This window comes from Scyliorhinus canicula, chromosome 18, assembly GCF_902713615.1.
Source record: "Scyliorhinus canicula chromosome 18, sScyCan1.1, whole genome shotgun sequence".
In the NCBI taxonomy this organism is placed as follows: Eukaryota; Metazoa; Chordata; class Chondrichthyes; order Carcharhiniformes; family Scyliorhinidae; genus Scyliorhinus; species Scyliorhinus canicula.
The window spans coordinates 44215279-44359457 of record NC_052163.1 but is presented as its reverse complement, the minus strand read 5'-3'; the positions used below and the strand labels follow the sequence as shown (position 1 = coordinate 44359457).

The following is a 144179-nucleotide window of genomic DNA, read 5'->3' as shown; positions in this document are numbered from 1 at the left end:
GCTCTTTAGTTTTGCTGACACTGAGGGAGAGATTGTTGTTGCTGCACCACTCCACTAGGTTCTCTATCTCCCTCCTTTATTCTGACTTGTTATTCGAGATCCGGCCCACCATGGTCGTATCGTCAGCAAACTTGTAGATGGAGTTGGAACCAAATTTTGCCACGCAGTCGTGTGTGCACAGGGAGTAGAGTAGGGGGCTAAATACGCAGTCTTGCGGGGCCCCGGTATTGAGGACTATTGTGGAGGAGGTGTTGTTGTTCATTCTTATTGATTGTGGTGTGTTGGTCAGAAAACTGAGGATCCAGTTGCAGAGTGGGGAGCCAAGTCCTAGGTTTTGGAGCTTTGATATGAGCTTGGCTGGGATTATGGTGTTGAAGGCGGAGCTGTAGTCAATAAATAGGAGTCTGATGTAGGAGTCCTTGTTGTCAAGATCCTCTAGGGATGGGTGTAGGGCCAGGGAAATGGCGTCTGCTATGGACCGGTTGCGATGGTATGCGAATTGCAATGGATCAAGGTGCTCTGGGAGTATGGAGGTGATGTGCCTCATGATCAACCTCTCAAAGCACATCATTACGACTGAAGTCAGGGCCACCGGACGGTAGTCATTGAGGCATGTTGCCTGGTTCTTCTTTGGCACCAGTATAATGGTGGTCTTCTTGAAGCAGGTGGGGACCTCGGAGTGGAGTTGGGGCAGGTTAAAGATGTCCGCGAATACCTCTGCCAGCTGGTCCGCGCAGGCTCTGAGTGCATGACCAGGGATCAGGAAGGCCGATCTGACTTCGGAAGCTGTGATGTTGGGTATGGGTGAGTTATGGGCTGCTGAGGCACTCAACAGCAGATTATTGGTTACCTGCTCGAACCGAACATAGAATTCTTTGAGTTCATCGGCAGCTACCGGAGATACTGCTCAGCTTGGCTTTGTAGCCCGTTATGTTGTTTAGTCCTTGCCTCAATCACCAAGAGTCTGTCTGTGACTCTAGCTTGGTTTGATATTCTCTCTTGGCATTTAAGATGGCTTTGCAGAGGTCGTACCTGGATTTCATGTATAGGTCAGGGTCGTCTGACTTGAACGCCTCAGATCTGTCCTTCAGTAGGGAGTCAATCTCGTGATTGAGCCACTGTTTCCGGTTGGGGAATGTACGTAGTGCTTTCTTTGGCAAGCAGTCATCCATTGAGTCTTTGTCTTCTTCAAATCACTTTATAGCCTCATCCAATCCTATCTCTTCAATCTGCATCTTCGATCCTATCTTGCAGCCTTTAGTCTTCCATCTCATGCATTTTGTACATCACCTCTCCCTGCACTCCACTCTCAATAAAATGTCTTAAAACACTAGGTTAAAGGTTTGTTTCAAATACTAGCTTTCGGAGCACAGCTCCTTCCTCAGGTGAATGAAGAGGTCTGTTCCAGAAACATGTATATGGACAAATTCAAAGATGCTAGACAATGCTTAGCATGCGAGCATTTGCAGGTAATCAAGTCTTTACAGATCCAGAGATAGGGGTAATCCCAGGTTAAAGAGGTGTGAATTGTCGCAAAGCAGGACAGTTCGTAGAATTTCACAAGCCCAGGCCAGATGGTGGGGGATGAATGTAATGCGACATGAATCCCAGGTCCCGGTTGAGGCGCACTCATGTGTGCGGAACTTGGCTATAAGTTTCTGCTCGGCGATTCTGCATTGTTGCGCGTCCTGAAGACCGCCTTGGAGAACGCTTACCTGGAGATCAGAGGCTGAATGCCCTTGACTGCTGAAGTGTTCCCCGACTGGAAGGGAACATTCCTGCCTGGTGATTGTCGCGCGATGTCCGTTCATTCGTTGTCGCAGCATCTGCATGGTCTCGCCAATGTACCACGCTTCGGGACATACTTTCCTGCAGTGTATGAGGTAGACAACATTGGCCGAGTTGCACGAGTATGTACCGTGTACCTGGTGGGTGGTGTTCTCACGTGTAATGGTGATACCCATGTCGATGATCTGGCACGTCTTGCAGAGATTGCTATGGCAGGGTTGTATGGTGTCGTGCTCGCTGTTCTGAAGGCTGGGTAGTTTGCTGCAAACAATGGTTTGTTTGAGGTTGCACGGTTGTTTGAAGGCAAGTAGTGGGGGTGTGGGGATGAGCTTGGCAAGATGTTCATCTTCATCGATGATGTGTTGAAGGCTGCGAAGAAGATGTCGTAGTTTCTCCGCTCCAGGAAAGTACTGGACGACGAAGGGTACTCTGTCGGTTGTGTCCCGTGTTTGTCTTCTGAGGAGGTCGGTGCGGTTTTTCCACTCTCAATGGCAAGAACGTCTCCTGGAACGCTTGCCCTGAATGCTGCACCTCTCCTCACTTCATCTTTCCAAACCTATCTTTTTGACCAAACTTTCAGTGACTCTTTCGAATCTCTCCTTCCATTGACAATTGTCTGTTTCCTTCTTTATTCCTATTCATTCTCTCCATAACCCCTTGGGACATTTCCTTTTTTCAAACGTACTAAATAAATTCAACAAGTTGTTGTAATTGATAACCATGCAGCATCCATCTTGGCAGCTACATAGTCCCTTTGTGTTTTTAACCTCGTTATGCTGCCTCATCGTTTTATTGTAGATTTCCTGTACTGGACTTGCAGTTTCACAATCTTCTTCTTGAGTCCCCGGTCCAAAATCCAACTCACATCAATTTCCACGGCAGGTAGGGCAAGGAAGCAGGTGCTGAATCTACCCCAGCCAAAACGGGGACTGAACCCCGCTACTATTGGCACCAATCTGATTCACACAGGTTATGCAGCCAACAAGGAGTCTGAGTTCATAGCAACATACATTTTTTCATGCATGTTTTAGCCTGGAGCTATAAATAGTGACGGCAGAGGCTCCAATATCTTTACATAGTCTTCCATCTCATGCATTTTAACTATGCACAGTTGACTAGGAATCTCTCCTGCTCTTACCGCCTACCGATGGCATGTGTTGGAAGGATTTACAAGTTGATACTATTTGGACCGTGAAGTCCTGGATACCTGAACCCAGAGATTCTGGCTCAGAGGCAGAGACACTATCCACTGTGCCACAAGGCCACCTAAACCAGGGCGAATGATAGGAAATTTAATCTAAATTAAAATAAACGTTGGAGTGTTTTGTATTTGCCACAGAGGAAGCTTAGCAGTATAAAACATTTCTTCCTATCTCCATCCAATGTGAAAATATCCAGGTTTATTTGTGATGTCTTTGTATCGACTCACAACCAATAATGTTCGCCTGAAACTAAAGGAGGTGTTCCAAGTACTCTACAAATCAGATAGCATCTGTGGAAAGAGAAAGAGTTAGAATTTCAAGTCAATGACTTTTCAACCAAACTGTTACTACTATAACCTATTTTTCCAGATTGCTGGTGTTCCTGTTTATTTCCTATTTAACCTTTCTTTTATTTTTACCATAACATTTTGGTTCCATCGATGATTTATGGACATGTGTCTTTAAGGTAGGTGGCCTGTGCCTTTAATTCTAGCAGAAGACTGCTGTTTTAGACTGACATCAGTGATGACTTGGATTGATTTATGTGGATGGTGGCCAATTCATTGGCTTGAAAGGGTGGTGCTCTGCCCTGTAACAGTGGTGATTGGATCTGATCGCATGTCTATGCTTTTCAGTGTCACAAGGTTTTTGGTTTTTGTTTCACTTTTGGTTTTGTAGGCTGGATGGAGGAATCTAACCAACTCACCCCTGAAATATCCAGCTAATTCTCATCAAACGACCACTGTGAAAATCACATCTCTCTGCAGAAATAGCTGTGCAACAGAATCCAGATTCTGATAACTCTCTCTCTCTCCAGAAAATATCTCTGTGAAGCAGAGACCAGAATCTGATTTCTCTCTCTAAGACCATTCTAATGTGAAGCCAGGTGCATCCCCTGGAAAAGCTGTGAGTAAGATATACCGCTGAGCAGAAAAGAAGATTATTAAAAGCTGTACACCAGAGACTTTAAACCACATTCATACTGTGAAGAACGAGCACTGAATAACTCATCCTCTGAAGCAAGGATACTTAACTTTTGACCTTAATCCTGAGCATTTCTCACCCTTTTCCTTCCCCTCTGTGTTTGTCTGTCCTGTGTGTGTGGTAGAGGGTGGGGCAGTTAATGTGGGTCCAGTGTTATAGGGCATTTAAGCAATTGTATTCACTGCATATTTCATATTTGTTCCAGTTATAAACAGTAATCACATTTAAACTTACAAACCTAGTGATTGTAATTATTGGGAAGCTGAGGGCCAAATATTTCGACTATTTTTATAAGAATTATTATTCAATTATCTTGTGTTATGCCTCCGGGTGGGGCTAGAATCAACTGCGGACCTGACCAGGATGCCGTAACACTGGAAATACAAAATCAAATCTAAATCAATCCTGTACCCAGCTAATTAGGCTGTGGCCACACATTTGAAAAGTGTTCTCACTATGTTTTAAAATGCAAGCAAGTTTAATCGACTACCGACAATGCTTTCATATGCATTGAAAAATTGATTAATCCAGTCGTTTATGGAGAGAACTTAATATTTGAGGTACTATTAAATCAATTTGTAGCTAATTGCTGGGAGGTGTGACTATGATCAGTGTTGTTCTTCATCGTGAGGAAATGTGCTTTAGCTTGGCACATGGTTTGATTAGCTTGTCCAACGATGGGGATGTTTTAGGGAGAATCATAGATAGACATTGTCGTGTATTCACGTTTATTCCTAGTTGGAACAAAGTCACTTTAAGAGTCTGATCACGTGATGCATTGATGACATCATCTGCTGTTTGTACAGGCAGGCTATCTTTAAAGTTAGAGTAAACACCTTTCCAATAAAGCTCTTGTTTGTACCTTTGTGGTCTGCAAACTTATCTTTTAAAAATATCACAGAGAAAACTAATGACAAGAAGGTTGGGACCACGCTGGTAGACTTCCAGAGAAAAAAATATAGAAAAATTGTGGATCCATGTGCAGATATGCAGAAAGGATTAAGAAACTAAAAGCTTCTCTGCACCAAAGCTGGCGACAGAGGGATGCCAAAAAGCGGTAGCATTCATCAAAGGAACCGTAATTTAAACTGATCTTGGAGGAAACAATATCAAAAAGAAGCTCACCACGTGCTCTGCCTGGAAAAATCTGGAACAGTACAGGAAGCACTGTGAATAGCAAGTACCCAAAGAACAAAGAAAAGTCCAGCCCAGGAACAGGCCCTTCGGCCCTCCAAGCCTGTGCCGACCATGCTGCCTGTCTAAACTAAAATCTTCTACACTTCCTGGGTCCGTATCCCTCTATTTCCATCCTATTCATGTATTTGTCAAGATGCCCCTTAAATGTCACTATCGTCCCTGCTTCCACCACATCCTCCGGCAGCGGGTTCCAGGCACCCACTACCCTCTGTGTAAAAAACTTGCCTCGTACATCTCCTCTAAACCTTGCCCCTCGCACCTTAAACCTATGCCCCCTAGTAATTGACCCCTCTACCCTGGGAAAAAGCCTCTGATTATCCACTCTGTCTATGCCCCTCATAATGTTGTAGATTTTTATCAGGTCGCCCCTCAACCTCCGTCATTCCAGTGAGAACAAACCGAGTTTATGCAACCTCTCCTCATAGCTAATACCCTCCATAACGGGCAACATCCTGGGAAATCTCTTCTGCACCCTCTCTAAAGCCTCTACATTCTTCTGGTAGTGTGGTGACCAGAATTGAACACTATACTCCAAGTGTGGCCTAACTAAGGTCCTATACAGCTGCAACATGACTTGCCAATTCTTATACTCAATGCCCCGGCCAATGGAGGCAAGCATGCCGTATGCCTTCTTGACTACCTTCTCCACCTGTGTTGCCCCTTTCAGTGACAAATAATAGTTTAGAGTACAACAATAGTTTAGAGTTGGGGCCAAAGGGCTTTCTCGTGCTATAGGACTCTATGACTCTACATCTCTCTGCAGAAATGGCTGTACAAGCTGAATACGGAATCTGATAACTCTCTCTAAGAACAAGGCAATGTGAAACCAGAGACCTCCCCTGGAAAAGCTGCTCATAAGATATACTGCTGTTACTTGGGTAAACCTGGAAGGAAACAGGCTGAGCTCAGATGTACCATGTTTGAAAAAAAGAATCGAGGTCATGCTAAAATATTTTGTGGCACTTATGCAAGCCCTTTCCATAGTAAAAATTGGCGGGAATGTTTAGCGCTGTGGAACCATATTATGAGAACATTGAATGGTGGGGTCCATAAACTGAAAGATTTGATTATTTTATCGAAGCAAACAAAATTGCAGCAGATATTATAGTTCCAACTTTCCTGAAAAACCAGACTCGAAAACCTGTGATGAAATAATAATCGCCTTTTGTTACAAGTAGGCTTCAACGAAGTTACTGTGAAAAGCCCCTAGTCGCCACATTCTGGCGCCTGTTCGGGAATGCTGGTACGGGAATGGAACCTGCTCTGCTGGCCTTGTTCTGCATTAGAAGCCAGCTGTTTTGCCCACTGTGCTAAACCAGCCCCTGATTTGTGGAGATATTGCAGGGTCACTTTCCACTTGAACCTTTGGTCATTGCCGAGATGTTCAGTCTCCATAAACGTAACCAACAAGAAGGTGAATCATTTACACAGTCCATAGCTACTTTGAAGAAATTAGCTAAATATTGTGAATTTGTGATATCTTGAATGAGACCATTAGAGACAGACTAACGTGTGGGTTAAGAAGTTAAGCTATCCAAAAGAGGCAAAAAGGCTGTTAACAGAAATCAACTTAAACCTAAAGAAGGTTTTAGAAGTCATGACCTCTATATAATTAACAGCTAAGGAAGCCCAACAATTAAGTTTGAGCACCAAAATACATAAAATGTTGGCCGAGACCCGAACACAGAAATAAGTTTGAAATTGCCACCGATGTGTAAAAACTGGACATGCAACAGCAGACTGCTGGTGCAAACATGCAAAGTGCAGGAATTGTGGCAAAAGGGGGCACATCAAATGTGCATGTTGGAGAAAGAAACACGCGTTCCAAACAAGAACTATAATATGCAAGAACCAAGCGTATCAAATGGAAAACCAAATGAGGGAAAAGGATCTACGTGATACAAAAAAAGGGTGCTTAAAAGGAGAAGAGTCACAGTCAGATGACGAACCATTGTTGTTGAACATACTGGCCATGGCAGGCACAACAAACTGTTATTGGGTCACTCCTTTACTGAAAGGACAACCAGTGAAAGTGGAGGTGGACACTGGTGCAGCCATTTCATTGGTACCAGAAGCAGTTTACCAAGAGAAACTACAACATATCACCTTAAAACCCTCAAAGATGACACTTAAAACCTATACTGGGAAAGTATTCAGGGGTGGTGTCAAGATAAATGTGCAGCAAAACAGACACACCGCAAACCTTTACTTGCATGTCGTTAAAGGTAACTACCCAGCCCTAATGGGGAGAACCTGGCTGCAGAGAATCAAGTTAAAATGGGCCGGGGTGAATCTCACGACGGTGTCTGAAATAGATCACTAAAGATTTTAAAGAAACATGCCATCATCTTCAACGAGAGCTGGGAAGCATGATAGAGATCTCAGTCAAGCTAAAGATTAAGGACAAAGGCCAAGCAAGATGCTTGTAGGCTAAGTCAGTGCCGCACACCATCAGGCCTAAGGTTGAGTTGGAATTAGAGAGGCTGGTCAAGAAAGGAACCCTTGAACCCGTTAATGTAAGTGATTGGGGTACACCGATAGTACCCATGATGAAGAAAGATGGTTTGGTAAGCATGTGTGGTGATTTTAAAGCCACTATCAATCGGATACTGTGTGTAGAGCAGTACCCTCTGCCTTTAATTAATGATTTATTTACTGGGTTGGCTGGAGGCCAACATTTCAGTATAATTGATCATATCTTACCCCCAGATAAATGTAGATCCAGGTCCACAACAACATTTGATAATCGTAACACACATAGAGCTATTTAAATATAGAAGACTTCTATTTGGCACCATGTTCACACCTGCATTGTTCCAATGTGCCATGGATCATATTCTAAGTGTATTAGAAGGAGTCCAGTGCTACCAAGACAATGGGTAGGATTCTCCGCCTGCGCCCGCCTGGCGACTGGGGAATCCTGCCCGAGGTCACTGGACGTTTCCATTGTCCACGTCCTGTCCGTGGCGATCTTGCGGCAGGTAGGGGGGGGGGGGGGGGGGGGGGGGGTAATCCAGCTCGATATCTTAGTTATGGGAAAGAATGAAAAAGAGCATCTTCAAAATTTGAATGTTGCACTCTGGAGACTAGAAGATTCGGGACTATGAGTACAGAAGGTACATTCGAGGTCTGCAAGCCTATCCTTTAAAACTACCACAGACATGGAGCATATTATTAACAGCGGCCTATTCAGAGTTGAGTCTAAAATTCAAATGTTCTGATATTTTGGTTAAAGAGTGCACCTCCTATTGCAGTGCTCAAAGTTGCTGTACATTAATTTCAATGATACGATGCAATGGCTGAACTGCAAATGTGACAAACGAGTCAGTCATTTTTCATTTAATGCATCATAGAAATCCTTGTTGAATATTTCCTGTCAATCACTTAGTCATTTCAATGAGGATATTTTGTTTTAGGTCAGATGTAACACACCCTTAACCCATCTTCCTGGTATAAGATTAAAAGATGCATTTGTCACCTTGAGTCAGCCACAGTTGAATGTTCATTGTTGAAGGGGGGGAAGGGCATCCTGTGCAATACTCAAGAGCCAAGTCCCACGTAATTCACTACGCTATCGTCGACTGACAGTCACTACTCGTTCCAGACGTTTTCACCTTAAAAAGTCAATTTAATTGACACTGGTTGATCCAAGTGGGCAAGTGCTTGTTTTGAATTTTGTCAGATGTTTGTCTCGATATGATTGGGTCAAGCACTCACATGGGTAAAAGGTTGAATTAAATACAGAATTTAATTGAGATTTAATCCAGAGTTGACATCTAAACAGTTCCAACAATAGTACAAATATCACAAACTGATTACCAATGACAAGTATGTCAACCAAATGTTTGGGGTCACATTGTGTACTGTGTGCCGACTCCCTGCAGCAACAAATTGTGAAAATACAGCTACATGTTTTTTAAATCATAAAATCCCTACAGTGGAGAAGGAGGCCATTCAGCCAATCGAGTTTGCAACAACCCTCTGAAAGAACACCATATCTAGGCCTACTACCACCCCCCTCCCCCCCACCCATATCCCCACAACCTCACCTAACCTGCACATCTTTGGACTGTGGGAGGAAAACAGACATGGGGAGAAAGTGAAATCTCCACATAGACAGTCACCCGAGGTCGGATTCAAACCCAGGTCCCTGGCGCCGTAAGGCAGCTGTTCTAACCACTGTGCCACCGTGCCACAATATGAAAGTGAAACAAAAAAGTGAGCCAATTAGAGCTGACTTTCCCAAAGAATGACACATCTTCAGAGCTGAGGACCATTCTTGCTTCTATTTATTTTTGATCTCTCATTCGTGTTTGGCATGTGAACCCCTGTCATATCTAATTGGTGCTGCTTCTCGGTTACAATTCCTTTTTTTAAACTGTATGGCCTCAATATGATTATATACAAGTTTTTTATTCTCAACAGCAGGATTTAAAATTTCATGCAGATTTCTTCCTAAATTCCAACAGTCTCGCAGTGGAAGACTTTTATTTCTTTATTGATGGCAGCTGGCATGAATTAAGTTTGTATTTTTTATTTGTTCATGGGATATGGGCCCATCCCCAATTGTCCCGTGTGGTTTGCCAGGTCAATTCAGAGGGCACGTAAGAGTCACATGTCGCCCAAACCAGGTTGCGATGGGACATTTCCTTCTCCTAAATTGCATTAGTGAACCAAATGGGGTTTTTACAACAATGGTCATCATTATTTTCATTCCAGATTTTTCTTGAATTCAAATTTTAACATCTGCCATGGTGGGATTCGAACCCAGGTCCCCAGACCCTTGGTCACTGGATTATTAGTCCAGTGATGGAAGCACAATGCCATTGCCTCCTGGAACTCAGGCTCATATTTTAAATTGACAACTGAAGTGACCGATCAAGACCAAAAGTGCAAGCATCAGCAACAACAACAAAAAAGAGAGGAGACAATGTAAATGAGATGGTTTGTGACCGTCTTTATTTTTTTTGTTTCTGGCTTTTATTTTTAGTTGTTTTTTTCCAAGTATGTTGATTAAAGAAAAGAAATTGAGAGAGAGACAGGGAGGTGGGGGTGGAAATTTAAACCCACATGATGGATGGGAAAGGATCGGGAAGGGAATCAAAATTTTAAAATCCCTTAAAGCGACCGTAACCTGGCACTTACTCACCTGCTGCTATTTTTCATGAAATGTGTACCCTGAAACCGTTCCTAATAATATTTAAATCTCATTCCCACGTTTTAGTTGGGAGCCTGACTTAAATTTGACACTGGCCAGCTAAGTTTCCCAGGACTCGGGAAATCCGGCAGTGAAATAGAGACGAGAGCTGTCAAACCAAGCAGACAAATACTTTTATAGCTTCTCTTGTCAGCCACATGCAAACCTGCCAATGATCTTTATCCCCCTCTGAGCAATCTGCTGACCCCCTCCACCCAACCAGTGATCCTGAGTCTCCCCGGCCCCCACCCCACAATGACACCCTCGTTCCCGATCGCCAGTCCAACCTGCCCACCCCTCTTATTTGTATGTTCATTCATGGGATCTTGAACCGCTGCAGTCCATATGGTGTGGGTACCCTGCAATCTTTGCCTTCCTCCAAACAATCTTTCCCTCTCTGCTAACTCCTATGCCACAAGCCCCACCTCGCACTATGCCCCGATAGTTTCCAAATGCCATGGTCTTGTCTCCATCAATCCCTGACAGTAGCCAATCCCATCCATTCACCAGCCACCCTATCAATCTAAGAGACAGAATTTTAAAAAATGATAATGAGATCCTGCTGTTAAATTCATAAGAATGGAAGAAATAGATGTAGGATTAGACCGTTCAGCCCCTCGGTCCTGTCCTGTTATTCAATACAATCATGGCTGATCTTCTGCCTCATTTCTAATTGCCTACCTGCTGTCCATATTCCTCGATTTCCCAAAAGACCAAAAATCTATCGACTTCAATCTTGGATATATTCAACGGTGGCGCATCTACAACCCTGAATTCCAAAGTTTCAGGACCCTTTGAGTGAAGGAGTTTCTTAGTAGCTCTGTTTTAAAGGATCAACCCCTTATCCTGAGGCTGTGGTTTCCCATGTTCTAGATTTCCCAGTTGGGGAAACAAGGCTATTTTTGTCCACCCTAAGCCCCTTCAAGACATTGTATGCTTCAATGAGATCACCTCGCTATCTTCTAAACTCCAGAGAATATAGGCCCAATTTGCTCAGCCCCTCATCACCATAGTGTGGTGAATCATAATAGCATAATTCACACTGTTATCACACATGTTGTACCATGCCTCTGTAAGCTCGGCACATGAGCAGTTGCGCGGCTCTGCCCCTAGGGGGAGGTGTACTGGGAATGTACAGAAGTTTGTACTGGGCTCCATCCTTGGCTTCGCCCATGACTCCTCCCCCCCCCCCCCACTGGTTGTATAAAGCTTGGCAGTCAGGGCCTGCTTGCCAGTTCATCTAGAGTTCATCTCGTCACAGGCAGGCTCTGTTGTAAGACGATTAAAACCACTGTTCACTTCTAACCACGTGTCGCGTGAATTGATGGTCTCATCAATTTAATCGTCTTAAGAAACAGTAAGGAACGACTATGGAATCAGCCCTCAAGCCTGATCGACTGGAACTCGACCCACAGGATGCAGAGGCGAAATAAATCTTTTCACATTGGCTCTGATGTTTTAAGGCCAACCTGGCTGAAGCAAGCTCCACAGAAACGATGGAGGAGCAGAAACTCAGCCTACTGCACGCAAGGGTGAGCCATCGTATATCTACTCAGTTAAATTGTACCGGCTCATATATAGAGGCCCTGGCCCTACTTGATAAAATGTACGTGAGGCCCGTCAATGAGGTCTACGCGCGCCACGTTTTTACTACTTGCCGCCAGTGCCCCACAGAATCGCTAGAAGAATTTCTAAGAGACTTAAAAGCCTTATCCTGGGACTGTAATTACCAGGCAGTAAATGCTGCTGAACATAGAGAACTTGCTGTCTGCGATGTCTTTGTTGCAGGCCTTAGATCGAATTACGTGCGCCAGCGACTGCTGGAGAAAGGGGCTCAAAATTTAGAAGATACTTTTGAACTCGCTACAACTATGGAGGTCTCGTTTCGTAGCCTCACCTCGTTTCCTGCGGACTCCGCGACCCCGTCATGGGCCCCCGACCAGCGACAGCCCCAGCCCTGCGCTGCGCAGCTGCCCAGCCACCATGCTGCCCCAGCCTGCCACTTTTGTGGCCAGTCCCAGCACCCGCGGCAGCACTGCCCAGCCCGCAACGCGACCTGCAGCAGCTGCGGGCGAAAAGGTCACTACGCCAGAGTGTGTCTGGCAAGGAAGGCCCCAGCCCCTAACCCTCCCGAGGCACAAAGCAACCGCTCTCCGCACTTGCAGGCCTGCAGGCCCCGGAACGCTGCGGCCTATACCCCGACTCCGCCCCCGCCAGCCACGTGCGATCCATGGGGGGCCGCCATCTTGGCGGACCCCCACCAGGCGGCCGACCACGTGCGACTCATGGGGGCCACCATCTTGGACGCCATCTTCCTCGCCGCCCGCCACGTGCGATCCACGGGGGCGGCCATCTTGGGCTCCATCCTCTCCAAACTCAGAAAATTTGATTGAAGACTGCGACCTCAGCGGGCACTCATCGCGGGGACACCCCAGCGCAGCCGACCGAGCCGCCGACTACCCGCAACTCAATGCAGTCACACTGGACCAATCGCGCCCAAAACATCTCCACAACTCTATGACGACGGTCCAAATCAACGGGTACAGTACACCGTGCCTTTTCGACTCCGGGAGCACCGAGCGCTTCGTACACCCAGATCTGGTAAGACGCTGTTTGCTCCCTGTTTTTCCTGCACGGCAAACTATCTCCCTCGCTTCGGGTTCCCATTCTGTCCACATCCAAGGACGCACCGTCGCGACTCTAACGATTCAAGGTGCTAGTTACTCTCCCACCTCTCCCGCCGGCGGGAATCAAAACAGCTACCTGACCGGCGAGATTGGAGGCTCGGGCGGGCTCCGTGGTCCTGGGAGGGAGGGGGGGCGCGTTGCGATTTGACGCCGGGGGGTGCCCCCACGGGGCCTGGTCTGCGATCGGGGCCCACCGATTGGCGGGCGGGTCTGTGCCGTGGGGGCACTCTTTTTCTTCCGCCTCCGACATGGCCTTCACCAAGGCGGAAGTGGAAGAGACCCCCTCCCTTGCGCGTCTGCTGGTATGTCGTCAGCAGCCGCTGACGCTCCAGCGCATGCGCGGACTTATGCCGGCCGGCGAAGTCCTTTTGGTCCCGGCTGGCGTTGCGCCAAAGGCCGTTCACGCCAGCCGACAGAGGGGGAACCACTCCGGCGCGGGCCTAGCCCCTCAATGTGAGGGCTTGGCCCCTAGAATTCCGCACCTTTGGGGCGGCCCGACGCCAGAGTGGTTCACGCCATTCCGACACGCCGGGACCCCCCGCCCCGCCAGGTAGGGGCGAATCCCGGCCCTCTTTTCTACTTTAAATGTCTATTTTAAATCTTTCTGAGCATCAACAATAAGAGTCATAGAGCACAGAAAGAGACTCTTTGGCCCATCGAGTCTGCGCCAGTCATCAAGCACCTGTCTATTCTAATCTGACCATCCATCTTTTAAAAATATTTTGCCTTTCTATTTTCGCTATCAAAGTGAAGAACATCACACCTCCCCACATTGTACTCCATCTGCCATCTTGATTCACATTCTCTTAATCTATCTATGTCCCTTTGTAGCCTCTGTATTCTCTGTGTTCCCCTGACAGTTTACTTTCCCACCACCTTCGCATTAGCATAATCTCAGCATTCCTGGATTTCCAGACTTCCCTAGAACCCAGCTCCCCACCCTTCCACCGGCCACCGAATTCCCTAATCCCTCCCTGTAAATACAATGGCCAAGGAATTACACATTTTCTGGTACTGGGAAAGAAAGAAAGAAAATTTTACAATGCCAACAAAGGATTTAGAAGAGGAAATTATTTTTTCAAAGATACCCAAATATTCTGCAGATCTCGGTGGAGAGGAACAGCGCAAATGTTTCAGTTCTGTGGTCTTTCATCGGAATTTGTGACTAAGCCTTTGCTGAAAGTTTGTAATTGTGTTTACAAAGTACAGGCACACTGCAGGAAGCTACTGAAAGGAGAGTGGAAGTATCAGTAAAGTATGCCACAGGATTGGATGATGAGTGAGTGGAGCAAGAAATCAGTAATACGAAAGCAAAATACTGCGGATGTTGGAAATCTGAAATAAAAAAAGAAAATGCTGGAAATCCTCACTAGGTCTGGCAGCATCAGTGGAGAATTAGCCTTTCAGTTCTGTGACCTTACCTCAGATCCATTATCATACTCGCCTCAGACCAGCAGCTGCAGTCAAAGTTGCCAATGGATATCTGAATTTATCAGAATCCAGAGACGTGATTTTTTTAACAAAACCCAGATGAGTCATTGCAGGCCAGTTCTGTTTGTGCAATGGGCTAATGGCTCATCGCATGACATTGTGAAGGGGGTTAGTTGATTTCTGTTACACTTGGATACCATTCAGCAAGCTGCTGTAAAAAGCAAATTCAATTATACTTGGGTATGTTTTGTGAGTTCTGAATTCAAACGTAGATGTCTTCATATTTTCATGACTTAAATGTGGCAGCATTAATAAAGCAGTCACTTTACATTTCACTCTTCTGCTTTCAGCCAATCTGCACTGCTACAGCATGCTGAATATTTGTTCTCCATCTTCCTGAGCATTGGTGAAAGCGACCTACAAGCTTTCAAGGGTGAATTCATCGATTAATGAATCTGTGGTAAGGTTGTAAAAAGGGGGCAATTCTCACATATGCCGATTTATGCACTTTATACCAGCTGCATGTCCTTATGCCCTGCAATTGGGGAAAGTGTGTTGATGACAGATAAATAGCAGAGAGAAGGCATAAGAAGCTGACATGTTCCGATGATTGGATATGAGACACATTAGCAGAGCAACGGCAGCACTGTAGCACAGTGGTTAGCACAGTTGCTTCACAGTGCCAGGGACCCGGGTTAGATTCACTGTCTGTGCGGAGTCTGCACGTTCTCCCCGTGTCAGCGTGGGTTTCCTCCAGGTGCTCCGGTTTCCTCCCACAGTCCAAAGATGTGCAGGTTAGGTGAATTGGCCATGCTAAATTGCCCTTTGTGTCCAGAAAAAGGTTAGGTGGGGTTACCGGGTTGCGGGTATAGGGTGGAGGTTTGGGCTTAAGTAGGGTGCTCTTTCCAAGGGTCGGTGCAGACCCGATGGGGCAAATGGCGTCCTTCTGCACTGTAACGTCTATGACTAGAGCACAGGAATAAATTACTTTCCCACCTTTTCAGTCAAGAAATAAGGCATTGAACTAAGTATGGAAACCAAAAGAAATTGACACACATACAAGGGATAAAAATAAAGAGATTAGCATGGAGAGGAACGACATGGAATGTCAATGATGATGGTTACAAGTGCTGATATATAGGTTCTAAAATAATGTTTCTTATCAAAAAAAAGACAAATAGTTTTTGTGTTACCCAATTACTTTTGTATTATTATAGACTTCTAGTGTATTGTTTTCCATGTAGGTTTCTTAGTTTTCCACAGATTACCTGCAGCTTCCTCGGGTCTTAGGGTTTCAGCATATTGAATGAATGTTTTAGGTCAATATTCAGGTTTTACCAGTTCATAACAACATGGAATCAGATGATCTATTTCTATGCAACAGAATATTATTATTGAATCAGCCTCTGAAGTTGATTGTCCGTCCATTGCAGCAAGTGGTGAGATAGTTTCTCACTAGTGGGCTACATTTAACATTTCACTGTCCTCCTCGTTGGGTATTTGAGTATCTTTTGGTACTTGGTTAAACCTAACAATGATTTAATTTTCCACTTCTAAATGTTGTTACCACAATGTTCCTATTGTATTAAGCTAAATTGTTTTGGAAGGTGTGGTTGCCTCATCAATGCATTTCTCCAATTGCATTAGTATTGAGAATATAGCTTTTAATTGTCTGGATCCATCACCACAAGCACACAATGTTTTTGTTTAATCTTTTTAATTGATGCATACAATAACTGACTTAAATAAGTGAGTCATTGAATATGAAGTGCCATGGAATGCCCTGAGAGATGTACAATAATTCTTTCTTTATCATAATGACTTTCTGCTAGAAAGATGCATGAGTCACTGAGGGAGTGTTATAGTGTCATTCTATTATTAAAAGCCAAATATTACCTGAAGTGCAACGCCAAAGACAAGGATTCTCCAAAAATGGGGCTATGTCCCCACGCCAGCGTAGAAATGCTGGCGTTTCACTCCAGACTTTCCTGAAAAAAATAAAGAGCAATCCATTTACCTGCATGGGGCTGGCAGGGACCCGGGGAGCTTCATGCAGCTTTGGCTCCGGATATGTGCCCCCACACTTTTGGTTCCAAGTCCGTGCATTCAAATGGCGGCAGCCTCCAGCGGCCGCGCCGAAAGTGATGGCGGACCCAGCCGGCGGACATGGACCAACCAACAAGGTCCCACCGATCTGCCCCGTGCCGCTCCGTCTGACCCACCCGATCGCTGCCCCTCCGGTGCTTGATCCTCCCTGTCCCCAGCAGGGGGGGCGCAGACTGAGTCCGCAACCAGCGTGTGCGAGTCCCAATCGGCCTGACATGGGGCGAAATTCTCCGACCCCCAGCAAGGTCGGAGAATCGCCTGGGGGCGCCTAAAATCCCGTCCCCGCCGTGGCAGAGATTCTCCGCCACCCGGGAAGTGGCGGGGGCAGGAATCTCGCCACTCCGATCGGAGAGGCCCCTGCGGCGATTCTCCGGCCCGGATGGGCCGAAGTCCCGCCGCTGGGAGGCCTCTCCCGCCGCCGAGGTTTAAACCACCTCTGGAACGGCGGGCTCAGTGGCGCGAGCAGGCCCCCGGGGTCCTGGGGGGGCGGGGGGCGATCGAACCCCGGGGGGGTGCCCCCACGGTGGCCTGGCCCGCGATCAGGGCCACCCGCTCAGACTCCGGGCCAGTGCCTTGGCTGCACTATTTTCCTCCGCGCCCGCCACGGCCTTCGCCATGGCAGAAGCGGAAGAGAACCACACATCGCGCATGCGCCGACTAGCGAAAGCCTTTCGGCCAGCCCCGCTGCCGGGGGCGCCGGTTTTTTGCTCCAGTCTTCTGGTGCCAACCGCTCCGGCGCGGGGCTGGCCCCCAAAGGTGGGGAGAATTCCCCACCTTTGGGGAGGTGTGACCCCTGAGTGGTTGGCGCCACTCCCCTACTCCGGGACCCTCTGTCACGCTGGGTAGGGGAGAATGCCGCCCATGGTTAGAACCACGCCGTCGGGAATTCGGCTGGTCGGGACAGGAGTATCGCTGGGAGGGCCTCTGGCAATGGCCCACCAGCCGCGCCGTGTAATTCACGCCCGAGCGATTCTCCGGGTACTGGAGAATCGCGGGAGCGGAGCCGGGCCCGATTCAGGCGCAAACATCGATTCTCCGCCCCCACGCCAAATCCAGCCCAGGATAACGGTGGCAAAACTAAATTCTGCGAATTCGGGTCCTTTCTGGTGTTTATCTAATGTGTGGTAACAGAATATCAGTACGATTAAGATATTAATCACTGCTAAAACTAAAATTGAAATAATCTTTTGTTCGTGATTTTCTTTTGCCAGATTGAAGAAGTAAATTTAATGTATTTATTCACAGATTATCTGGTCCCTTATTTTACAACAAGGGAACTGAATTTATAATTGCTGTTTCTGGCAACAAGTTAACAAGTTAGCTAATGCTCCAAGGAAATTACTTGTTGAGATGGTAGGACTACTCTGTTTGATGTGACAACATTACATCAAAGTGTGTTCAGCAGTAACATCTATGGCCATTAAACCATTGACCCTTACTGTTCGGATAAAGTCTGCCTCAGCAACCGGTCTTCAATAAATCAAAGGCAAATTTTGGATTGTCTCCCAACTCTTAGAAAAGAGGGAGAAAAAATATGAAACCAAAACAGCTGTAGATAAAGTATTTAACTTAAGTCTTAAGACAAAAATGTTCAAACTAATTTATGTTTGTTTGGACAGATAAAATGTAAAAAAATTAAATAATAATTTGAAGGTGAAAGGAAAAAGAGAAAGTATGGGAGGCAGGTTAGAATTAGCTGTGTTTAAAATTTTACTTAAAATTGTTTTTCCAAATAATATAGACTTGTACTTCACTGCCGCGCTGACAGAGTGGGTGCACTGTTAGATGTGTCATTGTGCAGATGAAATGTCAAACCAAGGTCCCATGTGGGAGACCCCTTCACTCAGGTCAATGTGATAGAACCCGTTCCCTCAATCAAGGAAGAGCAAGGTACTTCTCCCCATTATCCTGAGCAATACTTTACTGTCAACCGCCATCTTAAATAGTTCACTTCTCTCACTGCTGTATTGGGACCTTAGTGTCTGCAAAGTGGCTGCCCATTTCCTACCTTACAACTCTGACTTCAAAAATACTTAATTGGCTGTAAACTGTTTGAGGCCTCTGGAGGTCTTGAAAGGTGTTTCTTCATTTGTTTTTTAATTGTTCATGTTGTGTAATGTCTCCTGGCATTTTGGCTGTTAGAATTAGAGAATCGTCAGCATAGAAGGAAGCCATTATATAGATGTTAGTTCATTGAGCTACCCAATTGGGGTAATCACCACTAACTGTGGCATTCTTTTCCCGCACCCTCCATGCCTCCAAAATTCGGCACTCCTCTGTCGAAAAGGAGGCCCATGCTATTGTGGAAGCTGTGCGGCATTGGAGGCATTACCTGGCCGGTAGAAGATTCACTCTCCTCACTGACCAACGGTCGGTTGACTTCATGTTCAATAATACACAGTGGGGCAAAATCAAAAACGATAAGATCTGGTGGAGGATCGAGCTCTCCACCTATAATTACGAGATTTTGTATCGCACCGGGAAGCTCAACGAGCCCCCCAATGCCCTGTCCCGAGGTACATGTGCCAGCGCACAAGTGGACCGACTCCGGGCTCCACACGATGGCATCTGTCACCCGGGGGTTACCCGATTCTTCCACTTCATCAAGGCCCGCAATCTGCCCTACTCCGTTGAGGAGGTCAGGGCCATCACCAGGGACTGCCAGGTCTGCGCGGAATGCAAACCACACTTCTACCGGCCAGATCGAGCGCATCTGGTGAAGGCCTCCCGCCCCTTTGAGTGCCTCAGCATGGACTTCAAAGGGCCCTTCCCCTCCACCGACCGCAACTCGTACTTTCTGAACGTGGTCGATGAGTACTTCCGGTTTCCCTTCGCCATCCCATGCCCCGATATGACTTCTCCCACAGTCATTAAAGCCCTCCACAGTATCTTCGCCCTGTTCGGTTTCCCCACTTATGTCCACAGCGATCGGGGATCCTCCTTTATGAGTGATGAGCTGCGTCAGTTCCTGCTCAGCAAGGGTATTGCCTCGAGCAGGACGACCAGCTACAACCCCCAGGGAAACGGGCAGGTGGAGAGGGAGAACATGATGGTCTGGAAGGCCGTCCTGCTGGCCCTACGGTTTAAGAATCTCCCGGTCTCCCGCTGGCAGGATGTCCTCCCCGATGCGCTCCACTCCATCCGATCGCTCCTCTGCACCACAACTAACGAAACACCCCATAAATGTCTCTTTGCCTTCCCCAGGAAGTCCACACCAGGGTCTCGCTCCCAACATGGCTGACAGTTCCTGGACCCGTCCTCCTTAGCAAACACGTGCGGACCCAGAAGTCGGACCCGTTGGTCGAAAGAGTCCACCTACTGCACGCAAACCTGCAGTACGCCTGCGTGGCGCACCCCGACTGGCGCCAGGACACAGTCTCCCTCCGGGACCTGTCGTCCGCTGGATCCCCACCCACGGCCCACCACCCGACACCCCCCCTCCTGTTGCCCCTGCACCACTCAGCCTCCCCCCAGCGCACCTCACCGCAGTCCCCGCCCAAGGAGGAAGCGTTCCACTCAGGGGCGGCGAAGACGAGGACAACACGCTCCCGGAGTCACAGGTGACCAAGTTGGCGCCCGCATCACCATCAGGACCGAGGCAATCACAGCAGAGGATCAAGGCCCCCGACAGACTGAACTTGTAAATTTTTCCACCACCCCCACCGGACTCTTGTTTTTAACAGGGGGTGAATGTGGTAGTCACCACTAACTGTATTAGATGTATATTAGATGTAGTACGGTAAGACTCCTGTACTAGAGGTACATGGGTAAATCCCTGCATGCTGGCTCCGCCCAGTAGGCGGCGTATAAATGTGTGTGCTCGCCGGTGCTGCTCCCATTCTGGTAGCAGCTACAGGAGGCACAACATCTTTGCTCAATAAAGCCTCGATTATTCACTTCTCTCACCTTTGTAGTAATTGATAGTGCATCACCAATTAAACCCACTCTCTTGCTCTTTCCCCATTGCCTTGCCCCAGTTCTCTTTCAAGTACTTATTTAATTCCCTTTTGAGTTTTACTAATGAATCTGCTTCCACCACTTCCAGTCAGTGCATTCACATCCTAATAATTCACTTTGTCAAGAGTTTCTCCTCATGTCACCTCAGTTCTTAATACTGAACATCTTAGATCTATATCCTCTGGTTACCAACTCTTCCGCTTGTGAGGATGGAGGAAGGAGGAAACCGCCAGGAGAATACGTTTGCTGACTACATAGAACCATTGAATCCCTACAGTGCAGAAGGAGGCCATTCGGCCCATCGTCTGCACTGACCTCCAAAAGAGTACCCCACCTAGGCCCAGTCCCTGCAACCTAAACTAACCTTTGGACAATGTTAGCAAGGCCAATCCATCTAACCTGCACATCTTTGGGCTGTGGGAGGAAATCGGAGCACCCGAAGGAAACCCACGCAGACACGGGGAGAAGATTTAAAGTTCACACAGTCACCCTAAGCTAGAATTGAACCCAGGGTCCCTAGTGCTGTGAGGCAGCTGTGCTAACCACTGTGCCACCGTGTCGCCCGCCAGCATAAACGGTTCTTTAAAAAAACACAGATGAAATTAAAATAACGCACTTTTGTCTGGCATCCAAAACGCCACTAAAGAATCCTGAACGAGGTAGGCCTGACCTATCTTGCTCATCTGTGACTAATATAGTAAAGTGGTCCTTCAATGGTTGTAGCCCCAGCCAATGGACGTGAGAAATGTGCCGGAGGCCCCATTGCTAAATTGGTTTGTTTATGCCCAAAGGAAGTGCACAACAAATACCGATTTATAACTGACTGCCTCTACGAATGAAGAGGAGAGTAGAAAATTGCTAGGAAACAACTGGTGACAATTTGTTTCTGAATAGCCCTCCCAAGGATACTGGGATTTGTCAAGACCTGTCAGCAGCAACAAATGATAATAATTCTCAGCGTACTTGAGATTAAATTGTATAGAGCAATGTTTGTTTTTCTTGCAGTGCTGGAGTCAATACTGCACCTCAGCTATTTGCCTTTGAAAGCAAAATGGACTTGAATTCCCTGCATTGGTGACACTCACAACAAAAGGCCCAAGCTAGCCCAGAGACCTGCTCCCTGGTTCTCTCGCGATGAATTCACACCCCAATTTGCTGGGAAAATAATCAGAATGCGTTGGGGCAAGCATGGTGGCAAATTGGGAACAGTGTGACCGATCCATATCTCAGGTACTGGGGCAGACACAGAACAAATGAATGGATTGCTGAATGTTTCCAGACAAATAAAGAGAGCTGAACAGTTTGTTGAGGTTTCACATTTTCATATTTTTGAAATTGATTAGCATGAATGGAGTTTGTTTTCTTTCTTAATTTGTGACGACCAGTAATTTTTATTGCTTTCGATTGGTAATTCACTAAAGGGCATCGGTCAGCTTAAACAAGGGCCATTCATTGCAACTGCAAATCCCAGCGTCTGTTTAATTTCATTCCTGACAGTCTGTCTGTGCAGTAAGTGGCCGGTTGCTTTATTTTGAACAAAGTTATGACTTTAAAGTAAAGCCGATTTGATAAAAACCAAAGCTGTTATCACCTTGTACGAGTACTCCACACCTCCAAATCGCACTGCTTTATGTCACTTTCATGCTAGGGGCAGCACGGTAGCATGGTGGTTAGCATAAATGCTTCACGGCTCCAGGGTCCCAGGTTCGATTCCCGGCTGGGTCACTGTCTGTGCGGAGTCTGCACGTCCTCCCCGTGTGTGCGTGGGTTTCCTCCGGGTGCTCCGGTTTCCTCCCACAGTCCAAAGATGTGCGGGCTAGGTGGATTGGCCATGCTAAATTGCCCGTAGTGTCCTAAAAAGTAAGGTTAAGGAGGGGGGGTTGTTGGGTTACGGGTATAGGGTGGATACGTGGGTTTGAGTAGGGTGATCATGGCTCGGCACAACATCGAGGGCCGAAGGGCCTGTACTGTTCTATGTTCTATGTACTCTATTGTCGTGATTTTGGGTTACAGATGCTTTATTAGTCAAATGCCGAGGGTTCAATGTTTCTTTTTAGGAGCTGGACCTCACAACTTCAAAAGAATCACTGCCTTTCCAGGCTATGGGTCTGAGAAGTGGCACCAGTTAATTGATTTGCTTTGAGGACAATTTGGTGAATAGATTGCAAGCTGCTGCGATGGGAAATCATTTCAACAGTTATTTGTTCACTGTGGTTTCTGAGGTTTCATATGAATGGCAGCATAAGCACTGGTCCTGAACTCTTCTTGTATGTAATCACAATATTTACTGATTTAAAGAGAGCAAGGAAGAAAGTAATTGCTCACAAAGGGTTCTGGTATCACAAGGACGTGTAACATTGAGACAAGTAATTTCCCAGATGCAAACATGAGGGAGGCATTCAACTTTCTTGTGCTGAATCTTTACTTAACTGATTGGATTGCTAGACTGCAACAAATTATTTGATATATGTTTAAATGTGATGCGGAAAAGAAATTGGACTCTGTTTTGTCCTTGGAACCTCAATGGGGATTAGAGCTTGCGTCAGATCTCAGACTTGTACCTTGAGGATCTAATAAAAGCAAATTACTGCGGATGCTGGAATCTGAAACGAAAGGGAAAATGCTGGAAAATCTCAGCAAGTCTGGCAGCATCGGTAGGGAGAGAAAAGAGCTAACGTTTCGAGTCTAATGACTCTTTGTCAAAGCTAACAGACAGAGAGAGTGGGAAATATTTATACTGTGGAGTGAGAATGAAAGATGACTCATAGCCACAGAAACCTAGGGAAACCGATGCTAATGGCCACAGATACCAAGGGGAAAGAGTGCTAATGGCAGTCCCCAGAGAGGACAAAGGATGTGAAAGGTCAAACAGCAGGGAAACTAACATCAGAGGATGAACTGTAGGTGTGGGGGAAGGGGAAGGGGGAAGCAAAGAGGAGAAAGGTGCAGGAAAGAAAGGAATGGGAAAAGGCAGTTAAAATTAAATGAAAACAAATGGGTCAAGGTGGGGCTGATCATCTGAAGTTGTTGAATTCGATGTTCAGGCCGGAAGGCTGTAGCGTGCCTAACCGGAAGATGAGATGTTGATTCCCCCTCCCCAGCCCGTTGAGGATGTAATGATGGGATCAAGGGGCTGGTTTAGCACAGTGGGCTAAACAGTTGGCTTGTAATGCAGAACAAGACCAGCAGCACGGGTTCAATTCCCGTACCAGCCTCCCCAAACAGGCGCCGGAATGTGGCGATTAGGGGCTTTTCACAGTACCTTCATTGAAGCCTACTTGTGACAATAATCAAGGTTTAGTTTGCCTTCTACCTGATGATCTCTGTTCACTGAAGCATTAGACTTTTGATTGACATAGCGCCTTGTTTATTAAACAATGTGCTGCAATATTGAGAGTGATCTTTATTTCATTTGAACCCAATGAGTTCAGTATAATTGCATGAAAATTTGATACTGACTAGTCAATAAGTACTGACTAGTCAATAAGTACTGACTAGTCAATAAGTACTGACTAGTCAATAAGTACTGACTAGTCAATAAGTACTGACGAGTCAAGGAGCTAATATTGAGCAGCATGATTTCAACGCTTCTTTTCCATATCTAAAAGTTAACTACTAGAACAGGAAACAAGAGGAAAAGTGCAGACATGGGTCGCTATTTGGAATTCATTTTGTTTAAATATATGGTTGGTCTTGCCACTTTTGCATTTTTCAGACAATGGGCTGAATGCTCCGCAACCGTGCGGCGAAATCGCGGCCGGCACGGCGGCAGAGAATCGATGTTCCCGCACGAAAACGGGACCAGCGCCGGTTCACCGATTCTGCGGGCCTCGAACAGCAGTCCCCTCAGTCCGCGGCCGCCCTGGCCAGGGGTGGACCGATCGGAGGCCAGGGGGGCCTTATAGATGGCCGGAGAGTGCTTGTGTGGGGTTGAGAGTCGGGGGGCTCTCTTTTGTGGGTCTAGCTCCGTGGTCCGAGGCCACCATGGAGCACGGCGCGGCCGCTGAAGGCTGCCAGCATGCGCATGCACGGCCTCTGACCCGGAAATGCGGAGGCCCATATCTGCAGCAAAAGCTGCGCGATCTATTCCGGGTCCTTGCGAACCCCCTGCAGGGCTAAGAATTAGTGGGTCATTTCACGCCAGTTTTTCTGGCGTGAAGCTCCACCGCTTTGATGCCGGCATGAGGACATATTTCCAATAATGGAGAATCCAGCCCAATGTTTTAATAAAGAATGCCCAACATTTGATCAGAAGTATACTCACTGAGAGTTTTCCAACAGTTTGATGAGATTTCTTATTTAACTATTCAGAAACTTTAGTAATACAAATAATCTAGAATATGACTCTAATTTTACCAATCCTGGGAGTTAATTACGTGTCAATTGGGTGATTTTTAGAACTCACGAGACGCACAGGGATGATCCGATTAATCTCTCCATTTACCTCGTGCAATATGAGCTCCCCTGCTGAACAGTGGCCCAGGTAGAAGACAAACTGCATAGTAGTCCCAACAGGGACTGGGACTGTTATTTGTAAATACTTTCCTTTGGAAATAAATCTTATTTTGACTCTACTATCTGGACTCCTCCACGACTACTAAATTGGCGACGAGGTCAAAGCGGAACTACTGTCAGCATTGCTAACCATTTGGAGCATAGCCACCTCCCTTCACGAAGAAATAAGATTTTCACCATTTTCAAAATGCCGCTCTTCGTCACATTTGATGCACTCAATGCGGGTGTAGAGGACAGGGCTCAGGAGCGTATACGCTTTTTCTTTAAGGCAAACACTATCATTGGGGATGATCGCCAGACGGTAATTCTTCTGACCGCCTGTATGGCCCCCACTTTCAGCATCATAAAGAGTCTGACATACCCTGTGGCCCCAGAGTTCAAGACGTTTGAAGAACTAGTGGCACACGTGACAAGTCACTACAACCCCAAGCCATCAGATATCGTACAGAGGTACAGATTTAATATGGCCGAGAGGATCCCAGTGGAGTCCATTACTGAGTTTATGGTGCTATTGTGCAAATGGACAGAGTATTGTGACTATGGGGCCATCGCTACCTGAAGTATTACGAGATAACCTTGTATGCGGCGTAAATAATATGCTGACCCAGTGGAAATTGCTGGCGGAGCCCATGCTGGACCTAAAGAAGGCTGTTGACATCTCCCTCTCATGGGACAGTGCAGAGAAAGGAGTCCAGAAACTTCAGGGAATGTCAGGGATGGAGGCACATAGCGTGTAACGCGCCCCCATTCCGGCAGACAAGCATCAAATAAAGAATTTTTACCCTCATCCCAGTGGCATTGCGCTTCTTCCCATCGGAACACAGTTATTCTCAATGAGTCTCCATATCTGCCAGATGGTTAGGCCTTAGGCCCTTTCAGTGCGAATGTTTCATTCGCAGTGATAGGACTCAGGTATGATTCAGTGAACCCTAGACTCTCTTCCCTAATCGCCCTCTGGAGCAAAGGGACAAAGGAATGAAGCGCGGAACTTCACTCTTACGATACCAGACCAGGTCCCGACAGTGGCTCAGATACAGGACCAAAACCCCAATATTTTATTTTAATTTTGTGTCCAAAGTCCGTAGCCCTCTCGTCCTGCCAGGCTTGGTCTTGGTCAGAGTGAATGTAGTCCAATGCCCATGCATACAGTACATCCACCACATCATAGATGCACTTACAGGCAATGCTGCGGTATCTCACCGGGGTCCCCCGTAGAGCCCTGGGAGCATCTTTGGTGCAGAAGTTGAGGGCTGTTGGGACCTTTAATGGTCACAGGGAGGGTGGTCCTCTGCTGCTACATGGTGCCAAGTCAGCAAGCACTGTCTTCCTCGTGAGGCGGAGTCTTCAACAGCGCGTTGTCCGACAGCTGCATGAAGGACACACGAGTCCGGCAGACCCTTGGTCTCCTTAGTTCCTTCATGCCCCCTCCATGGCTGGTGCAGCCTCCAGTCCCTGAGCCTCCCCTGTTGCTCCCTGGTCTTGTTCTGCAGGTTTTCCCTCGAAGCCGCCGCACGTTGCTGCCGGAGTCTGTGCTCCTCCAGTGCAGTGATTAGTAGGATGGCCAGCTCCACTGGCTCCATTCCAATATTGATCGGATTCCTGTGAGGGAGGAGAGAGAGAGAGTCAGGTTGGTGTCACAGCTGCTGGCCAACATCACCTCCCGTACCCCATTGGCCTTCCGGACCTGAAAGCAGCCAGTCCTAAAACATCGCCGGCGGTGACTACTCACTCACAACTCAGGTGCCCTCCCTGCTCCAGAACCAGATTGGCCCCGGCCTTTGCCTTTTCCCACTTAAACTCACTTTTAGCCTCCCATCGGGGTTTCCCCTCCCTTAGGCTCACTGCCATTGGGGGTTATCTGCACGCTCATTCCAAATGGCCAAGGTCAACTGGATGTTTATGTCCGCATTGGGGCGAATGGATCCTGACTGGCAGACATTGGAGTCCTGGCAGAGAGGCCTCAGTACCTCTTGATCCCATGTAACCAAGCATTGAGTTCTGAACCCTCAGGATTCACCCTATCCTTGATTATGAGCTATTTTAAGTTCAACCAATTAAACTAAAACAAACATACTGAGGGGCAAATTAAAAGATGCCGCTCCGTAACGGGTCACTGCACTCAACAAAAAGAAAGAGCAAATTAAACTTAAAAACATCAATTTTAAAGGTGATTAAAAGAGATGATAAAGCACCCCAGACCCTGCGGAGCCCACCGGGCATGGAAGGCCCGATGGTGCCCATGGACATCCCATGCTCCCTCTCCAGGGACACCCGGCTACGAATGAAGCCGTGGAAGAGGGGCAGACAGTTGTGCTGGATGACCCCCCGATCACCCCCTGCCCGGACCTGTTAATGGCAAGTTTCGCCAGACCCAGAAGCAGGTATCTTTATGATACCACCACGAGGTTCAAGTTCAAGTGCTGATCAATAACTCAATACACCAGTTAGTAAGGTTCAAATCAAAACACATTTATTATATACACAGTCAATCGCTACTTATGCATAAAATACTACTCACTAGACTATTTTTAACACTAACAGGCCAATACTTAGCTTTGGAAAAGGGACCCACTAGGCCAGGGGAACAATTGGCCTCTCGTTCGATCCTGAGTCTGCAGGCTTCCAGCTGGTATCTCGTAGCGTGCGTTGACTGGACACTTACTTGGTTGGTGCAGCTGCTAGGCAGGTCACGGTCAAGAGTTGTTTCGAGCTGCTGAGAGACGCTGCCAAGAAGGACGAATTGAACTTGGGGACTCTACTTTATAGTCCCCAGGGGCTTTGCACCCTTTTGGGCTGACCCCATTCTGATCACTTGGATCGATTTCTCCAATACTGGAGCTGTTCCCTGATCGCTGGGCGGTTCCTAAGTGGCCGTTGGCCTCCCTTTGTTTTGGCTCCCGCTGGCGCCAAGGAGTCTGGCTTGGCCTCGATTATCTTAACTGTTTCAATTGTTCCCGGGGATCGCTCATCAATGTAGATGGTCGTCAGTTTCAGTGCTGTCTGGGTTTCTGCAAGTTCTAATATACAGGAGATTTTGCACCTGCTTGTTTTTCTGTCCTTGGCTGAATTTCCCCGCATTCTCAGCGAATCTCCATTTTAAAGTCGGGAAGTGGCCAACCCAGGTGGCTACACTGTCTCCTCTTTCTCTCCCCTATGCTGACCCCCTACCCACCCTCAGAACTGCCCAGCAGCCTTTGTCCCCTTGGACTCCCCGATGCTCAGTGGAGACAGTGGTGCTCACCTCCTTCCTCCCTCTCGGAGGGCATGGTGACTGGTTCCCCATTTTAAAAAGCAGTAGTTATTCCCGCTCTGTGACATCACGCCTGGCGGATGGGAAGATTTGACGAGGGCCGAAGATGTGTCATTAACCCTGCTAAGTAGATATAGGTTCACAATATTGTTCACTAACTGAGATCAATAGCAATACTTGGTGGACAAACAGGTGAACCTATTGTTCCCACACGTAGTTCAAGCTCCCTGGCAGCACAAGGAGCTTGAGGTATGCTTGAGAACAATAGGTTCACAACCATCATGGGTGCAAACCCAATCGTGCCATCGGGAAGAGCCAGGAATTTTGCATTCCGAAAGCGCGCCAGCACAAATCCCGTTGTGGCCTATCACAATATTTAGAAGCCATTACAGGATTTGCACCCGCTAAATTGCGCCCAACATTCTTCCATATTACGTTGAGATCTTATTGTTCTTCTTAAGTCTCTTTGTTGATTTCTTTTATAATTGGCTGTTTTCTACCTTCGGGTTCTACCGAGCATTTTGTGCAACATATTTTCCCAGCTTTCGATTTCCCTCCATCGTATTCCATCATTGAAATTCTGCTCCATTCCGATACAATCAATGACTTTTCTCACACACACCCGTCACAAACTTGCTTCATACATTCTGTCATCTCTTAACACTTATGCTCTCTTTAAAGTGCAAACAGGCTAAGGATGTTTTTAATTCAAATTGTTTTCTCTTTGTACGGTGAAAATAGCCCTCCTGACTCACATTGGCCTAGTTTCTGGGAGTGAACTTGTCTGCCATGGATTAGTTTGATGTGGAGCTACCGGTGTTGGACTGCGGTGGGCATAGTAAGAAGTCTTACAACACCAGGTTGAAGTCCAACAGGTTTGTTTGGAATCACCAGCTTTTGAAGCGCAGCTCCTCCATTAGGTGAGTGAAGAGGTGGGTTCCACAAACGCATACATAGACAAAGTCAATGATGCGAGATGATACTTTGAATGCGAGTTTTTGCAGGTGAGTTTACAGGTCCAGATGGTGCGACGTGAGAGAGGGATAATCACAGGTTAGAGAGTTGTGAATTGTCTCAAGCCAGGCCAGTTGGTAGGATTTCACAAGGATTAGTTTGACGACAAATTGACGTCTGTGCAACTCGAAAGGTTAACTCTCTTTTTCTCTCCACAGATGCTGCCAGGCCTGCTGAGTTTATCCAGCATTTTCTGTTTTTATTGTCAGATTTCCAGCATCCGTAGTATTTTGCTTTTATTATGTTATTTATTCTATATAATTTGATTTGTGCTAGCTCAGTCCTAAAGTTGCTAGCCTGGGCTCCCAGCTAATACCACACCAATTCAACCAGGCAGCACAGGGAGCTTGAGCTACGCGTGGGAACACGTTCACCTGTTTGTCCACCAAGTATTGCTATTGATCTCAGCGAACAATATTGTAGCATTATATCTATTATCGATCTCAACAAATATACATCTCAGAATACACACTTCTAAACACCTTAGGCTAACACTAAATTAGTTTTTGGGGTAGATCTTCATCCTCACCAGATGAGTGGTTAAGTGACAGAGCAGATAATCTTCTATTTTCACAAATAGCTCCATTTCCATTCCACATTCGATTAAATAAAAAACAGTTGGTTTCTGCCTGGACAACAATGAATAAAATCTACTCATTTTACCTTGCACATGGAATAAGGAGCAGAGATTTTTAAGGTTGTTTCCTGAAGTTTGAATTTATACCACGCATATTGAGTTGCTGGAGCTTTGACTAATTCTCCTCTGAACTTTCCTGTCTGCTCTCACATCATGGGCTTGAATCTCCGGTCGCCCAGCCATGTTTTCGGCAGTGCGCTGTTCACCGGCAGCGGGATTCGAGACTCCCACTGCTTGTCAATTGGATTTCCCATTGAAGCTACCACAGGTCGTTGGGAAACCCATGGGCGGGGGTGGGCTGCTGTAGGGAAGGGTGAATCCCAATGGCAGGAAAATTCTGTCCCATATCTTACTTACATTTCTTTATCTCCCTTACAACTCTGTTGAAAAATCAAAACTCGTGTTAGGTTCTCTTTTTTGTCACTCTTTTCTTCCGGAATCTAAAATCTGGGCTCCCTCGGTTCCTGCTTCCCCTTCCCACCTTCAAACATTTAAAGCCAAAGCTAATGGCATCAAGACTCCAGAATTAATTCTATCTTCTCTTTCGTTCTTTGCTGGTGTCGTGTAATATGCTTTGGTCCCTCACTTTAGGTTCTGAACTTTAAAACATGTTTACAAGAGAAAAACAAGGGGTGGAATTTTGAGTCTGCGTTAGCCGTCAACGAGAATGGCGACCCGGGCGGAAAATACGTCTGGAACCGGGAAACGCAATTCTCGCCAACAGGATTGTGTTTTCCGATTTTCCTGGCCCCTCGCTGGTGGTGTAACGAGAAATCCATCACGGAATGTCGGGAACCTCATTTAAAGACATCAACATATCATTGGTGAGCCCTCCCACCGGGTCCCCCCCCTCACTGAATATTTATCACACGCCGGCATGATGTCACGCCTGTGCAATTTACAACAGCTGTACAAAAACGAGAAGTTGGTGACCTCACCTCCGAAGGGATAGATGCTAGGTTGCATGGGCAGAGTGGAGTCTCTGACAAGAGGTGTTTTCCAGTCTCATGAGACCTGAAGACCCTCACACAGGGGGGATGATGACTGCAGTGAGAATTAACCACAGCACTCAGGAAGCACCGTGAAGCCAGAGGGCATGAGCTGTATGATAATTCAAGGCCACTGGTTATGGACAGTAAGAAGTCTTACAACACTAGTCCACGAGGTTTGTTCCAAATCACTAGCTTTCGGAGCACTGCTCCTTCCTCAGGTGAATGAAGAGGTGGGTTCCAGAAACATATATATAGACAAAGTCAATGTGCAAGAACTTACTTTGAATGCGAGTGTTTGCAGGTAATTAAGTCTTTACAGGTTGTGACGGAGCAACTAGAGAGAGGGATAATCCCAGGTTAAAGAGTTGTGAATTGTCTCAAGCCAGGACAGTTGGTAGGATTTTGCAAGCCCAGGCCAGATGGTGGGGGGTGAATGTAATGCAACATGAATCCAAGGTCCCGGTTGAGGCCGTACCCATGTGTGCGGAACTTGGTTATAAGCCAGTTGCCTAATCAGGTCTCTGACCCTTCCTTGAAGGGTCAAATGTGCCAATTTAGTCAGAATTACAATGAATTAGCGTGCCACAAATAGGAGCCCACGTTTTAACCCTAAGGGCATCTGGTGCGAAGAGGGGCAGGGAAGGAGTAGGACCTCCTTCTCAACCTGCTCTTCGACCTTCCCAAACTTGTCATCAACAGGTCCAGGGAGCGGATGAGCAAGCTGGTCATCTAACAGCAGCTACATTTGTGACCAAGTGCTTCTGGAGAGGGAGTACGCGGTGTCAACTGGCAACCTCGAGATCTTCTGTGCCCAATGGTTTCCGCAGAGCCTGGGGTGCTTTAATTGCATTTTGTGATGTTTTTAAGTTTCATTTGGGATTCGTTTTTTATTTTATGGCAGTTTCCCTTTAAGGCTTAAATTCATATCTACATCACACAGATGTGGCTCTCAACGCAATGCACTATGTTGAATTCTCTCATCAGTCACCCTGTTCAAGGGGTCTCTTGATCCCCCATGAGGTTAAAACGCAGGTCCATTGAATTCACTTAACTGCCCTCACTCCTCACCCATTGGGGATGAGGGGGCGGGGGGGGGGGAGGGGGGGAGGTGCAGTGAATGTGGACTGCTGAGGCTCTCAAGGGTCAAATTGCTTCATTCAGGTGGAGTTGAAAGAGTTGACAATGTGGAAGTGGCTATTGTGTGACAGGGGGTGGAGTGAGGATCATTCCGAAGGCACTAACACAGGGGTGGATGGGTGGATGTCCCAGATCCTGCGAGGGCTGAGGGTCAGGGCATCTTCAGGACTCCTCGTTGCTCACTTTGATGTTCTCTTTCTTTCAGTTTTTTATTCTGAAGAATCATGGATCCAATTAGCTGTCAATTGTTTTCATCACAATAAAGTATCAGCAGCGACATCAATGTGCCGCTGCACGCGATCAGGACCAACACACTGCAGAGGAAGGAGAGGCAAGGCCCATTGATTCTCCAGGAGCAGGGCCACAGATACGGAGTCTTGGCGGAGACACTACTGGCCATGGGTGTTCCGACATAGAACATCCTACTTCCAGACGTCAGAGGTCCAGCGCCGGAGAAGACTGCTTGGGCAACCTGTGCCAGGTGATGCAAGAGTTGAGACCACATGGACTGGGAGGTCACCCATTGCCTGAGGCCCTGAAAGTCACTACCACTCTGTACCGCTGTGCCAGCAGCTTGTTTCACGGCTGCACTGGTGACTTGTGTGGCATGTTCCTGTCAGTAGCGCACAAGTGTATAAGTGAGGCAGTAGATGTGGGATTTGCAAAGGCCCACAATAATTTGGACCAGGAAAGCCAGGATGCCAGAGCCATGAGCTTTGCCCACAAAGCTGGTATGCCGCAGGTGCAAGATGACATCAATTGTGCCCACGTGTCTCTGCATTCCCCATGGTGGAATCGGGCACCATTACTGAAATGCAAGCGATACAACTCCTTCAATATCCAGCTCGTCTGTGACCACATGATGCACATCTTACAGGTGTGTGCCCATTTCTCTGGAGCATCCACGATGGTCACATCTTAGGGTGCTTGCAGATCCCAGCCATTTCTGAGGGAGAGCAGTGGCTGGAGAGATGGCTCCTCTGGGACAAAGGGTACCCATGACATCAATGCATAGGCCACAGCCGCTGACACTCGCTATAACAAGTCTAATGTGTCAATGCGCATGCTGGTCGAGAAGCCAATTGGACTAATCAAGATGTAGTTCTGGTGCCTCAACCAGTTGAGGAGAATCCTCCATTACAGCCACCAGTGGGTGTCCCACATCACTGTGATCTCTGCACAATCTGGCACTGCATCGGGTAGAGCAGTTGGACCAAGAGGAGATGGAGGAGTGCAACATCTCCTTGGATGAGAAGGACATCAAGAAGGGCACGAGGATCAATATGTAGAGGAGGAGAAGAGGGGCCTTGGGCTCTAGCTAGGGCCCACATGGGGCGTAGGGCTAGGGACGTCCTCACTGACTCTCGCTTTAGTGATGACCAGGACTAGGGTCTGAAAACCTGTCCCAAAATGGTGTCTCCTATCTTCCCTCTACTGTGGGGCCTGTGGGAGGTAATTGACAAGGGCTCTACATTCAATGGCAAGGGACTAAAGCAATTGGTTGGACACTGTGGGAGAATGATTATGACTTGCAGTGAGGATGGAACAATGCTTATCTTAACCTCCTGAAATGTCTGACTCCTGCCTGACAGAGTGCTGAACGTGACCTGCCACTGAATGGGGTGATGTAAGAGCCCAGAGAGGCTGAATGACACATCTCAGCTAATACTGCCACCTCTGAGGTCAGGGGTCGTGGTGTGTTTGCCATTCCTTGAGGAGGTGGACAGACTCGCACACGTTTCCAGCCGATGGCATCCTCATAACTCGGGAACGCTGGCACACATGAGAGGCCTGAGTGTAGGTCTGGTGGGGGTCGGGGGGCAAACCTTCCACGGATGGGGGTTGGGGGAGCTGAGGGGCCTGCGCCAGGAGTGATGCAGCATTACTGCGTCATCAGTGTAGGACGTGGGAGAGACATTACTCTGCCGTTCTCACACTGCACAGGGATGAAGCACTGAGTTTGTGTGGGGATTTGCGGAGTATGACACCATGACCTGACAACGTGGAGGCTCTTTATGGGTGATCAAAGTGATTTTTAACACTAACCATTTATTACAATGGTCACTTTTCTCTAATAGTGCCTGTTATCCATGCCCACTAGGTGTCCATCGTTAGTTCATCTTCCTCACCCTACCTCTATGTTCGGGTGATTCCCCATGATCCACAGATGAGGATGAGGTGGCCTGCACACTTCCAACCCTGTTGTTTGAGACAACCTTGGCTGGGGACTTGGACCTTGAGGGTCCAGGCCTGCTTTCTGGTAGCATGAGTGTTGCAATGCTGCCCTCCTCAGTGCCTGGTGCTGGAGGTGTGTCACTCAAAGTTTCAAATAAGTTGGACACCCAGGGTCTCCTTGGTTTCAGGCTCTCCTCCTCCCTTCAGGTCAAGAGGGTGCCCTGGCCTGGAGTGAGATCCAGAAGCCCTGCCATCCTCTGGAACTGACACTCATGGATTCCCACTAGTGCCTGCACCATGCTGTTGAAGCCCTGCATCATGGAGCTAACACCCTCAGCCATCTAAGTCATTAGCTAAACCATGGAGTCAACATCCCCCATCTTGGAATGCACGTACTGTGCCAACGTCATCCTCGCAATGCTGGCCTTGGAGTGACGGCACCATCTCCTCGGACAGAAGGTGATGGGACTCCTCCAGTCAGCCTTGCAGTCCTAGGAGAGATATTGTCATCCCTTCCTGCTCCTCATGACTCTGCCTTTTCAGTTCCATAAGCTCTCAGACGATCATACCCAGAGTCAGGTCATTGGCCAGGGGCTTGGCAGAGTCCAGGGCTCCAGAATCCCTGAGTACCCTATCCCTGGGACATCACTGCTTCCGCCTGCTGTGGATCAACAGGTGTGAGGTGCGCACTAGTGAGTGAGGTGTGAGTAACTGCGCTGGGAGAGGGTGCAGGTGACAGGTGTGACGCATCATTGCTCGTCTCTCGGATGTCTGCCTTGGAGCTACTCAGGTCCATGGTGTCCAGATGCCACAAGGATGGTCAATGCTGGTCTGCTTAATGACCAGCAATGGAAGGGAGATGGCATGAGTGCAGGACAGGGGAACATTGAAAGGAGATAGGACACTCACGTGAGGATTACGGCATGGATGGATGTGTTGAGGATTCTAACTTGTGTCTTTGGCCTCAACCTCCTCCTCTGCACAGCTGTGGTCCTGCTCCTCACCAGTAAGCTTAAGGGCTCGCTCTTCAAATGGCATTTGGATCTTGAGCTCCAGCATCACTTTGGCCGGCTGTGCCCGCTCACACCTCTTGTGCTCGAATTTGTCCTGCAATGTGACAGATGGGAAGGGTGTAGGCTGGAGTCATGTCACGCCAGATGGGATACATGGTTGGTAAATAGGACTGGGCATTTGAGGGGCACCGGAGATACTGCTGGCGATTATGGGGTGGGTGACAGGGGTCACATGATAAGTGCTGTGACTCCACAAGGTGGGTGGGGGTTAGATCACAGTGGAAGTGTGAGGGATGTGTTAAGTGGTGCTGAGGGAGACATGAGAAGGCAGACTTACCCTGGCTGCATGAAGAATGGCATTCATCTTTTTGCAACACTGCAGCCCTGTCCTCTTTTGGAATGAGCTCGCACTCACTATCATGGTCATAACCTCCCAGGTGATGTTGGTCACTTTGTTGGCTGGACGTCTGCCCGATCGTGGGTCGAGGGTTTCCCACCTCTGCTCGACCCTATCGAGAAGTTTGCTGAGGGCTCCCTCTTTGAAATATGGTGTTGTCTTTCTGGCAGCCATCTCACCTTACTATACTTGGGACAACTGCTGGGGAGGTGTTAAAAAGGAGAAACCCATTGAGTACATGGAGCTTTCGCTTTCTTGGGGCGAGTGTATCAGGTAAAGCCGCCATGAGTGTGGCGCAAATTACATGGAAAAATTAAATTGTTAAAGAGGCTCCACATTCATTGAGTTTTCCCGCCTTGGGTGGGATTCTCCTCGGTTTTCTCACCAGAACTAACGCTTTGAAAACTTATGGGAAGATTCCGCCCTTTGTAATTATATTTTTCAATAACGCTTCAGCACAGATTTATCAACTTCAGAATGTTTCTTCAGTCTGTTTTTCCAAATATGTAACACACTTGAATTTTCTGAATTCACACAAAGACTTGACCATTAAAAAATGGTATTGACTTTATATAATTGAGCACAATTCAGTTTCAAATTTTGTGAATGAAATTTCTTCAACACTGCAATTAAAATACTCCACCGTTTAAAAACTGGTTTGGTTGAAGTTTTCATAAAATATACTTCATACAAAATTACCTAAATGATCATCTTCTGAAGCAGCTTTTTTTTTAATAAACATTTTATTGAGGTATTTTTTGGTATTATAACAACAGCACAATAAACAATGTACATGAAACTATAAACATAGTGCAAAAGCCGTCTCCCTCCCTTACAGCTCCCACCTTTATTAACCCCCTTCGCTAAGCCAAACTCATTCCCCCCCCCCCCCCCCCCTTCTGATGATGATTAATATTTCGCAAAGAAGTCGACGCCACCTCCGGGCGAACCCTAACATTGACCCTCTCAAGGCAAACTTGATTTTCTCCAAACAGAGAAAGCTAGCCATGTCCGATAGCCAGGTCTCTGACTTCGGGGGCTTTGAGTCCCTCCAAGCTAATAGTATCCGCCTCCGGGCTACCAGGGAAGCAAAGGCCAGAACGTCTGCCTTTCTCCTCCTGGATTGTTAAAAACAAGGGTGCGCTACCCTTGTTTTTAACATCATGGACATGACATCTGCAAACCCCTGCCAAAATCCCCGAAGCTTCGGACATACCCAGAACATGTGGACATGGTTTGCTGGTCCTCCCGCACACTTTACACATCTGTCTTCCACCCCAAAGAATTTCCTCATCCAGGCCACTGTCATGTGAGCCCGGTGAACGACTTTAAATTGTATCAGGCTGAGCCTGGCACATGTTGCGGACGCGTTGACTCGACTCAACACGTCCGCCCAGAGACCATCCTCTATCTCTCCTCCCAGCTCCCCCTCCCACCTGAGCTTCAGTTCCTCGGTCTGCATCTCCTCCGACCCCATAAGTTCCTTGTAAATGTCCGAGATGCTCCCTTCTCCTACCCCCCCCCCCCCCCCCGGAAACTACCCTGTCCTGAATCCCCCTTAGCAGTAGGGAAGGTTGACACCTGTTTATGTAGGAAGTCCCGCACCTGCAGATACCTGAATTTGTTTCCACTCGCCAACCCAAACTTCTCCTCCAGCGCCCTCATACTCGGGAAGCTCCCCTCTAAAAAAATATCCCCCATCCTCTCAATTCCTGCTCCCCGCCATATCCGGAATCCCCCATCCATACTTCCCGGGGTAAACCGGTGATTGTTACAGATTGGAGACCAGACCGATGGTCCCTCTGCTCCCACATGTCTCCTCCATTGCCCCCAGACTCTCAGGGCCGTCACCACCACAGGGCTGGTGGAGTACCGTGCCAGTGGGAACGGGAGAGGCACAGTTACCAATGCCCCTAAACTGGTGCCCTTGCATGAAGCCGCCTCCATACGCTCCCATGCCGACCCCTCCCCCACCACCCATTTCCTGATCATGGCTATATTCGCCGCCCAGTAATAGTTACTAAAATTTGGCAGCGCCAGCCCGCCCTCTCCCCGACTCCGCTCAAGCATTACCTTCCTTACTCGCGGGGTCTTGCCTGCCCAAACAAAGCCAGAGATCACTTTGGTGACCTGTTTAAAAAAGGACCGCGGAATAAAGATGGGGAGACATTGAAACACGAACAGGAATCTCGAGAGGACCGTCATCTTCACCTTCTGCACCCTCCCAGCCAGTGACAATGGGAGCGCGTCCCATCTCTGAAAATCGTCCTTCATTTGGTTTACTAGCCGGGCAAGATTGAATTTATACAGCCGGTCCCATTCCCGCGCCACTTGAATACCTAGGTACCTAAAGCTTCCCACTACTATTCTAAATGGAAGCTCCCCCAAACGCCTCTCCTGTCCCCTCGCCTGGACCGCAAACATCTCACTTCTCCCCATATTTAGCTTATACCCCGAAAACTGGCCGAATTCCCCTAGATCCTCATGATTTCTTCCATCCCCTCTAAGGGTCCGATACACACAGAAGCAAGTCATCTGCACAGAGCGAGACTCTGTGCTCCACCACCCCCCCACCCCGGACCAGCCCCTCTAGCCCCTTGAGGCTCTCAGAGCAATTGCCAACGGCTCTATAGCTAGCGAGAACAACAGTGGAGAGAGGGGGCATCCCTGTCTCATCCCCTGGTGCAATCTAAAATATTCCATGTTGTCCTATTCGTCCGTATACTTGCCATGTACGGCAAGCCTGATAAAGCTAATAGCGACTGGCTCAAAATCATTAGCCAACCACTAAACATCTGCTTATCAGACAACCCTGCAGATAATTTATTGTCAGAAAGTCTCATTTGATTTCCCTGGCACTATCAAGCAAATTCACTTCATCTGTGGTGTAAAGAAGATGTGAGTTTGGCAAACTGCTTAACAGTTGCAAAAAGTGTTTCATTGACAAACCAGAATCAAATGTCATTCTGTGCTCTAACCATTCTCTGATTCCACTTTAAAACAAACACAATCCCCAACAGAATTAAAAACAGATGGAAGTATGATAAAAGTGTGTCTGCGCTGGGTTAAGGCAGGGGAACTGGCATTGCTTATGGACAGGCTAAACACTTACTTTAGGCTGGGCTTCCGAGGCCTAACCTTTCCAAATGGGAACAGCAAGATCCCCAAAGAAATGCTACTGCTGATATATTTTTGTCTTACATGTCCATTGATCCATTCATTAACATCAAATGAAAATAATTGGCGTTTCATTCATGATTTCTCACCCCTGGCCCCTCGATCCGCCACCTTTCAAGATTCCCCCTTCCTGCTGGGGTGCAGTGTTCAGTGGATATCAGCAACTCTCTGTAATGGTATGTATATAGGTATGCCAGTGAAGGGTTAATTATTACATCTCAGTGTAATTCAAACACTAGAGGGCACTACCAGTTCCCAGTATAAATATCAGACCTCGGGGAATCTTGGGTAGTGTTAGCAGAGGAGAAGTATTGATCACAGCTCAAAGAGTAGTTTAGATTAGAGAGAGTTAGTATGAGGACATCATTAGTTAATACCAGATTATAAATTACTGTTTAACAGACTCAATCTTACTTTATTAGTAGTTATAGCTCTGCAGTGTATGCAAACTCTATTTAAATTAATCGTTATTCAATAAATTAATTTTGCTTCAATCTAAAGATTGGTGGTTTCTTTATCATCAACTCATCAGACCATTCTGGATCACAAGGCAAAGGATAATAACAAATTACCACAAAATGTAAATAACACTCTCCAATACCTTGCCTGAATTGTCACTGCTCATGTGTGATGCTAAACAGAGAGCGTCCTCACAGGCTAACTATTTAACTCAAACTAAGCTTACCTCATTCCAGTCTTCTGAATTTGGTTTCAAAATGACTTAGCACATGATTCCCTTTCTTACGGTCCTCTTTTTCTTAAAATCAAAATGGTTAACAAGTCACTGCATCATTTAACTTAATCAAATTCATGAGTGTCAGAATTTAAAAGGTAATTTTGACACAATGGAAGCGGTTTTGAACAAAATGTTCCAAGGCATTTTAAATTCTGGGAAGTAACTTTGAACGTCTCAACAATCATTTATAAAGATTGCGTGATATTACCACTGGACCCTTTTACAAATCTCAATGTCCAAACTTACGTTAACTTACACCTAGCAGGCAGCTCACAGTTTACCTCACAACTGGATTGCAGCAGCCTGTCCCTGACCATTTTACACACAAAGAAAACATTCAGTCATTCAGTCTCAAGCATTGAGTTTCAAGTATAGGATTTGCTTGAAGTTCTCTGGTTAGGATCTTATTATTTCTTTGTGGAGGTCTGTAATTTGTGCAGTTAACGTATATGTAGAGCACATGTGTTACACTTCACAAAAAGGCGCCTGTAGTTGGAGCACATTGTACTTAAAGGTTCCAGCAAATTTTCAGTTAGTCCACTGCAATGCAGTTCACAATATATACAGTGTATGATCTGGTCACAACTAATACATTCAGGAAAATTACTGTAGACTTCCTTCCTTGTAATTGAGCAGTATGCAATTGCAGTATGATATGACAAATATCTTTCTAAAGCATAAATCAAAGTGGTCTTATACAATGTCTATAGTCAATAACTTTGTTAACTTATACTTAGAGCAGTAAGCATAAGTTATGCAATGGGAAGTCATGTAAAATAACTACTTCAGAAATGAAAAAAGTCTGATGATACATCAGTAGCAATTTTATAAACATTTTATTTGAGATCATGTTTTATATTCCACAGTTGCACAATTGGTTTTTTATGAGTTTTTTTTAACTTTGTGTCTAATGTACAAACTTTTTCATAGTTATGCAATTGTTTTGATTTTTGTACGGATTGGAACTTCATATATTCTGACATTCAGCAAGACAAATTCCAGTACAAGTCGTGCTTTCAGAAGAGAAAATTAGGCAACTGGATGGACAAGAGGCACAACAATTTGGTGAACAGTTAATCTTTACTGCAGTTAGAATAAACAGGTCTAAATTGCAGGATAGTATCTTGTGAATGGGCTTTTGTCAAGCTTCCAGAATGACACAATCTTGCTTTTCCAGATCCACAAGCAGTGCTACAAAAACACTTCATTGCTGTATCCAAACCTTCTCTCCTTCCTTTAGCTGCACTATGCTCTGGGAAACCCATTACAAATTTTCTGGTTAGTAAAGTTCGATGGGAAAAGACCCCCAATGGCTTTATCCAATCCTACTTGTCCCGAGACTGGGAATTCCCACCCAAAGTCAACGGACCTATTGCTGGTTCATCAAAATTTCAATCCCGCCTGTGACGATTCCCACAGCAGGTGGGAATTGCTGAGTTAGGCACCTCCCTATGTGTACTACATTAAGCTTCCATTTGCAGTGTGTGGATTACATGCCTCTATTAAACCTGGAAATTGGATCTGTTGGAGGAAGAATTGTATCATGACAACTTCTTATGGTCTGGCAACTGCGGGCTCATATTCCAGTTCAATTTGTGCTTTCAGAAGAGAACACTAGACAACTGGATGGATGAGAAACACACCTTTACCAACAACTTAGGGATTTTTCCATTGGTGAAAAGTTAACCTTTCCTCCAAATAGAACAAACCTATTTAAACTGAAGGATAGTATCTTGCGGGCACGCCCACAAGCAGTGCTGCTGGGTGGAGAGGCTTCCATGGTGATGAGGAAGCCCGCCTAATTTTTCTTTGAACTCCACTGAGGCGATGCTTTACCTCGGCAGTGAAAACAAACTTTTTACTCATTTACTTTTTCATAACTTAAATTTCAATGTCATTCAAAGAATGTATTTTCTTTAGAAAGAAAGAAAAACATTGTCCCAGTTGAATATATAAAACTGTCAACATAAGACACTTACGTTTGGCCCCTTGTTCCACACTGTAACCAATCACTGATTTGTCGATGTACCATTTGTCAACGTTCCCTGTTGATTAGTCTTGTGTCTACTATGCACGTACTGTGTACGTTCCGCGGCCACAGAAAAATACTTCTCACTGTACTTTGGTACATGTGACAATAAAGCGAATCAAATCAGCATCAACACATTCAGCCTAGTCGGTGACAAGGGATTTGTTTTCAATCTGAATCCATCTTACTCCGTCTCTGAATAAACTTTGAAATACTCTTTACTAACAGCGCAAGTACATTTGCATGTGCTTGTGAAGATCTTGTTTCAGACTCCAGTCATCCGTTTTGAAGATTTCCTTGCTGCCTTCTACTGTATCCCTTCTTCTTTCGAAGAAGTGAGTGGAGGGCAATGTTCTGCACTAAAGAGCAGACTGCCGCCTGTTGTTGAAAACTCACCACTATTCTTAGAATTCCCCCTTTACCAAAAAGGGCCGACATTCTAAATGGTGAACAGGGATTCTCACTCCCTGACTCCGTTGCAGGCTTCGGTGGATGCTATTCAGGTCAAACTATATTTTCAAGTTATCCCCCGGTATAACCCATACCTTCACCAAAGATTTCATCTACTTATCACTTAGTAGCATCGATCCTGGGTCCCGCATTGCTAAGTAAGTAAAGTCGACTTAGGAATAACCACTGTTTCAGGTTAAATTAAGTTATTTTATTGTTATATTTTTTATTTTAAAAGCTGCAATCGCTGTCTTTACAGGAAAGTAAAAACATCTTGCTTCTGGATCCTTCTTGGTGGTTGAAGTGACCTTCAGGCCCAACTTGACAATCAATCTTCTTTTTAAAATCTGGTCTTCTTTCGATGTATTCGCTGGTGAGCTCGGTTGCTATTCCCTATCTTTCCCACGTACCCACCTGTGAGAGCTGGCTCTGCTGGATATTGCTGAGCAGACTCTGCCTCCTCTTTAAATTCTAGTCTTCCTTAGATGTATTAGCTGTTTTAGCTCGGCTGCTATGTCTTATCTTTCCCATGACCAGGCTGGCTGTAAGCTGACTCTGCTTCTCTTGTTCCATCTCTCCTTCTCTCTGAGCTCTGGTAGTTCCTGCTCTCGTCTCTGGGTTTATATTCTTGTTCTAACAGTTATTAAGTTTTTATGACCTTATTGTAAAGTAACTATTATTTCTCTTTGATTGTAAAAAGTATCTTTGATCTAAACATTCTGATACAACTAAGTATTCATTTTGACATGATCTCACCTCTCAGGTCTCTGATTACATTGTTTCCTTTACATAGAACATAGAACATAGAACAGTACAGCACAGAACAGGCCCTTCGGCCCTCGATGTTGTGCCGAACAATGATCACCCCACTTAAACCCACGTAACCTGTATACCCGTAACCCAACAATCCCCCCATTATCCTTACACTACGGGCAATTTAGCATGGCCAATCCACCTAACCCGCACATCTTTGGACTGTGGGAGGAAACCGGAGCACCCGGAGGAAACCCACGCGCACACGGGGAGGACGTGCAGACTCCACACAGACAGTGACCCAGCCGGGAATCGAACCTGGGACCCTGGAGCTGTGAAGCATTGATGCTAACCACCATGCTACCGTGAGGCCCCATTGCTACCGTGAGGCCCCAACTTTGTGATGTTCAAAGTTCCTTTGTGATATTCAAAAATGCTTTGGTTTCAAGAGGTGTTACTTTTAATTCCTGTCATTTCTATAGTTTTATTTTTCAATTGTGTCCCCAGCTCATAATTTTGACTTTGACTTTGGCTCTAAATTATGTTTCTCGTAGACTGATAGTCTCCAGTTTTCTTTAATTTACCTGATATCGGCAGAACTTCACACTTAGAATTGTCACCAAATTGAACTGAACCTCATCCTTTCCTTTCCAGCTGCTTGCTAAGATAGTTAATTTCAATGAAGGTGTGAAACATTGCTTTTAGCGTAATGCTAAAAATCCACTTGGTTATAACTTGAAAGGTTTATATTTATCACCTGAAACCCTTGTCCATGCTTTTCCAGATGCTAACTAAGATAGTTAATCTCAATGAAGGTGTGAGCCATTGTTTTTAGCTTCATACAAGAATCCTGTGTGTTTGCTAAGCCTGAATGAGAGAAAGAATCTGCACTTTATAATCCTGCTCTTTGCAGCTGCTATTAACCCTTCGTGGGATCTTTCCCTGTATCCTCTCATGTTTCTCTCAGACCAGATATTGCCAGACTTCCATGTTTCAAATGACACATCTTTCCATATTTTCAATAACACGCCCTAAAATATTTTAAAGCATTTGTGAAGTAAAGCAGTCAAGTAAGTTCTTCTATTTCCCCGCCAAAACACCATAGCATACAAGACTACCAACCAGGTGCTGGAAAATGGGATTAGAATAGGTAGCTTGATGCCTGATGCAGGCATGATGGACCAAAGGGCCTCCTTCTGTTCTGTAAAACTAACACTTTATGATATGGTTTATATAAAGGGCTAATGATTGCAGTGAGGTTAGCCTTGTGTGCCTCAGATTCAAACATGTGACTCAGACTGGAATGTAACCTTCAACTTTTTCATTTTTTCATTTCATTTCAACTGGAGCTGTTAGATATCAATGAAATGCAGTTAAATCCCCCTCACCCACATAAACAAACGTAGAAATTGGCAGCAAAGGGTTGGTTAAATCCTTCTTCTTGAGTTCTCCAGCTGAAGACAGTCCTGACCCATAGCTGCGCAATCACGTGGGTATTGAAAAGAGACAGGTCCCGAATCTACCCCTGCTGGAACATGGAATTCCACCCCGTGGAATCAAGCCCCATTCCAATGGCACCAATTTGATCCACACTAGCCGTCCAGTAGCTGGTTAAGACAGTTACAGATAAATGCAGAAAAAGGAACATACTCTACTGATTGTCAATTGTATGGTGTGCTGCACATGTAAGCCATTGCTTCATCCTCTGATACCTATACATCAGCCAAGGCGGCTTTGTTCATCGATACAAGAAAACAGATTTTAAAGAAAATTGTGACAGTTACCTCACATCTTACTTTGAAACGATTAATTTTTAATTCCACTTTTCAGCCTCATAGCATTGATGTGTTACTGATAACTATTTAACACCTAGAATCACTCTTGTTATGTGAGTCACATTATTTAGCTTTCAGAGACTGAAAACATTTGTCCAATTATCCATCTTGATTGCTTTCTGGTATTTAAGTCAATTCAATTCAGTTCAATGAATGGCTCAGCAAGCAATAGTTTTCATACTGATGCTGGAGGTCTGAATACTTTTTCTGTATGCGGTTGACCAATGTAATTTCCTGAAAATATAAGCAATTTCCAGTGTGCCAGTAGTGACAGCTATTGTATTTCATTTAGTTTGATAATATTTTAACAAATGATCTTTAACACTGTCGATTGTTACCAATGACATGTCAACAACTAGCTACAAAAATGTCATTCTCCCTTCACTCCTTAAAGTGCTTCAACAGGTATACTCAGAACGATGGGATATGGGCCGTTACTCAAAAAATATCCCACTCTCATTTCACTTATGAAGTCGGGATACACTATTCCATTCTGGCATTTTTTTTCTTTTTGCTTCCCTGGAGTAAAATTATAGAAATTTGACATTTCATGGAATTGTAAACAGACAAGAATGAATGTTCAGATAAGAAGCCATTAGGAGGGATTACCTAAGCTTGATCAAAGAGGTAGGTTCAAGGAGGATCTTAAATTAGGATTCGGTGTGAGAGAGGGGAAAGTGTTTATTGGGAGGGAACTCCAGAGTTTAGGGCTTAAGGCATAGTTGTTGATATTGGGTGAAGGGGGAGCATGCACAAGAGGCTTTAGAATTAGAGGAAGGGAGAATTTTTGTCTGGCAGCGATGGGGTAGTAGGATGATTGCAATGGGGAGTGGTTGCAGAGGTGGAGAGTTACAAGGCCATGAAGGGATTTAAACATTTGAATGGGAGCAAGGGGTGGTACAAGGTTTGTAGGCAACAGCAGAACTGACGAATGATTGGCACGGAATGGGTAAAAGTGGCACAGTCTTGGATGAGCTGAGGTTTACAGTGTGTGAGGGGTGGGAAGGCTGACCAGGATCACACTGCAACAGAACCATGTAGGTGAGGAAGCTTTCGGAAAAAGTATTGGGGTCCTGGGGAACTGAAAAAAAAGAAGTGCTATCCAATTAATTGCCACAGCTCCAAATGAATAAAACGCCTGGAAGTCAGGGACTTGAACCAATAAAGTCACCTTTTAAGTATTTGGTCCTTGTATTCATCCATTCATTAATTTATGTGATTTTATCAATTTATACACGATAGCTGTCTGCTAGTAATTGGTGAGTGAGCAGATTGATCATTGTAAAATTTAAAACCCAGTCCTCTTTGTGTCGATATTTTCTAAATTTGATCCAATATCAGTCAAGTAAATCATTGTTAGATACAACAAACAGAATTTTTGCTATTAACAGAAGATGCTGTGGAAAAAAACTCAGCAGGTTAGGCAGCATCTGAGAAACAGAGATAACGTTTTAGGTCTGTGACCTTTCACCAGTAGTTACTTGCTTACTATCAACCTTATCTTTCAAAATGAAATCAATGTCATTAACACAGAATATTAGTTGCATTAATAAAGTTAATCATCCTTTACCTTCACTAACTATTAAAATGGTGTTTATATTTTTGGACATATGTTATAACAAAGTAAGAGTACTAAAGGCTTTGAAGGTTAGGGTTCCATCTCAGTTACCCAATAATAAACAGAACAGGCCAAGTTTAAGGGAGCTGGTTTATGTTAAACATCATCAAATAATTCATATCAGTTAACAAAGAAAAACAAAGTAAGATGAGTGTTCACAAGATTGTCTTTTGATTATCACTGCACTAAAATAACAAGTCTTACACAAATACAGTTGTACACCATAGACGGTATTCATACTGTCAAGATTGTACTTGCTTTTTGAAAGATCTATCCAATTCTTCACTCCTCTTTTTGCACAGGACTGAAGATTTATTTTTCAAGTAATGTTGCTATAGTCCCAAATGACCATAGGCTGCTTTCCCTTTCCAGGGGGAGCGCTGACTGGTGGTGATTGAACCTGAGGAGCACCACACCTCAGGTGAGGGGCAAGGTTGATAGGCCTTCATGGATAATCTCAGCCCATACAGGAATTGAACCTGCACTGGTGGCCTCACTCTGCATCATGGATCAGCTGTCCAGTCACCTGTGTTAAACCAGCCCCTCTTTTCAAGTATACATCCAATATCCTTTTAATCATTGCTACTAAATGTATTTTCTAAACAGATCTCTTGCATGGTCGATCTACTACATGTAAAAAATCAAAAGAATCTTTTGTGCGATATAATCCATAAACTGTCAGTGCCATGCAGTGCACCAACATTCAACATTAAAAGATTATTCCATGAGGAACAGAGCACCCATAAAATAACAAAGTAGTGATGATGTTTCAGATAGTCTAATTTGTCAAAAGATCATAACTTACTGGTGTTTGCAGCATTTGTGAGTTACATGTCTTTTAAACTTAATAAAGAACTACAATAGCTCCCGATCACCAGTGAAATAAGCTAATTTTAAGCAGTTGTACCAAAACAGTAAATCTATTCATTGTAAATTAATGAAAAATGATTCACGTGTATCCAACCAGTCTTGGGGTGCTTGGAAAACATTTGCGCATTCCCATACATTTTTCTTGGTCAATGAAGAGTGAGTTTGCTTTAACAGATAGGTCATATTCCAGGGTTGATTTTGTATGTACCAGCATTTGTAGAGTGTCTTCTGCGTCCTTCAGCCTCTGCTGCAAGGTCTGGACGGTGTAATCAAGTTCACGGACTTCGTTAACAAGGCTAAAATTAACATAATGAAAATAATGATCACAGGATACTTTGTAATGTACGGTTTTAAATGAAAAACAAGTCCAGTGATTTTGTTTTCCAATTCCATTACTTTCCAATCTTTTTATTTGACGAGGATGAATATTCCTTACTTACTTATTGTTCCTCTGATTGGGAAATATAGGATGGGATTCTCCGGTCTCCCAGCCGCGTGTTTCTTGGCAGCGCGCCATTCACTGGCGGTGGGATTCTCTAATCCCGCTGCTGGTCAATGAGATTTCCCATTGAAGCCACCCCACGCAGGTGGGAAATCGCACTGCCTGCGGGAACAGAGAATCCTAAAGGCCGGAGAATTCCGGTTATGGTTTTTACTTATTTGGCCCATGTTGTATTGTTTCATTACCGATGAATAGGATTCTTATTTAAGACATGAATCTCCAGCCATGATGATAGAACTACCTGAGGACTACATATATTCACAGTTCTCACTGAGAGAAAATGCGTTGCTCAAGTAAGTGAAAAATTGTTAAGTCTAGAACATAGAACAAACAGTGCGGAAGGAGGCCATTCGGCCCATCGGGTCTGCACCGACCCACTTAATCCCTCACTTCCACCCTATCTCCATAACCCAATAAACCCTCCTAACCTTTTTGGGCAATTTAACATGGCCAATCCACCTAACCTGCACGTCTTTGGATTATGGGAGGAAACTGGAGCACCCGGAGGAAACCCACGCACACACGAGGAGAACGTGCAGACTCCAGACAGACAGTGACCAAGCAGGGAAGCGAACCTGGGACCCTGGCACTGTGAAGCCACAGTGCTATCCACTTGTGCTACCGTGCTGCCCTAATATTAAATTAATAAGATATCAAGGTCAGTGGGCTAGGCAATGCAAGTAAGAACATACATTCCATTGATCACCCATAATTGTTTGATATTTACATAAAACATTGGTTTTAGTTATTCTTTTTTCTAATTAATATTCTTATCAATTATATAAGCTGTATTTGAGAAGATCATACAGCGCATTGTCCTATGCCCAATTTCAACACATACAGAGTGATTTAAAAAATAGAAAAATGTAACTGACCTAAGAGAATGAGCAGAGAAGACAAGAGATAAAGACCACAGTGAATAAATATTCGAATTATTTATGTAGGAGAGTCAGCAATGTAAGAAACGACTTTACCAATATGGGTTAGTTTCCCTTTCATCTCCTTTTTTTTCTAAATTTAGAGTACCCAATTCATTTTTTTTCCAATTAAGGGGCCATTTAGCACGGTCAATCCACCTATCCTGCACATCTTTGGCTGTGGGGGTGAAACCCACGCAAACACGGTGAGAATGTGCAAAGTCCACATGGATAATAACCCAGAGCCGGGATCGAACCTGGGACCTCGGCGCCGTGAGGCAGCAGTTCTACCCACTGTGGAAAACCTGGAGCATGATATCCATGCCATAAGTGGTGAGTCCAAGGCATGGTTCAGTCTGTGACGACCATGGCTGAGGGCCTCGGCATCATGTCTCATACACTGAGGGACATGTCCCGGCACAGGTGGATATTGGCGAGGCACTGCAAAGCTTGGCACAGCCACAGAGGACCATTACTGAGGACTTTAACACCATGGTGCAGACAATGGGAAACCTCCAGGATTGGCAGTGCCAGGTGACTCAAAGGCTTCTGGAACTCACTTCAGCTGCCCCTCCATCTCATGGAGTCAACCAGGGACCCAAAAGCACCCCGAGGCTGGAGCCCATCTTGGGACCTTCCACCAAGGAGACTCCGGCTATCTCCAGTTCTTCTGATTCCACCCCTCCTGACACCCGTGCATCTCAAAGACCAGGACAGGGTGGCACGGCGATGCCTTTGACACCGGTAAGTTGGCCAGGATCATAAGGCCCAGGCCCTCCAGAGGACGACCACCGAGGGCATCAGACGCTATAGGGCATGGAAGGCAGCAGGCTTCCTCCACCTTTGATGTGCATCTTGGAGAGACACCCATATATAGCAGTGGGCAACGGAAGATTAAGAAATTACAGGTACACTGAGTGGGCACTGGTGAGGTCAGTCATCATATTTAGGGAACGGATGTATGCACAAAGGGTGATTATGGTTTAAGAATGACTTCAGACTGATCTTTACGTTCAAGTTATTTTATTGCAGGCTGCCTGCACAGAGCTGCTGACTTACAAGGAGCTCAATCCGCAAAGTGTGACAACTATCTCTATTTATAAAACAATCTATGCCACAGGCTGTGCTGACAATTTTCTTAATGAGGCAATTGCCACATTGATTAATAGTACTTTGACAATGTATAAATGTCACATCCTCCGGGTCATCCTCAGGCTTCTCCTCCACACCCTCCAGGCTTCCTCCTTCTCCTCCAGCATGTTGCCCCATTGTTGTGCCAGGTTGTAGTGGGCCCGGCAGACTACATCAAAACTGGGGGCTGTACTGCAATGCACCGTCAGAGAGATCCAGGCAGCGGAACTGCAGAGCAGCCTGATGCACCGCTCAATGACAACCCGGGTTGGGGTGTGTGACTCATTGTAACAGGACACCACCTCAATCTGGGACCTGCGCACTGGCATCATCAGCCATGATATCAATAGGTATCCCTTGTACCCCCACAAGCCAACCCATTAGCCTGGAGTGAGTCTGAGCAGTGCCCCCCTGTCACTGTGGTGCAGGCTGCAGCCTGCGTTGGCCTTGGTGCAGTCAACAAAATCTTCTTGCCTCGACTGCGACGAGCAGGACGATAGCATCTCAGCTGGATCAATCCCAGAAATTCACCTTTATCGGGAAAGATGTGTGGAGTAGGAGAGAGGCCGACAATCAGTAAGGTCATCCATCCCAGAACCCTCAAACCCCCAGCCCATCCCACAACCTCTTGTCCTCATGATCCTGCCAAATGATCACCCAGTGCCCTCAGCCCTTGCCATTAAAACCATGCATGGTCGATACCCAGCCTTGGACAACCCGAAATTTTATTGTTGTCATACCATCGCACTTGGGCTGCCTGAACCTGCGCTGTGCCTTTAAGCCCAACAGAGAGTCTGTGTTGCAACCCTCCCCCACCCTTAACATGACTATCCAGCCTCCTCTCAGAGTGTCATCCAGCAAGCCACTTCTGCTGTCAACCTTCACTTTGCACGCTCACTCCCGCCCAGATCAGGAGCACAGGGACCCCAGGCCACAGCCAGAAATATCAGGGAGGTCGTGGGGAGCTGTCTTCTGCTCATCAGGTAGTTACCTTTTGGCTGCGAGATGGTCTTCAGTGGTGAACCCCTGCTCTTTAATGTGTGAATGTTGCCAGCTGCCTTTATGCACCTAAAGTACAGGCACGCTGTTTAGGTATCAAAGGTAGCAAGGCATAGAGTCTAGAATAATTTATCTCAGACAGGGCACTGTATCTTTCGAGGAGACACTGCAGAGTTCAAGGGCCGTCAAGTGCTGTCACAACTAACAAGGCCTATCCCTCCAGTGAGACGGCATTCAGCTGTCAAGTTGGAAGCTTGTTACAGACATGAGGGTGAAAAATGGAATATAAACAACCAAGTACAAATGGATAAAATACAACATACTGCAACATTGAAACCACAGAGCCCATTGAAACTTCAAGGAGACTTTAATGGGCTGTTAGCAAGCTGGTACAAAGCGGAAACTTCAGGGGGGTAAAATGGACTTTCAAGGGACAAGCTGCAGCTTAGCTCTGTCCTGTGAGAGTTTTGTAGGACAGATAGGCTGCAGCTGTGGTTTGCCTTGGTGTGGGTGATCGCAAGAAATGAAGCTGGCTTCAAAGATTCACATACCCAAATCCCACCGCCCTACACAGCCCAGGGACAACCCCCAACCTGACCTCCTCCAGCCCCCTACCCCCCAGCCCCAAATGCCTTTGAAGGAATGGGCAGCTCGGTGGTACAGTAGTTAGCACTGCTGCCTCACAGTGCCAGTGCCGAGCTGCCGCCTCATGCTACTTTAACCTCGTTAATGAGGTTAAAACTAATGCAAATGAGGTGTGATCAGGTTCTTGGTCTTTCTGGGCGAGATCCAGATCAGACCAGGCCGGGAGAATGACAAACTGGCACTCGGCGCAGCTCCTGTTTTGGGGCTCTCCTGCCACTTTCCCGGCATCACGGGATCCGCGCTGGGTACAACGCGGCCAGGGAATCGCCCCCTTGATGTCATTCCATCAGACATTAGTTTCACGGTGGGGTGGGGCGGCTTCAATGGCAAATACATTGGCAAGCAACAGAATTCCGACAGGCCAGCCGAGAAACACATGAGGACCAAAGAATCCAGCCTATGATCTTTAGTATAATGCAGCATATTGACAGTTATATTTCTGTAGTTAATTGTACAAAAAAATTGTAAATAACTATAATTTTGCTGATGAGTGAAAAATGTGGGTTCTGACTAATTTCACCTTGCAATTGCCAAATCATTCAAGTGAAACTAACATCATTCATTTTTGTCAATATAATTTGTGAGGAACAGAAACACTAACATTATTACAAGTATAAGTAATAGTTTGTGCCAAGAGCAGTTTAATACATCATTTCTCATGGGATATTGAATTTTCTCACTCTTGGAATAAGCTAAACTTCAGTCACACTCCATTTTCAAAAATAATTCTGTTCAACTGCAATGCTGTTTCTTAAAATGGAAAATGGAAGTACAAAACATGTTTGCTGCTCTCTCACAATGACCATTTGGACATGCTTAATGTTCAGTAGCTTTGCATGTCGTAAAAATTATTTTCGGAAAAACTGTGACCATCCACATTCGACTAGTGTTAATAGGTTCTCTGGAAATAGCTTCATAAGTTCGTAAGTTCATAAGATATAGGAGCAGAAATAGGCCATTCAGCCATCGAGTCTGGTCCGCCATTCTATCATGGCTGATATGTTCCTCATCTGCTACCTACAATGCTACAGGCCAAGAGCTGGATTGCGAAATCAGCCAGAATATCTCCTCCCTAGAACACACGACCTACGAGCGGGAGTAGGCAATTTAGCCTCCCGAGCCTGACACCCTCAATGTGATCATGGCTAATCCGATCCTGGCCTCAACTCCACCGTCCTCCCTGTTCTCCATAACCCTTCAACACATTACCAATTAAAAATCTGTCTAACTCCTCCTTAAATTTACTCACTGTCCCTGCATCCACCACATACTGGGGTAGTGAATTCCACAGATTCACAACCCTTTGGGACAATGGGCGCGATTCTCCGCAAATGCGGAGAGTCGTAAAGGCTGCCGTGAAACTGGCCGTGTTTCACGGCAGCCTCCGCGCCCCCTCCCGGGACCCGATTCTCCACCCCGGGCGGGGCTAGCAGCGCGGCCCCGTGAAGCACGGCATCGCGGGCTTAGCGACCGTCGCTAACCGGCTGACGCACACGATGACGTTAGCTGCGCATGCGCGGGTTGGACGGCTCCAACCCGCGCATTTGCGGTTGACGTCATCACGCATATGCGTCAAACCCGCGCATGCGCGGGCTGTCATGCCCCTCAGCCGCCCCACAGGATCAGTCTGCGGAGGAACAAATAGTGCGTGGGTATCGGACCCGCTGCCCACGATCGGTGCCCACTGATCACAGGCGCATGCCACCCTCGGCACAGCCGTGGTGCGGCCGTGCCAATCGGTGCCATGGTTGTCCGGGATGGCACTTTGCGGCCGTTTTCACGAATGGTGAGAGCAGGTGTGTTTGCGTTCGTGTAAACGGCCGTAAAGGCCTGGGAACTCGGCCCATCGGCCTGGGGAGAATCGCTGTTCGCCGTAAAAAACGGCGAGCAGCGATTTGTGTCGTGGGGCGGCCGTGGGGAGGGGGGGGGGGGAGGGGGGAGAATAGCGGGAGGTCGGGAAAAATGTCAGGAAGGCCCTCCCGCTATTCTCCGACCCGTCGTGGGCAGCGGAGAATCGCGCCCATAGTTTTTCCTCAAAACTGTTTTAAATGTGCTACCTATTATTCTAAGATTATGACCTCTCATTTTAGAATGCCCCATAAGAGGAAGCATCAGCTCCACTTTTACTTTGTCCATACCTTTTAGCATCTTGTATATCTTAATTAGATCTCCCCTCATTCTTCCAAACTCTAGAGAGAATAGACCGAAAATTTCAATCTCTCATACACCAAACCCCTCATTGCTGGAATTAATCTAGAAAACCTCCTCTGAACTGCCTTCAATGCCCACTACATCTTTCCTCAAATCAGGGGACCAAAACTGTGCACAATACTCCAGATGCAGTCTTACCAATGCCTTGTATAGTTGAAACAACACATCTTTACCATTATAAGCAATTCATTTTGCTATAAATGCCAACATTCCTTTTGCTTTCCTTATTACCTGCTGCACATGCATGCTCGTTTTCTGTGATTCATGCACGAGGATACCCGGATCCCTCTGCATCAGAGCACCCAGATGTCTCTCCCCATTTAGATAATTCGCGATGGACCGAAGTCCCGCTGCTGTAATGCCTTTCCCGCCGGCGTGAATCAAAACACCTCCCTTACCGGCGGGATTGGCGGCGCGGGCGGGCTCCGGGGTTCTGGCCGTGGGGGGTGCCGCCACGGTGGCCTGGCCCGTGATCGGGGCCCACCGATCGGCGGGCGGGCCTGTGCTGTGGGGCACTCTATTCCTTCTGCGTTGGCCATAGCCTTCACGATGGCGGATGCGGAAGTGACCCCCTCCTCTGCGCATGCGTGGGGATGACATCGCCGCTGACGCTCCGGCGCATGCGCGGACCTCCGCCGGCCGGCGAAGTCCCTTCGGCCCCAGCTGGCGTGGCGCCAAAGGCCTTTCCCGTCGGCCGGCGGGGCGCCAACCACTCCGGCGCGGGACTAGCCCCTCGTGGTGAGGGTTTGGCCCCTAAAGGTGCGGAGAAATCCACACCTTTGGGGCGGCCCGACGTCGGAGTGGTTCACGCCACTCCATCCCGCCGGGATCCCCCGCCCCACCGGGTAGGGGAGAATCCCGGCCATGGAGTTTCCATTCCTGACCCAAGCACCGTAGTACACATGAGCGCTTGATCCAACTGCGCAGAAGTGGGCTCATAAACAACAAGTTAGCTTCAATATACTGCCACTACGGGAGTGTCCCACTGTTGTAACTTTATTTACATCTCAAATTGGAAGGGTTTTCCTTTTGAAGTTCAAACAGGTTTAAATCTTTTGTGAAGAATTCATGGTGAGGCACTTTGAAAAGCTGCAGCATTACCTTGTTCATAGCAACAGTCTCTGTTGTTTTCAGCCACACCGTCGCTACATTCCTTTCACACCATTTCTACCTTTTAACATCAAGCATTTCACAATCTGATCAGTGACACCTTGGTGACTCAGATGACACAATGGGGGCAGTTTGTATCACTTTCTTAAAACGATGGGTGGAAGCTGACAGATTGAGATGGCACTCTGATATTTTTGAAGTTATTAAGAAGCAAACTTGTAGGTTAAGTGTTTAAACACTCTGGGTGCGAACCAACGGCCACGCTACGTCTGAAAAGCAGCTCGCCGCTGTTGAAAGCCTGGATACCCCGCTCCCGGGATCTACCCAGCTCGCCACACCTCGTGGGATTCAAAGCAAACTATCGAGACGTTGCAAGGTAAATCTCGCCCACAATGGGCGGGATCACTTTTTGGCAAATCTGCATATTAGAGCGAGGCAGTAAACCTTACTCTAATGTGCAGATTCCCGAGGAAAATGAGGCTTTGGGATTCAACCCCTTTGCCTCAGAGACCTTAGGTGAGTGACATTCAGCACTGGTCCCCACAAAAATGGGGACCAGATGGAACGGCACTCATGGGAGGCCGCCAGCTCCATGTCCTTTGGGCTGCTGGTGCCCCCTGGGTACCATGGCAATGCCCCCTGGGCACCTTAGCAATGCCAGTCTGGCACCCTGGCAGTGCCACCTGGGTGTCAGCCTGGTACTGCCCAGGTGGTGCTGGCATGGGCACTGCCAGGGTGCCAAGCTGACCTTTTTACGTGATCGAGCCAGGGTTGCCTGGTGTGGCTGTTGGGCTGGGGGGAGATTGGGGTTTGTTTTGGGGGCCTCGGAGATCGGGACCCCATTTAAATGGCAACCCGATTTCCGCTTGCCGGAATTCCCCACTGTACAAAATGGGGCCATGTGCGGCCAAGTGCAACCTCGGCCACACATTCCCCGTTCAGGTCCCATATTCAACGCGAGATGCGTTCAATAGCCATCTGTTTCTCGGCACTGAGGAAAAACACATAGCTAAACGCGCTCGCCAGGTGACTTTGGCTCCTCTTGGGAGCATTGTGCCCTCAAATTGTGGATCCTTAATAGATTTGGAACAATAGGGAATTCGAGTCTGACTATTCACCTCTGCACACTTTTTGACGACATGCAGAACTTGGTGTGCTTCGCCTTAGCCTTATATCCTGAAGTACCAAACACTGATTTTTAAACAAATGTGGGCAAAGGTTTATATATATATATTTAGCACATTGATGAGTATGTTACCTTTTTCATTAAAAAAAATATTCTTGAGCTCTCCCAGTGGCTATTTGAAAAATGCACTGCCCAGTGTGTCACTGAGCAATGTAATGCAGGGAGGTCCTAGGTTTGCTTTTCAAAAGTCTGTGCTGTGTTAATTATTTCAGTCTGGATGCCAGTGTGGGGGTTATATTTGCCTGTGTTCCATGAAGAAAGAGGATGCAATCAGCTTCCTGATAGGAATACACTGACGCTGAATGCAAAGCTTGAGTGTGTGAACTTTGAGGTGACCTGATAGAGTGCAGTCAGGATGCTCTTCAAATTTGAAAGGCCTCCTGATCCTTATTGTCTCGAGCCGCAGGTGGAACAACAACTTTATCGAGGTAACAACAACTTTATCGAGAGCTGCAAGCACCCTTGGAACCTTAGAATTTGATCTATCTGTGGAAGGGACCTTTTAAAATTATAATTCCTGTTCCAATGCATTTGTTAAAGGGACAATCATAGCAATTAACAAGAATAAGGTTTTGTTCATTAGGTTGAGTACATAGAACATAGAACATAGAACAGTACAGCACAGAACAGGCCATTCGGCCCTCGATGTTGTGCCGAGCAATGATCACCATGCGACGTACCAATTCCAAAATTTCCAAATATATTGTGATCCCAAAGTTCTCAGTTATCCTGTCTGAATCTATTTTGTGAGCTTTCCATGAAATAAAACTATTTCCTGCACAATTAATCTGGAAATAACTATTGTTACGGACCACAAGTCTTTGGTTGGGCTTTTCAAGGAGGATAAGGTGATTCTGCCTAATTATCACGGCTGGGCCGTGTTAGTAGCTGCTTACAAGCATTCCTTTTAACATAGGCCGAGGACTCAAATTGCTATTGCTGACGCACTGGGCCAGTTGCCTTTGTCAACAGGTCCTTTATCAATCCCTAAGACGATTGAGGTTGTCGAGGCTCTGAATTTCATGGACTCCTTACCTGTCTCACATCTGTGAATGGACACAGATGGACATGATCCTGTCTAAAATTTGGCATGTGGTCTTACACAGTGGGCAGCATCAATGGCTCCCAGGCGAGTTAAGTGCATTTTCCTCCAAGCTGTCTAAGTTCAGTGTAGAGGATGGTATCCTGCAGTGGGGTACGTGTGTAGCCATCCCAGAAAAAGGGCAGGAATTAATCTTGAAAATCTTCCACAATGGACATCCGGGCGTGTCCAAGGTGAAAATGCTGGCACGCAGTTACATATGGTGGCCGGGCCTCGACGCAGAAGATGGCCCAACAATTCTCCATTTGCCAAGAGCACCAGAAGCTCCCGCTGGTCATGTCCCTAATCATTGTGAATGGCTAGGCCGGCCGAGGGTGCAGTTGTATGTTTACTTTGTCGGTCCATTTGAGGGGTCCATGTTTCTCTTGTTGATTGATGCCCATTCAAAGTGGCTCGAAGTGCACAAGGTGGCAGGAACACCTTGGGGCAGCGCGGTAGCATGGTGGTTAGCATAAATGCTTCACAGCTCCAGGGTCCCAGGTTCGATTCCCGGCTGGGTCACTGTCTGTGCGGAGTCTGCACGTCCTCCCTGTGTGTGCGTGGGTTTCCTCCGGGTGCTCCGGTTTCCTCCCACAGTCCAAAGATGTGCGGGTTAGGTGGATTGGCTATGCTAAATTGCCCGTAGTGTCCTAAAAAGTAAGGTTAAGGGGGCGTGTTCTTGGGTTACGGGTATAGGGTGGATACGTGGGTTTGAGTAGGGTGATCATTGGTCGGCACAACATCGAGGGCCGAAGGCCCTGTTCTGTGCTGTACTGTTCTATGAACCACAGCGCGGGCAACCATTGAGAAGTTACATTTATTCTTTTGCGTGCGCGGTCATGCTGAAGTACTTGTCACTGATCACAGTGCTCCTTTCATGAGTGAGGAGTTCTCTGGATTTCTGAAGGTGAATGGGGTGAGGCCCATTCGTATCACTCCATACCATCCGGCTTCTAATCGTGTCGCAGAGCAAGCAGTGCAAATATTTAAACGGGGCCTCAAGGGGCTGATTTAGCTCACTGGGCTAAATCGCTGGCTTTTAAAGCAGACCATGCAGGCCAGCAGCACGGTTCGATTCCCGTATCAGCCTCCCCGGACAGGCGCCGGAATGTGGCGACTAGGGGCTTTTCACAGTAACTTCATTGAAGCCTACTCGTGACAATAAGCGATTTTCATTTCATTTCAAGGAACAACCTTCAGGATTGATGGATACTAGGCTGGCTCATTTTTTGTTTCACTACAGGACCACTCTGCATGTAGTGACTGGGGTAGTCCCGTGGAACCAGTGATGGGCCAAAGACTTCGTTCCCACCTTAGTATGAATTTTCCAGATATGAGGCAAAGGTGCGCCACAACCAAGAGCAGCAAGGGCATTGCCCTAGTCAACGTCAAACTTCCAGGCACTTTGTACCAGGTGACTTGGTGTTTGTTCGAAATTTCGCCGACAGTGGATCTCCGGCGTTATTCTCCATCAGGCAAGGCTGGTTTCTTACCAGGTGCAAGCCCAGGGTCAGATAATGTGAAAGCACCTTGACCACCTTCAGGCCAGGTGACCGCTTCTTTGGAAATTCTTCATCCTCGTAAACTTCTTCTAAAACCACATCTGCTGCCTGATCTGGCCAAGTGGAACCTTAAGGCAGTCAAGATGCCAACATAACTGAGTTTGTCAATTCGGACACGGTGATGGAAACGCAGGAGGTCTCTAATGGAGAACCCCCAGATCCACAGCCTTTGGAATTACAGCTACCACCACGTTTGTGTCGGAGACAGCATTCTACATACACGCAGCCTGATCCAGCATCTCGGGTGCTTGACACCAGCCAGAAGCGAAGAGGATCTGGCACCCTCTTTCACCACAGTCTTCGGAGGAATCTTCGGACTTTGGGAGGAAAGGGATGATATAACCCGCATGGGTCTTACAGAATAGAAATGATTCACTATCCCGTGAATCTTGGAGAATCTGAGTTTTAAAAGGGGTTGGGGATTTTCTACAATGCTTGCTATGTATAAATAGAGTCGGGCAGTAAGACACCAATGAGAGAAGACCCGGGCCGGGATTCTCCGAGCCTGCAACGGGTCGGAGAATAGCCGGGGGTGGGGGAAATTCCCGCCACGCCGCTCCGACACCGGGCTGCCGACGCTGACCGGAGAATCAGCGCCAATCGCGCCCGTGCAGTAGCCGTGTCGCCAGTTGGGGGCCGCTGAAATTCTCTGCAGACGACAGGCCGAACTCCCGCCGAGTTCCGCCGAGTCCCGCCACCATGGTTCCGACCTGGTACCACCCAGCGGGAGCTCGGACCCGCGGCCTCTGTGGATGTCCTGGGGGGGGGGGGTTGCGGGAGCTGACTCCGGGGAGGGGGGGGGGCTCCAGGGGTCCAGGCCTGTGATCGGGGCTTCCGATCTGCGAGCGGCCGCGATCTGGAGGGGACCTACCTCATTCCGTGCAGGCCCGCCGTTCAGTCCCCGAGATGTTGCTCCACACTGCCACGGAGACAGCAGCCACGGGCATGCGCCAGCGCGGAGAAAGCCATCACGGGCATGCACGGACCCGCACCGGCCCTGCAGGGCCACCTTTCGCCGCCGGAGCAGCGTGCAGCACTCCGGCGCCGTGCCCCTGAAAACCAGGGAATTGCTGGGCAAGGAAGTCAGTTGACGCCGGCGTCAACACTTGGCCGGGACTTCGGAGAATCCCGGCCCCAGTAGGGAGCTACTGGTGCTGTATATAATAGTAGTTGTAAAATAAAGTAGGTTTTCATTTCTACAAACTCAGTGTAGACTCTTCGTGGCCCTTACAAAAGTTTTTGGCCAGTTCAATTATTTAGTTACTTTCTCAAACAAAATTTTAAAAAAGGCTTTCTCCTCAAAACTTGGCAATGTTTCAATATATTTAAACATATCCCCACTAGGCCTTTGACTATGCAGGGTTACTCCTTCCTCTAGACTTCCGTCAACATCTGCATTTAACTGCAACCTTTCAGGTTTATAGACTCATTGCAGTTCCATCTTCTGAAGTTCAAATTCCTTTTTCTTTGCCATTGCCACACTCTCTCTCTTTCCTTCTCTTCGACCATTGCCACTCTTACTCTTTCCTTTGCCTCTGCCATTGCCACATTCTCTATATCTGTTTCTTTTAATTCCAATTCAAGCTGTCTTATTTATTTATCATGTTGACACTGTTTCACTTGTAACTGGAGTTTAGCTAATTCCAATGATTCAGACTGTGTCTTTGGCAAATTTAAATGCTTAGCTATTACTTGAATTATCTCCACCTTCCTCACCCCTCACGTAAAGTCAATTGCACCTTGACTGCCAAATCTTAAATCTTTGTTTTAACCACTCTTTGTGAATCAAATTGGTCTCTTTCACACCCAGGAATCACTTATCCACTGAAAGAGTAATTTTCCAGTCACTCCCTATTTAAGCCAATTTAAGCCTCACACACGTCTCTTTAAATTGAATAATCCGAAAACAAACTAGGAATTATACTTTTTAATCCCAGACGAGCCCCCAAATTGTTAGTGTACTAGACCAGACTCCAACATTTGTTAGGATATTGGATAAGAACCCCAAACTTTTTATCAATTTGTAAAACTGTGAGGAAAGGATACTTCACCACAGGAGTGTCAACTCTGACCAATAGCTATATTTTATGTTAAAGCATGCTCTAAGTTTCCATGTGGAATTTGCATATTCTCCCCGTGTCTGCATGGGTCTCACCTCCACAACCCAAAGATGTGCAGTTTAGGTGGATTGGCTACGTTAAATTTGTCCTTAATTGGGAAACAAGAATTGGGTACTTAATTTTTTAAAAAAAAGCAAACTATTACTTAAACACAGAATTACCACATTATTTTTTTTTAAATGCTTTACAATTATCAGTTAAGCAATCCTTAAACAATAGGAAAAAAACCTGAACTTATTATCTATACCTGCTATTAATTCCAATTAAGCAACCCAAAACAGTTGAAATGTCACTTATAAATAAAGTTAACAAACAGATTACTTGCTTAGCTGAGTAGAGACTTCTGGAGAGAGAGAGACCCTTCCAAGAGCAGAACCACTACACTTCTGCTCAATCTAGTAGCATATGGCAAACTGTCATTCAGCTTAAAATCCTCTGTCTTGTCAGACGCAAATCCTATAACAAACTGAAAAATTACAGACAGACCTGGCTCCTCACATTAATTTTCCCACTATGATGTCACATGCCATGCTTTGCTAGGATTAAATAACCCTCTCTCAAATTATCTACTCTCCAACGAATCTCCAGAAATCATAACAATATTCCATTAGTCCTCTAATATTAACATGTAGTTCAAAACCATGGTTACCTCACTTATACGACTTCCTAATTACAGCTTTAGCAGATACACATTCTGGGTACCTTGGCCTAGGTTCTTTAATAATATTACTGCAACAAATATATACCTTAACCCAGGCTTTTAATAACATTACTGCCAGAAATATAAACCATAATATTTAACCATTTCTATATTCATCACATAAGGGCATAAGGGGGCATGCATTTGGATGGATGGGGCATGGGAAGCATGTTAGGAAGGGAGTGTGTGGAAGATGGGTGAGGGCTGTTATTTGAATTGTTTTTTGTTCGCAGCCGGGACAAAATGTTGGAGCACTGAGACCAGCCTTTCACATAGTCCAACCGTCTCAGCACCCAGATGAACCCTATGGCTCCTTCAGAACTCTTTTTGTATGTGGAGAGCCCAATTCCTGTTCACAGCTGCTTCCCTGAAATGAAAATCTGACTGTCTGTGACACTTTCTCCCAAGTCCGGTTTAGAGAGTTGGACATTTCCCCGACTCAGGGTGGAAAATTCAGGCCCCATGATTCTAATTGGCCTAAGAACTCTTTTCATGGTTTGCTTTTACCTTACCCAAGAGATTACTTGGTTTCAGGTGTTTCGGGGTTGTATGTATTGTAATCTATGAAGTATCATAACTGCATGGTTCATGCTGAATTGGCCAGTTGGCTTTTACCTGGTCTTCAGTTTTGTAATTTTGAGTGTCTTATTTTGATGGGGAGAGGGATGGAGATTTCTGTACAGAAACAGAACTGTGAATGTATGATTTTCTTCTGGGCAAGTTAAAAGTACTGATTTATGAATTATGAACCAGGATTTTTAGGATGGTGAAAAGGGTTGGTGGCGAACACAGTGTTCCTGTTGATAAGGAACACAGTTTAAGAATAAGAGGTGTGCTTTTAAGACTGCGCGAGGGAGAAATGTCTTCTCTCAGAGGATTGCTAGTCAAGGCAGAGTTAGACAGATCTTTGATGGTCAAGTGAGTCAAGGGTTATAGGGATGTGGGCAGGAAAGTGAAATTGAGACTGCAACCAGATCGGCCATGATCTTATTGTATGGCCGAGCTGACTCAAAGGGGTGAATGGCCTACTCCTGCTGCTATCTGCTATGTTTCTATGATATTAGCTGCCCTGTACCCATTTAACACTCTGAACGTTATTTGACTGGTGCCGAGACTTTCGCCCGTCATTCAGAAGGAAATCCCACCTCAGAGAATGCTGGCCATTCTTATTGAACAGCAGCTCTGTAGTCCCAGTAGCACCAGAAACTGCAATGGACAGGACTGGGACTACAAGCTGTCCCCAGCAACTCAGACCAGGACAAGGTAAATGTGGAGGTCTCAGTGTGGGCAGGGGTGCCACTCCACATCAAAAGTGTGGCTGACCAGGATGCTCTCCCTCTCTAAAAGCGTATTGGAAGTATTTAGAGGTTGGCAGTTAAACTGGCTGGCCATGCTATCCATGGCCATCAAATCCTGGTGTGGGACCTGAACCCAGTGCCTCTGGCTCAGAGGCAGGGACACTAGTCACTGTGCTAAAAGACCATCCCTGAAAGTGTATGACGTGATCTTTATTTATTGACTTACTAAATCTGGGCAGCATCGCGGCACAGTTCCACATTCGGTCTCCGTGTGCGTTCATCCAAACGAGTTTGGGCTACTTTCAGGGGGGCTTCCTTATCTCGGATTGCTCTTTTGATGCTTTCGATTGTCAGCTCCGTTTGGAAGATCACTTGAAGGGTCTGCATAATCGGAGAAAATACAGAGGAGGAAAGTGAGGAACGTTGTCCTTTGGTGTTTCATTTTGTATCACGAAAATATGTGTTGAGGGTTCACAGCATCCAGTTGATCTTGTCAACAGCTGAACGCAGCAAAATCTTCATCCATGACAAAACTGAGGTGACTGGAAGTCTTATTTATTTTTTAAGAAAGTAATCTCTGGCTAACCTCAGGATTACATTGTTCAGCTTGACATTTGTTAGTGCTATTTTTAGGTAGGTAATGTATTAATCAATGAAGGCACCGGTTGCATCCTTTTCTCGGTGAATAATTTTCTCCTTTACAAATATGTGCATTTATCAGGCTATAACAATGTTGCTGTCCTTATGTTGGTTTTTCCATACGTGCTAAATTAATATTTGAGATTATGTGCTGGTGGTAGTGGGTGGAATACTTTTCAGTAGTCTTACTGCTGGAATATGTTGTCCATTAGCAATTTTGTTGATATGTTAGTCAGGAATGTAATTGTAAACTAAGCCCCTCTTACTCCTATCACTCGGGTAAGTATTTTATTAAATTTAGCAGAGCTGGTAAGTTTTCTACAAACTAAAGATAATGAAAAATTCAAAGGAGAACGCTCTTGTTTAAATGTCATTTTCTTTTGTCTCTTGTACCTTGTGATTTTGCTATCTTTATCTTTGCTGGATAATGTTTTATCTCTCTTTGAAGTAACTTTGTTCCTTTGTTTTCTTTTTAAATGCTTTCTGCCTTCCTGCCAATCCGAGGCATTGTTTTCGAGAGGTATTTTATACATCTTTGGAACTGTGTGTTCCAATGTTACACAATCTCTCATGTCAATTCCTGTCACTTTTTTTTAAACATAATTTTTTAAAGAGCTACTGTATCTAGATGTTAGGTTTATGAATGCATATCAAGTGTGAAACTGGGATCTACAGAGCTGGTCGAACCAAGGGGCATATTGCCCAACCAGACGCACCATGGGGAAACCCATTAAATGTGTACAGGTAATATGAATGTGATTTTTAAATCACAGAGCGGGATTTTCCGTCTCACCAGACCCTTTTTCTGGCTCGGTGCACCCCTGCTGGTAGCAGGGTCCTCTGTCCCAGCAGCTGGCAAGGGGGTTCCCATTATGGCCACCACCACGGCGTCGGGAAATCCGCGGACGTGAGTGCACTGGCAGCAAAGCTGCGGATTTGGTTGATGGAGAATCCCACCTATAATCTAGCAAGCAATGAGCAACTAATAATCCCAAATAATGGGATTGGCAAATGTTTAATTTTTGTCATTTTATATCTTTAACTGCATAGTATAATATCAGAAGTAAACACATTAAAAAGTTAATAAAAGTTTCTTTTTTGTCTGTTATTTTATTTTTAATATAATCAATGACCTATTTAATATAAGCATCTGTGACTAAAATTGTATTGAAGCCATTTCAACTCATTCAGTCTCGTTTCATAGATATTGAGCAGCATGAGATATTATAAAACTGTTTACTCTATCGAAGACAGAATTTTCAACCTGGAGGACTTCCAGGGTGACCACAACACAGGTTTGCTTTACAGGCAAACAGAAGGGACTATATGGTCAAGAGTAATCGAATGACCAGCAGTGAAGACGTGCTCTGTGCCTATCATAATGTTCCTCCTCCCCAGTGCTCTCCCAATGCACTGTTGCCCCCCCCCCTACTCCCACTGCCCTGTTCCTACTCTATCCATAATTTGCCTCCTCTGAGCTCTTGTCCTCTCTTTGAACTATGCTCTTCTCCACACTCCTGCTCCCTCTGTGCTCCTGCCAAGGATAGACAGGCCACTGTGGGAAGTAGGTACACCCATCTTAAAATACTTGTTGTGTTGAAGGCATTATCACAACACTCTTTCATACAACACTTTCAAATTATGAGTATAATGTAGTGTTATAATTTAGATGGGTGTGTTCATGATAACTAATCCATTTGAAAAGGGTCCGTTTAACCAAACGAGTTTGAGAACCACAGTTTTACATCATTATAATAATCTGCTTTTGTTGTAAAGCACAGGTATATTTATTTACTTATTAATGCTATAACCACATGAATGTCAATGCACTGTTTTGGATATGATGCAAAAATGCTTTTACAGACTTTGCACTGCTTCCTAAAACTGGATGATACATGACTCCTATATGTTAACTTGAACTTTTCCTTTACCTTAGCAAGATGTGTCTGCAACTTATTTTTGGCTTCAGCTATCTCAGAGATGCGGTTTGTAAAGGACACATTTAGAGCATTGAACTGGTTCCACATCTCACTGGATGTTGAATTAAGGAGATTTTCTATATCATCTCGGAGTTGTGTGGATGCAGCCCGTTCACTCTGCGATCGTAAAATATTATTATCTGTGTACTTGGCCCAGGACTCTGGGACTGAAATTCTGTGTTAAAATAAAAAATAACATGTATTACAAAGGCTTCAAAACATCTCCACCTGCAATTGCCATTTTCAACGTTTGCCAAAGAAGAACAGCACGAGAAAATAGAGAAATAAAAAGCTTGCCCTGCATAGTCAAGCAGAAACTACAGAACATCTCCTATTTCTCCAGCGTGCTGCTGGATCATAGCCCTGGAGAAGATCCATTTGTGTGCTTTTCACTTCCTTCCAAATCTTCTTTGTGTGAGATTGACAAATGCCGGATAAAGAGTGGTTTTGTCAAGTAATTTAGTTCAGATAATTGCCCTTTTGTTTTATTTATTTTACTGTCGTAACAGGTTTGGCAAAAAAATATTTATGGAATAAAAAATAGATTGCGATTAGAGTACTGTAAAAACAGGCAAGGTTTTTACGGGTGACTGAAAGTATATTTATCTAATTTCTTGAATATTATTAGACATATTAACATATAGCACAAAAAAACTTGTTAATGAATGGCTGCGATATGCCAAAATGTATTGCGATTTTACTTTGAAATGCTCAGCCCATTCAGCATTACAATTGTTTTCACTTCATTGTTCATGATTAGAACATGCTTCTTCATTCGAAGCAGCTTACCCATCGTTCAGAGGGACAGCCCTCGACTATAACCATCCCGACAAGTAGGAGACGATCGTGGAGTTAAAATATCAGGATCAAGCAACCTGACGCCTTTTCACCTCTTCAAATTTTAAAGTGCAAATTTCAGGACCTGACCGAGGTCCCTCAAATGACAAGGTCTGACATCATCATTAGAGCCGCAACTTCAATTAACAGAAAGTGAGCAGAGACTGAGCTGCTGGATTCTTGTCAGATTAACCGTTCCCACCTCCTCAAGCTTCAAGGTATGTACTCCATGTGGACCAGGAGGAGCAGAGTCCTCCACTCCTGGCCCCAAGAACACTGCAGGCCTAGCCCACCCCTGATTTCTGGCCTTCCTCCCTATTCTCAATCTTCAACACCCCTTCCCCAGCACTGATCTCCAGCCTCTCTCCTGCCACCCTCTCAATTTTGGCGCTCCCCTTCCGAGGTGGCTACAGTGAAAAATGCAAAAAAAGGTGTGTCGTTATTATCAGCAGGACATCCCTTACTCCCCCCCCCCCCCCCCACCTCCCCCCACCCCAATGCTCATTCCAGTCAAGCCAGGTTTTCCAGGTAATTTAGTCCTCACCCACAGCCTCCTCGTCGCCCAGGAAATATCGGGGCCATCATTTGCTGCTAAAGATGATATTGTGCTATTAGGTCATAAGCATCAAGGTCAAAGTTAAATCATTAAACCTGATCACAAACAAACAAAAGCTTTTATGACATTGGCTACCAAATGTGCTTGACGCTAGTGCCTGATAAGATGAAAACGATTTTGAAATACTGTTCAATTAGTTACTCATCTGTTTTCACACTCGAATAAAAATGCCTGTAAATAATGATTAACACATTGATTGGCTAAAAGGTCTAAACAGATAAGCTTTATTGAGGTACTATACCATTTAAATGAATATTATCAAGGCTTTTTGATGATATATTTCAATGCTTTATTCATAAATTAGGGACAGTAATTATTTGAAAAGAAAAAAACGACATGTGCATAGGAATTTTATTTTTTTCAATGTTTTATTCAACTACTGTAACAGATATTTATGTAATATGAGTGGCTAGGAAACTGCGTTGATCTTAGTTGGCCATTGATATTCCAAGATGTTGGGGCCGATTTTGAGCCTGCCTTAGCTGTGCACGGAATCGCCAAAGTGCGTGCAAAATCTGAAGAGAATCGGAAAACGGGAATCTCTCTGGCGAGAACGTAATTTCTAATTTTCCACCTCCCCTTGTCGAGGTAACATGAAAGAAATCGCGGTAGCCCGGGAACCTCATTTTAATACATTAGTATGTCATTAGCAAGCACTCACTCCAGGACTTTCTCCCTCACTGAATATTGATGTTACACCACCTCAAGGGAGGGGCCTCTTTCAGGCCTTACTTTCCCTTCCAGTTGGGGAGCCCCTTCGCTTAAAGGATCTGACAGCTGGCATGAAGCCAATGCTTCCCATACCATCCTTGCTGGCTTTGTGTCCAGAGTGGGAGCTAGAAAGCGGTAGGGAGGAGGGGATTACGGAGGATTAGGCCTGGGTTAAATGTAAGGTTCTTGGGTGGAGACGCATGAGAGGCCAGGCTGCAAGGGTAGAGTGGGGAACTCAAGAAGAGGGGTGCTCCCATGCCTCAGGAGACTTGAATACCTTCTCAATGTAGGGAGGGTGACTGATGTGAGATTTGAACCCCACGCTCAGGCAGCTATGTGAGACAAAGGGGGAAACTGCATGAAAGAACAAGACCACTGGTTATGAAGGTTTGACTGTCAGGGATTAGTGTCAGAATAGAAGGCTGTTACAGTATATGGATTGTTTAATCTGCAGCTCTTGTGAGCTGGAGGAATGAGGGTGAGGTTGACCTACTAGGCTGATGTCACCAGTGCAGAAACTACAAACACCTGCTGAGACTCATTATGAGGCTCATGAATCAATGAGTGCGCTGGTTGAGCAGGCGATTGGACTGCTCAAGATGCAGTTCCGATACCTGGACTTGTCAGGGTGGGGTCGGCCTCCAATACAGCCCCCAGATGGTGTCCTGCATTATTGTGGTCCACTGACCTCTGTATAACCTGGCACTGCAGCAGGGAGAGCATCTGGACCAGGAGGAGGTGGAGGAGCAACACATCTCCTCGGATGAAGAGGAGATTGAGGAGGGCAGCAAGGCTCAATACATGGAACAGGAGTAAGGAAGGCCTTGGGCAATGGCGAGGGCCAACATCGGGCGAAGGATGAGGGGCATCATAGCATCTTGGTTTGGGGACGACCAAGGCAAGGGAATGAAGGGGGGAGTGGCAGGAAGCTGTGGGGGGGGGGAGGGGTGTTACCTTTCAACCTTCCATCGGTTGGGATATCAGGGAGGGGAGCATGCCAGCAGCGGTATATCTTTGCTGCGCGTCAGGATTGGAAATGGGAGAGGCATAACGCTGCCATTCTCACACTCCACAGAGATGAAGCACCAAATTTGCATAAGGGTTCACAGAGAATGGCACCATGAAATGACAGCGTGAAGGGTCTGCATGGGTGTAAAAAGTAATGTTTAATACAAGAGCAATATTACAATGGTGACTTATCTATACTAGTACCCAAGTTCACCTACTAGGTGCCACATATTTTTACTCTTCTTCACTTTCCTGCTACATCTAGGAGTTTCCCCAGGATCCACAGTTGAGGATGAGGTGGCCTGCTGCCTTCCACTCCCTGTTGCCTGAGATCATCTTGCCAGGCATCCCTGGGGGAGCCTGGATGTGAGAGCCTGGGCGCGTTTGGGCGAGACCTTTATTGCAGTGTGGCCCTCTTCGGTATCCTGGGCTGGAGATGTATTGCTCACAGGGAGGGAGGTGTCAGAAGGGTTGGACACCCCAGAGTCCTCTGGGATGGAGGGGCAGCTGGAGTGAGATCCGGAAGCCCTGCTGTCTTCTAGCTCTGAGACCCATGGGTTCCCACTCATGCCTTCACCATGCAGTTGAAGCCCTGCATCATGGAACTCATGCCGTCAGATATGAAGCCATTAGTTGAACCATGGACCTGACATCCCTTGTCATGGACTGCACGTACTGTGCCAAGATCCCCACTGTAGACATCACCTTTGCAGTGTTGGTCTTGTTGCGACAGACTGACAGCAGTATCTCCTCGGACAGAAGGCAATGGGACTCCTCCAGTCAGCCTTGCAGTCCGACAGGGATTCTGTTATCCATTCGTGGTGTTCTCGACTCTGCCTTTGCAGCTCCAGCAGCTCTGGGCCAATCGTACTCAGTGCCTGTTATCAGCCTGGGGCTCAGCAGTCCTGGGCTCCAGCATCCCTGTGAGTGCCGGATCTCTGGGACGTCCCTGCCTCCGCTTGCTGTCGATCATCAGTTGTGAGGTGCTCACCGGTGACTGGCCCAGAAACCTGCCCACAGGTTAATGCCACTGAGGTGTGAGTATCTCCGCTGGTGGAAGGTTTGGGTGAAAGCTATAATGCCTGCTCGATGCTGGTCTCTGAGATGTCTCCCTCAGCGTTTCTTGGGTCTGTGGAGTCCAGAGGGTGCCAGGATGGTCCCTGCTGGTCGACTGATTAACCTCCAAAGGAAGGGAGATGGCAATTGTGCATCATTGGGGATACCTGAAGGGGCAATGTTTACTCACGTGAGGCTTGAACTATGAATATGTGTCCTGAGTGTTCTCAATTTTGTCTGCTGCCCCCACTTCACCCTCTATGCAAGTGTGGTCCTTCTCCTCGCCAGCCAACTCAATCACTCTTCCCTCAAAGGGCGTGAGACATCATGCTCAGGCATGATTCCAGTAGGCTGTGCCCACTCACACCTATTGTGCTTGAGTTTTTCCTGCAATGAGGCAGATGGGGAGAATGTAGGTGGAAGTCCTGCCAGTTCAGGTGGTGATTAAGGGTGCGATACGAGGGACTTGAGTGGGAGCGGAGACGTGAGGAGATTAGTTACTGGGAGGAAGATGGAGAGTGGGAGTGTGGGGGAGAGGGCTGCATGACTGGTATTGGGAGCAAATGTGGTGGCTCACTGAGAGATAACCTTGGAGTTGGAAACTTGAGGAGATAGATTTACCCTGCTGCATGAAGAAGGCCTTCATCTTCTTGTGGCACTGTCGTCCCATCTTGTTCTGTAGTCAGCTAGCACTCACTAAGGCTACCACTGCCTCCCGGGCAGGAAGGATGTCTATAGGAATGTGGGTATAGGACATCCCATCTCTGCTGCACACCATCTATGAGTTTGGTCAGGGCTCCCTCTGAGAATCTAGTTGCAGGCTTCCTGGTAGCCATCTTCCCGACTGGATCTGGAACCAGTGCTGGGGTGTGCTGGTGAGGCATTTATGTGGAGCGTTCCATAGGGGAGCGGGGTGGTAAATCAGTGATGACTGCAGCGAACATGGCTGGATGCATGTGGGAGGAATTTTAATTTCTAGAGGCTGAATATTCTTTTTTTTTATAAATTTAGATTACCCAATTATTTTTTAAGGGGCAATTTAGCGTGGCCAATCCACCTACTCTGCACATTTTTGGGTTGTGGGGCGAAACCCACGCAGACACGGGGAGAATGTGCAAACTCCACACGACAGTGACCCAGAGCCGGGATCGAACCTGGGACCTCAGCGCCGTGAGGCGGTTGTGCTAACCACTAGGCCACCGTGCTGCCCTAGAGGCTGAATATTCTGTGTGATTTCCCAAAACCAGCGTCGGAGGGCTTCTCTTTGGTTTTCTCACTGGAAGCGGCACTTTGAAAAAATATGGTAAGGTTCCACCCAATATGTTTAATATCAGCTTGTTTACATAGATAATTTGTAATATAAAATGAGCATTTAAATCTTATTGGTAATTGGATTGGATTGGATTGCATTTGTTTATTGTCACGTGTACCGAGGTACAGTGAAAAGTATATTTCTGCGAGCAGCTCAAACAGATCATTTGGTACATGAAAAGAAAAGAAAATTTATCATGAATGATGAATTAATGGCCCAGATTTTGCACTAAGAATAATGTTGAGGTTAACAGTGCTTACCGTTAACACAGCGGTTTTCACTAGCACAGTTAAACATGGATATTCAGAGATTTCTGTCTGATTTTTGCTGTTCCTCGACAAGCCTTCGCACACTGCTAACTTGCCAATAGACTTGGTATTGAAATCAACACAAGAGCGTGAAGCTGCAATAATTGGTCACTAGTTACCTCTAAACATTCAAATGTGGGTAATTTTTCAATGTCACAGTAAGACTTGATCACTTGCTAGCAGCCTCTCTACCCTGAAAATGTATTTTTAAGTGTGGAGTCCTCAAGAATGGAATTAGTGTCGGATATTTATTAATTTTTATCATTTGTTTTCTGTCCTTTGATCTCTACTTCTCAATTTTTAAAAATGCAATATTTCATGGCGCAAAAGCATCATTGCCTAGGACAGCATTTATTGTCCATCCCTAATTGTCTTTGAGGAGGTGATGTTCAGCCCCTTTCTTGAACTGCTGCAGCCCATGTCAATTATGTAAATATATTTTGATCATCTAAGTTAACAATGTAAATCAATACCATCCTTCTTTCCAATAATTTATTTTGCTTTCTGTACCTAATTTCACAATTAATTCAATATTCAAATTTATATTCCTGTTTTAGAATCTGCATAGCCTAGTGAAGATTCTTCAATCTGATTGGCTGAAGAGCCCCACTGTCGCTGGACTTGTCCATACATGGCAGAGAAACTGTGCACCAAAGCAGATGCAAGGTGACAAAAGTTTCCGCTCATGAAAAATCTGAGCCACCGTGAACTTGGCCAACAATGAGGGCTGTTCCTTTTCCATTCACTACATTCTCCAGGTCGATGTTACTGATTTAAAGAACTATCAAGCATGATGCAGCAAGACAGCAGACTCTGCAGAATTTATATTTATCGTAGCCTCATAGAACATTGCAGCATTGAAGACAATTCAACCCTTCACATCTCTGCTAGCTTTGAAAGGGCTGTCCAATTAGTCCCACTAGCTTCATTTGGTCACATATTTCACGCCAGGGGCGAAATTCTCCAACCCCACGCAGGGTTGGAGAATCGCCCGGGGGCGCCGATATTCCCGCTCCCGCCATGTTCAAAATTCTCCCACCCGCCATAAAATGGCGTTCTTCAAATCCCGCCGCCCGCCTCGGAGAACGGCTGGCGCCGGCGGGATGCCATTGTTTTTTTAGGCTTAATTATTCTAATATTATTCGGATGGGCCGAAGTCCCGCCGACGTGGCCACGGGTCACGGAGGCGAAAATCAAAGTTGGTTTATAACGGCGTCAAGCATTGACGATGGTTGACACCGTTCAGTTACCGACATCGAGTGCCGGGGGGGGGGGGGTTGTGAAGGGAGAGTGAAATCACTTACATCGCGTGCTGGGGGTAGGGGGGAGAGGGTAGGGGGGTAGAGGTAAGTGGGGGTAGGGTAGGGGTAGGGTAGGGTGGGGTGGGTAGGGTAGGGGGTAGGTAGGGTGGGGTAGGGGTGGGGGTGGGTTAGTGGGGGGGGGTAGGGGTATGGGGGGGGGGTAGGGGTTTTGTTGGGGGGTGGGGGGGGGGGGTTTGGGAGTGGAGGAGAGATAAATCACTTACCTCGAGCGCCGGTGGGTTGGGGGGGGGGTTTGTGAGAGAGAGAGGGGAATGGGGGGGGGGGGGGGTGCGGGGGGTGGGGGGGGGTGGGGGGGGGGGGGGGGGGGGGGGGGGGGGGGGGGGGGGGGGGTGGGGGGGGGGGGGGGGGGGGGCGGTGGGGGGGGGGTGGGGGGGGGGGGGGGGAACTCCAAGGTTCTGCAAGATGGCATAATTAAGTCTCAAACATTTTGGAGGTAATAGGTAATAAATGAGATCACCCAGAGTTTGCAGCAAATCTTTTTCTCTCTCTCTCTCTCAGATAGGCACGCAGCACAATATACTCGCCATTTAAAAAAAAACAAGGCATTCACATCTATTCCTACCGTGTTGGTTGCGGACTCTGCCACCCCTACCCCCACCCCCAATATCCCCCCTACCCCCCCAACCCCTACCCCCACCCCCCTACCCACCCCTACCCCCCACCACCCCTACCCACCCCTACCCCCCCACCACCCTACCCCCCACCACCCACCCCCCTACCACCCCTACCCCCACCCCCCCCCCTATCCACCCCTACCCCCCCCCTACCACACCTACCCCCCCCCACCCCTACCCCCCACCACCCCTACCCCCCACCACCCCTACCCCCCTACCACCCCTACCACCCCACCACCCCCTACCCCCCCCTACCACCCCCACCCCCCCCACCACCCCTACCCCCCTACCACCCCTACCCCCCCCCCCCCCCCACCCCTACCCCCCCCCCCCCCCCCCAACGTCGAGCGTCGTTGATGATGTCGCCCGACGTCAACCGGCGCGCCACTTATGCAGCGGGTGAAATTGATGCGTACAGCGTCACTCCGCTGCTGGCCCTTTCGGGACGGGAGATTTCGGGCTGATAAGCGGGCCCCGACGCCTGAGTCACCAGCGCCGTTTTTGCCCGCCAGTCAAGGGCGTCACGATGGACTTCGGTGAATTTCGTCCCCCAAGTGTAACAACCTTCTTAAGAGAGGATGCAGAGGAGAGTTACAAGAACGGTGTCAGGACTGGAAAATTTGGGGTGTGAGAAAAATCTGGGTATCGTGGAGTTTTTTTCTTTGCAGCAGAGGAGGCTGAGGGAAGATTTAATTGAGGTGCATAAAATTGTGGGCAGCCTAGGTCAAGTGGATAGGATAGACCTGTTTCGAGCTCAATAACCATAGACTTAATGTTGTTGGTTTAAAAATAATTGTTTTTCTCACAAATAGCAACCAAGGTCTGGAAATTACTGTCTGAACGGGTGGCAGAGGCAGAAACCTTCATGGATTTATTAACATTTGACCTTTGCAATTAACCTGTTTCTAATTCAATTAAACCAGTCATATCCCCACAAATTTGTTTTCTATTATATGACAATGTACATATTTGGATATGTATTTAAGTGCCATTACCTACAAGGATATCGACCAAGAGCTGGAAAGTGGGATTCGGCTATGTATGATGGACTGGATAGTCCCTTTCTTTGTCATAAATTCCTCTGATTTTATAAAATCTTTTTACTGTACTGCTGCGGTGCTCTGAATGGGGCAGTTTTAGATTACAACATTTTGATGAAGAAAATCAATTACATATTTCAACGGAATAAAACATGGTCACCTTCAATTTGAATGTAGTCTTGGCCTTTGTTCGTTATCCTCCTAAACTCATCCAACAACTCTGAACAAGTCTATCCCATTGCTTTGTTAGGAGAAATGCCGTTGCCATTTCTTTTTTCCTATGCATGTCCGTGCCCAATTTCTCTTCAAGAGATTTTTTATGAAGTATGCCATCTAAACCTGATCACATTTAAGATCCACAGACCAAGCAAAACGGCCAAAGTTCGGAGCAATTAAGATTCAATGTTAATCTCCAGTATTTTGCTCAACCATTCAATTTTAAATAATCCTACTGATTGCGCAACCACCTTTGGTCCAACCAACACAAGAAATGAACGGTTTTCCTTCAAAAACAGCAAATGTCTTGTTTCACAATGATGTATTCATGCACTTCTGTTAATTCTCCAACTGTTCTATCAGTGAACTTTACCAGTGGAATTAGAGGTCACGCCATTGTTATTGGGGACTGATGAGTTTTGGAGGCTGTATAACATTGTAGACCTCACTGTACCTTCACAAGTTTAAAAATATTTTGTGCATGTACGTGAAAAGGTTATCTGTAACCAAGGAAGGTGTTACTTAGTCAACAGTAAGTACTCCAATAAAAGGATAACAGTTCTACTATCAAAGCTAATCCTAATTTATCAGTGTTCTGGATAGATTATTTTAATAATATTACAATGTTCCATCATGAAGAGTAAGTAATTTATCAGTTACAATGTAAAGTTACACTTTTCTGTTTCCTTTATTCCTCTCTCCCTATTGTCAACGCTGATTCTTTTTCATCTTGACTGAGGAGGAGTTTGAGCATTGCAGACTACAATGGTTATTGTCCTTTTTATTCTGCCTAGGCTATCCGACACTCATGAAGAATCTCATTATATTGGGGAATAATGACGTTTTTCTTATTCATAGAGCACCTTTCACAATCTCGGACTGTTTCAAAGCACTTCACAGCCAATAAAATGCTTCTGAAGTACAGTCTGTCATAAAATACGAAATGCAACAGCCAATTTGCAAACAGCAATGTGAGCATGTATAAATAATACGTTCTAGTCATGTTTCTTGAAGGACAGCCAAGATATGGGGAGAACTCTCTGCTTTTCTTCAAAATACTGTCTTGGGAGTTTTTAACGTAAGGACATAGACAAGACATCTCACATGGAAGATCGCACCTCTGACAGAATAGCATTCTCTCAAAAGTGCCTAGATACTGTGCTCAAATTTCTAGAATGGAACTTGAACCCACAACATTCTGACCCTGAAAGGAAAGGGCTACCACTGAGTAGTGGCTACCATCTAGTGTGAAACAGATACTTTTATCACTAAGCTCCTGGACTAATGAGATATTTTTCCATCTTGAGGTTTGGAGGGAAAAACAAGGCCTGGATGAAATGCATAGAGAAGTGTTTACGGCTGGATTATCCAGCCCCCCAGCAGCATGCTTCTCGGCAGTGTGCCATTCGCTGGTGGCGGAATTCTTTATTTTTTACATAATCGCTGTCACATTGTCATATAATAGAAAACAAGTTTGTGGGGATATGACTGGTTTAATTGAATTAGAAACAGATTAACTGCAAAGGTCAAATGTTAATAACGAGGGTGTGAAGGTATGTGGTTTGATTTGGTGATGAACAGAGGACCCAGGAGAGCTTGAATAAGTATTTACATAAGGCAAAGAAAAGAAGTGGCTTGGTTGGCTGTTGTATGTCAATTTATTTTATTTATAATATAGTAGCAATATTTTTTGAAAAGGTTGATCACTTCAGGGAAAAAGAACATCCATAGGATTGTGGAAAAATAAAGTGTAACATTAAATGGAAAAAAGATTAAGAAAACATTGAAGACTGTGGGCGCGATTCTCCGCTCCCCACACCGGGTGGGAGAATCGCGGGAGAGCCGGGCGAATCACGACACGCCGCCCTGGCACCCCCCGCGATTCTCCCACCCCCCAAAAATGGCGTGTCGCGTTTTTCGAGTGTTTCACTCCGGCATCGGAGGCCGCTCCTCGCCCCCTATTCTCCCTCTTCCCCCGCGGGGCTAGGAGCTGCGTTGCGGGAAACTGACGCTTGCGTCAAAGCGGCGTGCTGAGAATGACGTGGCCGGCGGCGCCTAAGTGACGTCAGCCATGCATGCGCAGGTTGGCCGGCTCCAACCCGCGCATGCACGGTTGCCGTCTTCCCCTCCGCTGCCCCCGCAAGACATGGCGGCTCGATCTTGCGGGGTGGCGGAGGGAAAAGAGTGCGTCTCTTAGCGACGCCGGCCCGACGATCGGTGGGCACCGATCGCAGGCCAGTCATCCCATGAGCACACCCGTGGTGCTCAATCCTCCCTCCGCCCCCCACAGGCCCCACACCTACCAGTCGCGCGCTGTTCACGACGGCAGCGACCAGGTGTGGTTGCCGTCAGCGTGAACCGGTCGGGTTCGTCAGGCCGCTCGGACCATCTGGGCCGGAGAATCGCCGGTCGCGGTGAAAAACGGCGAGCGGCGATTCTCCGAGTGGCCTATCGAAAAACGGCAGCACGGTAGCATTGTGGATAGCACAATCGCTTCACAGCTCCAGTGTCCCAGGTTCGATTCTGGCTTGGGTCACTGTCTGTGCGGAGTCTGCACATCCTCCCCGTGTGTGCGTGGGTTTCCTCCGGGTGCTCCGGTTTCCTCCCACAGTCCAAAGATGTGCAAGTTAGGTGGATTGGCCACGTTAAATTGCCCTTAGTGCCCAAAATTTCCCTTGGTGTTGGGTGGGGTTACTGAGTTATGGGGATAGGGTGGAGGTGTTGACCTTGGGTAGGGGGTAGGGTGCTCTTTCCAAGAGCCGGTGCAGACTCGATGGGCCAAATGGCCTCCTTCTGCACTGTAAATTCTATGAAAATAATTCTATCTATTTTTGGGGGGGTGGGAGAATCGTGGGGGGTTCCAGGGCGGCGTGTCGTGATTCGCCCGGCCCTCCCGCGATTCTCCCACCCGGCATGGGGAGCGGAGAATCGCGCCCAAAGCCCGACCTGTGAAACTAGCTTGCTGTCACCCTTAGAGAACACCCTAAAGCTGCAGAGCACTGCGTGGTAAAATTACAGGAATTGTATAAATCAGAAAACCTATAAAGACTGTTGCCATCAAAAAAGCCAAGATATTTTTGGAAATGTTTAAAAATTACAGTTAACTGTGTAACGGTGTTCTTCTGGTTTAAGTGTAATTTTCTTTCTTTTAGTAAATGTTTAACTTTAACTTTAATATAATTTTAATATAAAATCATCACGATTGGTCTGAGTGTTACTTTTGTCTTCAGAAAACTTCCTTACAATACACAGATTGTAAAATCATTCTGGCAGCTTGTTTCATGTTTGTCTTTGGGATTTGGGAAGCCTTGCACTTGTCATCTGCCTTGCCATAACAATTACCCAACATGATTAAGTATATAATTTCAAATTAACATATTAATCACCGCAGATGGGACCTAACCACAGAGAAAAGAGAAAGAAAGTTAGGAAGCTATGGTCATACATGTCTTTATTCTTTCGAAGATATTTTCATGCAGATATTCCCTCTGAGACTTACCTTGATTGTGAAGGCATTATAAAATTGATAGATAGATAGATAGATAGAACAGTACAGCACAGAACAGGCCCTTCGGCCCTCGATGCTGTTGAGCAATGATCACCCTACCTAAGCCCACATATCCACCCTATACCAGTAACCCAACAACCCCCATTAACCTTATTTTTTAGGACACTAAGGGCAATTTTAGCCCGGCCAATCCACCTAACCCGCACATCTTTGGACTGTGGGAGGAAACCGGAGCACCCGGAGGAAACCCACGTACACACGGGGAGGACGTGCAGACTCCGCACAGACAGTGACCCAGCTGAGATAGGATCACAACTTTACTCTAGTCAATAATGAGTTAAAAATTGGCAAATTCCAAATTGTGTTTTCCCTTATCTTATATCAGTCATGATCTATACACCATAGATAATTTACATAAAATGTTACAAAATACAAATGTTCATATTTAAGATTCTGCACGAATAGGAATTAACGTGGGCAGCACTGTAGCATAGTGGTTAGCACAATTGCTTCACAGCTCATGGGTCCCAGGTTCGATTCCAGGCTTGGGTCACTGTCTGTGCGGAGTCTGCACGTTCTCCCCGTGTGTGCGTGGGTTTCCTCCAGGTGCTCCGGTTTCCTCCCACAGTCCAAAGATGTGCGGGTTAGGTGGATTGGCCATGATCAATTGCCCTTAGTGTCTGAAATTGTCCTTAGTGTTGGGTGGGATTACTGGGTTATGGGGATGGGGTGGGGGGGTGGGGGTGGGCTTGGGTAGGGTGCTCTTTCCAAGAGCCAGTGCAGACTCGATGGGCCGAATGGCCTCCTTCTGCACTGTAAATTCTATGATTCCTTACTTGAAAAAGTAACGATTCAGTAACTAATCAATATTCTTATAGCTTACGTAGCATCCACACGATCCACCCCTCTGTAGTAGCTGATGCCATCGGATGTGTTGCGTAGCTGGTGACACTTCCCATCAATTCTGTAAGCTGTGTTTTTATCACCAATATCCTGTTCTAGTTCATGTTGAGTGCCTCTGTTCAATCTACAAAAATGAATAATCTTGTCTTTTAGTGCTGCAAGGATTGGAAATCAAGCTAAATACTGTGGATGCTGGAAATCAGAAAGGAAAAACAAAAAATGCTGGAAATGCTCAGCAGGTTAGGCAGAACCTGTGTAGAGAGTTAATGTTTCAGATCTATAATCTTTCATCAGAATACTCTGAATCTACAATATTACCGAAGACCCAATCCGCATGCCAAACATCGACCCTACTGAGATTATTTTGATGAAGAGTGGAACTATCCTACTTTTCTATTGTATCATATGCAATAGTTGCGTATAGTTTTAGGTGGTATGGGCTTCAATGGTGACATTTGACCAGTAGATGTGCACAATGCTTATTAGAATCTAGAACGAATTAACCTACTTCACAGTTAATCGGAACAATGTGATCAGTTATTTTAGACGGAGTTCCTCTTTCATGAGTTAACCTTCCAGAGATCCATTTTTGATTCATAAATTGGGTGGAAATTCCGCCCCCGCCCACCCCTCCCAATGACCTGTTTTCCAGCGTGGCTTATCATAGGTCGCTGGCAGCATCTTCCAGTCCCACTGATGCCTTAAGCATTTTGTGTGGCTCACCCATCCTGTCGCTGGGGAACCTGCCTCGGGGGTCGCTTTCAGCGGGAGCACTGGTGGAAAGGGTCAAAAAGGCCTGCCCTTGGGGTCAGTGTTCAGTCAATAAATTACTCTCGATGGGACCTAACTGAAACAATTAACACATAAGAAAGCTGACTGAAAATGATCTTGTTGTCTGTAACTTAATATTTAATATTTCTGTTCCATGTGTCACAATGAATCAACACAGGATAGACATGGGGATTTAATTCACTAAATGGAAGTCTCTTTTAATTGTCTTCCCCCTTCATCTTTTCCACTCATTGATTATTCATATAACTCAGATGCTGCAAAAAGTCCAATTACATTTTAGTTGGAAAACTCAGTTGATGGCCTTTTAATCACAGTTATATGCTATGGAATTGTGTGAGGCTGAAAATCTAATGGGAGAACAGAATCTTAATTAAAATAATACGATATGCCAATCTTCTTGAGGCAGTTCATGAAATATAAACCTTGAAAAGCAATATGTAATCAGCACATAAACTACTAATCAATCATATTAATTTGATCACATTGGCTATTTCATTCTGAAGTTATGTTTGAAATGAAATGCCTTGTTGGTAAACACCAAAGAGTGGAATAATGTAAAGCTTTATTTAATTTACCCATGAATATGTATGCTATTAGCGTGCAATGTCCATTTTACAACTCTAAACCAATTTTCAACTATGAAAAGTTAAGTGGAAGAATTATCATTCTTATTATCCTTAAAAGGCTCCTTCCCAGCTGCTGACCTTGATGAATCTGGCAAGTTTTCTTTCATGTTTCTCTCAGATGTTCAAGGCCCGCACATTAGGAACTGATGGAACTAAATACATTTAATATAATATCAAAGCTGCATTGAAAACCAACTATGAACTGAAAGAGTTCACTAAATCAGGACATGCGTAATCAAAGGACAGTCAAAGCAACGTTTGTATTTATATGGGCCATCTCTACCATCACCTCTTCATCTCATTAAATTATTGTGTTTAGGCGAGTTGTCAATGTAATCACTATGCAAAAGCTAATATTATTATGGTTAAAGACTGCCGCAACCTACAAAAGACAGAGGTAACAAGATATTTCACAATTTAAGATCATTTAAATTGTCACTTCCTTTGTGGTGTCCATGGTTACCACTTAATGCAACACTAAAAAGTAATGCCCTATAAAAATAGACCAACAGGATGTTTAGGAACTTTATTGTGGTTAAGAGTCCTAACTGGTTGATGTCCCCTGGTAGTTCATGTTATGAGCCAGAAATAGATGTCACGAGCGGAAAGCTGTAAGACACCCTTACAGGCAAACCAGTATTCCCACATACTGGATCAGGATACTTTACCCATACTATTTTATAGACGTGCAAACCTGTGACACATAACTCTCTTCATCAGCAATGCCAGTGAAGGTCTCTCTATATGACAAGGTTTACCTAAACACCTCTAACAGATTACTTTACATCACTCCATACTAATCTCCTTCCATTTCCTTTCTTCCATTTTAGTAGAGGTTCTCTCCTTCCGCTCCACAAGAAGAATTTTCCCCCATGCCTACCGTGCTCCAGCAACTTCTTATTTTCTCCTTTCCATCACGTAACAGTGTTATTGAAATCATGTTACCAGATTTTCAAAACATCTTATCGCAATGACAGTGTCAAGCTAACCAACAGACCAGCCAAAAATTATTCCCCTTTCCCTTTTTAATCATGGTGGAAAATGTGACATAAATGCATTGTCATTTTGCCTAAAATTTATCTAAAACTGTTCTAATCAAATGACAGTAGATGATTTTCAGATTTTCTCTTTCTGGTTTCAATAGACTCTCTTGTTCGCTTCAGTAATTGTTTCCTCATTTGGAGTGTTGTTTCTCTACTTTCTCCCTTTATTCTTTCTTCATTTCTACAGGGTTCAGTGAATTTTCTCCCTCTTTCTCAGGAGCTCAGAGCCGGGGTTTTCCATTCCTGATTGCACTGGGCAGGTTTGGCGACGGGAGCGGAAAATATCGCAAGAGCAAGCAAATCGCGTTTGGCATCGACGTAAGTGCATGACGCAATTGTCCCCTCCCCCTGTCAGTGACAGGGCACATTTCCCAATGTTCATCATCGAGAATATAATTTGCATTCATTAACACAGAATTATCAGCCCCCTCCACCTGAATTATACCCCCCACCCCTTCTGAAAATCCATCTACATTGGTGTGGCAGCAGAAAGGCGAGAAATCTGATTGATTTCCCAAGCCATGCACCTGGTGAGCAGATCCCCTCCCCACCTGCCCAGGGGAGCCCAGGTGAATGCAGTCAGTTTCCCTCACACTGCCCCTAGCACTGTGAGGAAGTTGGAGACAGGTGTGGGGTGGGGTGGGGATAGAGGGTTCCAGCGTGTACTCCTTTGTGTTGGAGTGTCCTTTAAAAATAGTTCCCCGATCCTCGAATTACTAAGTTGCTGGTGGAGGTGTGAAATTCAGAGGCCACCCCACCACCAATATGTCGTGGGGACCCACCCTTTGATATTTTCTTCCCCCCCCAGGTCCTGCACAATATGGCGGAGAAAGCTGCCGTTGCTGTTGGTAGCTTCATGGTCGATTTCTCCGCCCACTATCAGCCTTTGCCGATTTCTGGGAAAATTTCACCCTCGGTGTGTTTACAATTTTTACAATTCCAGTAACCATTTCTGTATGTAACATTTCCTTGGCTTTCACTCGGGGTTTCTGTAACTTTTTCTTTATTGTTACCGGTTTCTATCTCACTAAGGTTTTCATATTTTCTCTCTCTGATTATCTTCTTCTCTACATCTTCCACATAATCTGCTAGGATTTTCTGCTTTACCCCTGCTTTTTCTAATCTCTGCTATCTTGTTTGTTTAACTTTGTCTTTCTTTATCCTTTTAGCATTGGTCTAACCATTCAAAGGCAATAAATTAAAAGCAAACCTTTTGTAGTGCTGATCCATTATTTTTATCCTTACCTGTGCATGGTTAGATCCTTAATCAATAAGTAAATAAAGTCAGAGCGATGTATGTATGCATTTTAAAACATTGCCGACTGTGTTATTTGGTTCATGGCTTGGAGTTTTGGCTATAGGTAGGCACCTGGAAAATGTATAATGGAATTTTCCCTTTCTTCTGGCTCAGATGAGAAAAGCGTGGTACAGCTCACTGACTGCACATCCCGCATTTCTCATCGCCTTATGCAGCACTTGGAGGGGAAAAGAACCCAGGCCGTTACGCTGCCGGGCCTGGTCGAGTCGGACCAGAAGAAGCCAGCAACACCGGGATTCCTGAGATCAGGGTGCTGTTTTTAAAGGACATCTTGATCTCTGCTTGATGAACAAGAGGAAACCAATCCCCACGCACACGGAGTTCCACTCACACATACACATGGGCAAACCCTCCCCTCCCCCATGCACATGGAATACACCACCCCATTGTGAGTCCCCATGGACACAGGGAAACCGCCCCCCCCCCCCCATGGAGATTCCCAGAGAGAGCCCCACCTGACACTGCCACTTTATTCTGACAGGGGGCACTGCCAAGGCATGTCTCTCTCTCGTCCGCCCCCAGGGGCTGTACTTGTCTGTACGCAGATTGCCCCCTTCACCTGGTTCCCATTCTTAAAAACCTGTAAACCTCGCCAAGGTGAGACCCCTTTGTGAGCGAACGACACGGCGGGGTTGCCCTATGATTTATGTTAATCTATCCCGACTTTCCTGTGCGGAACCCCATTACATCAATGGTGGGAGGGATGGGGACAATTGCACAAGGAGATCTCGCCAGCAAAATGACTCTCGTAGGATTTTGCGTCCACGTCGCCATTTGCACTCATGGCGAACACAAAAGCAAAATCTGAGCCATAGTCTTGTGCAGCAGTGATAGTCTTCTGCATATGAGCATTTTAATTGCTTATTTTGAAAGCACTGCATTAATATTTGAATGGAATCAAAGATGCGGAATAATCTGTCAAGGTTGTTTACGAATTATGGGAGGGCAGGTTTGAATCACAGTCCAGTGTGTTTCGGAGGTCTGATAAGATGCATTAAGGACTGTTTGCAGCAGGGAGTGGTAGATTGGGGAGGTGGGGGAACCAGGCTATATTTGGGCGGGTGGTCTCTGACTTGGAAGTGCGGGGGACTGTATCTGCAGCTAAAGCTGCGAGCTTCATGACGGGTCTCTACTAGCTCCCTGCAGAGCTGTGAATATGTGGTCTTTTGACACTAGTTTGCCTGTCGTGAAAGGCCACAGTTTTTACGACGCCGTTGAAAGCGCCCCCCCCCCCCCCCCCCCCCCCCCCCCCCCCCGGCGATTCTCTGGGCCGAGTGCCTGCCGAGTTCGGCCGAGTCCCACCGATGTGGGTAACGTATGGTCCCACACGGCAGGACCTGGAAGTTCTGTCTGCGGGGGCCATCCTGGTGGGGGGGTGGGGTGATCCGACCCGGGGGGGGATCCTCCACAGTGGCCTGGCCCACGATCGGGGTCTACCGATCGGCGGGCGGGCTGGTTCCGTGGGGGCCTATGTTCCTCTGCGCCAGGCCCCTGTAGGGCTCCGCCATATTGCCCGGGGGCTGGCGCGCGTGCACGAACTCACGCCGGCCGTGCCGCGCCGGCTGGAGCAGCGGAACCACTCCGGCACCAACCTAGCCCCCCTAGGAAGGGGTATATGCCTGACAATAGAGGATCGTTGACGCCGGAGTGGTTCGCACCACTTTTCACGCTGGGGTCAGAACTTGGCCGGGGATTGGAAAGTCCCGGCCCAAGTCCCTGAAACGGAGAATCCAGCCCAAAGTTTTTGGAGCAGGATTTACAAGATCATACTGCACACTGAGCTCAATTCAGTATGTAGGATTTAATTCAGGGTTCGATTTGGCCATGTTTGCTCCTCTTTCTACCCTAAAGCTCTCCCTGAATTTTAAATGTATGACTTTCTTTGTAATTCAAATTGTTTACCCTTACTTAAATTGGGCTGTTGCCCTGTTCAGATATCTTCTCATTCTTTCTTGACAGGACTTTATACATTCAGCCTCCTATTGAAAAGAAAGTGCAGATATTGCTTCAGCAAAATGACCGGACCAATACAATGTACTTTTAACACAGGAATTCTTCTGATTTAGTTACACCAACCTTGAGCAACTGCTTCTCTACGCCATCATGAACAAGATCTATACCTATCCTTTTCTCTCTGTGGTATAGACATTCTTGTGACACCTGTTGCATTAATAAGTTACATGAAAATTAAGAATACAAGCTGCGACTGAAGTCATGTAACACTATGCCATACTATTATTAATTTCCTGAACCCGAATGAGCTTTTATTTGATAATAATATTGGCTTTGAACTGTTATAGTACACCCATTGAACATTTTCTATTGAGATTAAGAAAGCTTATGCTACACAATTTTTAAAAATTCATTCATGGGCCAGTGATTATTGCCTATCCCTAATTGCTTTTGAACCAAAAAGCTTGCGAGGCCATTTCAGCGTCAACCCATTTGCTGTGAAGTCTCATCCTGACAAGACCAGGTAAGGATGGCAGATTTCCTCCCCTTAAGGAGGGACATAAGTGAACGAGATGTATTTTTGCAACAATGATATCACAGTCATTATTTGACATTTAATTCAGAACTCAATTTTCATCATCTGCTGTGGTGGGATTTGAAACATCCCTGGAGCATTTCCCTGGGCCTCAGGATTACTAGTCCAGTGGCAATGCCACCACCAAGGCTATTTCAATTCAAGAGTTTTATTTTGAAATTTGAAATCACCAGTCCTGTAAATTGCAAAGCACTGGAGCAGGAGGGAGAAAGGAACTGCTTTAATCACTATCAGTGTGATATCATAAATGTATTCAAAACAGTGTTGGCAACGTCTTAACATATAACTTTCAGGCTTCTGGGTTCTAATTCTTGGACATTTTTCTCTTATTCAGCACGTCTATAGGTCAGCCATCATTCACGATGACCCAGACATTCCTTTGCCTGTCCAATGTCTAGGTTATATTTCACGTACCCAGGATTGAACAATTTACTGATGATAATCTGCTTTGCTTTTTGTAAACAGGAAATAAAGCTCTCATTGGTCGAGTGCGCCAGCTAGAAATACCAAGTAAATTTATTGAACGGTAAATGGATAACTGAAGATATTTAAACATCCCTTCTCAAGATAGAAAATTATTGTCACATTAGGAGCAATTTTGTGCCTATGTTCACCATCAGCATGAAAGGCAAAATATCCTGAGATATCTATCTTTCTGGAATGATTTTGTGAAGCAAACCGGACTATTTCCTGTGCAGAACAGGTTTTTAACCCTATATATAGTGTCAGAAAGAACAAAGCTAATATTGCGATCTACTATTGACAAAATGTTTCACTTTTCTCACAATAGTGACGAAAGCAATTCTTTGCCCCAAGTTTATCAGCTGTGTCAGAAAGTGAGAAACCTGAGCATGAGAATGGATATGAATTCCTTAAATGCATCATGTGACCTCATTGCATTTGAAAGTTACTTTCTCTAATCTCTCAGCTCCAGTGGAATACAATATATGTTTTTTCAGAAACTGAACAGGCAAAAAAACAGAGGAAATTATTGGTAAATATGCTATTTCTTAAGTCATTTTACTGAATTCCCTTTAAAACAACGAATTCACCTGCTTGTTGCTTATTCAAAAGAATTATTTCTAAATAGGAATTGACATCTGTAAATAATTAAAGCAACTGCATGATTAGAGCATTAAAATATGAAGTAATTCACTATTAAGATGCCTTTTACCTGAAGAGGACCTTCAGTTTCTGCCAAGGCGCGCTCCAATCGTTTCTTGACTTCTAGGAGAGAATTAGTCTCCCCGATTATCTGCTCAGTCTCATGAGCTAATTCAGACTTCCAAAACAAAATATCATTGACACGTTCGCCTAAATTCTTGCTGGTTTCAAACTGTATTTCTTGGTAATGCTTTCCTTGTTCTGGATCAGACGAACAGTGTCAACCCTCAGCCTCTCTGCACTGTGCCTGGAAGACTCAGACTCTTTGTAGTTGGTCTGGTTAGATTCATACCAATCTTGAGGACTGTATCTGGTGAGCAACGTTGTTCTATTCGATGGGATATGAGCACTTCTGGCTTCCATATGTTCAGGGGCATTAGTAGTAAAAGAAGCTATGGTGGGAACAACGCATGCCACTTTGTAATAGGTGCTGGGTCTCCAAGGCATCATTAAGCTCTGTCTCAGCACATTGAGAGGATAGTGGCCTTTGTAACTTGCTGCCATTGTTGATATGGCTGGCAGAAAGTTAGCACTAGCTGCCCTGGGACGGTAGTAAGTCGCAGTCATTGTTGAGCCTAAATGTACAATGATGTATTTTCCTATAAAAGACACAAATTATTACTTTTAAACGCAATCTTATTCTTTTCATTTTTACCATTTTACACTTTGTGCAGATATTACGGCAAATTAATTGATTCTGCATCCCAGCAATGAACGATTTTAAGAGGGAGCACAAGTCATAGATAGTTACAACGCTGTAGTTTTGAGTCTCCCTTTCAAAGCAGCTTCTCATTGGGGCTACTGAACTTACTCGTCTTCCTTTTGTAATTTTTTTAAGGATTCAGCAAAAACAAATTGAATTTATATCCATATGATATAGGAGCATAATTAGGCCATTTGGCCCATTGAGTCTGATATCCCCATTCTCCAACCTTCTCCCTGTAACCCCCGATCCCTCATTAATCAAGAACCTATCTGTCTCTGTCTGAAAGACACTCAGTGATTTGGCATCCACAGTCAATGAGTTCCATAGATTCACCACCCTCTGGCTGAAGACATTTCATCTTATCTCAGTTTTAAATGTTTGTCCTTTCAGTCTGAGCCTGTGCCCTCAGATTCTAGTCTCTCCTACTAGTGGGAACATTTTCTCCACGTCCACTCTATCTAGGCCCCTCATCCTCCTAAGCTCCATTGAGTACAGACCCAGAATCCTCAACCGCTCCTCATATGATAAGCCCATCATTCCCAGGATCATTCCTGTGAACCTCCTCTGGACCCCCTCCAAAGCCAGCACATCCTTCCTTAGATACAGGGCCCAAAACTGCTCACAATATTCCAAATGGGATATGACCAGAGCCTTATACAACCTCGTGATTTTTTACATTAGAAAGATGTCTCAGAGGAGTGCAGAAATGAGAGAATTACAAGAGTACTGTGTGAAAGAGAAAACAATACATAGGATGTATTAAGAGGTGGGACTGAGAGAAGAAATAGACTTTAGTGGACTTTTGGAAGTGGAGAGGGCAGAAGCCTGGTGACTAGAGAGTAGTAACCAAATGTGGAACAAGGAGGTCCGAAACAAAGATTAAATCAGTGTCACTGGAGCCAAGAATGAACTTGGGGCAGAAACTCACTGCTGAATTTGAATGGTGCAAGTTCACAAAGAAGTTTGATGACGAATATAAAGGCTTTGAACATGATCCAAAGGATGGCCAATTCAGCCCTGGGCGGGTGCAGATACATGTCAAGCTTTGCATGGATAAGAATACAAGTGTTTGCATGCAGAATGAGTTGCACTTTATGGGGCTTGGCTGCCAGGAAACCATGGTGAAGATTATTGGAGAAATCCATCCTTGAAGCAATAATGGCAACGATTTGGGTCTTCAGGGCTCAGTGGGGAGGTGAGGTGGAAATAAGTAATGTTGCAAAGTTTAGAAGAAGGTGATCTCGAAAACACATTAGATACATTAGATAAGGGGGAAAAATCAACAGGATGTTCAGATTTAACTAGACTTAACTTGAAGTGTTTGTGAGGGGATTATGGATTTAAGGGCGGAGTCATGTAGCAGCTGGCAGGAGACTAAAACAGAATGCCTTTCAATATTTCCAACAACAAACAAATTTTGTATGAACTACTCGTGCATTTTGATCAGGTAGTTTTAAGAACTGAGAAACACCTTTGAAATCAGAATGGGTTGCAGAGCCAAACGTTCAATGGCATAACCTGTAGAACCAGAGAGCTTTCCAGGACGAAAGGCCACTCAGCCCATCATGTCTGTGCCAACTCTTAGCTAGAGCAATCCAAAACTAATCCTTGCTCTCTCCCACCTTAAGCAATAAATGAGAGCTGGCTTTATGAATTTGTGAATCCAGCAGGTATCACCTGTTGAAAGAACAAAAGGAGAAATTAGAACCGTGCTCCACTTGGTTGTCAATTCAAGAGAATTAACACGAGTTACATGACCCTGCTAAAATAGGGTACTGAAATTAATCCATAGTCCCCATTCTTAGAAATAGCTAACTATTTCCTGTGCACAATATAGGTGATTTTGCCTGTTAACGGCTGAGGCATTATCTGCAGCAAATAATGCCTAATTTTCTGAATTATTGATTATATTACCCATTAAACACATTTTAAGAATATGAATACCATTGTCAATCTCACTACTTTTACAAATGTAGCTGTTATTCTTCCTATGCTTTTAATCCTTAGATGTCATTATTTGTAGATAATATCTATATAACAACTGTATAACAAGGCCTGAGTGATTCTTAGTTTAAATTCCATAACCAATTACAGCTATAGTAGCTGCATTATTGGAACTAACACCTTAACACCATTGATTTAAAATAATAACTAGCGCAGTCTTTCTGTGTGCTGCACAGTTCCTTTTCCTTTCACGATTTTCCCTGAATGCTTAAAAGATCGGGCAATACTTCGAAACAGTTTCAATACATGTTTTCTATGTACAAAGGAATTTACCGACAAAACATCAAAGAAATATTGTTCAAATGTTATTTAAATGGAAATTTCGATAATAATCTGGACACGGTGATATGTTAATATGTAACTCAGGCATCCAACGACACACTTGTCAACTGTTTAAAAATTCTAACATCACCCTGCAGTTATTCATTTGTACATAAAAACACTTTTCCAAAACTTGCACACTGCAAGACGATAATAAATCGATCCTATTAAAGCCTTCATTAATTCCTATTTCGCTTGAAGCAGTTACCAAGGTTTGATACATAATCGATACTTCTCAGTTGCTAAAGTCAGATTATTTCGATGCATTTTGCCAAAAAAAAATAAAATCGTGGTGGACCAGTTATTTCTTTGTTGGACATTCAGGTATGCCCACATAACAAAAATGACTACTTACTTAATTTTAAAAAATCTCAAAAGACTAGGTCTAAATGGTCTTTATTATATATACAATACAAAGAAAATGTTAAAAATTAAAATGCAAGCAAAGTATTTATTTTTACCGACCAGATAACTATTGGAGCTAATGGTCGCTGTCCTCACACAGTCCAACATGCAGCAGCAGCGAGCGCTTGCACGCGAAGCATACCTGATAGCCCGGGGCGGGAAATCCGCCCGGCCTTTGATTGATTGACAGCGGGAAGGTTGAATCCCCAGGCCGGCCCCGTCCAAACCTGGGACTGAGGAGCAAATGGGCGCAGGGGGGCGGGCCTCGGCCATCTAGCTCGGCTGCACTGTGTGTACAGTGAAAGCCGGCTATCTGTTGCCATGGACGCGGTGGGTTGGCAACAGCCACCCCGGGGGAGCAGAGGAAGGACAGTAGCAGCTAAATTACAGACTAAATAATGAAGGTGCTGCTGCCAAGTAAACAAATGCACACACACGAAGATGGGGGGCGGCGGGGGGAACTTCACGCCTTGCAGCATTGAGGTTCAATACGTGTAAATAAAGGAATTACTTTAGAGAGTTTTCTCCCTTATGCTCTATCAATATTAGAAACAAAAGGTGATACATTCAAAACACTTCTCACTTTCCATGAGCCGAATGGCCTGCTCCTGCTCCTATTTCCTTTGCTCTTATTGCTCTCGCCCTGGCATCCAAGGCTGTGCAGACAATAGGCAAGTATTAGTTGCAATTACTGTGGCTTAAATGATCAATGCTTTAAAATGTAATTTTAGGTAGTCATTCCTTTTTAAAGTATTCTTTCGATCCTCCTTTATAGCTCTTTTCAATTGCTGGGAGGCAAAAAAAACTGAAGTGCTAATGTACCATCATACAGGGGCCAAAGAAAAACCAGGCAACGTGCCTCAATGACTACCGTCCGGTGGCCCTGACTTCAGTCATAATGAAGTGCTTTGAGAGGTTCGTCATGAAGCACATCACCTCTATACTCCCAGAATGACTTGATCCATTGCAATTCACATACCGCCGCAACCGGTCCACAGCAGACGCCATCTCCATGGTCCTACACTCATCCGTAGAGCATCTCAACAACAAGGACGCCAACATCAGACTCCTATTTATTGACTACAGCTCCACCTTCAACACCATAATCCCAGCCAAGCTCATATCAAAGCTCCAAAACCTAGGACTTGGCTCCTCACTCTGCAACTGGATCCTCGATTTTCTAACCCACAGACCACAATCAGTAAGATTAAACAACAACACCTCCTCCACAATAGTACTCAATACCTGGGTCCTGCAAGTATGCGTACTCAGACCCCTACTATACTCCCTGTACACACACGACTGCATGGCACAATTTGGTTCCAACTCCATCTACAAGTTTGCTGACGGTACGACCATAGTGGGCCAGATCTCGAATAACAATGAGTCAGAATACAGGAGGGAGATTGAGAACCTAGTGGAGTGGTCCCTCAATGCCAGCAAAACTAAAGAGCTGGTCATTGACTTCAGAAAGCAGATTCTCTGTCAGTATCAACGGGGCGGAGGTGGAGATGGTTAGCAGTTTCAAATTCCTAGGGGTGCACATCTCTAAAAATCTGTCCTGGTCCACCTACGTTGACGCTACCAACAAGAAAGCACCTATACTTCCTCAGGAAAGTAAGGAAATTTGGCATGTCCACATTAGCCCTTACCAATTTTTACAGATGCACTATAGAAAACATCCTATCTGGCTGCATCACAGCCTGGTATGGCAACTGCTCGGCCCAAGACCGCAAGAAACTTCAGAGATTTGTGAACACTGCCCAGTCGATCACAGGACCTTGCCTCCCATCCATTGACTCCATCTACACCTCCCGTTGCCTGGGGAAAGCGGGCAGCATAATCAAAGACCCCTCCCACCCGGCTACTCACTCTTCCAACTTCTCCCATCTGGCAGGAGATACAAAAGTCTGAGAACACGCACGAACAGACTCAAAACCAGCTTCTTCCCCACTGCTACCAGACCTAAACGACCCTCTTATGGACTGACCTTATTAACCTTACACTCCTGTATGCTTCACCCGATGCCGGTGTTATCTAGTTACATTGTGTACCTTGTGTTGCCCTATTATGTACTTTCTTTTATTTCCTTTTCTTTTCATATGCTTAATGATCTGTTGAGCTGCTCGCAGAAAAATACTTTTCACTGTACCTTGGTACACGTGACAATAAACAAATCCTATCCAATCCAATCCACCACTGATGAGGTGTTCTAATCATAACGTGACAAGTTTACACAGGTAAAATATGGATAAAGAAAAGTTTATGCAAACATGTGATAAAACGTGACAAAAGGAAGTTGTTGACATGTAAGGTGCAAAGATGAAAGAAAGATTTTTCATATTGATATCATTTATGGAGCAATGTTTTTGGTGAACAATATTTAATTATTTATGTAAATGACCCTGGGTGGAATTCTCTGAGAGACTGAGGGAGCGATTCATGGGATCATTCCTGGCATTAGTGGCATTCTGTCTTGTTTCCGTCCCCTGGAGGGAAATTGTTCACAGAACTACAAGACACATGTTGCAGTTATGTATTCATTAGTTGAGAACACACCCAGGCCGCCCTTAGCCACATTTCCCCCGACCCCACAATGCCCCAACTCACCTGTCAGGGGTTCTTGGGCCTCCCGCACCTCATCACATCGTGACAGGGCAACCCTGGGCCCGATACCTGGTGTGGAAATAATGCCAGCTTGCACTTTGCCACTCCTGACCTCGCACCCTGTAAGGCCCCTGCCAGCCTGGCAGTGTTTTCTGAGCACCCTGGCAGTGCCAACTGGCACCTGGGTGGCACTGCCAGGATGACAGCCTGGCAATGCCACGGTGCACGGATAGCACCAGCAATGCCAGTGTGCTTCCTGTCTGGAGGTCGACCATCCAGGGGCCTCCAATCACCTGAGAGACACCCCCAGGTACCGTTCCGCCTGGTTCCGTTTGTGGGAAGCAGTATTGAACGGTATCTGGCTGGGGTCTCCTCGGCAAGGCTGGTGGATTCCAGGTGGCCGTTCGATCTGGCGAAGGCAGAGGTAAGTGAACTTCTAAGCCGACTTCACTCTGTGAGGCTGGATCATGCCCATTGTGGGCAGGAACCAGATGGCGATGTCTCGCAAACTCTGGTTAAATCTTCCGAGATGTAACAGCTGTCGGGAAGCCCTGGGAAGTCCTCTCCCGGAATGTACTGGCCATGTCATGCCCCATTCAGGGGCAACATGGCCAGTAGATCATGCCCTAAGGGTTGCGCTGGGACTGAATTGTGGGTGTTCCATGTTCAAATTGGGGCACCAGTTCCAGAACAATTTAGGACATGCTAATTCGTCAGCACTCTGCCCACGTGAAAAGTGCAATTCGCATTAGCGCCGGCGTCAGATTTGCTGGGGCCAGAATTGGCACTGAGAACTTGACAAGCCGGAGGCTGCTATAAGCGCTCCACTCCCCACATGCTCTCATTCCAGCCAAGAAGATGGCTCGCGAAGAGCTGCAGCATTCTTCCCCCCCCCCCGGTATACAGATACAGAGCTGGAGAAAATCATGGATGCAGTGCAGGAGATGTGGGACACCATCTTCCCTAGAGTGGGCAGGAGGCTACCGCCTGCCGACATCAACTGGGCTTGGGTGAAGGTGGCAGAGACGGCAAGCGCCACGAGCTTCACCAGTCACACTGGCAGCAGTGCCACAAAAAGGTGAACAACCTCCTTCAGTCAGCTAGGGTGAGTCGCTCCCTCTGTGCCACTGGCATCGCTCCCGTCCCTCACTCCTCTCACACATCTCCGTCCCCACTCCCCAACTCCAATAGATCAATCAAAATTCATCTGTCAGCATCACCCTTACATCCCACCCTGCACCAAACCCCAAAACCTGTATTATCATCTTCAGCCAGGTGTTTTGCAGACACAGGCCACAAGCGACAGACCCCCCCCCCCCCCCCCCCCACACCCCTCATGTAACCCATGTCCAAGTGTCTCATAATGTTAATTATCTGTCCCCCAGGAGAAGATAGCCCAAAACCGATGGGAGTGTGAGAAGTTTCCGCTAGAACACGGGTCCTAGATCAGTCCAGGTGAAGACCATCCGAAGAGTACAGATCCCTTCTGTCCCAATACTGATGCCAATGCCCCATGAAATGGAACCCCTCTTTCCCGCACCACTCCTTTAGCCACGTGTTTACTTCACTAATTTTCTCATCCCTATGCCAATTTGCATGTGGCTCGGGTAGTAATACAAAGATTATGACCCTTGAGGACCTGTTCTTTAATTTAGTTCCTGGTGTGTTCCCCCAACAGGTTCTCGTCCCTAGTCTTGCCTATGTTGTTTGTTCCAACGTGGACTACAACAACTGGATCCCTCCCCCCCCCCCCCCCCCCCCCCCCCCCCAACCACTCAAATATCCTTTCAAGCCTCTCCGAGATGGATGCTATCAATCTTCCTAATTATAGATTTTTGCTTCTCCCGCTTGAATGGCCCCCTGTACCATGGTGCAGTGGTCAGCTAGCTCATCCTCCCTACAGCCTTTTTCCTCATGCACACAGGGAACAAGTACCTCATATCTATTGGACAAGGTCGAGAGACAATAGTCCCAGAGACTATCACCTTGGTAGGTCATTTTAGAGAAGAGGCTCCTTGGACAATTTCTGGTGCGCATGCCCAGCAGGTGGAGGCAAGTAAGAACCCCTGCTCCCAGGAATTAGCTGTAGTCCAAACAGGTATTGCTCTTCTGGAATTATTAATCCCATCACTAGTGGAGATGCAGACGCAGAGCTAGGGTCTACTGGAGGGGGTGTCAGGAACTTTCCGGCACTTACAGATGCAGTTAGAGGAGGACAACCATCTTCAGGTGCTGGAGATCGTGCCGAGAATATGGGGTAACCAGGTCGATATCCAACGGATGCTGTCCGTGGTGGAAGTGGTTCAACACCATTATCCCGACAAGACTTATAACCAAACTCTGCAATCTTGGACTTGATCCCTCCCCGTGCAGCTGGACCCTTGACTTCCTCACCAACAGACCACAATCTGTGAGGATAGGTAACAGCATCTCCTCCACAATAGTCCTCAATACCAGGGCCCCGCATGGATGTGTGCTGAGTCCTCTACTGTGCTCCCTGTACACGCATGACTGTGTGGCAAGATTTAACTCCAACTCAATCCAAAAATTTGCGGATGATACGACTGTGGTGGGTCGTATCTCAAGCAACAACGAATCAGACTACAGAAAGGAGATAAATCACTCGGTTGCATGATGTACCGAAAACATCTCTCCCAATGTCGGAAAGACCAAGGAACTGATCATTGACTTCTGGGAGCATAGCATGACATACACTCCCGTCTGCATCAATGGCTCCGAAGTGGAGATGGTCGGTAGCTTTAAGTTCCTGGGGGTCACCATCACCAACAGTCTGTCCTGGTCCACTCACATTGATGCAACAGTCAAGAAAGCCCAACAACGTCTCTACTTCCTCTGGAAGCAAAAGAAATTCGGCATGTCTGCATCAACTCTCACAAACTTCTGCAGATATGCCATTGTGAGCATCCTATCTGGCTGCATCACAGCTTGGTATGGCTCAGCCCAAGATCGTAAGAAACTGCAGAGTGTAGGGAACTCAGCTCAATGCATCACACAAGCTTGCCACCCCCACATTGACTCTGTATACACCTCCTGCTGCCTCAGGAAGACAGACAGCATTACCAGAGACCCCTCCCACCCAGGCATTGCCTTCTTCCAGACCCTTCCATTAGGCAGAAGATACAGAAGTCTGAACACTCACACGTCCAGACATAGGAACAGCTTTTTACCCACAGCTACTAGACTCCTCAACGACTCCCCCTCGGACTGATCTGCTACCTGTAAGAACACTAATCACAATGCCCTATGCTGCTCTTGCTCATGTATTTGCTTTGTTTGGCCCCTTTTTCGGCACTGTAACCAATCACTGTTTGTTGATGTATCATTTGTCAGTATACTCTGTCGATTAATCTTTTTTTGTCTGGTATGTACGCACAGTTTATGTGCACTTGGCTGCAGAAAAAAATACTTTTCTCTGTACTTCAGTACATGTGACAATAAATCAAATCAATCAATCAATCAAACCTTGGGAGCGAAGGTCACAGTCATGGGTCAAGATGTCCAAGGCTTGGAGCACACTATGTAGTCTACGGATGAACCTCAGGACAGGGGAACCCAGTCACAGGCAGCCATGTACCGCAATAGGCAGCGCCAAGTGACGGTGGAGCTTCCGGAGCTCACTCACTCCATCCTCACCTCCATTCTATGGAGTAGCCCGGGGTTCGTTGAGCACCCCAAGGGAGGAGGAAGGCTTGCCGGTGCCCCCTGCAGGGGGGATGCTGGAACATCCCAGTGCTTCTGAATCCCCCCCCCCCCCCACCCTTCCCCCCGACCTGACACTGGCGCATCTGATGGGCAGGGGGCAGAACAGTGTGGCACCTCATCACCTGTGAGGCCCAAAGGTCAGCCAGGCCCATCAAGGTCCAGCCCCTCCAGAGGACAGCCGCCAAAGACACCACAGGTCACAGGATGAGGAACGCAGCAGGCTGCCTCTGCGGCTGATGTACTGATTGGGGAAACACCATCGGAGCAGTGGAGAAGTAAGTTTCAGAAGTTAGACACCAGATAACTTGGCAGGGGTGCAGCACATAGGTTAGAGTTCGGGGTCAGGGCACAATAATGTACATAGACACAATAAAATATAGTTGCACCAAAATTACGACCTGTCTCAATCCTTCATCTAAAGGGTGTGAGGGGTGGGCGGTGCTGGATGTAGAGGGTGTGCCACATGATTGGTGTGTGAGGTTGGTGGTGTCGATGTTGGAGGATGGCACGGGGCAGGGCACACAGGACAATCTGACAGTCCACCTGGGATCATCCTCAGAGGCGGCAGGGAACGGGGCCAGGAGTGTGAGGGCACCTTGTAGGTCAGATTATCCAGTGAGTGATCCATCACTTATTATGGAGTGACTCCATAACACCACCCCTTCATTTCCCCCCTCCCCTCCCCAATAATCACATCCCCAACACCCAGAGGCGGCACGGTAGCACAGTGCGTAGCACTGTTGCTTCACAGCGCCAGGGTCCCAGGTTCGTTTCCCGCTTGGGTCACTGTCTGTGTGGAGTTTGCATGTTCTCCTCATGTCTGTGTGGGTTTCCTCCAGGTTCTCCGGTTTCCTCCCACAAGTCCCAAAAGACGTGATGTTAGGTAATTTGGACATTCTGAATTCTCCCTCTGTGTACCCGAACAGGCACCGGAATGTGGCGACTAAGGGCTTTTCAGAGTAACTTCCTTGCAGTGTTAATGTAAGCCTAATTGTGACAATAAAAATTATTATTATTATATATGGGCCTGTGAGATGGATTGGCGAGCACACATTCAGGGTTGACCCGGGTGGACAGTGGAATGTTGCCCTGAAGGAGGAGTCAGATTTTTTCAAACGATGAGGAGCACCAGAGCTCATCTCACAGTGAGTCGTCATCACCTCTGTCCCATGGACAAGACCCACTAAGACTGCCAACCCAGGGCCCATACCCTGTAGTGATGCTGATAGGACCCTTGGAGGGGAGTGGGAGAGCTGGGATGGGGGCTGGAGTAAAGGGAGGAGGCACATGGGAGGATGTAATCGGCTATGGGTGAGTATGAAGGGGTGATTCAGGGCGGAGATGAGGTTGTCCTATGTGCGGATGTCCTGGTGCACATGTAGGGCGGCCTCTTGTGCCTGCTCGGGTCCCATGCCCCGGTCCTCTTGGTCACCATCTCCAACCTCCTTGTTGGATGAGGCCTGTTGTTCTTCCTCGTCCTCCTACATCATTTTCCCCCTCTGCTGCGTGATGTTGTGCGGGACACAGCAGGCCATCACTACGTGTGAGACTCTCCTGGGGCATTATTGGAAAGCCCCATCACAGTGGTCCAGGCATCTGGTCTCCATCTTGAGGACACTGATGCACTGCTCAATGATGCTCCTGGTTGCTGCATGGGCGTTGTTGTAGTGTTTCTCTGCATCAGTCTTGGGCCTCCGCAGAGGCATCATTAGCCAAGACCTCACTGGGCGGGACCTGTGATATCTTGCCAGCAGGGTGGCGCCTGGTCATGCAATGGAGAGGGTCACCGTGTGCCACCAACCGTCTCCGTGCTTAAAGGCTTGTTTGTGGGCAGGTCCCATAGATGGGGTTGAGTGAGGGTGTTGGCATCTTCTGGGGACTTAGCGCTAGTGTGATGTGGGTCCTGAGTGTGACACATGGATTGTGACAACCTGTCCGGAGGAAGGATGGATGGGAGCAGGACGCGGTGGGCAGGCAGGACATGGAGACAGTTGGTGGTCCTATGGAGTGGGTTAACTAGTAGTGTCACTTGTGAGGATTCTGCCCTGAGAGGGGCAGTGTACCAGGGACCGTGCCCATGTGTTGTCCGCCTGATGGGGTCAGTGTATCACGGAGGCACGGAGCAAATGCCAGTTTTCCATGCCGTCGCCAGTGCGGGGCGTAAATCGCGTGCCCTCACCAGCGGGATTCTGGAGGATGGTTTTGGTTCAGCTGCGAGCGCGAACATAGATCTGCAGCCTGTAGGCGGCACTCAGTACAGAGCAGTCGCAGGCAGGCACAGTTCGAGCTGATTAAAACCAGTGTTCAGTTGAACTCTCCGTATGATTTGATGGTCGCATCAGGAGCGAAACCCACACTAACACAAGGAGAATGTGCAAACTCCACACGGACAGTTACCCAGAGCCGGGATCGAACCTGGGACCTCGGCGCCATGAGGCAGCAATGCTAACCACTGTGCCACTGTGCTGCCCTCGAAATCGTAACATTTTAACTAACCAATCCGCTCCGAATATTCCAACCTGCCTCCATCACGACCTTATAATGGCCATTGCAGTGCAAGTGTGATATGACAACAAATGTCCACATTAACCCTCACCAACTTTTACAGATGTACCATAGAAAGCATCCTATTAGGCTGCATCACAGCCTGGTATGGCAACTGCTCGGCCCAGGACCGCAAGAAACTTCAGAGAATCGTGAACACAGTCCAGTCCATCATACAAACCTGCCTCCCATCCATTGACTCCATCTACACCTCCCGCTGCCGGGGGAAAGCGGGTAGCATAATCAAATACCCCTCCCACCCGGCTTACTCACTCTTCCAACTTCTTCCATCGGGCAGGAGATACAAAAGTCTGAGAAAATGCACGCAGACTCCAAAACAGCATCTTTCCCACTGTTATCAGAATCCTAAATGACCCTCTTATGGATTGACCTGATTAACACTACACCCCTGTATGCTTGACCCCATACCGGTGTCTATGTAGTTAAATTATGTACCTTTTGTTGCCCTATTATGTATTTCTTTTATTTTCTTTTGATGTAGTTAATGATCTGTTGAGCTGCTCGCAGAAAAATACTTTTCACTGTACCTCAGTACACGTGACAATAAACAAAATTAAAATCCAAATCATTGAGAAAAATGTCAATCTTTTAAATTGTCAATTGCTTTTGTTTCTGTTTTCCCTTTATTGTATTTTTACACACGGTGGAAACCTGGTAAGTTTGCCCTCATTTGACACTGAATCTGACGTGTTATATTTCAATAAAAACAAATATCAAAGAACTTAGGTATGATTGGTTGCTCTTGGCTAAATAAAGAGGAAGTCATTTGAGGTCCTTGAACTGAAAATCACTTATTGTCACGAGTAGGCTTCAATGAAGTTACTGTGAAAAGCCCCTAGTCGCCACATTCAGGCACCTGTTCGGGCACACTGGTACAGGCATTGAACCATGCTGCTGGCCTCCCTTGGTCTGCTTTAGAAGCCAGTGATTTAGCCCAGTGTGCTAAACCAGCCCCTTTCTGTCCTTGGGGCAATATAAATATAACTATTTGACTTCTTATCCTTTACTTCAACATTCCCTTGTCAGTGGTTGGTTTTTATGTTGTTGTGGGCATGCATGTGATTACGGTCTTGTTTGAACTTGCACGGAGTGACTGAGTCCTGCCTTGATCACTCTGCTGGTGGTTGTTGTGACAGCAATTCTTCTTCCATTTGCTTTGGAATTCAGACTGGTAAAGCAAATTTAAATTGTATGAAATCCATGTGATACATTCACCTATCTGCTCAGTCGTGAGTTACCACTGCATGTAAGTGACAACAACGTATCAAGAATAAATATATATCTTAGTATAATGCTTTATCTATTTCACATTTTGAATAGGTCGTGGGGCGAAATTCTCCGACCCCCAGCAGGGTCGGAGTATCGTCTGGGGCCGTGAAACTCCCGCCCCCGCCGTGGCAGAGGTTCTCCGCCACCCGGGAAGTGGCGGTGGCGGGAATCTCGCCACTCCGATCGGAGAGGCCCATGCGGTGATTCTCCGGCCCGGATAGGCCGAAGTCCCGCCGCTGGGAGGCCTCTCCCGCCGCCGAGGTTTGAACCACCTCTGGAATGGCGGGATCAGCGGCGCGAGTGGGCCCCGGGGTCCTGGGGGGGGGGGGGGGCGGGGGGCGATCGAACCCCGGGGGATGCCCCCACGGTGGCCTGGCCCGCTATCGGGGCCCCTCGCTCAGACTCCAGGTCAATGCCCTGGGTGCACTATTTCTCCTCCGTGGCCGCCACGGCGTCCGCCATGGCGGAAGCGGAAGAGAACCCCACATCGCACATGCGCCGACAGTGACGTCAGCGGCCAGCTGCCGCTGACGTCACTGCCGGCGCATGCGCTGACCGGTGAAAGCCTTTCGGCCAGCCCTGCTGCCGGGGGCGCCGGTTTTTTGCGCCAGTCTTCTGGTGCCAACCGCTCCAGCGCGGGGCTGGCCCCCAAAGGTGGGGAGAATTCCCCACCTTTGGGGAGGCCCGACCCCTGAGTGGTTGGCGCCGCTCCCCTATGCCGGGACCCTCCGTCACGCCGGGTAGGGGAGAATCCCGCCCCTGGTTGCTGTTTGCAAGAATGTTACAGTGAATAAGAAACCCTCTGCATTCTGTAAACATAAATCTAAACTATTACAGCACCTATGGCAGAGTTTTATGGCCCCTCTCACTGGCGGGATCTTCCGGTCCCACCGAAGGCCATGAAGTTTTTGAACGGCTCGCTGCACTTTACCGGCCCCAGCCCCACCATGACCGGGCCATAGAATTCCACCCTCTTTTCTTGATTAGCCACTTGACAACCTTCCAGCCTCAACACCGAGTCAACTGCTTTTTTTTCCCCTTTATCTTTTTGATAGGGTGTTTGCGTCGCTGGAAAGGCTTTGCATTTGCTCCCCAACCCTAATTGACCTTGAACTAAGTGAGCTGCCAGGCCATTTTCAGAGGGCGGTTCAGAGTCGACCACGTATTGATCTGGGTCTGGAGTCACCCTTAGGCCAGACCAGCTAAGGATGGCATACTTCCTTCCCTGAAGGACATTAGTGAACCAGATGGTTTTTTACAATGATAGTTCAATGAGACTAGCCTCACGTTCCAGATTTATTCATCAGATTTCAACTACACCGCTGCTGTGGTGGTTTGAACCCATGACCCCAGGTTATTCAGTGAATCATAGAATCCCTATTGTGCAGAAGGAGGGTATTTAACCGGTCGAATCTGCGCCAACCACCTCTAAGAGCACCCTACCATGCCCCCACCCTATCCCCAGTGCTAACCACTGTGCCACCCACCCCCACAAATCCCCCTTTTTGTCCTGTATCATCAATAATTTTTGCATTTACTTTCTTTCACCACTGCTCTCCAGTCTGTTTCAGATGTTCCCTTTTGTTCTCCGACCCCTACCCCACCTCTGGACTTGCTAATGAATTATTAAACCTCTAACTTCTTTCACTTCTGATGAAAGATTATTGACCTGAAATAGGAACTTTCTCTGACCACAGATGCTCCCTAAATCTGCTAAGTGTCTCCAGCATTTTCTATTTATTTTCAGATTTCTGACATCTACAATGCATTGCTTTTGCTTAAGAATCTTGACTATTTGACCTTAGGTGTCATTGTCTGAACAAGAAAGAAATAATTTATAATTATCAACCCTTATCAGGTTCTCCAGCAGTGCTTCACAAAGAACTGATACAGATATGTTTATGATGTAGGCAAACATGGCAGACAATATGTTGCACTGGAAAATCCCACAAACGGCAAATGATTAAATGACTAGATAACCTGTTTCTGGTGATATTGTGACAGGGAAGAGAGTGTCGATAAGGATATTTTATGGCCTTCCTCAAAATAGTGCAGTAGGATCTCTTACATCTACTGACTTGGGGCTGATTTAACACAGTGGGCTAAACAGCTGGCTTGTAATGCAGAACAAGGCCAGCAGTGCAGGCTCAATTCCCATACTGGCCTCCCTGAACAGGTGCTGGAATATGGTGACTAGGGGCTTTTCACAGTAACCTCATTGAAGCCTACTTGTAACAATAATTGATTATTATTAAATTAGGCCTTGGTTTTACATTTCTGGCACAGAATTCGGATCTGCACTTCCCACCGATGAGTGCCCTTAGAGGTTCAAAATGGCATCTGAGGAAGGCATGAAATTTGAGATGAGATTATTCCTGCTAAATCACTCTTCTCTGTTTTTCTTTAGAAGCTTTTGTGTAGATGTCAGCCGTCACTGACCTTCATGCACTTTAAATGCAACGGTGTCTAACTGGCGGAATTGATGCTTGTGTGATCAATACTGCAGCCATCTTGAGAAATACTATGGCTGGTCTTCTCCAGTCATTGGGATTCTCTGTTCCCACTGGCAGCGCACCCCCACCCATGGGTTCCCCAGCAATGTGGGATGGCTTCAATGGGCAATCCCATAAACAAGCGGCAAGAGTAAAGAATCCCGCCGCCAGTGAATGGCACGCTGCCGAGAAACACGTGGCTGGAGGACCGGAAAATACAGTCCTATATATTTGAAAAATCTGCAGGCTTGTGCAATTGCTGCATCAATTCCCAGTGAAATACATATTTCTGGCAGCTTTCTACCAAAAGGAATGAATCCAATACCTTGAATAAATCCAATTTCTTGAGCAGTAAGGGAATCAAAGGTTATGGGGAAACGGCAGGAAAGTGGATGTGAGGAATGCCGGATCAGCCATGATCCGATTGCATGGTGGAGCAGGCTCGAGGGGCCGAACGGCCTACTCCTATCCTATTTCTTATGATGTGGAGATGACGGCATTGGACTGGGGTGAGCACAGTAAGAAGTCTTACAACACCAGGTTAAAGTCCAACAGGCTTATTTCGAATCACTAGCTTTCAGAGCACAGCTCCTTCCTCAGCTCCTATTTCTCATGGTCTTGTAAATACAAGAATAAATTCAGTAATTCTTGAAGAGTAGGCGTTCTGGTGTTGTAGCCATATCAATGTACACACTCTATAGGTGGTTTATGGGGAAGTGAATATTTGCTTCGGAATATTGAAGAGACACAGGTGGGATTCTTCGGCCTCGCCCGCCCGCCGACAGGAAATTCCTGCCCACGGTCAATGGGCCTTTACCTGGTCCGCGTCCCGTCCGTGACGATCTTGCGGTGGGTGCTGCCAAGGAATCCAGCCCACAATCTTTAAACTTCATATAATATTGATTCTAAATCTAAAGGTTAGTATTCAATGAAATATGTCACATTTCCTTGTCTGGGAGAGAGTTAACAACTTGTTATATTTTTTGTTTCAGTGTTCGGCTCCCTTCAGTATTATTCGACTTCCCGAAGGTGCAATTAGATAAATTCAATCCTAAGGAGACTCACTGCTTCACACAAGTATATGGTCATAATCTTAAAGAACCTTTTTGAAATGCTGAAGAAATCCCTTGGTTTATTCTGTGATTGTCCATTACTGCAACCTCATCTACTGAGGAACAGTCACCCAACAGCATCAATCATTGGATTTAATATTATGTTGTTCAAACGTTCGACTGAAGTGAATTTTAATGTAGAATTGAATAGGATAGAGTATGATTTTTGAACCGGACGTTAATAAATATCAATTATGTTGGTATTGGGCTTATATAAAAATTGGTGCTAAGAAGTGCAAACCTTGTCCTCTCTTTCAACTTCGAGTTCGGCTAATAAGAATTCCAGAAACTCAAGAAATTATTACTGTTGCGAAATACACTTTGTGTTTCTTCCTAGTGGCAGTAAGCTGTTAAAAGAACACAACGTGATGTCTTGGCATGTTTGGGTTTGCATCTAAATATGTTGTACAATTCAGGCTGTCTTGTTCCCAATTGGCTCATTTACCCATTATTGGTGACCAAAGTACGACAATTTTTACAACCATTGGAATGCTGTAACATGGACAAATAGCAAATACAATGTGTATTATATAGGATTGTGGGGTATGAATTATAAGGCACTAATTGAACTCCAATTGCTGAAAAATCCTGAAGGTTCACACTTTTGGTGCATGTAGGAAAGTCATGCGATTTGTTGGGGAGGTGGTAGCATAATGGGTTAGTAATTTAGAAACTTAAGCATCTGGGTTCAAATCCCACCACAGCAAAGGAGATATGATGTATGTTCGACGGTTTTAAAAAGAGGTGATTTTACTGTTATAATTTAAAGTGATATTGTGGATTTACATTTTCCTTTGTTAAAAAAATTTAAATTAAACAATAAGACCACTTGTCTGAAACCCACTTTCAGGCTGAAAAGTTCAAGTTTCTGCAGTCTACACCTCTTCCGTGACTTAAATCTTTACCACTGGGGATCAGGCCTTTCTTTGCACTGCCGCCAACCCTGCAATGTTTTTATTGTGTCCAGGCAACCCAAATTGGATGCTGTACTACTGTATGGTCTGACCAGAGCACTGTGTGGTTTAATCTCACTTCCTCACACTTATATTACACTGCTTACTGTTTGTAGCCAGGACACTCACAGGCCGTCGTCGCTGCTGGATCAAAGTCAGACATTTCGATGCGTGCAAAGACAATTTGTTGACACCTCTTTCCTGATTTAATCTGTGTGGAAATGCCTGGCTTCAGCTCAACACTGCACACAGCCGAGATAGGCAGTTCAATGATTTGAGAGATTGTATCAACGCAGCATCTAATCAGGCATAATTCAATTAAATATTTTTGTATCTTTTAATTCACTGGTCATATTTAGTGCCTAGTGTAGTTTATTTAATCCCTTTGCTTTTGTACTGCAGTTCTGCATTTGACACATGTTCCTGACAGAGTGTTGACAAGTCCTTGTGTATTAGGTTAGGAGTGAATTGTTTTCAAAGGTTTACCAAATAAAAGAACGAGTAAAGAACAGAAGAAAAAAAGAGGCATTGAATTCAGAATTGGTATCGACATTAAATCCTAAGCATACACAGTTTCAACCAACTGCTTCCATAGCAACTGTAAAGAAAAACTCTGAATTATAATTAAATATTAATAAAGTTAGATACATCCCAATACACTGGCTGAAAAGGAATACCTTCCTGGAAGCTAAATTGTTCCTTAGGGAACTGCAAACTGGAGACTGCTCCTCATTGTAAAATGTATCTTTTTCAAATCTGAAGAAACATCGTTTTCAATATATAATGAAATGAAATGCATAAATTAGCGTAACTGGACAAAGCAAAAGACAGTACTTGGGAGAACATATTAGTTAATAAAGTAAAGTATTGTCGTCATTTGAGATAAAGGGGATGCTGAAATTGCCTGTTTCAATGGGTGGGCAGTATTTACATGATCATATTTCTTTATATAGTTTTTAGTTTTTGTGGTAGCGGGTAGCGTCTATAAAGTGGATCCACCTCAGGGAGTGTCAACCCTGCCTTCCGGGACCCGGGCTCAGCTGACTCCAGCTGACAAGACTCGGTCAGTGACCCTGCTCAGGGAATTGAGCCCCATTGCCTTGTGGGCTTCTCAGAAGGGACTAAAGCTAAGGGATTAAACCATTGCAAAAAATCTGTAGTGGAGCCCCGCAGGCAGCAGTAGTTCCTGCGTGTCTGAAAGCAGAAAATCAAAAGGGGAGGGCTGTTGTGAGGGAAGGGGGCTGGAGTGGGAAGCCATTGTTCCATGATCATGATGTCATCAGCAGCTCTCTCATCATGGTAGATGGCAAGATGAGAGTGCACTGGGATCAGGAAGCCCAGTGGTGCAGTCCACGGTGAAAACATGGAAACAGTTGAGGAGGCATTTTCGGGTGGAAGGGATGTCGGTGCTAACGCCGCTGTGCGAGAATCGTGGATTTGAGCCGGGGGGGGGGGGGGGGGGGGGGGGGGGGGGGGGGGGGATGGATAGTGTACACAGGAGGTGGAGGGAAGTGGGGCTGGTCAAGGTGAGGGATTTGTATTTGGAGGAAGGGTTTGCCAGTCTGGAGGAGCTAACGGAGAGGGTAGAGCTGCCCAATGGTAGTGAGTTCTGGTGTCTACAGGTTAGGGACTTTGCACGAAAAGTCTGGAAATGGTTCCCTAGATTACCGGGATACACCCTGCTGGAGTGACTGCTACTTCCGGATGTGGAAGGGGAGGGAAGAATTGGGGATATATATAAGTTGCTGGGGGAGCAGGGAGGTAAGCGGGTGGTGAAGATCAAGGAGAAATGGGAAGCGGAGTTGGGAATGGAGATCAATTAGGGAGTATCGAGTGAGGTACTGCGAAGGGTAAACGGGTCCTCCTCTTGTGCAAGGATGATCCTGATACAGTTTAAGGTGGTGCACAAGGTGCATATGACTCGGGCGAGAATGAGTGGGTTCTTCCAGGGGTAGCAGATGAGGGTGAGAGGTGTGGGCGGGGGCCAGCGAATCATGCGCACATGTTTTGGGGTTGTGAAAAATTGAGAAGATTCTGGGCAGGAGTGTTCGTGGTCTTAGCCAGGATAGTGGAGTAGGGAGTGGATCCGGACCCTTTGGTGGCGATATTTGGCGTTTCAGAGAAGCCGGAGCTCATGGAGAGGAGGAAGGCCGATGTCTTGGCCTTCACCTCTCTGATTGCACGGCGGCGAATTTTGCTGGAGTGGCGGTCGGCATCGCCACCGGGGGTAGCGGCTTAGTTGGGTGACTTGTACGACTTCCTGCGGTTAGAGAAGATAAAGTATGAGTTACGGGGTTCGGCAGGGGAGTTTGAGAAAAGGTGGGGGATGTTTGTGACTGTGTTTGAGGAGCTATTCGTCATGGGGGGGGGGGGGGGGGGGGGGGGGGGGTGGGGGGTGATGGGGGGGGGTGTGAAAATAAAGAAAAATCTGTACAAACTGTATAGTTGATTGTTGGGAAGAATGTTTCCCGGGGTGTTTATTTGCTGTAACCTACTTTGATACAAGTTTGAATAAATGCGTTTAAAGAAAAAAGAGTGCGCTGGGAATTAAGAAAAGGCATAAGAAGACACATATCATCATCTTAAACATTTTCAGTGGTATCAGATGCAACAGGTTCCATTATAGCTAGCCCCATGTTTCTGAAAGCCATCAACAGCATGTGGCCTGAGAGACGCAGATCTCCTTGTACCCATTGGTCTTCCTCTTCAATGATGTGGCACCTACTCCTGTAAGCAAGAGGGTGGAATGATAATAATAGTGTAACACTGTGTGTGGGTGCATGCTGCAGCTGAATAGCAGGAAGTATGTGGAGGCAGTGTGAGGATGACAGCATTCTTTAGTGTGTGAAAGTGAGGTGTACTATCTGGATGTCAGATGTGAATCCCAAGTGGCAGGGATTGGTGCCCACGAGCGAAGGGTGTGTGATGCATTGGGCAGCTGGTGCTGGGGCGAATAGGAGATGTCACGTAAAGACTTATTCAATGAAATGAAAATTGCTTATTGTCACAAGTAGGCTTCAAATGAAGTTACTGTGAAAAGCCCCTAGTCGCCACATTTCGGCACCTGTTCCGGGAGGCTGGTACAGGAATTGAACCATGTTGCTGGCCTCCTTGGTCTGCTTTAAGAGCCAGCTCTTTAGCCCTGTGCTAAACCTTCACTGACCTTGAGCACCTAAATGAGGCTGTTAATTTTCTTGTGGCACAGCTGCCAGGTCCCCGTATGCTATTTACTGTTTAGCCCCCTACTGAACACAGAGGCTGATCCCCTTACTGATCAAGGAAGTCAGCAACAAAGCGGCTGGTTTAGCACAGCGGGCTAAACAGCTGGCTTATAATGCAGAACCATACCAGCAGCGCCGGTTCAATTCCCTTACCAGCCTCCCTGAACAGGCACCGGATGTGGCGACTAGGGACTTTTCACAATAACTTCATTGAAGCCTACTTGTGACAATAAACTTGTGGTAGTCGGTATTAGGGGTATTACGGTACCCAGGTTGAGGCTGTAAGACCATTGGTGTGGGAGGTACCTCAGACAGCAGGATCATTGGTGAAGCCTGCCTGCTGGTTCCGCCCAGTAAGGCGGAGTATAAGAGTCTCCCCAGCTGCATTTTGTACCTGCGCTGATGGGGAAACATCTAGTCCAATAAAGCCTTCAATTGTACTCCAATCTCGCTTTGAGAGTTATTGATCGTGCATCAATTTATTGGACTAGATTTTGAAGAATGGAGCTCCGCATCAAGCCTGAGTGTCTGCAACTTAGCCCCCACGCGGTAAACTCAGCGGCAACCTTCAAACACTGGCTGGCGTGATTCAACGGGTACCTCAGTACGGCCACGACTACACCCACGGAGGACCAGAAACTGCAAGTTCTCCACTCAAGGGTGAGCCCAGAGATCTACACGCTGATCGAGGATGTGGACGATTTCAAGGCCGCGATGGCCCTGTTGAAAGGACGCTACATTCGCCCAGTAAATCAGGTCTACGCCCGACATCTGCTAGCGACAAGGCGACAAATCCCGGGGGAATCACTAGACGAATTCTACCGCGCACTTCTGGTACTAGGTAGGAACTGTGACTGTCCGCACGTTTCAGCCAGCGACCACACAGAACTTTTAATCCGGGACGCAGTCGTTGCAGGTATACTGTCCTCCTAAATCTGTCAGCGGCTGCTAGAGAAAGAGACACGAGGCCTCAAGGAGGCACGGGCCCTTGCTAGCTCCCTGGATGTGGCCTCCCAAAATGCCCGCGCGTACGACCTCGACCGCGCGCAGCCCCTTGGGCAGCGTGAAACACACCCGCGGCCGACCCCAATGCATCCCCCATCCCCCCACAAGCTTGTGCCGCGCGGCTACCAGGCAACCCCGGGGGGCCCCGCTGTTATTTTTGCGGGCAAGCCAAGCACCCCCGGCAGCGCTGCCCGGCCCGCTCCTCCACCTGCAAAGGGTGCGGCAAAAAGGGCCATTTCGTGGCGGTATGCCAGGCCAGGGCGGTCGCCGCCATCTCCGGGGGCGAACCGGGGCAGCTACCACAACTCTCTCCACGGGCCACGTGTGGGCAGCGGGCACCGCCATCTTCGTTTTCCCGAGCCAAGTGCGGGCCCCGGGCGCCGCCATCTTGCACACCCCCAGCCATGTGCGACCCGTGGGGCTGCCATCTTGGCTGGAGTCTCAGGACCCCAATTCAGATGATCACACACCACCTGAGGAAAATCTTCAACTTTTACCACGTCTCGCTTCGGTGACCCTGGACCAGTCTCGGCCCCGAACACTCTCGACCGCGGCGACGACCGTGCTCATCAACGGACACAAAACATCCTGCCTGATCGACTCCGGGAGCACAGAGAGCTTCATACACCCCAACACGGTAAGGCGCTGTTCTCTTCCCAGTTAACCAAAGAATCTCCCTGGCCTCCAGGTCTCACTCTGTAGAGATCAAGGGGTTCTGCATAGCTAACCTCACAGTGCAGGGAAGGGAATTAAAAAATTCCCGACTCTATGTCCTTCCTCACCTCTGCGCTGCCACGCTCCGAGAGTTAGACTTCCAATGCAACCTCCAGAGCTTAACCTTTACATTCGGCGGCCCTATACCCACCTCACTGTCTGCAGCCTCGTGACCCTCAAGGTCGACCCGCCTTCCCTTTTTGCAAACCTCACCCTGGATCGCAAACCCGGCGGCACTTGGAGCAGTTGGTACAGTGCCCAGGACCGGACCTTCATTAGGTCGGAAGTCAAGCGGCTACTGAAAGAAGGTACTATCGAGGCTAGCAACAGCCCCTGGAGAGCTCAAGTAGTGGTTGTAAAGACCAGGGAGAAGCACAGGATGGTCATCGATTATTGTCAGACCATCAACAGGTATATGCAACTCGACGCGTACCCTCTCCCCTGCATATCTGATTTGGTCAATCAGATTGCACAATACAAGGTCTTTTCCATGGTGGACCTCAAATCCCCCTACCACCAGCTCCCCATCCACCCAGATGACCGCAAATACACTGCATTCGAAGCAGATGGGTGGCTCTACCACTTCCTGAGGGTTCCCTTCGGTGTCACAAATGGAATCTCGGTCTTCCAACGGGAGATGGACCGAATGGTTGACCGGTACGGTTTGCGGGCCACGTTTCCGTACTTCGACAATGTCACCATCTGCGGCCACGACCAGCAGGACCATGACACCAACTTCCGAAAATTCCTCCATACCGCAAAAATCCTTAATCTCACCTACAACAAGGACACGTGCGTGTTCAGCACCGACTGCCTAGCCATCCTCAGCATGATGGAGTTATCGGCCCAGATCCCGAACGTATGCGCCCCCTCATGGAGTTTCTCCCCCCCCCCCCCCCCCCCCCCCCACTGCTCCAAGGCCCTGAAACGCTGCCTGGGATGTTTTTCATATTACCCCAGTGGATCCCCAATTATGCGGACAAGGCCCGCCCACTAATCCAATCCACGGTTTTTCCCCTGTCGGCAGAGGCCCGCCAGCCATTCAGCCGCATAAAAGCAGACATCGCAAATGCCACGATGCACGCAATCGATGAATCCTTCCATTCCCACGTCGAGAGCGATGCTTCCGACGTAGCTCTGGCGGCACCCTCAACCAAGCGGGCAGACCCATGGCCTTCTTCTCACGCATTCTCCATGCTGCAGAAATCCGTCATTCCTACGTTGAAAAGGAGGCCCAGGCCATTGTAGAAGCTATGCGGCACTGGAGGCATTACCTGGCCGGCAGGAGATTCACGCTCCATACTGACCAACGGTCGGTTGCTTTCATGTTCGATAATGCACAGCGGGGCAAGATAAAGAACGATAAGATCTTACAGTGGAAGATCGAGCTCACCACCTACAACTCTGAGATCTTGTATCGTCCCAGAAAGCTAAACGAGCCTCCTGATGCCCTATCCTGCTGCACATGTGCCAACGCACAAGTGGACCAACTCTGAGCCATCCATGAGGACCTCTGCCACCCGGGGTCACTCGATTCTTCCATTTTATCAAGACCCGTAACCTGCCCTATTCCATCGTGGAGGTCAGGACCGCCACCAGGAACTGCCAAGTCTGCGCGGAGTGCAAGCCACACTTCTACAGGCCAGAGAAAGCGCACCTGGTAAAGGCTTCCCGTCCCTTTGAATGCCTCAGTATGGACTTCAAAGGGCCACTCCCATCCGCCGACCACAACACGTACTTCCTGAACGTGATTGACGAGTACTCCCGGTTTCCATTCGCCATCCCCAGCCCCGACATGACCGCAGCCACCGTCATAAAAGCCCTCCACAGTATCTCTACACTGTTCGGTTTCCCCGCCTACATACATCGGGCAGCACGGTAGCACAAGTGGATACCACTGTGGCTTCACAGCGCCACGGTCCCAGATTCAATTCCCCGCTGGGTCACTGTCTATGCGGAGTCTGCAGGTTCTCCCCGTGTCTGCTTAGGCTTCCTCCAGGTGCTCCGGTTTCCTCCCACAGTCCAAAGACATGCAGGTTAGGTGTATTGGCCATGATAAATTGCCCTTAGTGACCAAAAAGGGTGGGAGGGGTTATTGGGTTACGGGGATATGGTGGAAGTGAAGGCTTAAGTGGGTTGGCGCAGACTCGATGGGCTGAATGGCCTCCTTCTGCATTGTATGTTCTATGTACACAGCGATAGGGGGTCCTCCTTCATGAGCGACGAACTGCATCAATTCCTGCTCAGCGAGGGCATTGCCTCGAGCAGGACGACCAGTTATAACCCCTGGGGAAACGGGCAGGTAGAGAGGGAGAACGGAATGATCTGGAATACCTACTGGCCCTGCGGTCCAGAAATCTCCCAGTGTCCCGCTGGCAGGAAGTCCTCCCCAATGCACTCCATCCGATCCCTGCTGTGTACCACGACAAACGAAACACCTCATGATCGTCTCCTTGTCTTCCCCAGGAAGTCCTCCTCCGGAACCTCGCTCCAACCTGGCTAGCATCTCCTGGACCCACCCTGCTCCGCAAACACGTACGGGCGCACAAGTCGGACCCATTGGTCGAGAGGGTCCACCTCCTTCACGCTAACCCTCAGTACGCCTACGTGGCGTACCCCGAGGGCTGACAGGATACGGTCTCCCTACGGGACCTGGCGCCCGCTGGAACCCCACCCACACACCCCCCCCCACCCACCTACCCCACCCTCCCTCCCACCGGCGCACCCCACGGCTGCCCCCTTCCCAGGTGGGTCAGTTCTCCCACTGGTCCCATCTAGGGGTGATGAAGCTACCGAAGAAACCAAAGTCATGCTCCCGGAGTCATGGATGCTCGAGGCGGCGCCTGCATCACCGCCGAAACTGCGACGTTCACAGAGGACGACCAGGGCCCCCGATCGACTAATTGCTTCATTTTGATATGTACATGTAAATAAATACTGTAAATACTTGTGACATGTAACAAGGCAAAACACTGTACCACCGACGGGTACCACCATAATCTCAACCTCTACCACTGTATAACGCAAGACCACCACCCCCCAGACTCTTTTTTAACAGGGAGTGAATGTGGTAGTCGGTAGTCGGGGTATTACGGTACCCAGGTTGAGGCTGTAAGATCATTGGTGTGGGAGGTACCTGAGACAGCAAGATCATTGGTGAAGCCTGCCTGCTGGTTCCACCCAGCAAGGCGGAGTATAAGAGTCTGTGTCTCCCCAGCTTCTGCATTCTGTACCTGCGCTGCTGGGGGAAACATCTTGTCCAATAAAGCCTTCAATTGTACTCCAATCTCGCTTCGAGAGTTATTGATCGTGCATCAAAACTATTATTATTAAGAGCATGCTCAGCCCATAAGACAGTAATGCTAATACAGTAGAAGCATCAATTTTTATAATTGAGAAGTACATGGAATTTTTCAACAAACAAACAGATTACCTGATCCAACAGGTCTATGCTCCACATAAGCCTCCTTCCATCCTACTTCAACTCACTTGATCAATATATGCTTCTATTCCTTTTCCATCATGTACTTATTGTTATAAACAATAACAAGGGGTAAACTGAATCCTCTTTTGTCCCACTCCTGATTTTGAATTTAACAGAGAGCTGATATTGACAATTTAATATATATTTAACAGTGTACAGTTCAGTGCAATGAATGATCCGCCTTGCTTCCTTAAGTTAACATGTAAAGAGCTAGTTTTATTGCTACAACTAATTCAGGTAAAGTGCAGAAATTATTAACAAAAGGCTTAAAATACATAAACATGTTGATTCTACCCGCTACTGGAAAAACAATACACACAGGGTGCCTCGCTGTGCACGCAGGAAAGTAGTAAAACATTTGGCCATAACTTCCGAGTTTCCCAGTGTCAGATTGAGGGTGGGGTGGGGGTTGGGGAACCAAAGATACGCTGGGGGACCCTCTCGGAACTTCACAGGTAAGCATTTGCACGGAAATTGCCCATAAGTGCAAAGGTTCCCCATGGCAATTGCCCTGTGAACCATCAAAAGTGCAATTCAAATTGCAAACCTTTGATGCTTTTAACAGGGTTACACCAATAATAACTCAGAAAAGTTAGAATTAAAATCTCTTCTAACGTCTAACTAACTATTGTAAAGAAACAGACCAACCCTTCCATGGGACAGTCCCACACCCCTAACCCCACAGGGGATAACCTCCCCCCCACCCCCACATCAACTGACCACTCCCCGACAGCATTCTCCACCCTCCTGACCCCCTCCTCCTTTCGATCTTAGCCCCAACCCCATAGGCACAAACCGACCTGATCAGATATACTCCCAATATGATCACCCCAACCCGACTTAGGAGTCTGGTCACAGTGGGGAAGAAGCTGTGCTCAAACTTTTCTATCTCCTTCCCGATGGAAGAAGTTGGAAGAGTAAGTAAGCCGGGTGAGAGGGGTCTTTGATTATGTTGCCCGCTTTCCCCAGGCAGTGGGAGGTGTATATAGAGTCAATGGATGAGTGGCAGGTTCGTGTGGACTGGGCTGTGTTCACGACTCTCTGAAGTTTCTTGCGGTGGTAGTGTCGACGTGGGTGCACCAGGACAGATTTTTGGTAAGTGCACACCTAGGAATTTTAAGCTGTTAACCATCTCCATGTCGGCTCCATTGATGCAGGCAGGGGTGTGTACAGTGTCATAATATACACCAATATATCATGCAATGACCCACAGGTCCCGTTCCACATCGGCGTCATTACTACTAACAGGATGTCCCCCAACCGTGGCACTGAACCTGTCCACGTCCATAGCGTCAGCCAGGATGATGAGTGGTGTGCCACCCTAACAGTCAACCAGAGTTCGTCGCCCACCTCAGAGACTGAACTTGTGAACTCTGCACATTGGTGGACTCTCTGAAATGTTTTTTTTTTCCTATATCCTTTATGTTGCATTCGTTATCCAGTGATTTGTAAATAGATTTATTCGTTACCCAGTGATTTGTAAATAGATTTGTTGGTTGTTCCAGTTCATGGTAGTCATCTGCACCAGGCACCTTCCTCTGTAAATAGTCTTGTTCCCTGTATATAGCTTTGTACATATGTCTTCGCACCTCACACTTAGCTAGGTACATTCTCCACACACCCACACTATTTATTATCACATGCCTAGATCAACATTTTTTTTATAAAAGAGGGAATGTCATAATATACACCAATATATCATGGTGCAGACACACACTGATGGACACACACAGGGACCAATCAACATGTACAAACACTGCAGCCAATCACCAGTTAGAATACACACACTATAAAGCCAGAGGGCACTACAGTTCCCGCTCTTTCTGGGTGCTGCCTCTGAGTGCAACAGGAACTCATTCAGCCCAGCACGGACTCACAACACGTGTTGAGAGAATCAACTGGTTCGGACAAGGCTTATGTCTCTAGTTCAAGTTAGCATTATTCAGACCCACAGTTATCGTGTGCTATTTAGTTAGAAGTAGTTAATAAAATTGAGTTGAACCTTCATCAGTGTTGGAAGTGTCTGTTCATCTCTCAAGTCTACACTAGCCAACACATCATACAGTGTGTACAGTACTTTGCTTTCTAAAATCAATGACCAGCTCCTTTTTTGTGAGGGCCACGAAGAATCTAGCACGAGTTTTCAGGATACAAAGAAATAACATTTATTTACAATAACATATATATACAACAGCAGCAGCAACTTCCCTTGCTGCTCACTCCTCTCTCTCTCTCTGCTGGTTCCAAACTGGCCAGCTCTATTTATGCAGGGAGTCTGCTAATGATTTCTCCGCCCCCCTCATTGGGGAAGCTCATACTCCCACAGGATTGTGGGATAGTCACTAGTCCCCAGCCAATGGTAAGCAGGCAGGTTATCACATCCTTAGTTTTGCTGGCATTGAGAGATAGATTGTTGTCGTTGTACCACTTCACTAGATTCTCTATCTCCCTCCTGTATTCCGACTCGTCGTTATTCGAGATCCGACCCACTATGATCATGTCATCAGCAAACTTGTAGATGGAGTTGGAACCAAATTTTGCCACGCAATTGTGTGTGTATAGGGAGTATAGTAGGGGTCTAAATACGCAGCCTTGCGGGGCCCTATTATTGAGGACTATTGTGGAGGAGTGTTTTTATTATTGTTTTATCGAGTCCCTATGTAAACTCTTACTGAAACCTCCAACAAATGTTATTCTCGTAGAGAAGCATCATGAGTTTCTGATGGTCTTTCAGGAATAGATAGTAAATTTTCTATTAATGCAACACTATGAAATGTCAGTGACAAAACCAAAGAATAATTTTGTGTATATTTTTCGGGTTCCTCCACAGCATGAGCCGTTGTCCAACCAAGGAGGCAAGCAGGAAGCCTGTTCCTTGACCTTAAACTGACTGTCAATTGACCACTGAGTTGGTTTTCCTTTCAATTTCCCTTCTGTCTGCAAATCATGCTTGAGAAAGGAAATCCATTTCAGAGGGTTTGAGCCAGCCTTGTACCCACCCACCTTGGCACGTCTGCCATTGCGCTACCCATGGGAAACAAGGTCTGCTATTGCTGTGACATCCAGAATAACAGTTGCATCCTCATTTATTCAGTAGAAATTTAGTTCTGAAGGTAGTATTCCACATTTACACATAAACGCTATTGTATTACATTGTGTTAATGAGGCATTTTTCTGACAAGAAATGAATCAATTTCAGTTAGTTTGGCCTGCTTCTGTAGAAGTGGATGGCCGGGATTCTCCGCTACTCTGCGAGGCGGGCCGTATCGGCGCCGAGGAGTGGCTCCGCTCTTTCCCTCCGCACCTTCAGGGGCTTGGCCGGCACTGGCGGGGTTGGCGAACCGCCGCCGAAGGGCCTCCGCCACCGGGTGCGAGTTGGCGCATGCGTGGGAGCACCAGCGTCGACTGGCGTCATCCCAGCGCATGCGCAGGGGAGTTCTTCTCTGTGCCGGCCGTGGCGGACTGTTACAGCAGCCGGCGTGGAGGGAAGAGTGCCGCCACAGCACAGCCCTACCTGTGGTTCGGTGCCCCCCCCCCCCCCCCCCCCCCCCGGGGCCAGATCCCCCCCCGCACCCCTCTGAGGACTCTGCAAGCCGCCCGCAGAGCCAGGTCCCGCCGGGAAGGACCTGGTGTTATTTACGCCAGCGGGACCGGCAGCAAACAGGCAGCCACTTGGCCCATCGCGAGGAGGAGAATCGCCGGGGGGAGGGGGGGGGGGGGGGGGTTTGCCAACGGCCCCAACCACAGCGACGCGATTTCCGCCCCTGCTGAAAAACTGGCGGCGGAGAACCTGGCACCCGGCATCGGGGTGGCGGGGCGGTATTCACGCCAACCCCCGGCGATTCTCCGGCCCGGCGGGGGTGTCGGAAAATCCGCCCGAGATCTATGGGCGTTTGCTAAATCATGTTTCCTTCATTGAAAGATTCGAAAACAAAATAATTAATTTGAATTGCTTTACAAAAAACAAAATGGCTGAATGAGTGAGCGGGAACAATTGAATTCAAACACACAGGATATTGAAATTGTTGGTTTTTAAATATCAGATGAAGTATTGTTTAACATATTTATAATTGTACAAATTGTTTGATTCTGTAGCCACTTGGAGTTTCCTGTCAACCATTGCTGCCTCTCCTTTTTAAAACAGCCTCAGAACCAAACTCTTCAATGAAAGTTACAGCCCATGTTCCTTTGCTGGGCGATCAAGAACCTCGGGTCTGTTTAAACTTAGTTTGGTTCATAAATCAGAGTAATTGCTCGTTATTCTGCCTGCCAGAGCTCTAAACACATATTCTGCATTAAAAATAACCCTGTGAACAATTCTTAGTGGATCTATTACATTCTAGAGGTGAAGATTTGTTTACTTGGGTACCAAATAGCCACCTTTCAAAATGCAGTGACTGACCTGGCGGGATGCTTTTCATTTTCAGAATAAGAGCTAGTGGCCGTCCTTACCTGACACAGGATCATGGGTATGTCGTCCTCAGTGTTCCAATAAGTGCTTCCACAGGCTAGTTATTCCCTGGTACCAACATACTAACGTATGAACGAGGAGCAGTCATAAGCCATTCGGCCCTTTGAGCCTGCTCTCCCATTTGATAAGATCCATGACTGATCTAATTATGGCCTCAATTCTACATTCCTGTGCACACAGATAACCTTTGACTCCATTGTCAATTTTAGAATTGATCTAGTTCAGCCTTAAAAATTCTATATCAGAGACCAATCTAGTCTATTATTGTACAACGTGAAGCTAATGTAATAATAAAAGTTTGGTAGTCACTTTACTATTGGAGACTCTGTTGTGAGGCCCAAGTTCAATTGCATCCATGACTCATTCTCTCACTTGGTCCGTTCCTGGAGTGTTTGGTTTTCAAAGTTCAGCTCAGTTGTCGAGGGAAAGAAACAAACCAGGGAGGTATATCCCTCACTGGGCAGTCAAGTGATCCTCTGGCAGGTTGAAGGTCTGGTATCCACGGAGATGACCACTAACTAAACCGCCTCATCTTTCTCGCCACGATAAAATGAACACAGGCTGAGCAGAGAAGGAAAATAAAAAGCAACCAACATGCAGAAGAAATAAAAACATAAGTCAGTTGATTTTAATCAATCTGCTAACTGAATCAAAGTTGGGGTTGCTAAGGAATAAAGCTGCAGTACACCATTAATTCTTTAATCAGCTGCAATTAGTCTTCCATTTTTATTATTACTGATGAATTATGTACCATATTATGATTTCAGGTACTGATTTACATTCATATTTCTGCTTTGGAAATACTTCCAGGAAAAAATTCCACATAATTATATTTTACTTTTTAGATACTAAGTTGAATTTTCAGCAAAGATAATGGCTGGGATTCTCCAGCCCGGCACCTGGTTTGAGAATCCCAGGGGGTCGCGAGGATCGCGCCCCGCCGCCCCGACGCCAGCTTCCCCATTCTCGGGCGCCGATTCTCAGGCGCCCGCGGGATTCCCGCTGTGTCGGACCCCAATAGGCTGAGTGGCCGACGAGTTTGGCTGAGTTCCGCCGGCGTGGGTTACTCAGGCCCCACACGGCGGGACCTGGAAGGTGAGTGTGTGGGGGTCGTCCTGTAGGGGGGGGCGGGTCCCCACGGTGGGGCCCGATCGGGGCTAGTTCCGTGGGGGCCTATTTTACTCCGCGCCGGGCCCCTGTGGGGTTCATATTGCCCGGGGGCCGGCGTGGAGAAGGGAATCCCCGCGCATGCGCAGGTACGCCTGCCGTAGCGCGCATGCGCGGAAATACACCAACCGTTCCGCGCATGCGCGAACTCGCACGGGCCGTACCACGCCGGCTGGAGCTGTGGGGACCACACTGGTGCCAACCTAGCCCCCTAGGAAGGGGAGCATTCCTCACTTTCGGGGACCATTGACGCCGGAGTGGTTGGCGCCATTTTTCACGCAGGCGTGGGACATAGTCCCATTGTTAGAGAATCCCGTCCAAGGTAATGTTTATTCTCAGACAGTGATTTATTTCGGTTTTGAATATATTTTCAGATGTTTTAGATAGAGAATGACTTCATGCCGGCATGCAGGATTTCAAAAACAGTGGAAACTCGGTGCTTGCAAGGTGTCAAAAATATTAGAGATAAATGGAATTAGGTAACCACGGTGCAAACTGGGAAATTTTCATTCCATCATTGATCCAAAACTTCCGATCAGAGCCAGAGCCCCTGTGCCTGAAGCTGATCTGATAGAAAGCTACCCTTTCCCCTGAGTATGTTGAAAAGACTCTGACTTCTGATCCTCCATGCATCAGAACACCCTCAGCGCAGGAATCTACGCAGACCGTCAAAGAGAATCAGCCATTTTAACAAACTGCTGTACCCTGGGAACCCAAGATCGTTAGGGGGTGATTTTCAGCCCGTGTTAGCCGTCAGCGAGAACGGAGCTGCAGGCGCAAACCACGCCGAGAATCGGGAAACGCGATTCTCGCCGGCGAGATTGCATTTTCTGATTTTCCAGGCCCCTCGCCGGTGACCTAATGAGGTTCCCGCCAGAGAAGGTTGGGAACCTCACTCAAATGCATGAACGTCCTATTAGTGAGCACTCCTGCCGGGACTTCCCCCTTCGCTCAATATTCATTGGGTGCCGGCGTGACATCACACCTGTATGATTTACAACAGCTGTACAAAAGCAAGAACCTGCTGACCTCACCTCCTCAGGGGAAATTGGGAGTGAGCGCTCAGGTCACCACCATCCCCCACGGTGTCAATTGCAGAAGGCAGCAGAGAGGATGTGAGGGATCCAGATAAATGCAACTCGGCCAGAGGGGGTTGGGAGGGGTTCAGTCTCCATATCCCGGGGAGTGCCGGTGAGGTCACTCGCAGGCCTTAAAAGTCCTTCACGGCTGTAAGCCTCTAATTTTAAAGATGTCTGGCGGCTGCTTGGGGTCCTGGGAGATATCAGGCAGAATGGGGGATTCTAACAAGGGGTAGTTTCCAGCCTCATAAGACCTGATCACCCTTACACTGGGGGAGGACGAGTGCAGTCAGAACGAACCCCCACACTCAAGCTGAATTGTCACACTAAAGGACATGAACTGTCTGGAAGTTTAAGACCACTGGTTATGGAGGCCAGGCTGTCAGGGATTAGTGTATGTTGGAAGTTCAGCCCATGAGAGCTGGGGCAGTGAATGTGCAATCGAAGGCAGAGGTTAACTGTAAATTGCAGCCTTCATCTGCATGAGGTGTGTCTTGCCCCATGAGGTTGGAATGCAGGCCGATTGAATGCGACCAACTGCCCTCACTCAATCCTCACCCTTGAGGGAGTCATACCGCCCACTAAGGCTCTCAAGGGTTAACACACTTAATTCAAGTGGAGTTGAGAGGAGCACTATGGCGGATGGCTATTGCATGACAGGATAGCGAGTGAGGATCATTGGAAAGGCACTCATATGTGGGATGCGCATGGATGGATATCCCAGATCTTGAGAGGTCTGATGCTCAGGGCATTGTCAGGACTGCTCATCGCTCAATTTAATGTTCTCTTCCTTTCAGTTTTTTTATTCTGCAGAAAGATGGAGCTGTCAATTCTTTTGATCATGATCGAGCAGTAGCAGTGACATTGATATGCTGCTGCACATGGCCAGGACCAGCGCCTGCGGAGGAGTGGGAGGTATGGCCCATTGATCTTCCGGGAGCAGGGCTACAAATGACAGAACCTTAGAGGAAATACTACCGGCACCACTGGTTTATTGCCGTAGAACTTCTTACCTCCAGACGTCAGAGGTCCAGTGTTGGTAAAGACTGCCTCTGTCCTGGGGAACGGTGGACGAACTGTGCCAGATGATGTAAGAGTTGGCACCACAAGAATTGGGAGGTTGCCTATTGCCTGAAATGTGGTTCTGAGAGTCACTGCCACTCTGAACGTCTATGCCAGCAGCTCGTTTCAGGGCTGCACGGGTGATCTGTGTGGCATGTCCCAGTCTGACACACACAAGGGCATAAGGTCACTGATGCCTATTAGCGAGGGCCATTAACTTGGACTGGGACCAGGCGAGGCAGTATGCCAGGGCCATGGGTTTCACCCACAAAGCAGGCATGCCCAGATACAGAGGAACATAGGTACAGAAGTAGGCAATTCAGCCCTTCGGCCCTGCTCCGCCATTCGATCAGATCATGGCTGATCTCTTCCTGGTCTCAAATCTGCCTCCCTACCTGTCCCCCATATCCCTTTATTTTTTATTTATTTTAATGTGCCATAGTTTTTTTTCCTAATTAAAGGGCAATTTAGCATGGCCAATCCACCCACCCTGCACATCTTTGGGTTGTATGGGTGAGACCCACGCAGACACGGGGTGAATGAGCAAATTCCACACGGACAGTGACCCGGGGTCGGCATCGAATCATGATCTTCGACGCCGTGAGGCAGCATTGCTGACCACTGCGCCACTGTGCTGCCCTCTCCCCATATCCCTTTTAACCATTTTTAAAATCAGAAATATATCTATCTCCTTCTTGAAACCATTCAATGACTCAAACTCCAGCTCACTATGGGATAGTGAGTTCCACAAATTCACCACCTTCTGCGAGAAGTGCAGGGTGTCATCGGCTGTAGCCACGTGAGGGCGGCACAGTGGTGCAGTGGTCAGCACTGCTGCCTCACGGCGTCGAAGACCCGGATTTGATCCCGGTGTCCACATCATCGTGTGCTGCAGCGGGGAAAGCAGCTGGACCAGGAGGAGATGGAGGAGCAACACATCTCCTTGAATGAAAAGGAGGTTGAGGAGGGCAATGAGGATCAAAATGCAGTGGAGGAAGAGGAAGGGTCTCGGGTGATTGCCAGGCCCGCATGGGACAGAGGGGAGAGACACAGTCATAGCATCTTGGTGTGGTCGTGAACAGGACTCGAGAGTGAAGGCCTCTCCCAGCATGGGGTCTGACATCCTTTCACTACCTTGATGCCTGCAGGATGTCACCCTGATGATTGGAACATTCATGGGCAGGGCGCTAAAGCGACTGGCCGGTTGCTGCAGGAGAGTAATGATGGCTTGCAGTGAGGACAGAGTGATGCTCCTTTTATCCTCTGAAAAATGTGTCTGATACCTGCCGAACAGAGAGCTGAAAGTGACCTGCCGCTAAATGGGATGGTGTAGACCCCCTGAAAGGCTGAATTACATATCTCAGCTGCTATGTCCTTCGCCCAGGTTAGGACTCCCGGTGATGAGGTGGACAGATGTTCACATGTTTGCGCCTTTGGCATGCTCATAACTAGACAATGCTGGCAGACAAGAGAGGCCTGATCATTGGGTGCCAGGGGTGCGGGGGGGGGGGGGGGGGGGGGGGGGGTTGCGGGTGGGGGGGGGGGCGGGGGGTGGTTGGCTGAACCTTGGATGGGGAGCTTGGTGGGGGAGTACTGGGGGGGTACCACCCTGGTAGCGGCGTGGCCTTGCTGCTTCTTTTATTTGTTGATGGGATGTGAGCATTTCTGACAAGCCCAGCCTTTGCTGCTCACCTCTAATTGTCCTTTCAAAGGTGATGGCTAGCCGCCTTCTTAAACTACCACAGTCCATAGTGCAGCCAAGAATAAATCTCCAGGGTGGCATGTGGCGCAGTGGTTAGCACTGGGACTGCGGCGCTGAGGACCCGGGTTCAAATCCCGGCCCTGGGTCACTGTCCGTGTAGAGTTTGCACATTCTCCCCATGTCTGCGTGGGTTTCAGCCCCACAACCCAAAGATGTGCAGGTGAGGTGGATTGGCCACTTAATTGGAAAAAAATAATTGGGTACTCTAAATTAATATTTTTTAAAAAGAATAAATCTCCAAGTCTTTGACGCAGAAACACTGCAGGAATGGTGATATTGCTAAAAGTCTGGTTGGTGTGTGCTTAGGAGGGGATTGTTAAATGGTGGTGTTCGCATGTGACTACCTTCCTTGTCCTTCAATGTGATAGAGATTGTAGGTGTGGAAGGTGCTGTTGATGGAACCTTGGTGAGTTGCTGCAGTGCAAGCCATAGATGGTACAAACTGTTGCCACTATTCGTTGGTGATGGAGGGAGTAAATGTTTAAGGCGAGGGCATTGGGTACCAATCAAGCAGTTTGCTTTGTCCTGGATGGCGTCAAGCTTCTTGAGTGTTGCTGGAGACGCACTCATGGAGTCAAATGGAGAGAATTCCAACGGACCCCTGATTTGTGATTTGTAAATGGCAGACAGCCTTTGGGGAGTCAGGAGGTGAGTTTTTGTTCATTGTTACATGTACCAAGGTACAGTGAAAAGTATTGTTCTGCATACAGTTCAGACAGATCATTCTGTACATGAAGAAAATACATAGGGCAAACATAAAATACACAATGTAAATATGTAGACACAGGCATCAGGTGGTGCATACAGTAGAGAAGATGTGTGAAGAGATGAGATCATTCCTGAAGAGGGTCATTTAGGAGTCTGGTAACAGCGGAGAAGAAGCTGTTTTTGAATCTGTTAGTGCATGTTCTCAGACTTTTGTATCTCCTTTCCAATGAAAGAAGTTTGAAGAGTGAATAAACCGGGTGGGAGGGATCTGTGATTATGATGCCCGCTTTCCCAAGGCAGCGGGAAGTGTAAACAGAGTCAGTGGATGGGAAGCAGGTCCGTGTGATGGACTGGCCGGTATTCACGACTCTCTGTAGTTTCCTAAGGTCTTGGGCCAATTGGATGCTTTCTCAGGTGCATCTGTAAAAGTTGGTAAGAGTCAATGTGGACATGCTGAATTCCCCTATTTTCCTGAGAAAGTTTCCTGAATAGGCGCTGTTGTGCTTTCTTGGTCATGGTGTCGACGTGGGTGGACCAGGACAGATTGTTGGTGATATCCACACCTAGGAATTTGAAGCTGTCAACCATCTCCACCTCGGCCCCGATTCCTCGCCTCTGGCCTGCCCTTGTAGCCACAGTATTGTCCAGTTCAGTTTATGGTCAATGGCAACCCACAGGAGGTTGATGGTTGGGGATTTGATGATGGTAATGTCGATTGAACATCGAAGGGTAATAGTTTGATTCTCTTGTTAGAGGCTACTGAAGTATCTGAGGAATTGAAAATGATACTGAGCACTGCAAAATCATCAGCAGACATCCTTTGATGGGATGGGTACATGCTATAACATCATTTTTCAAATGACGGCACCTTCAACAGAGCAGCAGCCACTCAGTATTACTCTGGTGTATTGCTTAGGTTACATGTCAAAGTCACTGAACCCACAGCCTTTTGATTCAGAGGCAAGAGTGGTACCAACTGAACAATGGCTGACCCAACATTTTTTGCAGCTTCTTGGCACCTGCCAGTAGAAAATCTTAACCTGTATATAAGTAATGCATCCTAAACCTCTCCCCAATCTTGTAGAGTAAAGGGTTGAGGTACCATAAATTCACTAGGGGTATGATTCTCGCTTTGGCTCTTTTATTTAAAGCAAAAAGTGGACAGCACGGTAGCACAAGTGGATAACACTTTGGCTTCACAGCGCCAGGGTCCCTGGTTCGTTTCCCCGCTGGGTCACTGTTTGTGCAGAATCTGCACATTCTCCCCATGTCTGTGTGGGTTTCCTTCGGGTGCTCCAGTTTCCTCCCACAGTCCAAAGACGCGCAGGTTAGGTGGATTGGCCATACTAAATTGCCCTTAGTGTCCCAAAAGGTTAGATGGGGTTATTGGGTTACGGGATAGGGTGAAAGTGAGGGCTTAAGTGGGTCGGCGCAGACCCGAGGGGCCAAATGGCCTCCTTCTGCACTGTATGTTCTATGTCACTACAAGACGATGAGAACGAGTGAGCATAGGCTTTATTATCCAAGAACCTGTCTGCCTGTGACTGCTGTAACAATGAGCGCCGCTGAATACATTCACCACAAGGGTTAACTCTAACAATAACTAGTGGGCATGTGCAGTATGGAGTTATGTCACACTGATGCCAGTCACTCAGAGGGGATGAGTGTGCAGAATCTCAGACAGTATGGTCTTGGGTCTTATTTAACCTTTGTGAATAGTTAGCATGTAACTAAATATTTTTGAGCAAACAGCCATTGCCTCCAACAAGATCTCCTCTGGAGTAAGAAGCCAATGAATTCTGAGATAAACTCACAATAACAGGTGGTGGTAGAAGTGGCTACACCCACCAGAGGAACAGTAGAGAAGGCCCGCCCAACGATCAGGATTGGAGAAATCGATTAGAACGATTGGGACATGGTCCAATTAATTGGGACCAAGTCTGGGGTCCGCCCACAAGGGCGTAAAACCCCTGGGACTATAAAGTAGAGTCCCCAAGTTCAGTTCGCTCTCTTGGCAGCTCTCGAAAGAACTCTTGACCTTAGCTCTCAGCGAGGAGAGACCTGCCTAGCAGCTGCACCAACCAAGTAAGTCTCAAGTCAACACACGCTAAGAGACAGACGCTCCTAGCTACTATTCCGTACCAGTTCGAAGCCAACAGAATCAGAACTGGACAAAGGCCATTGTTCCCCTGACCTGGTTCGCCATTCGAAGCTAAGTATAGGCTTTAGTAGTAGCGATAGTTTAGTAAGTTGAGTTTATGCATGAGTAGTGATTGACTGTGTGTATAATAAATGTGTATTGATTTCAAACTTACTAACTAGTGTATTGAGTTATTGATCAGTACTTGGCTTTGAACCTCGTGGTGGTATCAGAAAGATACCCAGCGACCCTAGAGCAAAGGTTATTAAAACAGAGCAAATTTAGGGAAAGCATAATGAGCAACACAGCCCAGAGACCAGCAACACAAGCAGTGTGTGAAAATACAACTTCAAACCAGGGTGAGAAATGGCTACTATATGGGCAGCACGGTGTCCCAGTGGTTAGCAATGCTGCCTCACGGCGCCAAGGTCCCAGGTTCGATTCCAGCTCTGGGTCACTGTCTGTGTAGAGTTTGCACATTTTCCCCCTGTCTGCGTGGATTTCACCTCCAGAACCCAAAGATGTGTAGGTTAGGTGGATTGGCCACGCTAAATTGCCCCTTAATTGGAAAAAATGAATTGGATACTCTAAATTTATTTTAAAAAAGAAATGGCTACTACTTTGCCCCTACCTTGCAAATCCTTGCAAATTATACAGCACCCCAGACAGGCTGACCAATGGCAAAAACCTTTAACCCGGTACAACAATGCCACAGGTCTTACGAATAAAAAGAACAAAGATCAAGTTAGTACTTTGTTATATGCTGTTGAGAGCAGTTCAGATGATGTGCTGAGCAGACTGGGGTGCAAGGGGTGAATGAAGTGACAACCCCCTACGAGGATATTATCGGAACCTTTGACTCATACTTCAGTCTTCATACAAATATCGTTTGGAGAAGATTAAATTTAATTGGTGCTGTTAAAAGCAGAGTGAAGGGGGCGGCACCATAGCACAGTGGTTAGCACCGCTGCCTCACAGTGCTGAGGACCCAGCTTCGATCCCGGCCCCAGGTCACTGTCCGTATGGAGTTTGCATATTCTGCTCATGTGGGTCTCACCCCCACAACCCAAAAATGTGCAGGGTAGGTGGATTGGCCACGCTAAATTTCCCCTTAATTTAAAAAAATAGGGTGAAGGGATTAACTCAATCAACAGCAAATTGTACTGCCTGGTCAAAAATTGTAATTTTAGAACATATAAAAGATCAGATACAACAGTAGCTGAAACTTTAGGTGATGATCTCTCTCTGACTTTATACAATATTGGGAAGATTTAAATTTAAGCAAAGTTGCACAGCCTGAATAGTAAAGGAAGAATAAGGATTTTGTTTGAGATGCGGGGGAAATTTCCCACGAACAGCCAGATGAAGTTGTTCAGTTTATAAGTTGTAAAACTACATGTATAGCAAGGCAGCAACCAGGAAAACACCCCGAAAAGGCCTCTATTGCCGTTTTCCAAAATCCCCGCTGTGGTGGGAAGAATGCCCCACCCAAATTGCACAGTGCCATGGGGTGGCAAGCTGGGACACTTTAAAGTGATCTGCCGTTCCAGGAACTCTATTTACCAGACTGAAGGTGAAATCTGTCAAAGGAACCTCCATTCAAGTAATGCAAGTTGACTCAGCATGTTGTGAACCAGTCTCCATAGACAAAATTCCATCCCTATGACCACAGAGGAGATTGCAGATCTTTCAATTCTCTTCGAGGTGAGGCTAGATGCAGCGGGAGACAGGAGCACCAAAGATCAGATTGACCAGCCGCAAGATGACATTCTAGATCTTAATTTGCTCTTTGGGGAAAGATTGGAAGAGGATGATAGTCAAGATGCCACTGACATCGTTAATTTGTCAGGAAATTGCTTTACTTTTTGATGTTCCTGAGATGTTCAAGATCATTGAGAAGCAAACTATCACTGAAGAGAACATGCAAGTTGAACAATTGCCTCCAGCAAAAGACACTGCTACAGTAGTAGCTGGACAATCATCATATTTTTCTTCAGAATATTCTTCTTCCTTATCTTCATCCATATGGTTTGTTCATGGATGATGCATTGTATAATACTTCATTTGTTACAGCAGTAGATGTTTGTTGGCCTCCTACAACTGTACAAGTCTTCACAGGAGGTGAACAGGCCTCAATATTTCAAGCAATATTTCAGCCAGTGATCCAACCTTTCCACAAAGTACCAGGAAGAAGAGAAAGAACACAAGAGAAGAAAAGGAAAATCCCTGTTCATCACCTTAATATCATAGAATCATAGAATTTACAGTGCAGAAGGAGGCCCATCGAGTCCGCACCAGCCTTTGGAAAGAGCACCCTACTTAAACCCAGGCCTCCACCCTATCCCCATAACCCAGTAACCTCACCTAATCTTTTTGGACACTAAGAGCAATTTATCATGGCCAATCCACCTAACCTGCACATCTTTGGACTGTGAGCTGAAACCCGAACTCCCGGAGGAAACCCACACAGACACGGGGAGAATGTGCAGACTCTGCACAGACAGTGACCCAAGCCGGGAATCGAACCTGGCACCCTGGAGCTGTGAAGCAACTGTGCTAACCACTGTGCTACCGTGCTGCCAACCTACTATGGAGCAGAAGCAGAAGTCTCTGTCTAAGGAGGTAGGAAATTCCAAGCAGAAGATTCTGGGGAGCATTCACCCTACACATCCTCATAGACAGACGAGAACAGCACGGTTAAGGGCAGCACGGTAGCATGGTGGTTAGCATAAATGCTTCACAGTTCCAGGGTCCCAGGTTCGGTTCCCGGCTGGGTCACTGTCTGTGCGGAGTCTGCACGTCCTCCCCGTGTGTGCGTGGGTTTCCTCCAGATGCTCCGGTTTCCTCCCACAGTCCAAAGATGTGCGGGTTAGGTGGATTGGCCATGCTAAATTGCCCGTAGTGTCCTATAAAATATAAGGTTGGGGGGGGGGGAGGTTTGTTGGGTTGCGGGTATAGGGTGGATATGTGGGTTTGAGTAGGGTGATCATTGCTTGGCACAACATCGAGGGCCGAAGGGCCTGTTCTGTGCTGTACTGTTCTATGTTCTAACACAAGCAGAGATTGATACCACCAATGCAAAAGATTTTTAGGAGGATGTGTAGGAGAATGTATATAAAATAGTGTGGGGATAGACTTGGGAAAGATATAGAGTAAAGGGTTAACTCTAATGATAGCTACTGGGCATGTGCCTATGGAGCTTTGGATTGGATTGGATTGGATTTGTTTATTGTCACGTGTACCGAGGTACAGTGAAAAGTATTTTTCTGCAAGCAGCTCAACAGATCATTCAGTACATGGGAAGAAAAGGGAATTGAACAGAATTCAAGAAAATACATGAGAATACATAATAGGGCAACACAAGATATACAATGTAACTACATAAGCATTGGCATCGGATGAAGCAGACAGGGTGTAGTGTTAATGAGGACAGTCCATAAAAGGGTCATTTAGGAGTCTGGTGACAGTGGGGAAGAAGCTGTTTTTGAGTCTGTTCGTCCGTGTTCTCAGACTTCTGAATCTCCTGCCCGATGGAAGAAGTTGGAAAAGTGAGTAAGCCGGGTGGGAGGGATCCTTGATTATGCTGCCTGCTTTCTCCCGGCAGCGGGAGGTGTAGATGGAATCAATGGATGGGAGGCAGGTTCGTGTGATGGACTGGGCGGTATTCACGACTCTCTGAAGTTCCTTGCGGTCCTGGGCCGAGCAGTTGCCATACCAGGCTGTGATGCAGCCCGAGAGGATGCTCTCTATAGTGCATCTGTAAAAGTTGGTAAGGGTTAATGTGGACATGCCAAATTTCCTTAGTTTCCTGAGGAAGTAAAGGCGCTGTTGTGCTTTCTTGGTGATAGCGTCGACATGAGTGGACCAGGATAGATTTTTGGTGATGTGCACCCCTAGGAATTTGAAACTGCTCACCATCTCTACCTCGGCTCCGTTGATGCTGACAGGGGTGTGTACAGTACTATGCTTCCTGAAGTCGATGACCAGCTCTTTAGTTTTGCTGGCATTAAAGGAGAGATTGTTGTCGTTGCACCACTCCACTAAGTTCTCTATCTCCCTCCTGTATTCAGACTCGTCGTTGTTCGAGATCCGGCCCACTATGGTCGTATCGTCAGCAAACTTGTAGATGGAGTTGGAACCAAGTTTTGCCATGCAGTCGTGTGTGTACAGGGAGTAGAGTAGGGGGCTAAGTACGCAGCCTTGCGGGGCACCGGTGTTGAGGACTATTGTGGAGGAGGTGTTGGTGTTCATTCTTACTGACTGTGGTCTGTTGGTCAGAAAGTCAAGGATCCAGTTGCAGAGTGGAGAGCCAAGTCCTAGGTTTTGGAGCTTTGATATGAGCTTGGCTGGGATTATGGTGTTGAAGGCGGAGCTGTAGTCAATAAATAAGAGTCTGATGTAGGAGTCCTTGTTTTCGAGAATCTCTAGGGATGAGTGTAGGGCCAGGGAAATGGCGTCTGATGTGGACCGGTTGCGACGGTATGCGAATTGAAGTGGGTCAAGGCGTTCCGGGAGTATGGAGGTGATGCGCTTCATGATCAGCCTCTCAAAGCACTTCATTACAACTGACGTCAGGGCCACCGGGCGGTAGTCATTGAGGCACGTTGCCTGGTTCTTCTTTGGTACCGGTATGATGGTGGTCTTCTTGAAGCAGGTGGGGAACTCGGAGTGGAGTAGGGATAGGTTAAAGATGTCTGTGAAAACCTCTGCCAGCTGGTCCGCGCAGGTTCTGAGTGCACGACCAGGGATCCCGTCCGGGCCCATCGCCTTCCGTGGGTTCACTTTCAGGAAGGCCGATCTGACTTCGGAAACTGTGATGGTGGGTATGGGTGAATTATGGGTTGCTGGGGCACTCGATAGCGGGTTGTTGGTTACCTGCTCAAACCGAGCATAGAATGCGTTAAGTTCATCGGGGAGGGGTGCACTGCTGCCAGAGATACTGCTCGGCTTCGCTTTGTAGCCCGTTATGTTGCTTAGTCCTTGCCACAACCGCCGAGAGTCTGTCTGTGACTCTAGCTTAGTTTGATATTCTCTCTTGGATGGCTTTGCGGAGGTCATACCTGGATTAGCCGGGAGAAGGAGAACAGTGTCACTCACTGTGAGGTGTCACTCACTGTGAGGAGATGAGTGTGAAGCACCTCAGAGGATATGTCTCAGTCTTATTTAACTTTTATAAAAAACTGGCTTGTAAATAAATTAATTTGAATAAAATGACCATTGCCTCCAGAAAGATCTCTTCCACAGTCGGGGGGAGCTGAAGAAGCAGCAGATTTTCTCCAACAAAAGGTGCAACTATCTCATGGGCCATCTTTTATCGGAGCAATCAGCCCTCAGAGAACAATCCGTTAGCGCAGATTCACCAACAGGAAAATGGTGCTCGCAGCTGCCAGGACTTAGTGCGAATTGCATAGCCACCATAGCTGCCTCAGAGGTCACAATCCCAAGATCGTAGTCTCACAACTCCTATGGGGGTTGCTACACACTGTTTCAGAAGTCCTGACGTAGACTATATAAAATATCAATGCTTTGTCAAACACGGAGATTGAGGCGCAGACTGCACAAAACATTATGGTAACACATTGCAAAATCAATCACCTCTTTGATGGAGGTTTTTGTAGGCTAAGTTTCTCTAATAAAAATATTTGTATTTCAGTGAACATAAACGCTCTTTGTGAATAGAAGCCAGTGATTCATTTTAAGAGCTGTTGGAACTGTATTATTCCCATAAGTATGAATGATAAGAGAATGATTGTGTGTCAATATCAGATGTACAAATATTTGTCACTGTCCTTAAATGGTGAATATGACATTGTGATTCATTTAAATTGTAGTTCAATGGTTGATCCTTCTAACTTGTTGGGCTATTTTCCAAAGTGTTGTTGGTAACTACATGGAGATTCAATTGAAAGATTAAAGCATGAAAAGATAACACTTCAAGTGTCATTGCCGAGTGGGAGCATAACAATGTACAAACACTATTTTTTTAATGTACAAATTGAGAGTACCCAATTCTTTTTTCCAATTAAGGGGCAATTTAGCATGGACAATCCACCTACGCTGCACACCTTTTGGGGTTGTGGGGGGTGAGATCCATGCAGACACGGGGAGAATGTGCAAACTCCACACAGACTGCGACCCGGGGCCGGGATCAAACCTGGGTACTCGCCGTTGTGAGGTAGCAGTGTTAATTACCATGCCACCGTGCTGTCCCTCATAAACACTAAATTTAAAGTTAGATGGGTAAGATTAATTGTACACATGATACATTTGAAATAAAAGATTATAAACTAAGGGCGCGATTCTCCGCTGCCCACGACGGGTCGGAGAATAGCGGGAGGGCCTTCCCGACATTTTTCCCGACCTCCCGCTATTCTCTCCCCCCCCCCCCCCCCCCCCCCCCCCACGGCCGCCCCACGACACGAATCGCTGCTCGCCGTTTTTTTACGGTGATCAGCGATTCTCCCCTAGCCGATGGGCCGAGTTCCCGGCCTTTACGGCCGTTTTCACGAACGCAAACACACCTGCTCTCACCATTCGTGAAAACGGCCGCAAAGTTCCGTTCCCGACAACCATGGCACCGATTGGCACGGCCGCGCCAAGGGTGGCATGGGCCCGCGATCGGAGGACACCGATCGCGGGCCGTGGGTCCGAAACCCGCGCACTCTTTGTTCCTCCGCCGCCCTGCAGGATCAGTCCGCGGGGCGGCTGAGGGGCATGACGGCCCGCGCATGCGCGGGTTTGACGCATATGCGTGATGACGTCATCTGCGCATGCGTGGGTTGGACCGGTGGGGTGAATCGGGTCCCGGGAGAGGGCGCGGAGGCTGCCGTGAAACACGGCCAGTTTCACGGCAGCCTTTACGACTCTCCGCATTTGCGGAGAATCGTGCCTTAAATATTTCAATGTTATTTGGAATAAACTTTAGAAAGTGATACAAAGAAACATTGGCTGTGCAGTGAAAGATGGAGAAAAGTGTTCTTCACCTAAATGCTCATTGTTCTAACTTAGGGCAAAAATTATATCATGCAAAAATTTGTACTCACTGGCAAAGTCCTGAATTGTATTCATCCTCAGGTAGATAGATATTAAAATACTGGGAAAACATTTTTGGGAAAAAGGAGAACATATTTTTCAATAGTTGAAGTATTGGGCAAATATAACTATTAACTTCCAAGAGAATCATATCAGCTGAGGATTTCTTATTTTATCCATTCATGGGATCCAGACATTGTTGGCAAGGCCAGGTTTTATTGTACATCATTAATTGGTCATTAAAATATGGCAGTGATTTCTTAAAGCATTGCATTTTCAATAGTGAAGCAACTGCCAAAGTGCTGTTCGGTAGGAAATTCCAGGATTCTGACCCAGAAAATATGAAGGAATAGTAATGTATCTCCAAATCAGGATGGTGTATAACTTAGAGTTTGTGGTGTTCCCAACCACCTGCTGTCCTTGTCCTTCCAGGCCATACAAGTTGTAGGTTTGGGAAATGTTGCAAAATAAGTCTTTGGGAGTTGTTGCAGCATTTCTTGTACATGGTACACAATGTAGCCATGGTGCACTGGTGGGAGTGGGATTTACGATTTAAGTTGATGTATTGGGTGCTGATCAAGTGGATTATTGAGTGGTGTTGAGCTGCTTGAGTGTTGGAGCTATCAATATCCAGGCAAGTGGCTTGCACTCCATCATATCCTGCCTTTTTTATTTCTTCTTTCACGAGATGTGGGTTTCACTGGCAAAGACAGCGTTTATTGTCCATCCCTAATTGCACTTGAGAAGGTGGAGGGGAGCCATTTTCTCGAACTGCTGCAGTCCATGTGGTGTAGGTACATCTAGTGTTGTTATGGAGGGAGTTCCAAGATTTTGACCCAGTGACAATGAAAGAATGGCAATATATTTCCAAGTCAGGACTGTGTTATTTGGAAGGAAGCTTGTACATGGTCGTGTTCCTATCTTCCTATTGTCTTTGTCCTTCTAGGTAGTAGAAATTGTGGGTTTGGTGCTTTCAAAGAATTGTTAAGTTATTTTGGTGAATCACTGCTGCCATTGTGTGCTGTCGGAGGGAGTAAATATTTAACTTGGTGGATGAGGTACCAATCAAGTGGGCTGGTGCATTTTGAATGATGTTAAGTTTCTGGAGTGTTAGTGGAGCTGCACTCACCCGGGCAAATTGAGAAAATTCAACCACACACCTGACTTGGGTGCTCTAGGTAGTAGGCCTCTCAGACATTGTGTTGCTCCTGCAGAATACCCAGCTTCTGATCTGAGGACAGTCACTCTCACCTCATCTTTTGGAATTAGCCTTTCCGTTTGGACCAAAGCTGTAGCGAGATCTGAGAACAAGCGGTGAAAAACATCTGAGCATCAGTGAGCAGGTCATTGGTGAGTAAGCGCCATTTAATAGCATTGTTGATTGACCCTTTCTGATAATTTCTGATGATTGAGAATTGCATGATGGGTGGTAAATGGCCAGACTGGAGATGGTTAACGGCAAATCTGACTAACCTGATTGCAATCTCTCATGATGCAGCAGAGAGAGTTGATGAAGGCAATGCAATAGATTTTGTATATATGAATTTTAATAAGGGAGGTGATAATGCATTACATAACAGGCATTGAATATAGAAGCACATGGTATTAAAGGGACAATGATATTTCGGGTATGTATGTGGCTAAGGGATAGGAGTCAGAGAGTGGTGGTGAGCGCATGTTCTTCTGACTAGAAGGAAAAACGCAGGAGGGCCCCATCAGTTTAGAGCCATTGCAATTCTAGTTATTTAGAAAGGACCTGGGCCTGGGTTTAGGGAGTACAATATTGAAGGATGATATATGTTATGTTTGGTCCAGTGTACTTAATGAAGTAACTCACCAAACATTTCGATCTGTCCAAACCAGGATCCTTTTATTGTGGCCCGTGTGGTAAGATGACAATCTGATACAGAGCATGTTATCATAGAGTCTAGCTACATCTCTAGAACTTACACCTAGCGCTGACATGTACATCCTATTACCCTCTCAATCCTCTTCTGAAGATGGTCGGATGTGCCTCCCTTTATATCTGGGTCCCATGTCACATGACCTTGGTCTGGAGACCGCATGGTGAGCCTGTACCGCCACCTGCTGGTTGGAGGTCGCACAACATCCAACTATGATATCGCCCATAGGCATATCAACACAATATAAAACTGGACAACTTAGTAAAGCTGTGAGCAAAATAGAGTAGAATTCAGGAGGAGATGGATAGATAGGCTGGTGAAATGGGCAGATAGATGGGAAATACAACTTAATGCAGATAACTGTAAATTAAGCATAATGGAAGGTACAACTCGATTTCCACCACATTCACCACCTTAAATCATCACTCCGTCCATCATTGACACACAGTAGCAGCAGTATGTGCCATCAAAAGCATGGGAACACCACCACCTCCAAGTTCCCCTACAAGCCACACACCATTCTGACTTGGAAATATATTGCTGTTCCTTCATTGTTTCTCAATCAAAACCCTGGGACTCCCTCCCTAAAGCACTCTGGGTTTACCTTCACCGCAGCGATTTCAGTGGTTCAAGAAGGCAGTTCACTATCACCTTCCCAAGGGAAATTAGAAATGGGCAATAAATGTTGGCCTACCCAGCGACACCCACATCCTGTCACCGAATAATTTTTAAAAAATCATTACAAAAGTTATCTTTGCTGGTTAGGCCTTAGCTGCAGTATTGTGTTCACTTCTGGGCACCACACTTCGGGAAAGATGTCAAGGCCTTGGTGATGTTACAGAGGAGGCTTATCAAGTTAATACCAGGAGTGAAGGACTTCAGTGATGTGGTAAGACTGGAGAAGCTGAGCCCATTTCCTTTAAAATAGAGGTTAAGATGAGGTCCAATAGAATGACAAGGCTTTTTTGTCAGAACAAGTAGGGAGAAACTGTTTGGTCTCACAAGTAAGTCAGTAACCAGAGGCCATAGATTTAAAATAATTTGTGTGAGAACAAGAGGGGGAATTAGAATTCTTTTTCCACAACAAGTTTTGTCAAGATGTCAAATGCACCATCTGAAAGGTCGGTGCTGTCAGTAACCTTAAGAACGTTCAAGAGACCATTATACATGTATTAACTTACATCGTTATGGGGAAATAGCTCTGGTGTGGGACTAAATTGGACAGCTCTTTCCAAGTTTCAGTTCAGGCACAATGGGCAAAAGTGGTCTTTTTTTCTGTAAGAGTCGATGATTTTATGAGTTAAATCTCTGAAAGCACAAAGGGAAATAATTGAAAATGGTACTCAGTCATAATGATAGTAATGGGATAATAATTGCATGGTTCGATGTGTAGCATTGTCCTGTCTGTGTATAATTGTGGGCTAGGATGGAGGCTGGGCTTAGTCACATGCACCTGACTCACCTCTGCTAATTAACTTTTGCACTTCTGACAATAAGAACTTGCCTCGGAAGTACTGCCAAGAAAGCAGGAGATTGCATTTCATGGTCATGATGAACTTGACCAGATGGGAATGGGAAATTTCTTGAGGACATTTCTGCTCATATCATTCATTATACCAAATGGGGAGACTTGCAGGTCAATGAACATATTCACATGTTCACCAAGATTGTACATATCAGATATAGGATTTATCTTGTGGTAAAGGTTCCAAAAGCTGAGATAATTTCCAAATTTGGATCCAGCGGCATCTGATTACCTTACACTGGCCCATAACTCTCTGGTTCCCCAGCGTCACATTTGGGGGGTACCCCAGTGATACACAAGGAAATCCCTCGTGGAAGTTTCCACTTCATTGCCCAGAAGTGCTGCCTTCCTCTGAACAATTACGCTGGGCTGGGAGACAACAACAGATGCGATTTAAATCGCTAACTTTGGATGGTTCTGCGTGTTTTACCCTGATAGTTTCTCTGAGAGTTAGAAGGAAGAAAATCACTTCCACCTTGAGAGTGATTACTTAAGAAGCCCAGACCCAGCCTTGCATGGGACACCGCACCACCCCCCCAGCACACACACAACCCCCCAGGACACCCACCCCGACCCACAACCTGACCTCCCCCCCCTGCCCACCCCCCCCCCCCCCCCACCCTCCCAGTACAGTGTGGTGCGACTCAACATCCCCCTCCCAATGGGATCTTCCCCGACCCAACCCGACTCTCCACTCTGGTCTGACCCGGCCCCCCTACCCAGCATGACCCAACCTGCCTACCCTTGTCCTGATGCTCCCCCCTCCAGTTCGATCAACCCTGCCTTCCCCTTCTCCCCTACCTCTCTGCACTCTGGTCCAATGCCCCTTCTTTCCCTCCAGTCCGACCCGCCCACCCCTGTTTGTCTGAAATACTTACCTTCTGATTGTCCCTTAAACACCTTTGTAGCAGCCAGTACCATGGAAAGGGTGCATATCTTAGCTCGCTGCGCCCCAGTTAGTCCATGCCCATGCTGCCGGGGGGCGGGGGGGGGGGGGGGGGGGTGTTTCGCTGCTCCTGTCTCACCAATTTAAGGGTCCTTCCTATTTATTTACTATTCATTCCATTATTTACCCTTCTTTATTTTTGCTATTACAATTTTGGTTCTTGGATGAGTAATTGACCTGTGACTTTAATGCCACCTGTATCTTTAAGGCAAAGCAACTTGTGGGTAGCCTGTGCTTTTAACTTCAAACAATGGATAGCAGGAGACATTAATGATGACTCATATTGATGTACTCGGCTGGTGGCCAATGAATTGACTCAGACGTCTGTGCCCTGCCCGGTGGCCAGTGGACATTGGTACTGGTCCCACTGATACGTTTCTCACAGTCACAAGGCTTTTATTCTGAGACCTGAATGGAAGAGTTGTAACTCTCACTCTCAAAGATCTGATGAATTCTCTCCAGAAATCCAGTTTAAATGTTCTCTGTCTCTCAAAACAAGGCTGTTATGAAGCAGAATCCAGAATCTGATAACATTCTCTAAGGGCAGGTTGTTATGGAGCCAGAGGCCTCTTCTGGAAAGGCTGTGAATAAGATACGCTGCTGAGCTGCAAAGAAGATCATTACATAGTGTGTTCCAGCACTTAGTCTGCAAATCGGAGAATCCAGCCCTACAGCTTTTTCACATCCACTACTTTACACAGAAGTCCTTTCCATTTTTGATTACTCTTTTTATCAAGATCGTCTTGACCTGAATCCAAAATTTTCCTTTTATTAGTTTGAACATATGTTTTCATTTTCTACTGTTGCTAATAAATCTGAAGTTGAGCTCTGACCTGTTCTGAATTATCCACTACCTTTCATTTCAGGGTCAAAAATCTGAAGCATCTTCTATCTTTTCTTATCACTCAGTGCTCTAATAATAAACACATGGTGCTTCTCATGAACAGTCTCCTATATGTCACCATTGTGTCACAGTTGTCAGAACTGTACTGTACAGGTTACACCATGCTAAGATAATAATTTCCACAGACTTAATGCCCAATCTTTTTATTTGTATGGGAAAAGTTTTAAATCACTGAAAACCCATCTATTTTTACAGAGTTACAGAATTGGAACTATAGTTCAGCTTTTTGGGAGGCAGAGGAGGCAGTGGTGAGGGTGGCACAGTGGTTACACTGCCGCCTCAAAGCACTAGGGACCCGGGTTCAATTCAGCTTTGGGTGTCTGTGTGGAGTTTGCATATTCTCCCCGTGTCTGCGTGGGTTTCCTCTGGGTGCTCTGGTTTCCTCCCACAGTCCAAAGATGTGCAGGTTCGGTGGAATGGCCATGCTAAATTGCGCCTTAGCGTCCAAAAGGTTAGGTCAAGTTACTGGGAAAGGGTGGAAACTGGGGCATAAGTAGGGTGCTCTTTCCAAGGGCCGGTGCAGACTCGTTGGGCCGAATGGCCTCCTTCTCTACTGTAAATTCTATGATTCTATGATTGTGTGGGTAAATTTAACCAGGCTAACTGGTTAACACCAGAACATAAGAACATAAGAACATAAGAACTAGGAGCAGGAGTAGGCCATCTGGCCCCTCGAGCCTGCTCCGACATTCAATTAGATCATGGCTGATCTTTTGTGGACTCAGCTCCACTTTCCGGCCCGAACACCATAACCCTTAATCCCTTTATTCTTCAAAAAATTATCTATCTTTACCTTAAAAACATGTAATGAAGGAGCCTCAACTGCTTCACTGGGCAAGGAATTCCATAGATTCACAACCCTTTGGGTGAAGAAGTTCCTCCTAAACTCAGTCCTAAATCTACTTCCCCTTATTTTGAGGCTATGTCCCCTAGTTCTGCTGTCACCCGCCAGTGGAAACAACCTGCCCGCATCTATCCAACTTGATAGATCCAGCTTGACATGCTCAACTGCTAACCGATTTAACTGGCCAACTGGAAGCAGCTGTACTGGCCGCCTGGGGCTAGTTCAAATGGGCCAGTTATATCAATTGCCATTACAACTGGTTCAACCTGGGCCAGTTGGCCAGTGGTCGGGTACCTGGGTAGGCACACAACACCATGACAAACAGTTAAATTGCCCCTTAGTCCAATGGTTAGGTGGGGTTACAGCGACAGGGCGGGGGAGTGGGCCGAGGTTAGATTGCTCTTTCAGAGGGTCGGTGCAGACCCGATGGGCTGAATGGCCTCCTTCTGCGCTGTAGGGATTTTATCGATGGGGTGCAGGACTGGCTTGATAGGCTAGTTGGTCTGTTCCTGCCCATCAATTTTATATGTTTGTATGAGCTCAGCCTGAGCTCCTTCAACAATGAACACGGGGCAATTCATTTCAACTCAGATTCCCCAGATGCGAAATTACTGTCTCAACCAGGTGCCATACCTCATTCACTCCAAATACTTGTCTGAAATGGACCAAATGTCTTTGTAAACCTATTTTTCAATCATTTTCACACAAAAAAATTCTCTGGTAACTTCGGTGAGAAAACTTCACCAGAAATTGAGGAGAACAATAACAAATAAACACAAGTAGGAGAAATCTGCCAGAGTAACGCTGCCTTCTAACATATGAATGCTTCTGCTTGTAAAGCGCAGGGAATCGTTATTCTACGCTTAATGAATAGCAATACACTCCAATGTCTAATAGGCAGTAATAAAAGTGCAGTTTTTCATGAGTATATGCATTGCAAGACAGGTGGGAGGATCGGTGCAGTGCAGCCTGAGAGAGATCGGGAACTTTTATTTTCAAGTATAATGCTGGGACATTGCCGTCGCTCCGTATTGTCTGGAGATTTCACATTGGAAGCGAGCAGCCTTCGGAATGTTAAGCGTGGTCTGAAAAGTATTTAAGAAATTTTAAAAATGTCCCTGCAAAATTATGCGATTTTGAAAGGAAAAGGGAGGGCAGGAGTTTTTCTGCGAAGCTCAAGCGTTTGAAACAGTAGATCAGGGGCTGGCTTCTCCCAACATGGGACAATGTCCCCGTGCCGGTGTAAAAACGCTGGAGTTTTACTCTGGAGATTCCTGGGAAAAAGTGGAGCTGATTCAATGACCTGCAGGGGGCTAGCAGGGACACAGAATAATTCACGCAGCTTTAGCTGTGTATTCGGGCCCCAGTACCTCCGGTTTTGAGTCTGCGCTTGCGCCATGGCGGACTCGGACCGCGGAGACACACATAGAAATTAGAGTCCCCAAAAACCTGATTGCGTGGATATTAACTCCAGCCACCTATAACCCCCCCCCCCCCCCCCACCCCCCACCCCCCCCCCCCCCCGCGGTGTCCGATCCCCCCCTCACCAAGATGGCCACGGCCTGAGTCCGCAGCCGCCATGAGAGCAGCTTGACCGGCAATAAGAGGTTATTTTAACACCGTCGGGAACGCGGTCGGTCTGGAGTGGAGGATCGTGGGCTGGCCTCTGTCAATGGCCCTCCAGCCATGCGGCGTACTCCGCGAACACACCGATTCTCGGGTCTCGGAGAATCGCCGGGCCCGATTTTGGCGTGAAATTGGATTCTCCATCCCCGCGCCAGACGTGATTTTGGCTCGGGGCAGCAGAGATTCCAGCCCCAGAGCTGTTTAAAATCAGAGAAATATTGGTAGATAGCACCAATCACAAGGATTTTCTCCCTTGTTTTCTCTTCCTCTTACTGCCACTCATCTGTCATTTTTCTTTTGCCAGATTTCCAAAAAATGAATCACAGAGATATGGGACAAGATTCAACAGGAAAAAAAAAATCTATGGATTGGATTGGATTGGATTGGATTTGTTTATTGTCACGTGTACCGAGGTACAGTGAAAAGTATTTTTCTGCAAGCAGCTCAACAGATCATTCAGTACATGGGAAGAAAAGGGAATTGAACAGAATTCAAGAAAATACATGAGAATACATAATAGGGCAACACAAGATATACAATGTAACTACATAAGCATTGGCATCGGATGAAGCAGACAGGGTGTAGTGTTAATGAGGACAGTCCATAAAAGGGTCATTTAGGAGTCTGGTGACAGTGGGGAAGAAGCTGTTTTTGAGTCTGTTCGTCCGTGTTCTCAGACTTCTGAATCTCCTGCCCGATGGAAGAAGTTGGAAAAGTGAGTAAGCCGGGTGGGAGGGATCCTTGATTATGCTGCCTGCTTTCTCCCGGCAGCGGGAGGTGTAGATGGAATCAATGGATGGGAGGCAGGTTCGTGTGATGGACTGGGCGGTATTCACGACTCTCTGAAGTTCCTTGCGGTCCTGGGCCGAGCAGTTGCCATACCAGGCTGTGATGCAGCCCGAGAGGATGCTCTCTATAGTGCATCTGTAAAAGTTGGTAAGGGTTAATGTGGACATGCCAAATTTCCTTAGTTTCCTGAGGAAGTAAAGGCGCTGTTGTGCTTTCTTGGTGATAGCGTCGACATGAGTGGACCAGGATAGATTTTTGGTGATGTGCACCCCTAGGAATTTGAAACTGCTCACCATCTCTACCTCGACTCCGTTGATGCTGACAGGGGTGTGTACAGTACTATGCTTCCTGAAGTCGATGACCAGCTCTTTAGTTTTGCTGGCATTAAGGGAGAGATTGTTGTCGTTGCACCACTCCACTAAGTTCTCTATCTCCCTCCTGTATTCAGACTCATCGTTGTTAGAGATCCGGCCCACTATGGTCGTATCGTCAGCAAACTTGTAGATGGAGTTGGAACCAAGTTTTGCCATGCAGTCGTGTGTGTACAGGGAGTAGAGTAGGGGGCTAAGTACGCAGCCTTGCGGGGCACCGGTGTTGAGGACTATTGTGGAGGAGGTGTTGGTGTTCATTCTTACTGACTGTGGTCTGTTGGTCAGAAAGTCAAGGATCCAGTTGCAGAGTGGAGAGCCAAGTCCTAGGTTTTGGAGCTTTGATATGAGCTTGGCTGGGATTATGGTGTTGAAGGCGGAGCTGTAGTCAATAAATAAGAGTCTGATGTAGGAGTCCTTGTTTTCGAGATGCTCTAGGGATGAGTGTAGGGCCAGGGAAATGGCGTCTGATGTGGACCGGTTACGACGGTATGCGAATTGAAGTGGGTCAAGGCGTTCCGGGAGTATGGAGGTGATGCGCTTCATGATCAGCCTCTCAAAGCACTTCATTACAACTGACGTCAGGGCCACCGGGCGGTAGTCATTGAGGCACGTTGCCTGGTTCTTCTTTGGTACCGGTATGATGGTGGTCTTCTTGAAGCAGGTAGGGACCTCGGAGTGGAGTAGGGATAGGTTAAAGATGTCTGTGAAGACCTCTGCCAGCTGGTCCGCGCAGGTTCTGAGTGCATGACCAGGGATCCCGTCCGGGCCCATCGCCTTCCGTGGGTTCACTTTCAGGAAGGCCGATCTGACTTCGGAAACTGTGATGGTGGGTATGGGTGAATTATGGGTTGCTGGGGCACTCGATAGCGGGTTGTTGGTTACCTGCTCAAACCGAGCATAGAATGCGTTAAGTTCATCGGGGAGGGGTGCACTGCTGCCAGAGATACTGCTCGGCTTTGCTTTGTAGCCCGTTATGTTGCTTAGTCCTTGCCACAACCGCCGAGAGTCTGTCTGTGACTCTAGCTTAGTTTGATATTCTCTCTTGGCATCTCGGATGGCTTTGCGGAGGTCGTACCTGGATTTCTTGTATAGGACAGGGTCGTCTGCCTTGAACGCCTCAGATCTGTCCTTCAGTAGGGAGTCAATCTCGCGGTTGAGCCATGGTTTCCGGTTGGGGAACGTACGTACTGCTTTCTTTGGCACGCAGTCGTCCACACATTTGCTGATGAAGTCTGTGACGGTGGTGACATACTCATTTAAGTTAGTCGCTGAGTTCTTAAATATGGACCAGTCCACTGTCTCCAAGCAGTCACGTAAGAGCTCTTCTGTCTCCTCAGACCAGCACTGCACAACCTTCTTAGCTGGATTCTCCCGCTTGAGTTTCTGCTTGTAAGCCGGGAGAAGGAGCACAGTCTTATGGTCTGATTTCCCAAAGTGCGGTCGGGGGATGGAACGGTAGGCGCCCTTGATTTTTGAGTAGCAGTGGTCAAGAGTGTTGTCGCCCCGGGTGGTACAGGAGATGTGCTGGTGGAATTTTGGCAGTACACTCTTGAGGTTGGCTTTGTTGAAGTCTCCGGCCACAATGAACAGGGCCTCCGGGTGTTCTGTTTCATGGTTGTTTATGACTGTGTACAGTTCATCCAGCGCCTTCCTCACTTCTGCCTGGGGTGGGATGTAGACCGCTGTGATAATGGCTGAAGTGAACTCACGTGGAAGATAGTATGGGCGGCACTTTACGGTCAGGTATTCCAGGTCTGGGGAGCAGTAGGTCGCCAGGGTCACCACATCCAAGCACCAGGAGGAGTTGATGAGGAGGCAAACCCCTCCACCCTTCGCTTTGCCTGAAGATGCCGTGCGGTCTGCCCGGTGAATAGACCGGTTTTGGGCACGTTTAGCGGGTTGTTCCTCACTGGCCGCAGCGTCGAGAAACTCCCCGCTATTCAACAGCACTTTGCCGTTTTTAATTGGCTTCAGGGAGTTTCTCTCCACCAAGGCCACACAAGAATGATTTCCTGCTGGCAGGCCCAGCAGGACAGGCTCCTGGCAGAACGGGGCGCCATTTTGTCATGCTGCCCTGATCTCTCCCCACCCCCTTTCAGCATTTCCCCCCTGGGTTTGACCCCCCCCCCCCCATTCTCCCCCCAAACTCAGGAAGGCCTCCGAGAATACTCCTCCACCTGGTAAGGCCCCTGGGCCCGATCCTTGGCAGTGCCAACCTGGCATCGGCACCCTGGCAGCACCACCTGGCAGTGCCACTCTGGCACTCTGGATCACACCCAGTAAAGACAAGATCCGGATCGCAAAGACATGTGAGTTTTCGCAAAATCTCTCAAGGTGTTTCGAGCTTCGCAAATCTCACAAGATTCACCGGCCTTGTCCCGACACCAAGTCAGGCGCAACAAGTCCATTAAATTGCGGCCATGCAGTTTCTTCTGCAAGCATTTTTCAATGATTTAAATTTATGCTGCGAGTCTAAAACTAGATGAAGAAAGTTCTCAAAGCGTAAATTCTGTTCAATTAAAATTGAGTTAATAAATTCTCTTTTCTCCTCACCTGCTTTTTTAATAAATCATCTGTATTTTGTACTCAGAATTTTTTTAATTTAATGGCTTAGAGTTTCTGCTAGGCTTTATTCATTCTTTCATGGGATCACTCGCAAGGTCAGCATTTATTGCCCATCCCTAATTGCCCTCTAGAATGTGGCGGTGAGTTGCCTTCTTGAACTGCTGAAGTCTGTGAGGTGTAGGTACACCAACAATGCTATTAGGGAGGGAAGTCCAGGATTTTGCCCCAGCAACAGTGAAGGAACGGCAATATATTTCCAAGTCTATAAAATGAGTGACTTGGAGGGGAACCTCCTGGTGGTGGGGTTCCATGCATCAGCTGCTCTTGGCCTTCCAGATGGTAGTGGTGATGAATTGGGAAGGCACTGCCGAAGGAACCTTGGTGGGTTTCTGCAGTGCATCGTGTCGATGATACACACAGCTGTTCATCGGTTAGTGAACAAAGAACAAAGAACAAAGAAAAGTACAGCACTGGAACAGGCCCTTCTGCCCTCCAAGCCTGTGTCGACCATGCTGCCCAGCTAAACAAAAATCT

The 144179-nt window shown here is 46.8% G+C and overlaps 1 protein-coding gene across 1 annotated transcript; it reads right to left on the bottom strand.

Annotated features, from left to right (window-relative positions):
• Window positions 1–46357: 46357 nt before the first annotated feature.
• On the bottom strand, window positions 46358–89741 carry tekt3 (tektin 3). Its single transcript, XM_038777542.1, is given in 10 exon segments — window positions 46358–47443; window positions 62836–62990; window positions 65180–65402; window positions 78659–78802; window positions 84366–84436; window positions 84534–84617; window positions 86180–86346; window positions 86349–86768; window positions 88347–88552; window positions 89666–89741. Coding segments are annotated over 8 exon segments (1449 nt in total). The 5' UTR covers window positions 86737–86768; window positions 88347–88552; window positions 89666–89741; the 3' UTR covers window positions 46358–47226.
• Window positions 89742–144179: the final 54438 nt, after the last annotated feature.